This window comes from Aotus nancymaae, unplaced genomic scaffold (genome assembly GCF_030222135.1).
Source record: "Aotus nancymaae isolate 86718 unplaced genomic scaffold, 86718_ANA_hifiasm-v0.15.2.pri h1tg000072l, whole genome shotgun sequence".
NCBI lineage: Eukaryota > Metazoa > Chordata > Mammalia > Primates > Aotidae > Aotus > Aotus nancymaae.
Genome location: NW_026988487.1, coordinates 9,697,984 through 9,821,039, shown reverse-complemented (window position 1 = coordinate 9,821,039; position 123,056 = coordinate 9,697,984). Strand labels below are relative to the sequence as shown.

The 123,056-nt window shown below is 43.4% G+C and overlaps 3 protein-coding genes, 1 long non-coding RNA gene and 1 other non-coding gene across 7 annotated transcripts; 2 read left to right on the top strand and 3 right to left on the bottom strand.

Annotated features, from left to right (window-relative positions):
- Positions 1–11,124: 11,124 nt before the first annotated feature.
- Positions 11,125–28,750, top strand: COIL (coilin). Its single transcript, XM_064367583.1, has 7 exons — positions 11,125–11,400; positions 19,743–20,844; positions 20,962–21,045; positions 21,591–21,638; positions 24,643–24,712; positions 25,189–25,277; positions 27,793–28,750. Exons 1-7 carry the CDS (start codon positions 11,156–11,158, stop codon positions 27,874–27,876), a joined length of 1,722 nt encoding a protein of 573 aa, XP_064223653.1. The 5' UTR covers positions 11,125–11,155; the 3' UTR covers positions 27,877–28,750.
- A 10,077-nt stretch (positions 28,751–38,827) lies between these two features.
- Positions 38,828–40,856, bottom strand: LOC135270942 (uncharacterized). The gene is made up of 3 exons (XR_010339094.1): positions 40,781–40,856; positions 39,756–39,865; positions 38,828–39,101 (listed from the first exon to the last, which is right to left on the bottom strand). It is a non-coding gene; the product is annotated as an uncharacterized LOC135270942 (long non-coding RNA).
- Positions 40,857–41,524: 668 nt separating this feature from the next.
- On the top strand, positions 41,525–69,084 carry TRIM25 (tripartite motif containing 25). Its single transcript, XM_064367580.1, has 11 exons — positions 41,525–42,162; positions 46,724–46,819; positions 50,897–51,130; positions 53,856–54,020; positions 55,702–55,762; positions 59,700–59,726; positions 60,042–60,083; positions 61,002–61,028; positions 61,344–61,385; positions 61,465–61,572; positions 64,828–69,084. Exons 1-11 carry the CDS (start codon positions 41,563–41,565, stop codon positions 65,355–65,357), a joined length of 1,932 nt encoding a protein of 643 aa, XP_064223650.1. The 5' UTR covers positions 41,525–41,562; the 3' UTR covers positions 65,358–69,084.
- On the bottom strand, positions 60,257–119,840 carry DGKE (diacylglycerol kinase epsilon). Of its 3 annotated transcripts, XM_064367581.1 has the most exons (13): positions 119,822–119,840; positions 118,819–119,300; positions 111,506–111,665; positions 109,145–109,264; positions 106,827–106,970; positions 106,048–106,205; positions 105,669–105,720; positions 99,309–99,422; positions 97,270–97,341; positions 93,963–94,090; positions 93,628–93,739; positions 67,042–67,114; positions 60,257–61,842 (listed from the first exon to the last, which is right to left on the bottom strand). In XM_064367581.1, the coding sequence occupies exons 2-12, from the start codon at positions 119,280–119,282 to the stop codon at positions 67,052–67,054; spliced, it is 1,587 nt and encodes a 528-aa protein (XP_064223651.1). In that variant the 5' UTR covers positions 119,283–119,300; positions 119,822–119,840; the 3' UTR covers positions 60,257–61,842; positions 67,042–67,051. The 3 variants fall into 3 exon arrangements, with proteins under 3 accessions (XP_064223651.1, XP_064223652.1, XP_012315894.2); XM_064367582.1 differs by lacking the exon at positions 60,257–61,842 and having other exon boundaries at positions 66,869–67,114; XM_012460471.3 differs by lacking the exons at positions 60,257–61,842; positions 67,042–67,114 and adding an exon at positions 86,121–93,261.
- LOC135271018 (U6 spliceosomal RNA) lies at positions 84,417–84,523 on the bottom strand. Its single transcript, XR_010339170.1, has one exon. It is a non-coding gene; the product is annotated as a U6 spliceosomal RNA (small nuclear RNA).
- Positions 119,841–123,056: the final 3,216 nt, after the last annotated feature.

Genomic DNA, 123,056 nt, shown 5'->3' with positions numbered 1-123,056 from the left:
TGCCTGGGCAACATACTGAGACCCCCTCTCTACAAAAAATGAGAAAAATTAGCTGGTATGGTGACACGCGCCTGCAGTCCCAGCTACTCAGGAGGCTGAGGTGGGAGGATCACTTGAGCCCAGGAGTTCCAGGCTGCAGTGATCCATGTTCCATGCCATTAGGAAGATACCTAAAAGTTACATGCTTAGTTAAAAATAAATAACTATGTAGCAAACACTATCCTAAGCTTTTCCTGTCTGAAGCTTCCAAGTTGGTCTGTATTACTAGGGCTTGAAATATACTTACCCTTCCCCTGCAGTTAGAATTTTAGGGTTTCCATTTTTTTGCCAGAAAAATAACACTACAGCCTGGGCGCGGTGGCTCACACCTGTAATCCCAGCACTTTGGGAGGCCGAGGCGGGCAGATCACTTAAGGTCGGGAGTTTGACACTACCCTGGCCAATGTAGCAAAACCCCACCTCTACAAAAATACAAAAATTAGCCAGGTGTGGTGGCACTCGCCTATGGTCTCAGCTACTCAGGAGGCTGAGGCATGAGAATCGCTTGAACCCAGGAGGTGGAGGTTGCAGTGAGATGAGATGGTGCCACCGCACTCCAGCATGGGTGACAGAGTAAGACCCCATCTCAAAAAAAAAAAGTGTATTTCATAATATGCTAAAATGACTTCAAAAGGAAAAAATACAAATAAAAGGACAGCTCTAGTTAATGATATTCATATTGAAGTGTTTAGGGGGAGGTGTACCAAGGTACACAATTTTCTTGGAAATGTATCCAGAGGCTGGCACAGTGACTCATGCCTGTAATTCCAGCTCTTTGGGAGACCAAGGTGGGATGATTGATTGAGCCCAGAAGTTTGAGACCAGCCTGGACAATATAGTGAGGCCATGTCTCTTAAAAAAAAAAAGTATCCAGAATATAGGATGGATACATGGATAAATACATAATAAAGCAAGTATTATAGTAACATTTTTAAAATTACAGTTTATAATCAAAAGAACAAAACAAACAAAAATCACATGTAGAAACCAGATTAAAGCTTGTTATCCATACAGGCAGTGGCGAAATTCCAATCTTCAGGATTGGAGTGGTCTTTGTTTGAGAAAAATATGTCCTTGGTTCATTGAAGTTAAAAGTTGGGAGCTGATGGTATAGGAGCTGCAGCAAGGCAACAATAGATAGTTGCCAAACTGTGCTACCCAGAACTGTAATTGCCAAACTGTGCTGCCCAGGAGAAATTTCGTTTTGCTCCTAGGAGAGGAAAGAAGAGAGAAAGATGAAAAGAAGTGAAGGCTGTATAGAGAGAAAGACTAGCCAAAGAGAGTTGAGGCTGGAAGAAGAGCCACTGGAAATTTCTCTGATGAGCAGTGGCTATATAATCCCCAGTGAGTTCTTTTTGCCTGCTGCCCAGATGGAGCCAGCCAATTTATGAAGGCGGGAGAATTGCAATGGGGAAAGAGTTTAATTCACGCAGAGCTGGCTGAAAGGGAGACAGAGTTTTATAATTACTCAAATCAGTCTCTGAGGATCTGGGGGCTAAGATTTTTCAAAGATCGTTTAGGGGTTGGGGGTGGCGAGGCAATGGGTGCTTGCTGCTGATTGGTTGGGTTGGTGATAATTCAGACGGAGTTGAAGCTGTCCTCTTGCGCAGAACTGCTTCTGGGTGGGGCTGCAGGAGCAGTTGGTAGGTCCAGGTGAAGCCAGGTGTCAGACATGCAAAAAAACCTGAAAAGGTATTTCAAAAGGCTCATCTTAGGTTCTACAATAGTGATGGTATCCGCAGGAGTAACTGGAGAAGTTGCATATTTTGTGACCTCAGGAATAATGGCCGGCAATCCTTAGCAGAATTCAGCCTCCTCTATTCACTTAGCTTGGTGGTCTCCCATTTAGGGTAATATCTGGGGATGATTAGGTTATAGGTTAATTATCACTTAACCTATAACCTAAATGCCTCCTAAAGTTAGCTTGACTGGAAAGTCCAGGAATAATTAAAGGCAGCTTGAAGGCTAAAGGCAAGAGAAGCGTTGGTGAGATCAGACCTCTCCCACTGACATAACTTTCTCACTGATACAATTTATGCAAAGGCTATCAGCCCCAGAACATTTTTTAAAAGGTTATGCTTGTGGTGCAATTTGAACTGAATTGCATTTCTACGATGTAAACTTGTCCTCTTGGGGCAGCTAAAAAATATAATAGGGCTATAAGAGAGGCAATAGGACTAGAAGAAAGATACTGGGTACTTAACCTCAAAACTGTTTTTAAAATTATATGTTTGGCCAGGTGCAGTGGCTCACGCCTGTAATCCCAGTACTTGGGAGGCAGAGACTAGTGGATCATGAGGTCAGGAGTTTGAGACCAGCTGGACAACATGATGAAATCCTGTCTCTACTAAAAATATAAAAATTAGCCAGGTATGGTGGCAGGCACCTATAATCCCGGCTACTCAGGAGGCTGAGGCAGGAGAATTGCTTGAATCCAGAAGGCGGAGGTTGCAGTGAGCTGAGATTACGCCACTGCACTCTAGCCTGGGTGACAGAGCAAGACTCCATCTCAAAAAAAAAAAATTATATGTTTATTCTGGGAAGGGTTTGGGAGGTTAATGGAGATTGATTGGGAGTTCCTAAAGGCCCATCCAGCGAACTCTTGGTGCAGATGTTTGTGGTAAGCCTTGTGTTACATGACCATCTTCTCATGTGTCTTCACATCATCTTTCCTTTGAGCATGTCAGTCTCTGTGCACCTGTGTCAGGCATCCTAGCCAGAGTGACTCCGTCTTGAATAAAGGCCAGAAAAAGCCAAAACTGCTGGGTTACATTCCCAGGGGGTTGGGCACTCTTGGTCACAAGATGTTTATGGTTGAGGGAACTAGTTAATAATGCTAACAGCCCTTTCCCAAAACAAACCCCCTTCTCGCCTGGAGACTAGACTGCCTTTGCAGTACTAACAAATTAGCCACAGATTAGAAATTTTGATTTAGGAGTCATGCAGCTGGAGGCTGCAAGATTCTGAGCTTTCCCAAATTGCTCCTGGGGATAACATCACTATAGTAAATCCTAAAATCAGTGCTTGAGATATTTTGCAGACCCTGCACTTGATAGATCAGCTGGTACCACCCAGATCAATAAACTGGCTTATCTGATCTGGTGGCCCTACCCAGGAACTGACTCAGCACAGGAGGACAGTTTAGATACCTGCTGATTTCATCTCCAACCTGACCAATCAGCACTCCCGACTCACTGGCACTCCACCCACCAAATTATCCTTAAAAACGCTCATCCTTGGCTGGGCGTGGTGGCTCATGCCTGTAATCTAAGCACTTTGGAGGCCAAGGAGGGCAGATCACCTGAGGTCGGGAGTTCAAGACCAGCCTGACCAACATGGTGAAACCCCGTCTTTTAAGAAAAACAAACAAACAAACAAACAAAAACCACGCTCATCCTTGAATGCTCAGGAAGACTGATTTGAGTAATAATAAAACTCCTGTCTCCTGAGCAGCCAGCTCTGCATGAATTATTCTTTTGGTATTGCAATTCCCCTGTCTTGATAAATCAGTTCTGTCTAGTCAGTGGGTAAGGTGAACTCATTGGGCATTTACAGCAGGGGCCACCATGTTCAGCCTCAAAATTCTTTTCTTTTAATTTCCATCCATAGGACTCTACTTGATATAGATGCAAACACTCTTAATAAAATATTAGCAAATAGAATTCAGCATTGCATAAAAATAATTAATTCACTATTACCATATAGAATTTATTGTAGGGATACACAGATTGTTCAATATTTGATAATGAACCAATAAGATCCACTACATTAAAAGGATAAAGAAGAAAAATCATATAATCATATAAATCAATGCAGAAAAACACTTGAAAAAATATTAACATCACAAGTTTAACACACAGTTTTTAACTTTCTTATTTAAAAAATTCAGAAAATGGGAATTGAGGGAACCTTCTTCAACTTGGTAAAGGGCATTTACAGGCACACCACCGTGGCTCATGCCTGTAATCCTAGTGTTCCCAGACCAGGGTTGGGCTGCTATTTCTCGTGGTCCAATAATGAGCTGCAGATGAGCTGGGGAGGAAGAGAGTTTTTATTTCTGTAACCAGTTACAGGGGGAAGGCCTGGAAATTATTGCCAGACCAACTCCAAATTACAAAGTTTTCCAGAGCTTCTATACCTTCTAAGCTATATGTCTACTTGTAAGTGTGCATTCATCTAAAGACATAAGTGATTAACTTCTTTTAATCTATGACTAAGGTCTGAGTCCTGAAGACCTTCCTCTGGAGCCTCAGTAAATTTCCTTAATCTAAATGGGTCTAGGTGCTGGGGTGATTCCCTTTATCTTGTCTCCTGATAAATCATGGAGCTTTAGGGAGTTCCTTCAGACTTCCAGTAAACTTGTTTTTGGAGGCCTGGGAGTTTCTTCAGAACCACAATAAAACTTGTTTAATCTTAAATGGGTCCTGTTAAGAATTCCTTCATTATTGCTGGGCATGGTGGTACATGCCTGCAGTCCCAGCTACTCAGGAGGCTGAGGTGGGAGGATCACTTCAGCCCAGGAGTTTCTGGGCTGTAGTTTGCTATGCCGATAGGGTGTCCACACTTAAGTTCGGCATCAATGTGGTGACCTCCCGGGAGCGGGGAACCACCAGGTTGCTTAAGGAGGAGTGAACTGGCCCAGGTCAGAAATGGAGCAGGTCAAAACTCCCGTGCTGATCTGCTAGTAGTGGGATCACGCCTGTGAATAACCACTGCACTCCAGCCTGAGCAACATAGTGAGACCCCATCCCTGAAGAAAAAAAAAAAAATCCGTCATTATTTTGTCATGCTTTAAGGCCCAGAAAAGGCCTACACAAAACACTTGGTGGGCGTTTATTACATCCCAGCTTTTGTATAAGGGCACTGGCTTTTAATATTTAACTTAATCACTCAGTCAGTACTGAAACAGTTGTTATGGAGGCATGCATTAGTGAGATCTGCCTGACACGATCCCCACTGTCAATTTGCACATGATTTCTATCATGCTTGTATATTTATTAATCATGAGAACTGTAGGGAGATGAGGTGTCATAATCTTTCTGGCTGCTTCCTGCTGAGAGAAGGTCATTGTTACGGGGCACCGAACGCAGTGCTGGAGTGAAAGAAATTGATTTGTTCCCAGTAGCACTCTCTGTTTCGGGGCTTAGAGGCAGCACCTGTTAAAACATAATAGTATGCAACAGCAATACATATAAATAGGTTACTCTGTTTCCTTCTGAAATTACGTTGTTTACTGTTCCGTTCACAGGGCTTTAAGAAAGCACAGCTTAAGTTTCAGTGATTTCCAATGAGAAAGAATGGGGAAAAAGGAAAAGAAAGAGGAAAAATTTGAAGACATTATTTTGGAGACCTGTAGCCAGAAAAAATAGAAATTAATCCAAACTTTTTATCTTACCGAGGGGAAAAAAAAAGAAATAAAAAAAAGAATTTAATCCAAACTGTAGATAGTAATAAAAACTGAAAAACATCAGGCAAGACTAGAATTTAACAACAGGTGTACCATACTTTTTTAAACATAACTTTTCTCTCTCTAGTTCCCATTTTTACTAAAGACAATTCATGATAGGACCAATTTGCTTTATTATACTTGCCTAGATTGTTTGTTTGAGATGGAGTCTCACTCTTTCAACAGGCTGGAGTGCATTGGCACAATCTTGGCTCACTGCAACCTCCACCTCCTGGGTTCAAGCAATTCTCCTGCTTCAGCCTCCCGAGTAGCTGGGATTACAGGTACTCGCCACCACACCCAGATAACTTTTGTATTTTTAGTAGAGACAGGGTTTCAGCATGTTGGCCAGGATGGTCTCGATTTCCTGACCTTGTAATCTGCCCACCTCGGCCTCCCAAAGTGCTGGGATTACAGGCGTGAGCCACCACACCTGGCCGGCCAGATTATTTATATAAACTGCAGCAAGAATAATTATTTTTCACATAGACCTTTTAAGTTGGCTTTGATGGAACTTTTTTCCATAGAAGGAATCTCAGATAAGACTTTGAAGCCAAGCCCAGCCATGGATTTGTACCATCAAATATCTATGAGTTAGGTGAATTCCTCTTCTCTTGAGGTTCCAAGATAACTTGGGGTTCCTGGCCTGTCATAAAGTGACATTCTTTACTTACCACAGATCGGAAACCCTGTACATGCACTCTGAACATAAAATATGAGGCCAGTTTTCCAAGGGCTTTATTGGCTCCATAAGTCAGGTTTGATTCTGTAAAGGAGAGCACACCATTCCAGTCAAAGCCTTGGTGAAATCACCAGTTTTTCCAATTGTGTCCCGTTACAAAAGAAAACAGATTCTTATTGCACTTATGCAAATAACTATATTGTCATAGATTAAGAATACTCACCAATAGTTTTCAAATTCTGGACAAAATCACGTAGAGAGAAACAAATATGCTCAAAATTTTGTTCATGGGAGTATACTAAATTGTTAAAAGCTGTCAGTAGCTCAAAAGAAAAGTTTCCTTGACTCTGAAAAACAAAACAAAGGATTAGCAATATTTTAAGCATAAAGTCAAAAGATTACTTCAGTCTCCTATTAGTTCAGTTAAACCAGTTAATTCCTGTCCTCTTGATATTAATGAACATTTTAGCTCTTTTAAGAATCCTGAGGCTGGGCATGGTGGCTCACGCCAATAATTCCAGCAGTTTGGGAGGCTGAGGCAGGCAGATTGCCTCACTGTTTTCTAAAATGCTATCTCCAAAAAATTATTAAAAAGAAAATGGGGGATACGTGAAAGGAAAATATTTGGGCCCCTGAAATTACTAAACCAAAGGGAAAATTCAAGTTGGGCACTGCTCAGGGCAAATCTACCTCTCATTCTATTCAAAGTCATCCCTTTGCTCACTGAGATAGATGTATATTCTGATTGCCTCCTTTGGAAAGGCTTATCAGAAACTGAAAAGAATGCAACAATTTATCTCTCAATGGCTTTTAATATTTAATTTAACCACTCAGTCAAGTTAAGTTGTGACCTGGAAGCCCCCTCCTTGCTTCAAGTTTTCCCCACCTTTCCGGATGGAACCAATGTACTTCTAGCTTATGTTAATTAATGTTCATGCCTCCCTAAATGTAAAAATCCAAGCTGTGCCCTGACCACCTTGGACTCATCTCATTAGGATTTCCTGAGGTTGTGTCATGGGTTGGCATCCTTAACCTTGGCAAAATAAATTTTCTAAATTAACTGAGACCTGTCTCAAATTTTGGGGGTTCGCACTACTTTTATCACTTATATTCAACATAGTACTAGCACTTGTAGTCAGTGCAATAAGGAAAGAAGAAAAAAAAGACATACAGGTTGTAAAGGAAGAGATAAAACTGTCAGCCAGGTCCGGTGGCTCACGCCTGTAATCCCGAACTTTGGGAGGCTGAGGTGGGCAGATCACGAGGTCAGGAGATCGAGGCCATCCTGGCCAACATGGTGAAACCCTGTCTCTACTAAAAATTCAAAAATTAGCCGGGCATGGTGGTGCACACCTATAATCTCAGCTACTCAGGAGGCCGAGGCATGAGAATCACGTGAGCTTGGGAGACAGAGGTTGCAATGTGAGTTGAGATTTCACCACTGCACTCCAACCTGGGAGACAGAGAGAGATTCTGTGTGTGTTTATATATATAATATATATTATATGTTTATATATAATATATTATATATTATATTATTATGATATTATATCTACAAAAATATTATATATTATATAATATTATATATATAAGTTTCTAACAATGAGAGAAAAGAGCAAGAAGCAAAATCGTATACACTATATACTTCTATTTGAAACTTTTCATATCAATATATTTGGAGCTACTTCAATAGGGATTGAATTAAATAAATTATGCTAGTCACACAGTGCAATTCTATACAGCTATTGTACAAAGGTATGCTAATTTATTTAATTCTATCTCTATTGATAACATTTACTTTGTTTCTAGCAATTTGCCATTATAAACACTGTTGCCACAATCACTGCACAGAAGTCTGCAGGTAGGTGTTAGTCTCTCTGTAGGATAAATGCCTAGAAGTGGAATTGCTGGGTCAAATGGTACATACTTTTATAATTTAGACAAATACTGCCAAATAACCCTTTGCAGATGTCTAAAGAGTCATTTGACAAAAAATAGACCCTTTCTTATAAATTCGTGCAATCACAAATATTGCAAAATTCATGAAAGTACAAAGAATTGTGTACCTACCACCCAAGTTTATTACAATAATGTCAACACTTTAGTTCTGACTCTTTTTGAAAGATCCCAGGTTTTGTATTCATGGAGATCTGAATAGTTGAGGAAACGAGGATTTTTTTTTTTTTTTTGAGACAGAGTTTTGCTCTCGTTGCCCATGCTGGAGTGCAATGGCACGATCTTGGCTCAACACAACCTCCGCCTCCCGGGTTCAAGCAATTCTCCTGCCTCAGCCTCCCAAGCAGCTGGGATTACAGGCATGTGCCACCACATCTGGCTAACTTTTGTATTTTTAGTAGAGACGGGGTTTCTCCGTGGTCAGGCTGGTCTTGAATTCCTGACCTCGTGATCCACCTGCTCGGCCTCCCAAAGTGCTAGAATTACAGATGGGAGCCACCGCGCCCGGGGAGAAATGATGATATTTTTATGGATGAAAACAATAGCCAAGTAAGCACTTAGAAGCCACCCACTGCTTAGGTAACCTTCCATGTTCAGGAGTAGCAGTCTTCAGACCGAGGGTAATTATTTCCTGAAGTATGCTTGAACAGTTTCTAAGGGAATAAAAGCTTGGATGATTTTAAGAAAACAAAGTTCCACATCTCCCTCTTCTAGCTAGACTCTTTCCTAAAGCCAAGGGCCTGAGAAGGTATGTGTGCACTGTTTGCTGATATCCCAGAATAAATGCACTACTCATCACCATCTGCAATGATTCACTGGCACCTGCTTCTCTTCTTTAATAATTTCTACCAGGTATCATTATATTTAGGTTAACTTTAGGGGAATATGTAATGAATTCTCCTGTAAACGCACATAATAGCAATCATTGATACATGAAATCTAGTAATACCCTAAACTTGAGAAAACAGCTTCATTTTATTGGGATTAACTTCTCTTTCTTAGATGTTAATATTCTGTCAAATGCCTATGTATAAACTTAACTGATTCAACTATGAGATTAAGCTGTGACTAAATCTATATATAATAGTTCACAGTCATTTATCTCTGTTATGAATATTCAGGTTTTGATCATAGCCAGTGGGAAAATCCTAAACTCCATAACTCTCTTTTTTTTTTTTCTAGACAGAGTCTCTCTCTCTTCTCCAAGCTGGTGTGCAGTGGTGCAATCTCAGTTCGCTGCAGACTCTGCCTCCTGGGTTCAAGTAATTTTCATGCCTCAGCCTCCCAAGCTGGGATCACAGGCGCCCGCGACAACACCCGGGTAATTTTTGTATTTTTAATAGAGATGGGGTTTAGCCATGTTGGCCAGGCTAGTCTCAAACTCTTGACCCCAAGTGATCCACCCACCTTGGCCTCCCAAAATGCTGGGATTACAGGCATGAGCCACTGCATGCAGGTGGAAATGCCCAGAAGTTACCCCGTGTGGTCTGAAAGGGGAGGAACCCTTAGTTCTGAGGGCAATCACTGCCCGTTTCCTAGGGATACAGAAAACTTATGAATAATCCATCCTTTGTTTAGCATATAATCAAGAAATAACTATAAGTATACTCAGTCAAGCAGCCCATGCCACGGCTCTGTCTATGGAGTAGCCATTCTTTTATTCCTTTAATTCTCTAATAAACTTGCTTTTGGCCGGAGGTGGTGGCTCATGCCTGTAATCCCACCACTTGGGGAGGCCAAGGCAGGCAGATTGCTTGAATTCAGAAGTTCAAGACCAGCCTGGCCACCATGGAAAAACTCCATCTCTACAAAAAGTATAAAAATTAGTTGGGTGTGGTGGCCCATTCGTGTGGTCCCAGCTACAGCTAGGGAGGCTGAGGTGGGAGGTCACTTGAACCCAGGAGGCAGAGATCGCACCACTGCACTCCAGCCTGGGTGACAGAGTGAGACTGTTAAAAAACAAAAACAAAAACAAAAACAAAACACCTTGCTTTCACTTAAAAAATTTTGTTTTCAAGTCATCTATGGACTCCCTGGTACCTGTAACTTAACTGTCTAGTGACTTTGGGGAAGTTACTTCCTTTTTTTTTTGACAGAATCTTGCTCTGTTGCCCAGGTTGGAGTGCAGTAGTGTGATCTTGGCTCACTGCAACCTCCACCTCCTGGGTTCAAGGGATTCTACTGCCTCAGTCTCCTGAGTAGCTGGAATTATAGGCTTATGCCACCACACACAGCTAATTTTTATATTTTTAGTGGAGTTGGGGTTTCACCATTTTGGCCAGGCTGGTTTTGAACTCCTGGTCTCAAGTGATCCGCCCACCTTGGCCTCCCAAAGTGCTGGGATTACAGGCGTGAGCCACCGCTCCTGGCCTCTAGTGTTATTTCTTAAACTCTCCGAACCTTGGTTTTTAAAATCCTAACTTTTGTCATGAAAATTAAGAGTTAATATATATTATGTGGGAGAAATGTAAATTCTGGTTCAAGAAATAAAATAAATAATTTAAAACTTCTGATTTACTTATCTGGTGATAAATACAAGGACATTTTTGTTTGGTGGTGGATATTAAAAGGCTAAGGTATTCATATTACACTGGAAACATTTGAAAGAGCGATTAACAGTTTTATTTCAAAAAGTCAACACTAAGAACACACTAGGAAATACATCTTTTTCAACGAATTATGATGAAAACTTTTGTCAGTAAAATGTGTTATGATTGTTTTATACAAATTTTTTACGTCGATGAGCAAGTATCTTAGAAGACCACTGCTGAGGAGAAATGTTATTTATCCAGAGACTCGCCTTAATTAGGAGACCCTACAGAGGGCCCGGTAGAAATGTAATAAAGGCATTTCACTTATTCCTTTGCACAGCCCTGTAGTGAAAATAATTGAATTAAATCAACCACGCAGCCTGTAGTAGCCAGGTTCCACCACTAGGTAGCACACGCCAAAAGCTCCGGGGGGCAGGCCGCCCGAGCACGCCACTCGGTAGCCCTGTGGTATCTCTCGGCTTCCGTTGAGCACAGAGGAAGATGGCAGCCTCCGAGACGGTTAGGCTACGACTTCAATTTGATTACCCGCCGCCAGCTACCCCCCACTGTACAGCCTTCTGGCTTCTGGTCGACTTGAACAGATGCCGAGTCGTCACAGATCTCATTAGTCTCATCCGCCAGCGCTTCGGCTTCAGTTCTGGTGCCCTCCTAGGCCTTTACCTGGAGGGGGGGCTCCTGCCCCCTGCCGAGAGCGCGCGCCTAGTGAGAGACAACGACTGCCTCAGGTGGGCGGTGCGGGGAGCGGGACGGCCGGGTGGGCAGCGGGCGGGGGACGCGCCTGCGCACGCCTGGGCCTGAGACCGCTAGGCCTGGATGGGGAGGGGGTGAGGGATAGGAAGTGGGGACAAGGGATAGAGGGAGGGTGGGGCTGTAAAAATGCACGTTCGCGAACCGCGGAGATCCTGATTGGTGTAGTCAACTTTGGGACTCAGGAATCTGCATTTTATTATTATTTTTATTTTATTTATTTAATTTTTGAGACGGAGTTTCTCTTGTTGCCCAGGTTGGAGTGCAGTGGCGCAATCTCGGCTCACCGCAATCTCCACCTCTAGCGATTCTTCTGCCTCAGCCTCCCGGGATTACAGACATGCGCCACCACGCCCGGCTAATTTTGTATTGTTAGTAGAGATGGGGTTTTTCCATGTTGGTCAGGCTGTTCTCGAACTCCCGACCTCAGGTGATCCGCCCGCCTTGGCCTCGCAGAGTGCTGGGATCACAGGCATGAGCCACTGCGGCCAGCCCTTTTATTTTTGAGACTGAGTCTCACTCTGTCACCCAGGCTGGAGTGCAGTGCTGCAATCTCGGCTCACTGCAACCTTCACCTCCAGGGTTCAATCGATTTTCCTACCTCAGCCTCCCGAGTAGATGGCATTAAAGGTGGGCGCCACCATGCCCAGATAATTTTTTTTTTGTGTGTGTATTTTTAGTAGAGATGGAGTTCACCATGTTGGCCAGGCTGGTCTTGAACTACTGACCTCAAGTGATCCTCCTGCCTCAGTTTCCTAAAGTGTTGGGATTACAGGGGTGAGCCACCGCGTCTGTCCGGAATCTGCATTTTAACGAGCATCCTTGCCCGGCTGCTTCTGATGACAGGAGGATCAAACTTGGAAAAACTCTGATGCCTAAGGGCAGGGCTAGGATTTCTTTCAGCCTTGATTTAGCACATCGGCGCTTAGCAAGGCACTGTTTTCGTGCCCATGGTGCAGGTGTGCGGGAGACCCAGCCTTACCCTTGGCGGCGTTCAGGGTTAGCTGCAGGAGACCCAAACTGATGGGGGGAATCGTCGTGTTTTCTTCATAACATGCTGTTGTCCAGCCTTAGTTCTCACGTGCCTGAGTTCACTCAAATAGGTGTCTGAGTCCTTTTGGTCTGTGAATTGGGAAACACAAAATAATCTGAAATATGCTTTTGGAAATTAAAATGATAATAAGTTGAGTATCCAGAAGCAATTGTAGTATGAATTGCCAAAATGTGGTTAAGTTGCCATGGTAAGATGATGAGATCCTGTCATTCCAGTTTGGATTCATAACTTGGACCCATTTATTCAGGCTTTTTTTTTCTTTTTTAAATAAAGAGACTGGGTTTCCCATGCCCAGGCTGGAGTGCAGTGGTGCAATCATAGCTTGCTGTAGCCTCCACCTCCTGGGCTCAGGCAATCCTCCTGCCTCAGTCTCCTGAGTAGTTGGGACTTCAGGCCATGCAACCAGGCATGGATAACTTTTGTGTTTTTTGTAGAGACAGAGTTTCGCCTTGTTGCCCAGGCTGGTTGAACTTGCGGTCAAGCTGTCCTCTTGCCTCAACCTCCCAAAGTACTGGGATTACAGGCATGGGCCACTGCACCAGCCTTCCTTCCACCCACCCCCTTTAAGCTTCAGCTACAGTGAATCAATTCCAGAGTTGTGAACCAGGCCGTTTTCTCTTGCTGCTCTTTGTTACTGAATATTCCTTACCCTCGAGCATGTCAGATTCCAATAAGATTTCTTCAGAATGTCAGGGAATTTAATTTGGAACAATAACTGCTTCTTCAAATCAGGATGTTATGATTTGATAATGTTCAACTGTTTCAAATGACAATTTGAAATAATCCAAATTTCAGAGTTGTTTTTTTTTTCCTTTTTATTGACTGTGAAATAGGTCTCTATTCTCTCTGCAGTTGAAGGACTATTTAAATACTACAATTGTAAGGATTGTGTCCTATCCTATTAAGTGTATTTTTTGAACTGTCCCTTGCCTAATGAGTTAATAACTTGTGCTAGCTAACTATAATTATACTTTAATGAATCATCTGGGCATTACATTCTTCATAGTGAAGTTAACAATGACAAAAAAATGAAAATTGTTATAAGTAATAATTACAACGTGATGACAGGCAGATTCTTCCTAAATACTTCAAATGCACAGCTGCATGTGGTAAAAAAGACCTCTGCAGTGGCTTCAGTGGCAAATGGGCAGTCCGTAGAAAAAGATGATCTGGAAAATTCATCTTTGTGTTTGTTGTTTCGTGCCCACAATCATTGTCTTTCCCTGACAAGTTCACTTTTCTTCAGAGCTACAGAAGAAAACATAGTCTCTGTTCTCAAAGTACCTAATATTGTTGGACTGGGACCCAAATAATGAGTTTCATGCTTCTGTATATTACCTTCTGTGACACAGGCAATTAGACTGACTAGTTAGACCAAGTTATACTGCTAAGTGCCGAAGTCGGTTGAGAAAGCAGACATCAGCATGGAACAAAATGGTTAGGGAATTGAGCACTACTTTGAAGAATGGGTGGGAAATGTTGGTTGATCAAAGCACAGCTGTAGAGACAAAAGCTGGACGGACTTGGTAAAGAGATGAGTCTGACCAGCCAAAGCATTCTGTTGGGATCACTGGCGGTACTGAGAAGTGTAATGAGGAAAAGTGGAACCAGGTTGTGGGAATCCTGAGAAACAGCCTTTGAGGCTTTAGATGCATCACACACTTGTATTCCACTGCTGTTTCTGCATAGCCCATTCTCTTAAGCCCCCGGAATCCTGGCTTCATCAGCCCCTAGATTTCTGACAGTGAGTTCCTGAAGGTGGTCTCTAACTCTCCTGGGAGGAGGAGGAGGAGCTTCTATTGGTTTGGAGCCCCCTGTGTTAGTTTGCCAGGGCTGCTGTAACAAAATACCACAGACTGGATGGCTTAAAAAAGTGGAAATTTATTTCTTACTCTTTTGGAGACTAGAAGTCCAAGATCAGGTGTTGGCAGATTTGGTTTTTTATTTTTAATTAATTAATTAATTAATTTTTCTAGAGATAGAGTCTCACTCTGTTGCCCAGGCAGGAGTGCCATGGCACAATCTTGGCTCACTGCAACCTCAGCCTCCCAGGTTCAAGTGATTCTTCTGCCTCAGCCTCCCACATAACTGAGATTACAGGCACCTGCCACCAGGGTTGGCTAATTTTTTTGTATTTTTAGTAGAGATGGGTTTCACCATGTTGGCCAGGGTGGTCTCGACCTTGTGACCTCAAGTGATCCACCCGCCTTAGCTTCCCAAAGTGCTGGGATTACAGGGATGAGCTATCGCATCTGGCGGTTAATTTTTTTTAACTAAAAAAAAAAATTTTGTATTGTGCAGCCCTCAGAATTAAAGCAGATTCAGAGAGACTCCCTGGTTTGTTTTTTTGAGACAGGGTCATCTCACTCCATTGCCCAGGCTGGCATGCAGTGGCGCAGCCTTGACTCACTACAGCCTCGAACTCCTGAGCTCAAGTGCTCCTCCTGCCTCAGCCTTCTGAGTAGCTAGGACTACAGGTGCAGCTTTTTATTTTTCATAGAGAGGTCTCACTAAGTTGCCCAGGCGAGTCTTAACCTTTTGGGCTCAAGCAGTCTTCCTGCCTTTGCCTCCCAAAGTGTTGGGATTACAGGCATGAGCCACTGCACCTGGCCTGAGAACTCCCTTTTGTAGAGTCGTTCTGTAAGGAAACAAAGCACATTCTCTCCTCCCTGACTCTTTTAACTCTGGCAATTAATACTGGATTAAGACCGGGTGCTGTGGCTCACACCTATAATACCAGCACTTTGGGAGACCGAGGCAGGCAGATTGCCTGAGCTCAGGAGTTCAAGACCAGCTTGGGCAACATGGTGAAACCCCATCTCTACAGAAAAATACAGCAAAATTAGTCGGGCATGGTGATGCATGCCTGTAATCCCAACTGCTTGGAGGGCTGAGGTGGGAGGATCGCTTGAGCCAGGGAAGTAGAGGCTTCAGTGAGCTGAGATGGTGCCACTGCACTACAGCCTGGGTGACAGAGCAAGACTCTATCTCAAAAAACAAACCACAAAAAAACCCCTTGATTAAATATTAGAGATGGACCAGGCATGCTGGCTTATGCACTTTGGGAGGCGGAGGTGGGAGGATCACTTGAGTCCAGGAGTCTGAGACCAGCCTGGGCAACTTAGGGAGACCTTCCTTGGTCTACCAAACAAAACAAATTTAGCTGGGCTCAGTGATGCATGCCTGTATTCCCAACTCCATCTCTATTAAAAATACAAAAAAATTAGTCAAGCATGGTGGCTCATGCCTGTAATGCTAACACTTTGGGAGACTGAGACGGGTGGATCAGCTGAGGTCAGAAGTTTGAAATCAGCCTGACCAATGTGGCGCAACCCTGTCTCTACTAAAAATTCAAAAAGGAAGCCAGTCGTGGTGGCTCATGCTTGTAATCCCAGCACTTTGGGAGGCCAAGGTGGGTGGATCATGAGGTTGGGAGTTCGAGACCAGCCTGGCCAACATGGTGAAACACCATCTCTACTAAAAAGACAAAAATTAGCCAGGCATGGTGGTGGGCGCTCTTATCCCAGTTACTTGGGAGGCGGAGGCAGGAGAATCACTTGAACCTGGGAGGCAGAGGTTGCAGTGAGCTGAGATGGTGCCACTGCACTCCAGCCTGGGGAACAGAGCAAGACTCCATCTCAAAAAAAAAAAAAGTAGGCAGGTATGGTGGCGGGTACCTGTAATCCCAGCTACTTGGGAGGCTGAGGCAGGAGAATTGCTTGAACCCGGGAGGTGGAGGTTGCAATGAGCCGAGATCGCACTACTGGACTCCAGCCTGGGTGACAGAGTGAGACTCCGTTTTGGGGAAAAAAAAAAAAAAAAAAAAAAAAAAAAAGAAAAGTAGGGGATCTGTTTTTAAAGTTTCTTGGAATCAACTCTCTTTATCACTAGTGACCTAGTTAGTCACTTCTACTTGTGAAAGGACAACTGCATGCACTTTTATTTGTGAAAGGATAGCTTCATTGTCTGTGATCTAGGTGAAGAAATACAGAATATTGCCAGGGAAGGTGCACCTGAAAGGAATGGTAAGTAAGCAGACCCGGGAGAACCACGTGAGGGCTCACTGTGTTGCCCCAGGCTAGTTTTGAACTCCTGGGTTCAAGTGATCTCTCAGCCTCCTGAGTAGCTGGGATACAGGCATGTGCTACCACACCTGGTTTACAATCTTAATATATTTAAAACTGAAATCATTATCTTGGGGAACAGTAGGTAGTGGGGCTGCAGCAATCACAGGTCACACCTTCAAGCCAAATAGCCATAGATGCATGGTTTTAAGAATAGGTGAGACGATGCTAAGAGCTGCTTTAGAGGGCGTGAGGGTGTTGCCAGCTCCCAGGAAAGGAAGTGGTTCTCATCAACTGGATGTCACATGTGCCGGTTTCCAGGGCCTTAATAAGCCACAGTGACTGAACACAGTCTTGCAACCATTTTCAACATTTGACAGAAAGTTTGGTCCTATATGGTCATCTCAGAATTGAAGCTTGGATCAAGTGCTACAAGTAAAAACAAATTGATCGGAAATGTCAAGAAAAAATCTGGTATTGTAACGCTTCTGTAGTAGCTCTTAGATTCACAGGATGCCAAACTGGCTTTTGCCGGATTAAAAATTATTTCCTTGCTATTAGATGCCAAGGTCCCCAACTTGGAACAGAGGGGAATGTGTTTTTGTAATTTAAAATCCCTGGTCACTCAGCGGTTTATTTCTCTTTATCGTACTCCTGATAGCAATAGCTCTTACTTTGTTTTTTATTGATTTGTGTGTCTGTATAGTTATGTTTTCTGACAAATAAATGAGGATTTTTTTCAACTACCACATTGAGGTAAATCTACAGGATTACTATGCCTTAAAAAAGTCAAAGAATGCTTATAACATATGCTCCTATCATTCACCAGTTGTTCTTTATTTTCAAATATCATTGTCTACATCTTTTCCTGGTCACTAAAAAAACTTGAAATATATAGCTGGATATAAATGGCTTGCAAGTCTAATGTGTGTTTTCAGCAGTAGCGCAATTACAGCTCACTGCAGCCTCGACCTCCTGGGCTCCAGTGATCCTCCCACCTCAGCCCCCCAGGTAGCTGGGACAACAGGCATGCACCAACCATGCCTGCCTAATGTTTGTATTTTGTAGAGACAGGGTCTCCCTATGTTGCAGGGTCTCCCTGATCTTAAACTCCTGGGCTCAAGCGATCCTCCCACATCAGCCTCCCAAAGTTTTGGGATAACAGGCATGAGCCATCGTGCCTGGCCAACAGGCATTTTTGAGTACCCATTGTTTGCTTAACATCAAGGACACTCTGTCAAGACTTTCATCATCATCAGACTGCACATACTAGGATTAGCTATTGCCAGTTAATAGAGAAACAAAATTGCTTTCCTGTAGTGAAATTTTGGATGAAGTAGGGATCTTCAGAGAAACAGAACCAGTAAGACACACACACACACACACACACACACACACACACACACACACACACATGCACACACACACGTACTCTCTTTCTCTCTCTCTCTCACACACACACACACACACACACACTCACAGACATGGGATTTATTGTAAGGAATTGGCTTATATGATTGTGGAGGTTGAAAAGTCCCAAGTTCAGTTGGTAAGCTGGAGACCAAGGAGAGCCAATGGAAATATTTCTAGTTCAAGTTTGAGTCTGAAGGCAGGAGAAGACTGATGTCCCAGCTTGAAGAGTCAGGCAGAGCAAGAAAATTCTCCCTTACTCAGGCTTTTTGTTCTCTTCAGGCCTTCAGCAGGTTGGATGAGGCCCACCCACATTGAAAATAGCCATGTAGTTAGTCTAGCAGTTTAAAATGTTAATCTCATCCAGAAACAACCTTGCACACACTCCTAGCACTTTTTTTTTCCACTAACACAGTATATTGTAAATATGTATTACATCCTTATAAAAAGAATGCCAGGATTTTTCCTCCTTTGGGTTTTTGTCCTGCTTCTTCACGGTCTGTGATGCCAGCTAAGGTTGTCAGTACAATTAAACCAAACTGGTGGGGTGGGAGCAGATTATTCTGCCACTTTTCTAGATTTTTGAGTTGCACATCAAATCTGGGACTGATTACTCCATACTTTTTTAGCCTGCCTGTGCGCTTCACATCAATTTTTTTTAGCTCTGTGATTATCAGTGGTTTCAGATTTGTCAGTGTAACCAGGCTTCATCATCATAGTAAGAAACCAGATGATGGGGCTGGGCACGATGGCTCATGCCTGTAATCTCAGCACTTTGGGAGGCCAAGGTGGGTGGATCACTTGAGCGCTTGAGGCCAGGAGTTCAGGATCAGCCCTGCCAACATGGCAAAACTCCATCTGTACTTAAAATACAAAAATTAGACAGGCATGATGGCAGGCACCTGTAATCCCAGCTAGCTGGGAGGCTGAGGCACAAGAATTGCTTGAACCCAGGAGGTAGAAGTTGCAGTGAGCTGAGATTGCACCACTGCACTTCAGCCTGGGTGACGGAGTGGGACTCTGTCTCAAAAAATTAAATTAAATTAAAAAAACTGGACAATGACTTTGGAGCTTGGCCTAATAAGAACCTGGCATTTACTGTGCTCTTCAGCATTGTTGATACTCTTGAGAACATCAGCCAGGACACCATGTGCACCATTGTGGTGCTGTGGAAAGAGGCAGAGTAATTTTAACCAGATATCTGGGCACCCAATAACCCAGTCAAGTTGATATATAAAATTAAGCTTCGCAGAGTGTCATGGAATTGTACAGATGGCTATAGCTACTCCAGGTATCATAAATTGTTTAGTGTTTACTTAAAACAAGACTAAAATATTTTTAAAGATAGCAGCCCATATTCTGAAACAAAATGGATAGCCATCATTATCACCTTTTAGGATAGGTGACATGCACATAGTAGAAAGATTGAGAGTTTGAAGTTAGACAAACCAAAGTTTGAATTGCCTTTCTGCTACTTATCAGTTCTAGATTTGGGACAATTAACTTGTCTGAGCTGTAATTTTGTGATCTGTAAAATTAAAAATACCTACTTTGTGTTGCTGTTGAGAGAAAAATGTATAAAAAATGTTTGGGATGCAGTAGCTATCCAGTAAATAAAACTAGCCATTTGAAAGTGGACTGTAAATGCTGTATAGGCCATTTTGTCAGAAGAGTCTTTTTAAGTGATGTGGCATTTTTTCATTGACTGATGGTAGTTACATTTTGTAGAGTCATCTTGGTATATAACTAAGTCCTGGAGACGTGTTTACAAGCTTTCTTGTTCTTTTGACAGAGTTAAATTAGAAGAGAGAGGAGTTGCTGAGAATTCTGTAGTCATCAGTAATGGTGACGGTACTAATTTATCACTTAGAAAAGCAAAGAAGCGGGCATTTAAGTTAGAGGAGGATGAAGAAACTGAACCAGATTACAAATATTCAAAGAAGCGTTGGAAGAGGCAAGAGAACAGTAACAATGAGAAGGTCTTGGATCTGGAACCAAAAGCTGTCACAGATAACACTGTCAGCCAAAAAAAAAGGAGAAAAAATAAAGCAGCCGGTGGCACAGCGGGTGATGATAACCAAGAGACCAAAAGAAAACCACCAAAGAAAAAGGAGAAACGTGAATATAAAAAAAAGGCCAAGAATCCCAAGTCTCCTCAAGTACAGGCAGTAAAAGACTGGGCCAATCAGAGATGTAGTTCTCCAAAAGGTTCTGCTAGAAACAGCCTTGTTAAAGCCAAAAGGAAAGGTGGTTTAAACGTTTGCTCAAAAGAGAGTCCCAGTTTCTCCTCAGAGTCTGAGTCTTGTCATGAATCAATCAGTGATGGTCCCAGCAAAGTCACTTTGGAGGCCAGAAATTCCTCAGAAAAATTACCAACTGAGTTATCAAAGGAAGGACCCTCTACCAGAAATACAACTGCAGACAAACTGGCTACAAAACCTGGCTTTAGCCTTACCCCCAGCAAGAGCAAGACCTCTGGAACATCATCATCTAGTTCAGACTCTAGTTCAGAGTCAGATGACCAGTGCTCATTGAGCACCCCGGAGTGTGCTGCGGGTTTCTTAAAGACAGTGGGCCTTTTTGCAGAAAGAGGTTGTCTAGGCCCAGGGCTGTCATCACAGACTGCAGGTGCTGCTGGATGGAAGCGTTCTGGCTCAGATGGTGGTGGACAGGCCCCTGGTCCTTCTCCCAGCATGTCTCTCCCCACTAGTTTAGGAAGAGGATGGGGTAGAGGAGAGAACCTTTTTTCTTGGAAGGGAGCTAGAGGACGGGGCATGCGGGGGAGAGGTCGAGGACGGGGGCATCCTGTTTCCTGTGTTATGAATAGAAGCACTGACAACCAGAGACAACAGCAATTAAATGAAGTGGTAACAAATTCATCTACTATTATCCAGGTAAGTATTATTTTTTGTAAGTTACCTCCTCCCTTTCCCCTTAGAGTGTGGAGTTCATGTCATGGGTTCATATTTTCTTACCAGTAATGATGTCACGTGACTAACACTGTTTTTCAGAATCCAGTGGACACACACAAGGACTATAGTCTGTTACCACTGTTAGCAGCTGCCCCTCAAGTTGGAGAAAAGATTGCATTTAAGGTATATTTTAAAACAACAGTTGCAGCAAAAAAGGTTCATTCCCCTTCCAAATAAACTTACTTAGCAAATCAGGTTAAATGTATTTGTGAAAGCCCTTCCCACTGGAACCCCAGTGTTGTCATGGGTTCATGGTAGGGCTGCCAGACTGGTGGGGGTGGACACCCCAACATTGCACGATGGAGGAGCTGTGGGAATGTGAGAGTATAAGACGGCTTATGGCCGTGCACGTGGCTCACACCTGTAATCCCAGTACTCTGGGAGGCCGAGGTGGGCGGATCACGAGGTCGAGATATCGAGAGCATCCTGGCCAACATGGTGAAACCCTGTCTCTACTGAAAATACAAAAATTAGCTGGGCGTGGTGGCAGGTGTCTGTAATCCCAGCTACTCAGGAGGCTGAGGCAGGAGAATCGCTTGTACCCAGGAGGCAGAAGTTGCAGTGAGCCAAGATTGCTCCACTGCACTCCAGCCTGGTGACAGAGCAAGACTCTGACTCAAAAAAAAAAAGAGGGCTTACGTATTTGTGGGCTTTTTCTTCTTTTTTAGCTTTTGGAACTAACATCCAGTTACTCTCCTGATGTCTCTGACTACAAGGTAAGGATGTTTATTTAAAAGCAAGTTGTCAGTATATTAATAAAACTAAAGTCATACTTAGTACTACTTGTATGGATAATACAGATTTAGTTTTTACTAAATAATGCCAGAAAGTAGAAAATGAAAACATTATATCAAAATGTCAACTTTTTTATAGTATCACTGTGAAGTCTCCCAGTGTTATTTTCCTTGTACTTGGAAAGAATATAGTAGGAGAATGGTGTGATTAATTTTTACTTTTTAAAAAAATACTAATTTTTTGTTTTAAATAGAGATGGGATCTCGCTGTGTTGCCCAGGTTGTTCTCAAACTCCTAGGCTCAAATGATCCCTCCCATCTCAGCTTCCCAAAGTGCTGGGATTACGAGTGTGAGCCACCATGCCCAGCCAGTTAAATTTTTTAGTTACTTTTTTCTAATTAGTTTTAGAGACACAAACTTACTTGAGTATTCATTCCTTCATGATTCTAAACTTTGAAAGAAAATAAATAGTTCTCAGAAAGAAGCTTTGATTATTTTCATCATGGGAATCTATTTGACATATTTGTGAATTCTGGTTATTATGATCTAGTATGATTTCTTTTGCATTATCAGTTAACCACAGGTAGTTCATAAATATTACCCATGGAATTTACTTACTTAATATCTGTATGAGTCTTTATGTTGGCATGTGAGGTTTTTCATAGTTCAGTAAAAGCTTAGTCAGTGAGATCACAGAATTACATGTTTCTTTCCTTTTTCACCCACAAAAATTTTGTTGAAAATCTTGTTAAAGTGCATACTTTCTTTTTCTGATGTACTATACAGAATGTAAGACTGTTTTTAAGGTAATAATTGGTAGTGCTAATATAGGAACAAAGATAAAACACAAGGGAATTTGATTTAATCTGGATTGATGCTTTGGAAGACTTTTAACATCTTTGTAAAACCTTTCCTCAAAAGCAGGCTAGAAGAATCAGTTAATGAAGGGATCTGGTGGGTTAGTTCTAGGTCGTTGGTGTTTTGGTTTTTATCTTCTTAGGCACTCACTATCTCCTGTGGATGAGGTGATCATATAATTTATCACCTAAGTCAGGATACTTGTGAGTGAAAGGGAGTGCTATTAATAATTATGCTGGAAAGATATATACAGACTTGTCTTGAACACACTAGGGTGTCTTGTCACCCTACCACAGATAACTAATTTAATTGTGTGATATATGAGAAAATGGAAATGAATAATGTATTCATACATCCCACAACCTCTATAAATTGTCTAGATCATACTGATTTTTAAAAATTGCATATTAACAGCATATTAACGGCTAGATGCAGTGGCACACATCTGTAATCCCAGCACTTTGGAAGGCCAGGATGGGCAGATCACTTGAGGTCAGGAGTTCAAGACCAGCCTGGCTAACATGACAAAACCCCATCTCTACTAAAAATACAAAAATTAAACTGGTTTGGTGGTGTGCACCTGTAGCCCTAGCTACTCGGGAGATTAAGGCACAAGAATTGCTTGAACCCAGTAGGTGGAGGTTGCAGTGAGCTGAGATCACGCCACTGCACTCCAACCTGGGTAAAAGAACAAGACTCTTAAAAAATATATATTGCATATTAAATTGGTATTAGTCATCATAGTTATTAACATTGAAAGGTGATTTGCCAACTTTAGTTCCCACAATTTGTTGAAGATTTTTGAAATTGCTGTCAAAATTATTTTAAGAATAAAAATTGGGCCGGGCGCGGTGGCTCAAGCCTGTAATCCCAGCACTTTGGGAGGCCGAGGCGGGTGGATCACGAGGTCAAGAGATCGAGACCATCCTGGTCAACATGGTGAAACCCCGTCTCTACTAATACAAAAAATTAGCTGGGCATGGTGGCGCGTGCTTGTAATCCCAGCTACTCAGGAGGCTGAGGCAGGAGAATTGCCTGAACGCAGGAGGCAGAGGTTGTGGTGAGCCAAGATCGTGCCATTGCACTCCAGCCTGGGTAACAAGAGTAAAACTCTGTCTCAAAAAAAAAAAAAAAAAAAAAAGAATAAAAATTGGTCCTACTTTTTTGCTTTGACCTTAAACACAGTTATCCAGCTTGATCATCTGCTTTATTCATTAAGCTTGTCTCTAAAAGTTAAATTAGTTAAATTCTGTCCTCAAAAATGTAGTCTCCCAAGCCCCTGTTGAGTCTGGTTTTAAAAAAACACTGTTGACTGTGCTCCAAAATTCTAGGTAGAAGCAGGAGGAACTAGTTGGTTGACCTTGGTCTGTACCACCAGAGGCTCCCATGTGTCTCCTCATTGCCCACAGGCATGGGCAGTGCCTCCTCTTGATGCGTTAGAAAATCAGCTCCCACACCTGAAGAAAGGGAATTGGGATCTTACCAGCGATGAAGTGCTTTCTAGTTTCTCATCCTGGGGGGTTGTGATCACTGTTTTAGAAGGGTACTAAAGGCTGGGCATGGTGGCTCACGCCTGTAATCCAAGCACTTTGGAGGCCAAGGCGGGCGGATCACCTGAGGTCGGGAGTTAAAGACCAGCCTGACCAACATGGTGAAACCCCGTCTTTAAAAAAAAAAAAAGGGTACTAAAAGCATCAGGAACCGAGGCAGCACCATTAGGATTTATCTAGTCTCTCCTGATGAATGCTGTGATGGTCAGTTGACTGCGATAGTCACTTGACTATATCATCCTGGTGTGATTTTTCCTCCTTTTCCCTTATTCAGTCACTTTTGGTTCCTTGGTGTAATCTTTACTTTCATCGAGTTATTTAAGTTAGTGTCTGCCATTTATGATTTAATATCTATTTTGCCTCTAAGGATATTTCTGTATATTCACATAGAGTGTTTATCAGTCCACCTGTTTTTTCTCTATATGTGGATTTATTTTTAAATTTTAAAATTGAGATAGAATTCACATAACATAAAATTCAACATTTTAACCGTTTTAAAGTCTACAATTCAGTGTTTTTTAGTATATTCACAATGTTTTACATGTTGATTTCTGACTTGGACTTTTATTTTTGAAAGGAAGGAAAAATATTAAGCCACAATCCAGAGACCCAGCAAGTAGATATAGAAATTCTTTCATCTGTACCTGGTGAGTCTTTTAGAAAAGAATTTGAAAATGTAGGCTCTTTTTATCTATACAGTAGTTTCTAAACAGCTTTTGTATACAAGAGATGTTCTCTTCCTTGGTCTCCATATAACTGGCAATCCCCACTTCCTCTTTCAGCACTTTGTAGCCCTGGGGTCCCATAAGAGATGTTGGATATATTCCAAAGCTTTTGGGCTAGTTCTTGGTGCCATATTCAATTCTGGTAGGACTAACGACAGTTCATCAAGCTTATGAAGGAAAGGTTTTTTTCTGATAAATGGCTGAGAAATCTCCCTGGTCCAGGGTTTTTCTCAGGATCGTCCTGTATCGAGCACCCCATGCTTTCCTGTACCTGCCCACCCTTCATATTGACAGTTTGTTTGTGGCTGTTTTCTTAATAATATAAATTCCCCATAGAGGAACATTTTTAACTATTGAGAAATGACTTACTCTCTTTCCTCCCTATCTTCTGGTTGCAGCCTTGAGAGAACCTGGGAAATTTGATTTGGTTTATCACAATGAAAATGGAGCCGAGGTAGTGGAGTATGCTGTGACGCAGGAGAGCAAGGTAGGTGTGCTTCTCTTCTTGCGGTGCTTGGCCATACGTTCTCTCTTGATCGATTACCTGTGGTTTGGAAGGTGACATTGCACTACAGGCTCTGGGGGGAATCTGACCTTCCCATGAAGTGGCAATACCAGTGTCAAGTGCCAAGTCAGGGCACTATCTTGACCCTTACAGAGCCTATGTGACAAGACGCACAAATAACAAACTTCTGTTTAAGAGTACAATTGTTTAAAATTATAGCTATGTAAGGATTCCAATAGGAAAGGGTAGCATATTTAGAAACTTTATTGGCATATACATTCAGAGAAGCACATATATAATTGTATGGTTTGAACAGTTTTCACAGTGAACATACCCATGTAATCAGACCCAGATCTGGAAGTAGAACATTAACACCCGCTCTCAGAAGCCTCTATTATGTCCCCTTGCAGTCACTACTATCCCCCAAGTGTTAACCACAGTTCCAACTTTTGTTTTTTGAGAGAGTCTCACTGTGTTGCCCAGGCTGAAGTACAGTGGTGCAATCTTGGCTCACTGCAACCTCCTGCCTCCCAGGTTCCAGTGATTCTTGTGTCTCAACCTCTGGAGTAGCTGGAATTACAGGTGCCTGCCACCTTGCCCAGTTAATTTTTGTAATTTTGTTAGAGACGGAGTTTCACCATGTTGGCCAGGCTGGTCTCAAACTGCTGACCTCAAGTAATCTGCTCACCTAGGCCTCCCAAAATATTGGGATTACAGGCGTGAGCCACAACGCCTGGTTCGAGAGTTCCAATTTATGAGAGTTTGAAGAGTGATATAAAATGATGATCCCATCCTCTGACTTTTAAATCCTTAAATTACCACTTTTAGGAAGTATTTGGTTTATACCTTTTTAAGCAGCCAGACTAGCTCATTAGGTTATGGTGGCATGAAATAGAAGTTAGATTTAAGAAAATGCTCTCTTTTAAGGTGTTTATACTTGAAATGTTATAGATATTATTCTGTAAGTTTCAATATTGCAAACATATTTTTTCTGAAGTGGGAACTTTTAGAAACCCTGGCCAGACTGTATGTTTTACCTTGTCTTTAAGGTAGATGACACTTAGGGATTTATTCCAGGAACATATTTTTAGTGTATGTGGTAGGATCAGCAGATTTGGCTCGGTCTCCTGTATTTTTTTATTTGCTTTTTTGGTTGAAATTGCAAACTGCACTAGAAAATTAAACCTTGGAGGCTTTTCTCTCTATGCCCTAAACAGAGGCCTGAAGTAGACTACAAAGCATGTAATTAGGTTGGGCACAGTTAATCACAGCACTTTGGGAGGCCGAGGCTGGCTGATCCCTTGAGTCCAGGAGTTTCAGACCAGCCTAGGCAACATGGTGAGGCCCCATCTCTACAAAAAATACAAAAATTAGCTGGGAGTGGTGATGCACGCCTGTAGTCCCAGCCACCTTTGCAGGTGGTGGGGGCGAGGCAGGAGGATCGCTTGAGCCCAGGAGGTCGAAGCTACCTTGAGTCCCGATTGTGCCACTGCATTCTAGCCTGTACTATAGAAGTGAGACCCTGTCTCAAAAACAAAAAGCCTGTAATTACCTTTTTTGACACTAGATGGCCCTCATTATTCATTCATAGGATGAAGCCTTAGCATTTGCTTTCTCTTGGTTGGCTGTGAAATAGTTTTAGGTAGCCTAGGATAAGAACTACAGAGCTTCACAAAAGGGCATCAGCAGCCTAGTGATACCCATCTGGGCCACAGCTAGTTCCCAAAAGGTCTCCAGGCTGCCTGTCCACAGGGCAAATCAAATGCAGGGGTTGGGGGAGCTGCTCCCTCTCACAAACCCTTCATCTCCTGCTTTCATTCAAAGAAAGATGATATATGTTTAATGTAAAATTTAGCTTTGTTCCAAGTAAATGAGTTCTTTCTTTCTTTTTTTCCCAACATGGAGATTTCACTCTTTCGCCCAGGCTGAAGTGCAGTGGCATGATCTCAGCTTACTGTAACCTCTGCCTCCTGGGTTCAAGCGATTCTCCTGCCCCAGCCTCCCGAGTAGCTGGGACCACAGGCATGTGCCACCACACCCAGCTAATTTTTGTATTTTTGCAGAGACACATGTTGGGCAGGCTGGTCTTAAACTCCTGACCTCTGATGATCCACACCTGCCTTGGCCTCCCAAAGTGCTAGGATTACAGGCATAAGCCAACATGCCCGGCCTCTTTTTTTTTTTTTTTATTAAAAAAATTAAAAAAAATAAAGATGGGTCTCACTAGGTTTCCCAGGCTGGTCTTGAACTCCTGGGCTCAAGCATTTCTCCCCCTTGGCCTTTTAAAGTGCTAGGACTACAGGTGTAAGCCAATGGTGCCCAGCCTACATGAGTTATTATACCCTAATTAAACTTAGTTTATTGGAACCCAAATTATTCCAGTTCTTAAACCATTCTACACAGACGGAAATTTACTTGGCTGAAAATTTTAACTTACTAAAACCTGTATGACCTCAAAATGAAGTGCCTACACTGTGTATTTTGTCTTTTTCCTCAGATCACTGTATTTTGGAGAGAGTTGATTGATCCAAGACTGATTATTGAATCTCCAAATAACACATCAAATACAGAACCTGTCTGAGTATGACCTCTCCACCTTATAGTTTATGAATATCTTGTTTGTGAAAGTGACTATAACCTGAATTTTTTTTAAGAAGATTTGAAAGTTGTTTGGATTTTTTTGTTATCTTCACTTGACTGCATAGGAAACAATCTACCTCATCATTTAAAATGACATGGGTGTCAGTTTTGTAGACCTTTGGTTTTTTTGTCACGTTTAATTTCAGTTAACATAATGTAAAACATGACATTCCCGAAGACATTGTTGTACACCAATATGTGTGGTTTCTTCTCTTTTTTGAATGTTTTTGACCATCAGGTAGCAGTCATCAGTAGGAGTTTATAATTCCAAGAATGTGCTGCGTATCTTGTCTCAATAAGTTTTAAGTAACATTTGAAAATACTAAAGCATGTTACTTGACCTAATTTTTTACCATTTGAGTTGTTCCATTAAATGGAGCATCTCATAAATTTCAAGTATTTTATACTTGCAATTGTTAAGAGCTAAAAGGTAGTTGGATTTGTCACAGACAATGAGTTAAGGAATCCTTTCACGTTTTTCTCAACTTTAAAATTAAGGATTCTCAGGGCCCTGTGTATAGCAGTGAAAATAAGACGTGTGTGTATGTGTGTGCACATGTGTGCGTGCCTGGAGGAAAATCTGTGTTCCACTTTGGTGAGGGGATTGGCTGTGAGCTTCAGACCAGGAAATGTGTCATCTTACCAGGCACCTGACTTAAGTGCTGGAGTGAGGATCTTGAACAGAAACTTCCTTTACTGTTACTACAAAGCTCAAAAGGCCAAATATATACTGTGAAAATTGGTTTCTTTTAACAAAAGATCAGACCCCCTCCTTCAGCTGTACACATTTTTAAATAAAATCATATTGAACTGAACATCTCTTCTGAGTCATCATGTTTAATTGAGTATTGCAGATTATTGTCTTATTTCACAATAATGTGAGAGATAACAATTTTCTGTAACAAGAAGGTTTGCTTTGACTGATGAGTCTGATGTTGTAGAGTTTGGTCCAGTGGAGCTCGTCTGATCTGGGAGCCACTGTGCCAGTGGAGATGCTGGCCAGTTTTACTTTGTGTGACATGGATGTGTATCAAAATGTACATTTATTGATTTGTAATGAAAAGTATTACTCCTGAAAGGGTGAGAGTAATGTGAATGGTGGGATCTTGGCACTGGGGTTCTGCACACTTGCCTTCCAGAGTTTGGAAAACAAATTAAGGTAACTAGTAAACATTGACCAAAGGAAAAATGTTGACCTTAGGGTGTGTTTTCATCAGATTATAATCAGTTTATGAGTCACCCTTTTCGAAACTCTGTTGTGTTTGTCAGGCTATGAATAGAGTCCCCTAGAAGGGTTATGAAATCAGTTTCGGGGCCATGATCAGTGTTTTGAAAAATAAAATACAGTAGGATAGAAAAACAAAAAGTACATCACATCTAGTGATGCTTTTTTTTCCCCCTGAAACCAAGTCTTGCTCTTTTGCCCAGGCTGGAGTGCAATGGCATGATCTCTCTCAGTTCACTGCAACTTCCACCTCCAGGGTTCAAGAAATTCTCCTGCCTCAGCCTCCCCAGTAGCAGGGTTTACAGGGGTGCACCATCACACCCGGCTAATTTTATATTTTTAGTGGAGACAGGGTTTCACCATGTTGGCCAGGCTGGTTTTGAACTCCTGACCTCAGGTGATCCACCCACCTTGGCCTCCCAAAGTGCTGGGATTATAGGTGTGAGCCACCACGCCCAACCTAAGTTTGTTTTATGATACTTTTGTTTCATTACATATAACCATGTCTGTACTGGATCATCCTGTAAAGTGTAAATGTATTTTTTATTGCTTGAACTCAGGGATATAATTGTCATGTTATACTCAAACTTGGAAACTCTGAACAATGTCATTTACCCAGGAGTAAGAGAGAAAAGGGGAGGTGAAAATCAAGGTGCCAAGCAAGAAGTGCATGCCAAGGACTAAATCTCTGCCTCATTGTTCCTGGACTAGTGGTCCAGAAGCACTCTCCTAGACCAGGAAAACAGGAAGCTCAAACACCAGCTCTTTTTATTATAGGATGATTGCTTGCCAAATACCAACTAACTGAGAGAGAGCCTCATGTAACTGCAGAGCAGCGTTCTCTTTCCCCAGGATGTTTTGTGGCTGTTGCTAAAGTGGCTATGTCCTGGCCTCAAGTGTAAGCAGCAGTCAGGCCCCTGCCTCACATTTCCCACTGTGCTGCCATTATACTTGGGAACATGAACCTTCTGACTTAGTACCTTTCTGCCCCATGACTCAGTTTTGTCCATCTTCAGATTGTCTATGCAATGTTAAGTTCTAGGCTGCTTTAACTCTGCATAAAAAGACTGACCCTGACTTCATCAGCCCAGTGTCCCATGGGGTTATTTTTCCCTTTTCTTTTTCTTTTCTTTTTTTTTTTTGAGATGGAGTCTTGCTCTGTTTCCCAGGCTGGAGTGAGTACAGTAGCTCCACTGCAACCTCTGCCTCCTGTGTTCAAGCAATTCTTCTGCCTCAGCCTCCTGAGTAGCTGGGAATACAGGTGCCCATCACCACGCCTGGCTAAGTTTTGTATTTTTAGTAGAGACAGGGTTTCACCACGTTGACTAGGCTGGTTTCAAACTCTTGACCTCAGGTGATGCACCCACCTTCACCTCCCAAAGTGCTGGGATTACAGGTGTGAGCCACCTCACCTGGCCACCCATTTTTCCCTTTTCTTGAAGTGCGTAAGGTCTCCAACTTCAACTATTATCACTGCTACAGTTGGTCTCTTCTTTGCTGTCCTCCTCTAGGGCACCGGGTGGTAATTTAATTACCTGTTAGCTTTTCTTTTTAGCTACTTCCAAACCTGAATTGGTTGTGTCATTCACTTTCTACTCCTTCAGCTGTTCTGAAGGGATGACATCACAAAAACTCTTTTCACAGGCAAAAGAGCTAGCCCATTCAACACATGGATACTGTTTGGTTCTAATTTTCAAATTCTTTATACTTAAAAGCAGCTGTTGCATACTTTTTTCTTAAGTCCATACCCTCTTCCTTCAATGTCAGCTTGACAGCCTTCTGCAGTTCAAAATCAGGACAGGCAGGAACATGCATCTCTCCTTTGTGCCCTTCTCTTCGTTGTAATGAATGCACTGATCCGTTTTTCTACCTGCTTGACTGTTCACAGCTCTTGCTTGCAAAACCTGCTATATCAGTGTAGGTCTAATCAGGAAGGAGAAACCACATAGTAATCCAAACAGGAAATGTCTAATGTAAAGAATTCCTGATTCTCACTGGGATCGGAGTGATGAGGAACTGCCTAGTAAGAAGTAAAGAGAACTCAAAAAATGTAGGAATAGCAGATACAAGGAGCAGCTACTACCCTGGGGCTGAGATAGACACCAAAGGAAGAGCCCCCAGACGCCACCCTCAGGCTGTGATCAGAATTCCTTGGGAAGCCATGTCTCTACCTCACTCAAGGACGTGAGGAGTCACCGCAATACTGCACCAGCAGAACTTGCTGGAAACCTGTCACCTTCCAAATGTTGACACATTTAATTAAGCGATATTTTAAAATTGCATTTGTTAACATTGCCACCAAATGTGTGATCTTATCAGGAAAGACTTAAGTATTGGGAAGTTGTCAGCTCACAATGGCAGATACAAACAAGTTTTCCAAAATTCTAATTTGTGCCTGAAAGCTCAGGTTTTTCAATGGCAACACATACTGTTTGTTCTTTAATTAAGAGGCTCACTTTATTGTCCAGAAATTGTTGGCCGGATGCAGTGGCTCACACCTGTAATCCTAGCACTTTGGGAGGCTGAGGCAGGGTGGATCACCTGAGGGCAGGAGTTTGAGACCAGCCTGGCCAACACGGCGAAACCCCATCTCTACTAAAAAATACAAAAATTAGCTGGGCATGGTGGCACGTGCCTGTGATCCCACCTACTCGGGAGGCTGAGGCAGGAGAATTGCTTGAACCCAGGAGGTGGGGGTTGCAGTGAGCCGAGACCATGCCACTGCACTGCAGCCTGGGTGACAGGCTGATACTCGGTCTCAAAAAACAAGAAAATGAAAATGTATACCAATCCCCAAGTCTGAATGATCACAAGTTTTCTGTCAGTAATTACTTCAAGTAAAAATGGTATTTTCATGAAAATTGTGGCTAGTTCAGCTTACAATTCAAATTACTGCTTAAGTGCTTTTCCTTGAGACAACCACTGTATTATGGAATGCAGAAGTGCTTTATGTATACTTAAGAAAGTGTGTCTCTAAGGGTCAAGACTTAATAATGTTAACAATTGTTACTCTATCAAGGATATTAAGCGGAGCTGGCTCTGCCCCTACTATGAGTGTGTGGCCCACTGGTGCCATTGGCTAGCAGATTTGTGCTGAAGTGCAATGGTTCTTTCCTTCCTGGTTTTGCACCATCAGAGCAAACATCAATGCTGTGAAAAAATGAAACTGTTTTAGTAGCTTTGACCTTGCGGACCCCTAAAAGGGTCTTAAGGACAGGAGTCCACAGACAACACTTGGAGAACCACTGACATCATGGAAAGAAAACACTGAAGTCAGATTTGGGTCCACATCTGAGCCAGGTGACATAGGGTGAGTGTCTTCATTTGCAGCATGGGCCTAACCCATGCTCAGACTTACAGTGAAAAGTTAAAATCATGCTAGACTAGACCCTGGCACACAGCAGATATGCAGAAAGTGTTCTACTCTCAAGCCTCTAGTCAGACTCAAAAGAGGGTGACTAATAAAGTAAACTTCAAGTCAATATTCAGGAAAAAAGTCATGACTGAGTTATTAGCATGGGGTATTCTTATGGTGGATTCATTTCACTTTGCAAAAGTTATATATATTTTGAGACAGAGTCTCGCTCTGTCACTCAGGCTGGAGTGCATGGCACGGTCTCAGCTCACTGCAACCTCTGCCTCCCAGGCTCAAGCGATTTTGATGCCTCAGCTTCCCAAGTAGCTGAGACTATAGGTGTGTGCCACAGCACCTGGCTAATTTTTTGTATTTTTAGTAGAAACCGGGTTTCACTGTGTTGGCCAGGCTGGTCTTGAACTCCTGGCCTAACATGATCTGCCCACCTCGGCCTCCCAAAGTACTGGGATTACAGGTGTGAGCCACCGTGCACATGCAGCCTGTAAAACTTACATTGATTTAATCAAAAGGGTATTTGCATCCTGCCTTAAATGGTTGTTCACTCTAAAGGTTCACTGCCTAAATATAATAAGAGTGCAATCAGCACCCAGCTCATGAAACAACCAGGTTTACCCATAAGAATGTGACAGCCATGAGAATATGTCTCTCCTATGTTCTTTTTTTTTAAACTAAATAACTAATCTGCTGGGATCTCCTGTGTTCTGATGGACTCAATGAGGAAATAATGCAGTGCTCTAAACTGTGAGTCTCAACTGGAATTTAGGCACCGAATGTGTGGCCATTGGAAGGTCTTATAATGTTAAAACCGGAAGCCACCTTCCAAATGATGAAGCCCACCCTCCACTTTACTTCTGAGACAACAGACTCAGAGGAGGTAAGATCACAGAAATGGTGAGTGGTTAGAGTGTGGCTGCCATAGTGATGACCCAGGTGCAAATTCTGCTTTGGTCTTTTTAGTCACTTCACCTGAGACAAGTTCTAACCCCTCTAAGCCTCAATTTGCTGATCACAGTACCCACCAATGGTAGTGTGGTGAGGACGGAATGAGATTATGCATGCAAAGCAGTTAACACAGGACCTTGCACATTGGTAAGTGCTCATGAGATGTTATTATTTATGTTTCTATTTTGTGAGTTGCCTAAGGTCCTGCTCCAAATTTTCAGCAGAACTTGAATCCCATCCTTTTAAATTTATTTTCATCTGTTACAAACAACACACCACATTTCGTATTAGAGCTGCCATATTTAAACTCTAATTACATCTTTGGGTAGGAGGAAATCAGTTACTAATTCTCATAAAAGATACGTTTATTTTGTGGGGCTTGGAAGATTTCTGCTGACTACATTCATCCATTATCTCCTAACTGTTGTGTCTTCTGATGTTGGAGTGGTATAGCTTTCTTCCCATGGCTTCAGCCACTTACAACAAATGATCCCATTTTCTAAGAGGTTGTATTAAAAAAACAACTGCTGGGCGCGGTGGCTCATGCCTGTAATCTTAGCAATTTGGGAGGTCAACGTGGGCAGATCACTTGAGGTCAGGAGTTTGAGGCCAACCCGGCCAACATGGTAAAGTCCTTATCTCTACTAAAAATGCAAATATTAGGGCCAGGTGTGGTGGCTCACACCTGTAAGAGATCAAGAGATCTCATACACCTGTATGAGGTCAAGAGATCAAGATCATCGTGGCCAACACAGTGAAACCTGTCTCTAGTAAATACAAAAATTAGCAGGGCATGGTGACGCGAGCCTGTAGTCCTTCCCGAAAACAAATGTCACCACCTGTGGACTAGACTGCCTAAAGCCACAAGATAGAAGTTATGGTAATCTTATTAAATTCAAGATGGAGCTATTTTTATTAAATCATTGTCAATCTCTTATAAAAGATGACATTCGCAAAGGTCATTCTGTTTTGGGATAGGTTTATAGTTTTGTAACCCCTATGTCAAATTTTGACACCTTACAGTATTTGGTAGGGATAAGTATGAAATTGATTGGTCAATAAATGCAAACAAAAAAAGTATGCTGGCAATTCTTAAGACATTTCTAATATTACTTTACCAATAATTTTAAAGCTAGCTTGTTTATTGAAGATTCTACTTAAGTTATGTAAACTTGAAAAAGCACTTGACTAGTCTTTTTTCCTGATAAAGTATTTGATACAAGCACTTTCATTTTCTTAAGACTATTAATTAGAGCTCTTTTATATATTTTCAGCAGTGAAACATTGTGTACACAACACACAAATACATAGACATAGTAGGCATGCAAATAGAAGCACATTTTATAAATCATAAAAACTTTTTTTTCCCTATCTTAGACTCTCAGGTTCTTGATAACCTGTTTCATACCCTGGGCAGCTGTCAGCTAAATATCCTTAAATTTGCATATTAAAGGAAACGATTCAGGTAAAAATCAAATAGCAAAATTTACATCATTAGGTATGGAGAGAAAAAGTCTGGTGCGCTAGAGGGAGATTAAAGACAGATGCCAAATCAAGATTGTGCAAGAGACCAATTTTATTTAGATAGGTACTACCTACCTTTTAACTGGATCTCTGGGCAGAGCCCACAGTGAATCCTGGGTCTCCAAAAAGGGAGAATTATTATGAGGCTAGACCAGGTGATGTTTTTACAGTGCACTTAAAAAAAATTTTTTAACAAAGACATTTTTAAGTGTCTAAACTCCATGCTTCTTTAAAAACCCAAGAGGAGCCTCTGTTGCAATAACTACTTTAGTCTATAAATCAGGTAACATAATACACAAGCAGGCAGTTTAAGGGTTGAGATGAACTTGTCTGTTTACACTCTTGGGATTCCAAAAGAAAAAACAGGTTTCTCCCCTAACGGAAGTCTGGTGCCTTCTTCATTTTCTTTAAGGAACCCCAGGCTATTGTAAACTATTTTAGGTCCCCCATGTAGCAGAGGATGCAAGAGAAAGGAGAGACAGCAAAAGTAAATGAAGAATTCAGTCAACTGAGAAGAAAAAACTTTTGTTCACAAAAGGTCCTAGGAGAAAAACAAAAACAAAAACATGAAGGCCTTTGAAATACAAACACACATATGCACACATACACACACACATTTGGATGTTAGCTTTTTTTTTTTTTTTTTTTTTTTTGAGATGGAGTATAGCTCTGTTGCCCAGGCTGGAATGCAGTGGAGTGATCTTGCCTCACTGCAACCTCCGCCTCTGGGTTCAAGCAATTCTCCTGCCTCAGCCTCCCGAGCAGTTGGGACTACAGGTGCCTGCCACCACACCCAGCTAATTTTTGTATTTTTGGTAGAGACAGGGTTTTACCATGTTGGCCAGGATGGTCTTGATCTCTTGACCTCGTGATCCACCCGCCTCGGCCTCCCAAAATGTTGGGATTACAGCTGTGAGCCACCACATCCAGCTGGGACAACTTTAATAGAAGAGAAAGTTAAGGAAATTTCCTAGAAGGCAGAGCAAAAAGACAAAGAAGACGAATTCAAGAGGTTCAGAATCCATGAATTCTATCAAACATTTAAGAAAGAAATAATACCAATTTTACACAAGCTTTTTTAGAAAATAAAGAAAAAAAGAACACTTCTCAATTCATTTTGAAGACAGCATGACCCTGATAGCAAATCCTGACAAAGATACAAGAAAATTTTAGACTACCATCCCTCATGCACGCAGATGCAAACACCCCTAACAAAATACCAACAACTCAAATCCAGCAGTTTATAAAACAAAAATACATCATGACTGAGGGGTTTTATTTCAGGAATACATGGTTAGTTTGATGTTTCATTTGTATAATTCACCGTATTGGCCAAATCAAGAAGAAAAAAACTATGATCAGTGTTGTTTAGAAAAGTATTGATAAAATAAATAGTACCTGAACAACAAAATGATCATAGTTATTATGGAAAAGACAGAAACTTAGTTAGACCTCTTTACACTTATTTTATGGTTAAGAATAGATTTTTGTTTGTTTGCTTGCTTGTTTTAAAATTTCATGGTGTTGGGGGCGTGGGCACCGTAGTCTTTTCCATACCTCAGGAATGATGATCCTGGGACTCTAGCCGTTCGTATGATTGCAGGTCATTTAGACTTCCCTGGTCATCTTTCAAATGAGAAAAAGAACAGATGTCCTTCATAAGGGGTTGAGGACTAGAACACTTGGTTAGAACCACACCCACAATCTGACCTTAAATTCTATTTTTTTTTTTTTAGATGGAGTTTTGCTCTTGTTGCCTAGGCTGGAGTGCAATGGCGCGATCTTGGCTCACAGCAACCTCCGACTCCCAGGTTCAAGCAATTCTCCAGCCTCAGCCACCCAAAAGTAGCTGTGATTTACAGATGCCTCCCACCATGCCCAGCTAATTGAATTTTATCATGTTGGCCAGACTGATCTCAAACTCCTGATCTCAGGTGATCCACCTGCCCCAGCCTCCCATAGTGCTGAGGTTACAGGTGTGAGCAACTGCTGTATTGAAATACGAGATTAAAATAATTCACCAAAACAAGAGTATGTCAAATTGCAGGTCCTTTATTGCCCGCGACCACGGAGGACTCACGTCTCTCTAACCCGCAGCCCCGTAGGGAGGGTGACAGGACCTTTTATGCCCGTAAACCATCTCCGGGGGAAGGTGTGGGGTGGGGGTAGGGCTGAAAGGATTCAGACATTCTGAGGGCCAGGGGATTCCATAAATCACCTTCTGGGCAGGGACGCGGGTGGGGGCCTCCGGACATTCCAAGGGCTAGGGGACTTATTGTCACTCCGATTGCTACCTAAGTGGTTTACAGAAGTCAAGATAAAGGTTAGTTTACACATTGTCTGGGTAGCGGTGGAAATTACAGATCTTAGTTACTTATTACAAGTCACAGGGGCCAAGATGAAATTAGCTTGGGCCGCTTATTCTTATAAGCAAAGGCCAGCAATCCTGGCAGTTACTGAAAAGAAAAGGTAAACAGTTTCACATAGTGGGCATTTTTCAGAGCAAACTAGCAGTTTTATTTACAGAAGTCAAAGTCAGCAGTTATTGCAAGAAGAATGGGGCACAGCTTTGTCTTATAAAATGGCGTTGCTCAGGTTCTGGCTCTAGGCCAGCTATAGCACACAGCCACGCCGGCCTCTGATCTTAAATTCTATGAAATGTCATTGGTAGATATAATTGGCAGATTATATCTGCAGACAAACAAAGGTTATTACTCCACCGAATTTTCCCAGCCTACAGATAGAGTGAGAATCTAATTATGATAGCCAGCCATCTGCTGGATTAGGCCATATAGCTCCCTTTTGACTAGCTGGGTCATATTTGACTTGACGACATTGTTTTTCTACTGTGGTTTTTCTACTCACCCTCCAGCCCTGGAGACAGTTCCTGGACTTCCATAAACCCATTTAAGGATTAACATTCATGGCAGGGCGCGGTGGCGCTCACCTGTAATCCCAGCACTTTGGGAGACCGAGGTGGGTGGATCACGAGGTCAAGAGATCAAGACCATCCTGGTCAACATGGTGAAACCCCGTCTTTACTAAAAATACAAAAAATTAGCTGGGCATGGTGGCGCGTGCCTGTAATCCCAGCTACTCAGGAGGCTGAGGCAGGAAGAATTGCCTGAACCCAGGAGACGGAGGTTGCGGTGAGCCGAGATCGCGCCATTGCACTCCAGCCTGGGTAACAAGAGCGAAACTCCCTCTCAAAAAAAAAAAAAAAAAAAGGATTAACATTCATGATGCCCCAATCCTGCCTACATTACTGTCATTTATGTGTGTTTAAAAACAAAACAAAACACAAAAGAAATAAGATCAGGCATGGTGGCTCATGCCTGTAATCCCAGCACTTTGGGAGGCAGAGGTGGGTGGATTCTAAGGTCAGGAGTTCGAGCCCAGCCTGGCCAACATGATGAAACTCCATCTTTCCTAAAAATACACAAAATTAGCCAGGCATGGTGGTACATGCCAGTAATCCCAGCTAGACAGGATGTTGAGGCAGGCAATCACTTGAACCCAGGAGGTTCAGTGAGCCGAGATTGTGCCACTGTACTCCAGCCTGGGCAAGACAGAGCAATACTCCATCTCAAAATAAAATAAAAATAAAATAAAATCATTGTGATTTACCTTTGTTTCTTTTTTCTTTTTTTTCCTTTTTTTTTTTTTTGGTGGAGTCTTGCTCTGTTGCTCAGTCTGGAGTGCAGTGCCACAATCTCTACTCACTAGAACCTCCACCTTCTGGGTTCAAGTGATTCTCCTGCCTTCCTGCCTCAGCCTCCCGAGTAGCTGGGATTACAGGTACCTACCACCATGCCTGGCTAATTTTTGTATTTTCAGTAGAGATGGAGTTTTCACCATGTTGACCAGGCTGGTCTTGAACTCTTGACCTCAAGTGATCCACCTACCTCATTCTCCCAAAGAGCTGGGATTACAGATGTGAGCCACTGTGGCCGGCTCACTTGTTTCATTTTTATTCCACAACATCCCATGAAGAAGGTATCACTGGGATCCTTACCATCCAGATGAGGAATCCATACCCCTAGCAGGACCTGATCTCTTCCCATATTCTTCTTTGCTGCTTTATGCTCTTGTCTTCTTCCTGTTTTAGAAGGCAGGCCCATGTTTGACTCACATCTTACTCCTTTAGCACTCAATCTGTTGCATGCCTGTTGCATAGTAGGTCTTAGTAAACATCTACTGCAAGAAATTTGATAAACATAAAGTATGGCCCCTCCTATTCATCCTTAGTTGTCCAATAAGCCCTTCTAAACCAAACAGCCTGGAAAGTGAATTACACATTCTGGCATGAATCACCAGGCCACCTCACCCATGATAAATAGGTCAGAAGGGATTTCATAGTGTTTCTTTCCTGGAAACTGCTCCACTCTTCCCTTAGGAGGCAGCATTTTATGGTAGGAAACTCTTGGCTTCCGAAATCAGATAGGCTGTGTGCCAATGTCCATTCTTAGATAAGTTATTTAGTTTCTCTAAGCCTCAGTTTCCTCATCTGCAACATATTTTTTTGTGTGTGAAACGAGATACTATGCATAAGCTTTCATTTCCTATCCCCTCATGCTTCTGTCTTCTCCTCTCTGTGAGAACAAGATGTGGGCCAAGTGCATGGTGGCTCACGCCTATAATTTCGGCACTTTGGGAGGCTGAGGTGGGAGGATTGGTTGAAGCCAGAAGTTCAAAATCAGCCCAGGCAACATAGAGGGACCTTGTCTCTACAAAAAAATTTTTTTTAAATTACCTGGGTGTGGTGGTATGTGCCTGTAGTCCCAGCTACTCGGGAGGCTGAAGTGGGAGGATCACTTGAGCCCAGGAGGTCAAGGCTGCAATGACCTATGATAGTGCCACACCCTAGGCAACAGAGCAAAACCTTGTCTCAAAAAGAGAAAGAGAAAGAGGGAGAGAGGGAGGGAGGAAGGAAGGAAGGAAGGAAGGGTAAATGGTAAAAGGTTGTAGGGGGGAAGGAGGCTGCAGGACAAGAATTAGGGGAACTAGGAGTGAGTGACAATGTGGAGGTTAGCGGTCCTGAGCTAGAATCTCAGTCCTGCTTGGTATAAATTGAGACTCTCATTCCTAAAAGGGACTGGCTGTCTTGCAGAGTTTATGAGGATTGTAAGAGATAACCATGTGACTTATCTAGCACACAGTAGGTACCCCATAAATAGTAGCTATTTCAAGGTAATCTAACACATTTACTTTTTTCTCATTTTGCTAACCACTCTGTCCCCAAAGCAAACTCCAACTAACTCCTTCCAAAACACCAACTCCTTCCAAACCCCCCTCCCTTCACCCCGCTCTTTTGAACACTTCTACTCTCTTGTCCACCCATAGGTACTGCAGCCAAGCCAGAGGGAAAACAGAGCAAAAGAAAATATTAAAGGAAATAAGTTTAAATCAATAACTTTAAGAAAAATATTTAAGTTCTAATGAGATAGAGAGAGAGAGGGAGATTGAGAGAGAGAAGAGAGACTTTGTTAAACTGGGTAACTCCAAATCCCAGGAAAGTAGAAATGGGAATTTTTTTTTATAACAGTCATAACAATAGCAATATTTTCTGATCTCTCTGTGGGGAATTTTTTTTAAAGTATGATATATCAATGAGAACACATGGATGCAGGGAGGGGAGCATCACACACTGGGGTCTGTGGCGGAGGGAATAGGGGAGGGACAGCAGGGGGTGGGAAGTTGGGGAGAGAGAGCATGGGGAGAAATGCCAGATATAGGTAATGGGGAGGAAGGCAGCAAATCACACTGCCATGTGTGTACCTATGCAACAATCTTCCATGTTCTTCACATGTACCCCAAAACCGAAAATGAAATTAAAAAAAAATATGACATATCGGTAGAATGGAAAGAAATCACCAGGTTTATGTCTGAGCGTGTGACTACGGGCTCCAGTCTTCCTGGATTGTATGTCCATATGTCCGAGTCAGGGACGAGGGAAGAGGAAGGATTCAGAAAAGAAACAAGAAAAAGCAGTGTGGTTTAACAGTTCCTACAGGTTTTGTTGTTATTGTTGTTGTTGTTGTTTTTAAAGTTTGCCCCATAGTATGACCAGCGCTGCTCGCGGGGACGGCGGGGACACCTCTGGTCTCAGACGAGCGCTGGGAAGGAGGGGACTTGCTCCGGGCGCAAGTTTGTGCGGAAGCCCGGCCGGCCCTGGGCTCTGAATCCGCGGGTCCGGGGTTCTGCACCCAGGTGTCGGCTTCCTCATCCGCAGAGTGGCTCCCAGAAGCCTCCGGGTGGTCGCGAGGACGCTCTAAACCCGGGGACTAAGGCCGCGTCCGGCTTCCCTCGCCCAGCCCGCGGGAGCCTCCGGGGCTCGGAGCGCGGCCGGCCTTCGCCAGCTCCTGGCGAATAGAACTGCGGCGCCCGCAGGCTCCCGGGGGTACCTCGCGCGGCCCGCCCCGTCCTCGCGCCCGCCCCCCGCGCCCCACGTGACTTCCTGGCGGCCAAAAGGACTGCCCATCCCGGGTTCGGTTTCGTTTCCTCGGCGGCCTCCCTCGGAGCGCGGGCGCAGCAGTGGCGTCCTGACCCTTTGGAGCGCCATGGCGGAGCTGTGCCCCCTGGCTGAGGAGCTGTCGTGCTCCATCTGCCTGGAGCCCTTCAAGGAGCCAGTCACCACTCCGTGCGGCCACAACTTCTGCGGGTCGTGCCTGAACGAGACGTGGGCAGTCCAGGGCTCGCCTTACCTGTGTCCGCAGTGCCGCGCCGTCTACCACGCGCGACCGCAGCTGCACAAGAACACGGTGCTGTGCAATGTGGTGGAGCAGTTCCTGCAGGCTGACCTGGCCCGGGAGACACCCGCCGCCGACGGCTGGACGCCGCCCGCCCGCGCCTCCGCACCCAGCCCTGGCACCCAGGTGGCCTGCGACCACTGCCTGAAGGAGGCCGCCGTGAAGACGTGCCTGGTGTGCATGGCCTCCTTCTGCCAGAAGCACCTGCAGCCGCACTTCGACAGCCCCACCTTCCAGGACCATCCGCTGCAGTCGCCCATTCGCGACCTGCTGCGCCGCAAATGTCCCCAGCACAATCGGCTGAGGGAATTTTTCTGTCCTGAGCACAGCGAGTGTATCTGCCACATCTGCCTGGTGGAGCATAAGGCCTGCTCTCCCGCATCCCTCAGCCAGGCCAGCGCCGACCTGGAGGTAGGAAACGGCCCGGGAGGGCGCAGAGGGCAGCCTGGGCCTGCCGGGTCGTGCAGAGGGGCCCCATCACGGACATCTCTGCCACACTCTGGATATGCCCTGGGGAGATGGGCCTGAATTCGAGGAGTAGAAAAGGGCTGGGAGATTATATAGTCCCCTCCCATCATCCATGAAGACAGGTTAGGTTACTGGCCATAAGCCTGTCATTGTCTGATGGTGTTTATTTATTTTTATTTTTTTTGAGACAGGGTCTTGCTCCTCTCACCCAGACTGGAGTGCAGTGGCAGAATCACAGCTTACTGTAGCCTTGACTTCCCGGGTTTAAGGGATCATCCTATCTCAGCCTCAAGAGTAGCTGGGACCGCAGCATCTCAAGTAGTTGGGACCACAGGCTCCCTAATTTTTGTACTATTTTGTAGACATGGGGTTTCACCATGTGGCCCAGGCTGATCTCAAATTCCCGAGCTCAAGAGATCTGCCCACCTGGGCCTTCTAAAGTGCTAGGATTAAAGGCGTGTGCCACTGCACCCCACTATCTGATGGTGTTTAGTAGAGGGTTTTGAATGTCAATTATGAACCTTGGAGGTTACCTCTGTTCCCTCACTAAATCCTGGTGGCACCCAGAAGGTGGATACGATTAGTTTCATTTTACAGTTGAGGTTACTGAGGTCCAGAGAAATGAACTTAGCCTGACCTAATGCAGTAAATGGCCATGCAGGCATTTGCCCCCAGGTTGGTTTGATTTCATAGGCTGCAGGTTCTCCCCATGAACCAGCCTCGTATCCAGGTCCATAGAGTTCAGAGCACCAAACAGTCCTGGAAGGTTGAGGTCACGTAAGCAAAAGCCTCTGGTGGGCCAGAGAGTTCCTGTGATCAAGGAGGGTTGTTATTAGAGGACTGAGAGGGAGGGTGGGCAGCGTCCCCGTAGTCAACTGGATCAGAGCCACAGGGAGAGCCAACACTCTTGCACCATAGTGTCCTCTGTCCTGGCCATGTGACTTTGAGCACAGGGTTTGGCCACTGGACCTGGGTCCTCACCAGTATGGTAAGCCAGTGGGACTAGGTGGATTCCTAAGGGCCTTTCAGATCTGCAATGTTTTTAGGTGGTTTGGGGATCATACCTTCCCCTTGTGGACTCAAAGCAGAGGCTGAAATCAAACCACCTTTTGTTACATCAGTCTAAGATCCAAAGCATGGCCTCATTTCATTTCATTCTCACAGCACCTTCAGGGAGAACAAGACCAGTCTTCGTGTTGTCAAAGGAGACAGTAGCCTGAGCAAGGTCAGAGTTGGGGGTCTGCGTCCAGCTTTGTGTAGCATATAAGCTTGGCTTTTTTTTCTTTTAGAGACAGGGTCTTGCTGTGTTGCCTAGGCGTTCTTGAACTTCTGGCCTCAAGGGATCCTCCCATCTCAGCCTCCTGAGTAGCTGGGACTACAGTTGTGCCACCACACCTGGCTATAAATTTGGCTTTTTTTTCTACTTTTAGAGACAGGATCTTACTCTGTCACCCAGGCTGGAGTACAGTGGGGTGATCATAGCTCACTGTAACCTCAAACTCCTGGGCTCAGGTGATCCTCCCGCCTTAGCCTCCTGAGTTGATAGTACTACAAATATGAGCCACCACACCTGGCTAAGTTTTAAAAAAATTCTTTCGTAAAGACAGGATCTCAGTATGTTGCCCAGGCTGGTCTTGAACTCCTGGCCTCAATGCTCCTCCCATCTCAGTCTCCCAAGTAGCTGGGACTACAGGTGTGCCACCATGCCTGGCTATAAACTCAGATTTATTTTTTTTTAAATCTGTTCTTTTAGAGACAGATTTTCACTCTGTCACCCAGACTGAAGTACAGTGGCATGATCATAGCTCACTATAACCTTAAACCCTGTTCTCAGGGGATCCTTCTGCCTCAGCCTCTTGAGCAGCTAGGACTACAAGCCTGCACCACCACACCCAGCTAACATTTTAAAACATTTTTTGTAGAGATGGGATCTCACTATCTTGTCCAGGCTGGTCTTCAACTCCTGACCTCAAGGGATCCTCCCACCTCAGCCTCCCAAAGTGCTGGGATTACAGGTGTGAGCCAGGAGCCTGGCCTAAACTCTGCTGTTTAATCCTTGCAATAGGCCTTCCTCTCTGAATGCCTGCCCTCCGCTGTCCTGACTTTTTGAGTCCTCTAACAGGTCTGCTTTTTGAGCCCTGCTACTGCTGCTCATCACTGTTGGCAGAGCCAGTCTCAGCTGGGCAATGCCCTTGGTCTTGGGGGCTGGGTTGTCTTGGCCACTGGTGTGGGCGGACTTGAGACTCTGGTGCCTCCTGTGTGGAAGACCCAAGTCTCCAGTCTGTGAAGGGATCCTCAGAATTTCAAAAAGTCCTTTACCTTTGATTAGGGGATTATTGCTGCTACCAAAGTTTTTGGGCCACTTTCCTTTGATGTGGAGTCGTGTGGGTACCATTTGTGATGAGGGTACTGCCATGTGTGTTTGATTAATGGGGCATAAAATCTTTCAAAATGTAGGGCTTAGGGAGCAGTGCTATGAGCAGCTCTTGGAAGTGAAGCAATGGGCAGCCTCGGGGTGTTCTGAGGTCTCTTCCTGCTCTGAGGTCCACAAGGCCAGATGTACCTAAGCCTGGTCTTTGGCCCACACTTTATCTTGGCCACCGTTAGAGGCCAGGTCAAAGGTCAGTGTCACAGGGGTCAAGTTTGAAACATCATGAGCAACTTGGGCTTTCCGGGTTGAGTTGGTGTGGCCTTGGTCCCTGCCTCCATGTGACTGTCACTGGGTTGTTCACATCCAGATTCAAAATCAGGTTCTGCCCAGAATGTCTTGGGTGGAGTTGAAGAGTCTGGAAAGTGGAAGAGAGGGCCAGAGTGTGTTGTGCCTGCTAGTTAGGGAAAGGAAATGGTTTTTTTCTAGAAATCTCCAGCATGCTCAGTTTGGGCATGTGTCTATGATTTTAATACCAGGATCTAAGCTGTGCCAGTCACTAGTAGTGTAGCTGGGGCAAGTCCCTTAATTGCTGCGTCCCTTAGTGTCCTTGTCTGTAAAGGTTGGATAATTCCTACCTCATAGTATTGTTCTTAGCTTTAGGTAAGTTAATATATGTAAAGCACTAGAACAGTGTCTGGCATACAGTAAGTGCATAATAAATACTAGCTGCTGTTATTATGGTGGTTGTGGTGATTTTCCTTCCCATTTCTGTGCCCCAGTATTTCGTCTAGCAGGGAGGTAGGAAACTCAGATATTGATGATGAAAATTAGTAGAAATCAGATGAGGATGATATTAGCTTCCTTCATATACAATATGTCTTTGTTTCTGGAGGTAACGCTGGGGCGTAGCAATTCTGAATTAGCTTAATTTCGTTTCAGGGACTGGGCAGATTTGCAGCTGGACTTCAGCTCCTGTGAGCGCCTTCATTTTTTTTTTTTTTTTTTTTTTTTTGAGGCAGGGTTTCACTTTGTCACCCAGGCTGGAATGCAGTGATGCCATCTCAGCTCAATGCAGCCTCAGCCTCCCGGGTTCAAGTGATCCTCCTGCCTCAGCCCCCTAAGTAGCTGGCACTACAGGTGTGCACCACCATGCCTGGCAAATTTTTGTATTTTTAGTAGAGACAGTGTTTTGCCATGTTGCCCAAGCTGGTCTTGAACTTCTAAGCCGAAATTATCCACCCGCCTGGACCTCCTAAAGTGCTAGGATTACAGGCGTGAGCCACTGCACCTGGCTGGCTGCTTCGTCTTATTCCCAGTCCTTGCTGGTCCCAGCCTGCAGTGAGCCTTGGACTCTGATTTCTGTCTCCCTGCCCTGTGAGGCTGACAAAGGCTCCCAAGTTTGTTCTGGGATTGGCAGATGCGTCCGGAGAGAACATTCTAGATATCAGGCTTATTTCTCTGGGCTGTCTTCCCTCTTCTCCTGTACCTTGGCTTCTTAATTCTCTGCTTGATTGACTCCAGCGTCTTTTAGCAGATCCCCTCCCTGCCCCATTATTTGGACTGCTTTCCTGGCTGTTTGCAGTGGGAGGGTTGGTCTGAGTGGCCCCACCTGCCATTACTGAAACAGCTGTCCCTGCTCTTTCTGTTCCTGTGTGAGCTTGACCACCTTGCTGTCCTCCTTGCCTGAGTTTCATTGGCTGTAAAATGGGTAGAGAAGAAACTCATAATAATATAAGCTGAAGCTGACATTTAGCATTTTTCTCCTAAGATCCAGGCATTGGGCTGAGTACTTACATTGTTTCAATTAATCCTCCCAATAACTCTATGAGCTGGGGACAGTTGTTTCTATTTTGTATCCAAGAAAACTGAGGTGAAGGACACAGTTGCACAGCTGGGAATTGGGACTGGAACCCTGGTCTGTACTGTCCTCTGAAAAGGATAAAGGGAGGTAGTAAGTATTAGAATGCCTCAAAAAGCTCCAAGCAGTCAGGACTCGGGTGACAGAACTTAGGGTGGCAAGACTTGGTGGAGTGGAAGAGGAAGGGATCTATCCTGTGGGATAGATCCAGGGATGGCTTCTGGTGGGGCTGGGCTGAAGAGGTGCCTTCTCACCCTCATTTGTTTTTCCCACAGGCCACCCTGAGGCACAAAGTAACTGTCATGTACAGTCAGATCAACGGGGCGTCGAGAGCGCTGGATGATGTGAGGGCCAGGCAGCAGGATATTCGGGTGAGTGGCGGGGCTCCCTGATGCCAGCCCTACTCTGTGGCTCCCTCAGCCTCCAGGCAGGACAGGCATGGCTCTGACCATGACAAGGTTGGTGTTGGGTGCACTCACAATGTCAGGATGCAACACCAACCTTGCAAAGCATGCACACAGCTGTGTGTCGAAGAGAGATCCTTTGCAAACCCAAGCCGAAAATTACCTATAAGCCACACTGTGGGGAAATCATTATAAATTTGGGTTAAAAAGTAGTAATTCAGAAAAATGGATATGATACAAAGTGGGAGAAAAAGAGGAAGCAAAAGTATATACCTCCTAGGGTTGCACCCATTTATAAAAAGGAAGTATATTAGTTTCATAGGGCTACTGTAACAAATTGCCACAAGCTTGGTGGCCTACAACAACAGAATTGTATTCTGACAGAGTTCTGGAGGCCAGAAGTCCAAAATCAAGATGTTGGCATGGCCACACTCCCGAAGTCTCTAGGGGAGAAGACTTCCTTGCCTCTTACAGCTTCTGGTGGCTCAGATATTCTACTGTATCACTCCAATCTCTGCCTCTGTCTTCACATATCTGTCTCTCCCTCCCTCACTGTCTTCCATCTCTAATAAGGACCTTTGTCAATGGATTCAAGGACCACCTAGGTAATCGAGGATGATCGAATCTCAAGATCTTTAATTGCACCTGCAAAGACCTCTTTCCTACATAAGATTACATTCACAGGTTCTGGTATACAGACATGACTTTTGGGGCCCAGCATTTAACCCATTACAGAGAGTATAGGGAAAAAAAAACTGAAAAGGAATATTATAGAAGGATCATAGTGGAAGTGCTGGAGTGCTAAATTAGGAATGGTTTTGTTCCCTCTGGTTTTCAGATTTTCAGTACATTTAAATTGCCTTTAAATGGAAAGATCAGATTTTTACCCTGTTTCAGAGCTGCAGCATCCAGTTTTACTGCAGCAGTTTTGGTTTAATTAGATGAGGTCTGGGTTAGAATACCAGCTTTGTCACATACTAGCCTGTGTCACTTTGGTCTTGTTGATAGATCTCTGAGCCTTTGTTTTCTCATTTGCACAATGGAGGCACAACTTCTTTCTGAAGATGATTGTGGGACAAATGAAAGGATGCACATGAAAGTACCTGTATTGGCTAGAGGGCAGGTTAAACTGCTGTAACAAAGATACACCAAAATTCAGAGGCTTAAATATGATCAAAGTTTATTTTGCCAGCTGACAGTCCAAACCCACACATGAGTAACCCAGACTAGGGGTTCATGTCATCATTCGGGGATTAAGGGTCCTCCCTTCTTATTGCCCTACTATTCCACAAAGCATTGTCCCAACCTCTTTGGTTGAAGCTGGGCTACCATTACACCTTTGTTCTAGCCTGTGAGAAAAGGGACAAAGAGGAAGTGGAGGGCAACAAGCAATTTCCCTTTACACAAGTGACACACTGTTGCACATATCACTCCTGGTCATGTGTCAGTGGAAGGAGCTAGTCACGTCGCCTAGCCTAGCTGCAGGGGACACTGGGAAACGTAGTCTGGGTAGCCACATGCCCAGAAGAAACTCCAGGAATGTTCTCTTACCAAAAGGAAAAAGGGGAAAATGAACACTGGAGACACTTGTAGTCATATTAGATGTTGCACAGTAAAAGACTAGCAAAGAAGGCTGGGTGTGGTGGCTCACGCCTGTAATCTCAGCACTTTGGGAGGCCAAGGTGGATGAATCACCTGAGGTCAGGAGTTCAAGACCAGCCTGGCCAACATGATAAAACCCCATCTTTACTAAAAATACAAAAAATTAGCCAGGTATGGTGGCGCACACCCGTTGTTCCAGCTACTTGGAAGACCGAGGCAGGAGAATCTCTTGAACCCAGGAGGCAGAAGTTGCAGTGCGCCGAGATCGTGTCATTGCACTCCAGCCTGGGTAATGAGAGCAAAACTCCGTCTCAAAAAAAAAAGATTGGTGAAGAAATACTTGACTTCCTCTATTCTAGTCTGCTGTCCTTCTTGTGTGTTTTTTTTCTTTGTTGTGTTTGATTCTGAGCTATCGTCTTAGTCCATTTTCTGCAGCTATAGCAGAATTCCACAGAATGGGATTTGCAAAGATAAGTTTATTTGGCTCACAGTTCTAGAGGCTGAGAGGTCCAAGAGCATGCTTCCGGCATCTGGTGAGGATCATCCACGGCAGAAGGATGGAAGGCAGGAGAGTAAGACAGGAAAGAGGAGGTCAAACCCCTGTGAGAAGAACATGAATCCATTCATGAGGGCAGAGCCCTCGCGACCTAATCACCTCAATGGCAATAAAATCTCGACATGAGCTTTGGAGGAGACATTCAAACCGTAGCAGCTATTGAGGCTATCCAAGATGGGAAACAAAATTGCAGCTGCTAAAGGAGTGCTGTCCGGCAGAAATACAGTGGGAGTGCAGATGTAACTTTAAATTAATTTGAATAGTACATTAGGTTTATTTTATTTATTTATCTTTTTTGGAGACAGATCTTACTCTGTCATCCAGGCTGGAGTGCAGTGGAACAATCATAGCTCACTGCAGCTTCGAACTCCTGGGCTTAAGTAATCCTCCTGACTCAGCCTACCCCGCTTTTACACCCCACACCTCCCACCAGCTAGGAATACTAATTTTTTTATAGGAATAATAATTTTTATTATATTTTTTATAATAATATTATAGGAATAATAGTTTTTTTTATTTTTATTTGTGTAGAGAAGGGATCTCACTACGTTGCCCAGGCTGGTCTTGAACTCCTGGCCTCAAGTGATCCTCCTGCCTCAGTCTCCTAAGATGCTGGGATTATGAACATCAACCACTGCACCTGGCTGAGATTAATTTTAATATTACAGTTTATTTAATTTGGTATATCTGAAATATTATTCTTTCAACATATCAATTTTAAAGCAGTAAGATATTTTACATGCCTTTTATTGGTATGAAGCTTTTGAAAGCCAGTACGTATTTTACACTCACGTTGAGTCTCAGTTTGGACTAGCCACATTTCAAGTGCTCAGTAGCCACATGTAGTAGGTGGTTATATTATTGGAAAGTACAGTTCTAGAGCGTGATATTCTTAGAAATTTTCCAGAGCTGCATCCTGACTTTTATTTTTAAAAATTGCCATGAACTGCCTTTAGCTTAAGAAATAAAATATCATTGCTGCAGCCCCTCCCGTCTGTTTCTCCCTTATTCTTTTTTTTGTTTTTGAGACGGAGTCTCGCTCTGTCGTCCAGGCTGCAGTGCAGTGGCGTGATCTTGGCTCACTGCAACCTCTGCCTCCTGGATTCAAGCAGTTCTCCTGCCTCAGCCTCCCAGGTAGCTGGGACAATGGGTGTGCACCACCAAGCCCAGCTAATTTTTGTATTTTTAGTAGAGATGGAGTTTCACCATGTTGGCAAGGGTGGTCTCAATCTCTTGACCTTGTGATCTGCCCGCCTCAGCCTTCCAAAATGCTGGGATTACAGGCATGAGCCACTGTGCCTGGCCCTGTTTCTCCCTTATTCTATCCCCTTCCTCTCTTCCAGAAGTAACCATTCTCCTGAATTTATTCATTCATTCCTACGTGTTTCTTTGTGCATGTTACCATTTTGCTTGTTTCTAAGCTGTATTGAAAGAGCATCATATGGTTGGTCTTCTGCAAGTTGTTTTTCTCTCATAGAGATTCATCCATGCATAGCTCCAGTTTATTAATTTTCATAACTGTTTAGTATTCCATCCTACGAAGAGTTCCCAGTCTTTGCGTCAAGCCTTCTACCAATGGACGTTCAGGTTGATTCCAGGTTTTTGCTACTTCAGACAGTGCTGCCTGTGAACATTCTTGTGCATGTCTCTGGGGCAGGTGGCTGTGAGTTTTTGTAGCATATATTACTAAAACTGGAGTTGCTGAGTCATAGCATATGAGCACCTCCAAATGTACTAGATTTTACCAAGGTGCTCTCCAAAGTGGTTTGTTCTCCCACAAAGTGCAGGTAAGAGTTCCCGGAACTCCACATCTTACCAACGCTTGGGGCTGCAGCCTCAGCATTTTTGCCCATTTGACAAGCACCTTCTTACCTCGGCCCTCTCAGATGACTGCAAACAAAAAGGTGGAGCAGCTACGACAAGAATACATGGAAATGAAGGCTCTCTTGGACGCCTCAGAGACCACCTTGACACGGAAGATAAAGGAGGAGGAGAAGAGGGTCAACACCAAGTTGGACAGCATTTATCAGATTCTCCTCAAGAAGAAGAGTGAGATCCAGACAGTGAAGGAGGAGATTGAACGGGGCCTGACCAAGGGGGATGAGTTCGAGTTTCTGGAGGTGGGTTGCCAGGAGGCATTGCTGAACCTTTTTTTTGCCTGATGTCATGCTGTTGATGATAGGGCCCTCAAGGAGCTGGGGACTGGAAGAGGTCACTGGAAGCATCCCTGAGACACATGCTGTATTAGTTTTCTGAGCTGGGCAACAACTTACCACAAATGTAGGGGCTTCAAAAAACATATATTTATTCTCTCAGAGTTTCTCTGGCTCAGAAATCTGGACATGGCTTTATGGGTGGCTTGTATAGGGTCTCACCAGGCTACAGTCTGCAAGGGCTGGCCAGGCTGTTTCTTTTGGAGCTCAGGGTTGTCTTCCAGGCTCATGTGATTGCTGGCAGAATTTAGTTCCTTATGGTTGTAGGACTGAGGCCCCCTCTTTCTTGCTGGCTGTTTAGGCTTGATAGCTGACTTCTTCAAGGCCAGCATGAGAATTTCTCCTCTAGAAAGATGCAATCCCTCTTTTTTTGTCTTTTTTTTTTTTTTTGCGGGTGGGGGGTGTCTTGCACTGGAGCAATCCCCCTTTTAAGGGCTTTTAACCTGATTAAGTCAGGGCCACCCCAGATCATTCCCCTTTTGATGAACTAAAAATCACTTGATTTGAGATGCTAATTACACCTGCAATATTCCATCCCCTTTGCCATATAACACAACTTAATCACAGGAGTGACGACGTCCTATTTCATTCAACATGGCCCATGCTTAAGGGGAGGGCATTGTATAGGGTGTGTACATCAGTCAGGGTCGGGGGCTTGAGGGCCATCTTAGAATGTTGCCTACCACACACAATCTGCCTCTTCCTCCCATCCTTTCTCCAGCAGCCCCTGGAAGTGTGTGTTAGTCCCTTTTGCATTGCTATAAAGGAGCACGTAAGACTGAGTTATTTATTTATTTATATAGAGATGGAGTTTTGCTCTTGTCACTCAGGCTGGAGTGCGGTGGCATGATCTTGGCTCACTGCAACCTCCGCCTCCGAGATTCAAGTGATTCTCCTGCCTCAGCCTCCTGAGTAGCTGGGATTTATAGGCGTGAGCCACCACACCCAGCTAATTTTTATTAGTAGAGACGGGGTTTCACCATGTTGGCCAGGGTAGTCTTGAACTTCTGACATCAGGTGATCCACCCGCCTTGGCCTTCAAAGTGCTGAGATTATAGGCGTGAGCCACTGTACCTGGCCAGACTGAGTAATTTATAAAGAAAAGAGGTTTATTTGGCTCACAGTTCTACAGGTTTTACAAGCACGGCACCAGCATCTGTTTGGCTTTTGGTGAGGCCTTTGGTGAGGAGACTTTTACTCACGGCAGAAGGTGAAGCTGGGAGCAGTCGTGCCACAGCATTAGAGAGGGAGCAAGAGACCTAGGAGGAAGGGCCAGCCTCCTTTAAACAACCAGCTCATGCAAGAACTCACCTGTTACCATGGGGCGGGCACCAAACCATGCATGGGGGATCTGCCCCCATGACCCGAACACCTCCCACCAGGCCCCACCTCCAACACTGGGGATCACATTCCAACATGAGATTTGGAGGGAACGAACATCCAGACTGTATCAAGGTGTCTTTCTAAAGCACAGGCCCCCTGCTGTTTCTGGCCTCATGTCCCTTGCCATGGCTCGCAAGGTCCTGGGCCGAGGGACACGAGGGGCCCTGTCTCTGTCAGCAGCCTCATCTCTTATCATCTGTCCCTGGCTCATGCCTTATGCACTCACCATTCCCCAGACACAGTAGGTATGGGTGAGGTGCCATGCTGGACATTCTTCCCTCATGCGTCATGTCCTTCCAGGGCCTTGGATCCCATTGCCATGCTGTGTCTTTGTTCCCAAGCATGCCACACTGCTGCTACAGTAGCACTGGCTGATGTTTCAGACGTGCTTTTTTTTATGGCTGTTTGGCTGTAAGCCCATCTCTTATCACCCCCCTTCATCCTTCTGCCAATCTGACCGGCACATAGCAGAGTGCTTGGCATATAGTGGTGTGCCCCATTGATTGAGTGACCTGCAACTATACCTGAAAGGCCCAGATTCCTTCTTCGGATCGGGGGGTGGCGAGACAGTGCAGGAGTGAATGGGAACCTTCTCTCTGTGCACTGAAGCCTGATACGTGCCTAGTCTGGATGGCATTAAGCTTCATCCCAAGTGCTCATTCCTGTCTGTTGAAGCAGCTGCCCCAAGCTCTCAAAGGATCTGGGTGCATATCTGGGCCTCTTGATACTGTAAAACCCTATTTTGCCTCAAAGTTTGGGACTTCCAGGAAGACCCTCCCTTCTCACAAGATGTTCCTTGGCTGGATTCCACATCCCTCAAGATACCCCTATCTGTTATCAGAACGTGTGATTAGAGCTGTTTTCCTAGGATCAGGGTGGTCTTGAGTTTCCTGTGCTTTTTTACCCTCATCTGGACAAGTGGAAAGAGCATCATCCTGGGGTCTCAGAACACCTTGGTCCCAGCTGTGTCTGTGACACCAGCTAGCAGAGTTCCTGGCAGGCTTCTTGCCATGACTAGACCTCAGTTTCCCTATCAGTAAGATGAGTGACCTCTGGGGTCCCTTCAGCTTCAGATTACTGTGTCTTCAAGTGGCATTTTAACTCCTGGTGACCTCTGGCCTGTAAGTTGAACAGGTCAATTGGACTTAGCACTCATGGGCATGGGGAGAGCCTCCTGGGGTTCATGAGGACTGGGCCTAGGCCCTGGTATCACCAGAGCTGCCTGCACTAACCCCCTGGCATGTTCCAGAAAGCATCAAAACTGCGAGGAATCTCAACAAAGCCAGTCTACGTCCCCAAGGTGGAACTGAACCACGAGCTGATAAAAGGCATCCACCAGAGCACCTTAGACCTCAAAACCGAGTTGAAGCGGTGCATCAGGCAGCTCCAGGAGCCCACCACCAGCTCAGGTGACCTTAGCAGCCCCCTATGCTGCCCTCTGCAGAGCCCTGCAACCTGGCGGGTCCCTTCAATGTTTTGGGATGGGAGATCGGGGCCTGATCCCGAGCACTGGGGCCTGAGTTTCAGGGCTCCTGAAATATCTGCCCTCCCTCTGGAGGCGGGTGGGGATTCTGCTTCATTCTGACCTTTAGAATCTTTCCTAAAGCATTTTTGAGGACTTGATGTTAATGCTTGAACTTTCTGGACAGACAGGCTCTTTTTGCCTGTGATCTTGAGGCCAACTTGGATGGGTTTTAAATGGACTTGGGCTTGTTACTGTGTTTGGTGGCAGAATGGCTCGTTTGGAGGAGAAACCTGGAATTCCTCTTTGACACCCCCTTTTCATCACCCCATATGCAGTCCATTGCCAAATTTCACTTCTTTTAATCTCCCAACTCAGTCCGCTGATCCAAGCGCTGCTTGCCGTTCCTGCATCCGTTGCCGTCACCTGTCGCCCCATGACTGTGGCAGCGTCCTAAACCCTCTGCATCTGCCACTGCAGCCAGAGAGAGATTTTCATGATGCAGAGTTCATCTCCTGGGACCTATTTGGCTTTGCCCTCTCACTAGGCTTCCCATTACTCCCAGATGCAGACCAAACCCTTGACTCTGGTCTAGAAGCCAGGTCAGGCCCTGTTGGTCTCTCTCCAGCCCCAAGGTGCTCCCCAACTCCTCCGATGCATCTCTCTGCATTCAATTCCTCAAATATGCAAAACTTCCTGCCACAGGGCCTTTGTGTGTGCTCCTCCCCACTCTCCAGAAGGCTTGAACTCCACCATCTTCACTAATTAATTCCTCTCACCCTTCAGAGATCACCGAAACATTACATTTATAGCCAGCCTTCCCTGCCACTGCTCCCACTCCTCAGACTGGGCCTGGGGCCCTCATCATCCTCTCGGGGCTCTTGCATGGGCAGCATCGTACTCTTCCTCAGGATCCCCCTAGATCTCCCTCACTAGGTTGTGATCTCTATCAAGGCAGGGGCTATTTAGAGACAGGATCTTGCTCTGTCACCCAGGCTGGAGTGCAATGGTGTGATTATAGTTCACTGTAACCTCAAACTCCTGGGCTCAAGCAATCCTCCTGCCTCAGCCTCCCAATTAGCTAGGACTATAGATACACACCATGATGCCTGGCTAATTATTATTATTATTATTTTTTTGAGACAGAGTCTGGCTCTGTTGCCTTGACTGGAGTGCAGTGGTGTGATCGGCAAAGTGATAGGTGGTTGGTGTGTGGGAGGAGGGGAGAGAAAAAACAGTGGGAAAGGAACAAGTGTTGATCCAGCCTCTGCCACACGCCAGGCACCTTGATCTCATTTAGGAGTCACATCAACCATGAGCAAGGTGAAGCCATCTCCATTGTATGCTCGAAGAAGCCAAAGTTCAGAGAGTCTCAGAGGCCCCAGAACTGGGTGCTGGTGGAAAACAGATGTGACCCTCGCTACATTTTAAGTCAGACAAAAGAGGGAACACACCAAATTGGTTCTTAGATGAGCTTGTTTGTAGCTCTTGTAAATGGTGAGATGGGGAAGGTTGGAGGAAAGGGCTGTCTGTGTAAACCCTCTGCCCGCCCAGCCACCCATGGCAAAGCTGGCTTCTCAGGTCAGTGAGAGGAGCTGCACACACTGAGCCCTTCTTCTCTGACACAGGTGACCCTGGAGAGCATGACTCAGCGTCCACATACAAATCTGCACGCCCTGGGAAGAAGGCCCCAAGTAAGTAGCCCCACCCCTGTCACCATGGCAACAGCGTAGCTCTGGCCAAATCATTTACGGCCCATCCCAAGTCACTGTGGGGCCCTGGACCTCAGCAGAAGAAAAGTTGGTGGCAGCCCCCACCATTGGGGGTTGCAGGGCTGTTGCAGGAGCTCCCCTTTCCATCAGCATTGCATGTTTGGGCTGTCTGGAACAGCAAGAATCCTGAAGCTGGCTTGTTTTGAGAAATATTTACTATACCCAAGTCCTTGGGTAGAGCCTTGAGCAAGGAGACTGACAGCTGTCCAGGAAGGGCGGAGGCTAAACCTCCTTGGCAGCTGAGCAATGTTCAGCCTCTGGGTTGTAATGGGCTTCTGCTATTACCATGTTTCTCAACCTTTTTTTTTTTCCTATTACACTCCTCCTGCTTTATCCTCTGAATCGTTTTTTTTCCTAATTGCAACCCATGAAATTTTAATACTACATATCTGCTGCATTACTATTTATGTTCTGTGCTTTTACACATAAAAAGAGTAATCGTTTTTCACTCCCCCTCCCCCAGTAATCCATTTTTGCCCTCCTAGTGGTGCTATCCCCTTTGTTGGGCAAGCACGCACCATTGACGTGGGGATTGGGGGGAAGAGTGATCCTGTTTCCTTGTCTGCAAATGTGGCCAATAGTGATATCAAGGCCACAGGATGATTGTGAGTGATGAGGGGACACTGATTGTGAGAGCTCTTTATGAGCTGTACACCACTGAGATGTCCATGTACTACTGAGATGTCCATATACCACTGAGATGTCCATGTACCACTGAGATATCCATGTGCCACTGAGATGTCCGTGTGCCACTGAGAGGTCGGTGTACTACTGAGATGTCCATATGCCACTGAGATGTCCATTGCCCCTGAGATGTCCGTGTGCCAGTGAGATGTCCGTGTGCCAGTGAGATGTCCGTGTGCCACTGAGATGTCCGTGTGCCACTGAGAGGTCGGTGTACTACTGAGATGTCCATATGCCACTGAGATGTCCATTGCCCCTGAGATGTCGATGTGCCAGAGATGTCCATGTACCACTGAGATGTCCGTGTACCACTGAGATGTCCGTGTGCCACTGAGATGTCCGTGTGCCACTGAGATGTCCGTGTGCCCCTGAGATGTCCGTGTGCCCCTGAGATGTCCGTGTGCCAGAGATGTCCGTGTGCCAGAGATGTCCGTGTGCCAGAGATGTCCATGTGCCACTGAGATGTCCGTGTGCCACTGAGATGTCCGTGTGCCAGAGATGTCCGTGTGCCAGAGATGTCCGTGTACCACTGAGATGTCGATGTGCCCCTGAGATGTCGATGTGCCAGAGATGTCGATGTGCCAGAGATGTCCGTGTACCACTGAGATGTCCGTGTACCACTGAGATGTCCGTGTGCCACTGAGATGTCCGTGTGTCAGAGATGTCCGTGTGCCAGAGATGTCCGTGTACCACTGAGATGTCCGTGTGCCAGTGAGATGTCCATGTGCCACTGAGATGTCCGTGTGCCACTGAGATGTCCGTGTGCCACTGAGATGTCCGTGTGCCACTGAGAGGTCAGTGTGCTACTGAGATGTCGATGTGCCAGAGATGTCCATGTACCACTGAGATGTCCATGTGCCACTGAGATGTCCATGTGCCACTGAGATGTCCGTGTGCCACTGAGATGTCCGTGTGCCACTGAGATGTCCGTGTGCCACTGAGAGGTCGGTGTACTACTGAGATGTCCATATGCCACTGAGATGTCCATTGCCCCGAGATGTCGATGTGCCAGAGATGTCCATGTACCACTGAAATCTTCATATACCACTGAAATGTCAGCTGTCATCACTTCCCTGAAAAGTTGACGTGAACCCAGGAGGGCTGGCTGCGCACTGCTGGTGTTGTGGGGAATGAGAAAGCTGGGTTTGCTCTTTGTTGTTGCTTGTGCTTAGTATTTAGGTCAACTGTAGCAGGCAGAGTGTGGTATTGGTCCCTGAATGGAACCAATTCAGGGCTGGGATGCCTTGTGCAGATGGAGGAAGGAGCCCTTAGCTAGGCAGGAAAACTTCGAAGGGTACTTTGTGTGAAAAGGGAAGTGAAAAAAGTACTGTTGGCCTGTGTCCTTCCCCAGTCACCTTCCTCTGAAACCTCCTCCCTCGGTATGAATGAGCTGGGGATGCCGGCCAGCAGGCAAGTGTGTTCCCCAGTGAGGCAAGGGCCTCCTGCCACAGCAGAATGACACCCTGGAGAATAGAGAGTTAAGTTTGGGAATGAATCAAGGCTCCTCTAGGCTGAAATGGGGAAATAGGGGAGCAGGGGTGGACTAGTCCCAATGCAGAGAGACAGCTACAGGTAAGTGATGAAGGAGGGGCCTGTGCCCTAGATTGATGTCACAGCCTGGGCCTCCCAGGATGCTGGTCCACAGGGAGTGGGAGGGAAAGTGGCAGAAGGTGAGGAAATGGGGCAGAGAACGAGCAGTTGTGAGCAATGTGACTTTGAAATAGGAGAAGTGGTAAACCAGGGGGCTTCGTGGTGTGGCAGAGGTCTGGTGGGGAGGTAGAGGGTAATAGGAGAGAGCAGGGTTTATCTGTGATGTCAGGTGTCCTGCAGGTGGGCAGGGATATGATTTTTCATTCCAGTGTTGTGGAAGGCGGCAAAGAAGGAACCTGGAATCTTCTAGCCCACTTGAGTGAACTTTGGACTCACTTGGAGGGCTTGTATACCACAGATTGCTGAGTCTCACCCCTATACTTTCTGATTCAGCAACTGTGGCTTGGGGCCCAAGAATTTGCATTTATTTATTATTTTTTAAGAAACAGGGTCTCACTCTTTTGCCCAGGCTGTAGTGTAGTGGTGCAAACAGAACTCATTGCAGCCTCGAACTCCTGGGCTCAAGTGATCCTCCTGCCTTCGCCTCTTGAGTAGTTGGGACTATAGGCATGTGCCACCAAGCCAGGCTAATTAAAAAAAAAATTTTTTTTTGTAGAGATGGAATATTGATATGTTGTCCAGGCTGATCTTGAACTCCTGGCCTCCAGCAGTCCTCCGCCTCAGCCTCCCAAAGTGCTGGGATTACAGGAATAAGCTACAGGGCCTGACAAATAATTTGAATTTCTTAGGGATTCTCCAGTGATGTCACTGCAGCTAGCTTGGGCACCAGACTTTGAGAATCACTATTTTAGCCAAATTCACTTCTTGTAGGTACACACTCCAGATATTTGCAAAGACTTGGAAAGCTTTTTTTTTTTTTGAGACAAGGTCTCATTTTGTTGCCCAGGCCAGAGTGCAGTAGTGAGAACGCAGCTCACTGCAGCCTCAGCCTCCTGGGCTCAAGCAATTCTTCTGCCTCTGCTCCCGAGTAGCGGGGACTATAGGTGTGTGCCACCATGCCCGGCTAGTTTGTTGTCGTTGTTATTGTTGTACTTTTGGTGGACATAAGTTTTCCCCGTGTTGCCCGTGCTGGTTTCTAACCTGGAGCTCAAGTGAACGCTGTGCCTTGGCCTCCCAAAGTGCTGGGATTCCAGATGTGAGCCACCGTGCGCCCAGCCCTTGGCAAGTTTTTTTTTTTTTTTTTTTTTTTTTTTGCTGATTCCCTATTTGGTTTTTATTTGTGTTTCTTCCCTTATGGAAATATAGTTTTTTCCCTGCAGTAAATCTTAAATAGTTAGATCTATTTTGACAAATGCATACATGTGTTACCATTATCCAAATCAAGATAATTTTCCTTACTCCAGAAAATTCCTTCCTGCTCCTTATTCATCAGTCCCTGCCTGCCACGTCCACTGATGCTGGTTTCTATCACTATAGATTCATTTTGCCTGCTGACTCCTATTTTTCAAGTGAAAACATCCTTTTATTTGACTGGGTCAAATTCAAGCACTTGAATGTTATTATTTTGAAAATGTCATTGTGTTGTGCTTTAAAAGATCTTAATTCTGAAAACTTTCTTTTGCAGAAGAGGAAAAGAAATCCAAGAAACCTTGTAAGTTTTGCATTTCTGCAACTGTTTGTTTCTTGAGACTGCCCGAGCACAGAACTAAATGCTGGTAGCGAGAGTGGATCTCTCTCATCAGGCTTCTGTACTGGGATCTGTATGATTCCATTCTGTGCGGCAGCAGCCTGAGTCTGGAGGGGAGGACAAGCATAAATGAGTGAGATGAATAAGGTGACTTTAGCCCCATCTGGTGTCCCCTGTGTTGCCCTGCTGTTCAGGTGTGTGTTTGTAGAAGCTGCTCTTAGCGTAGAAGGGAGTAGAGGCCAACCCGTTACTCTGTATCATGTTTCTCTTTCCTTACAGCCTCGGGACTGATAGTGGAATTAGAACAAGATGGCTCGGAGGGTGAGTTATCATGGGCAAGAAGCTTTGGGGTGTCCACTCTGAGTTTGCAAATAATTTGAATTTCTTAGGGATTCTCCAGTGATGTCACTGCAGCTGGCTTGGGCACCAGACTTTGAGAATCACTATTTTAGCCAAATTCACTTCTTGTAGGTACACACTCCAGATATTTGCAAAGGACTTGGAAAGCATTTTTTTTTTTTGAGACAGGGTCTCATTTTGTTGCCCAGGCCAGAGTGCAGTAGCGAGAACACAGCTCACTGCAGCCTCAACCTCCTGGGCTCAAGCAATTCTCCTGCCTCTGCTCCCAAGTAGCGGAGACTACAGGTGTGTGCCACCACGCCCGGCTAGTTGTTTGTTGTTGTTGTACTTTTGGTAGACGTGGGTTTTCCCCGTGTTGCCCGTGCTGGTTTCTAACCCGGAGCTCAAGTGAACGCCGTGCCTTGGCCTCCCAAAGTGCTGGGATTCTAGGTGTGAGCCACCGTGCGCCCAGCCCTTGGCAAGTTTTTTTTTTTTTTTTTTTTGCTGATTCCCTATTTGGTTTTTATTTGTGTTTCTTCCCTTATGGAAATATAGTTTACCTGCAGTAAATCTCTTTTTTCCCTGCAGTAAATCTTAAATGTGCAGTTAGATCTATTTTGACAAATGCATACATGTGTTACCATTATCCAAATCAAGATAATTTTCCTTACTCCAGAAAATTCCTTCCTGCTCCTTATTCATCAGTCCCTGCCTGCCATGTCCACTGATGCTGGTTTCTATCACTATAGATTCATTTTGCCTGCTGACTCCTTCTATTTTTCAAGTGAAAACATCCTTTTATTTGACTGGGTCAAATTCAAGCACTTGAATGTTATTATTTTGAAAATGTCATTGTGTTGTGCTTTAAAAGATCTTAATTCTGAAAACTTTCTTTTGCAGAAGAGAAAAAGAAATCCAAGAAACCTTGTAAGTTTTGCATTTCTGCAACTGTTTGTTTCTTGAGACTGCCCGAGCACAGAACTAAATGCTGGTAGCGAGAGTGGATCTCTCTCATCAGGCTTCTGTACTGGGATCTGTATGATTCCATTCTGTGCGGCAGCAGCCTGAGTCTGGAGGGGAGGACAAGCATAAATGAGTGAGATGAATAAGGTGACTTTAGCCCCATCTGGTGTCCCCTGTGTTGCCCTGCTGTTCAGGTGTGTGTTTGTAGAAGCTGCTCTTAGCGTGGAAGGGAGTAGAGGCCAACCCGTTACTCTGTATCATGTTTCTCTTTCCTTACAGCCTCGGGACTGATAGTGGAATTAGAACAAGATGGCTCGGAGGGTGAGTTATCATGGGCAAGAAGCTTTGGGGTGTCTGCTCTGAGTTTGTTCTGCAAATTGCTCTCTGTTTCCTCTCTCAGCTGCAGCCGCTGGAGCCAAAGGTGCCAGCTCACAGCCAAACGCAGCATCTCTCAAGGCCAAGGTGCTGGAGACCTTCCTGGCCAAGTCCAGACCTGAGCTCCTGGAGTGTGAGTAGCTTCCGTGCTCGTGCGCGGTTCCGCCGGTTCTGTCTCTCCTCAGCCACTCTGTACAGTTCTGTGTGAGGCCAGCTGGCCGGCTACCTCAGCCATTTCCCTTCACTTGTCCTCTGCTTTGTTGCTCCCTTATTTTCTCCCAGTCATCAGTGCCTTTCTTGACTTCTTTCCTCACCAGCTCAGATTTCACAATGGGTCCTTTGACTCTTCCTCTTGCTGTCCATTCTGACCTTGCTGAGCTCACCTTTGGCGCCTGCATGTCCCCTGCAGAGAAGGCGGGGCGATTGTGGTCACCAGCCTTCACCTGCCTGGTGACCCCTGTCCCCTCCCCACCACTCTCCAGAGCCACCATTCCCAAGACTTCCCACAGCCTTTTCCCTGTCCTGCCCACCTTCTGCTTCACAGAAAAGAGAGACAGTGAAAAAGGGGTTCCCCCTGCTCTGTTAATTGTCATCACACCTGCATCTACCATGCCCCCTTCCTCGCCTCCTGGCCCCTTTCCCAAGGCTGGTCCCTGGCCCTGGGCTCTGGAGTCTGCACCTCATGTGCTCTCTGGAGTCTTCTGCTCTCTCTTAGGCCTTTCCACTCCCATCTCTTCACTCTCAGCCTCTCTACCGAGGCTTGCCTATCTATAGCGTGTTTACATCTCTCCAAATCACAAAAACAAACCCAGCAAAACTGTTTTGGCTCCAAAACAGTTTCCTGCCTCCCTTTCACCCAAATGCTTGTTAAAAATACAAATTCCTAGCTGGGTGTGGTGGCTCATGCCTGTAATCCCAGCACTTTGGGAGGCCAAAGCGGGTGGATTACCTTAGGTCAGGAGTTCGAGACCAGCCTGGCCAACATGGTGAAACACATCTCTACTAAAAATACAAAAAATTAGCCAGGCATGGTGCCACACGCTTGTCATCCCAGCTACCTGGGAGGCTGAGGCACAAAAATCACTTGAACCCAGGAGGTAGAGGTTGCAGTGAGCTGAGATTGTGCCACGGCACTCCAGCCTGGCAACAGAGAGTGAGACTCTGTCTCTACAGACAAACAAACAAAACCAAAAAAACCCAAAAAACAAATTCCTGTGCCCTGTTCCAGTTCTACAGGGTCAGACTCAGGCAAGCACGGAAAGCTTTTATGTTTAGCTCATTTCCTCCATGGTCCTTTTGAGGACGGTTGGGGAAAAGCAGCTCTGCAGATTGTCTACACTGGTGGCTCCCAACTGTTGGCCACGTGTTAGAATCCTCTGGGGAGCTTTTTAGAATCTCCGATGCCCAGGCTGCCCCCGAGACTGGTTCACTCAGAATCTCAGTGTTTAGCTGTCCAGGTTTGCAGTGTGGGGCCGAGGTGAGAGCCCGAAGTCTAATCCTTTTGCCACTGCAGTCTGACCTCTCTCCTGCCCTTGACTCAGGCAGCTCTGAGGTCATCAGTGGCCTCTGTGTCACAAAATCCAAGGGATGCCTTTCAGCTTTTACTTAGCTTCACTTCTCAGTGGCATTCCTCCTCCTTCTGACACTCTCTCCCCTTAACCCTTGAGCCGCTACACCCCGCTGGGTTTCCACCCACCCCTCTAGTCAGGCTCCTTTGCAAGCTTGTTCAACCTGGAAGTGGGTGGAGTTCCTTCATCAAGGCCAGGTCTAGGACCTGCCCACTTGCCCTCTTCTTGTTTCTTCTGCACCCACATGCAAAACTCCACACAGCACCTGCCAGCAGTACCCACTTCCACGTGGTGGCCAAAACCAGTCACTGAAAAATACACCTCAGGCCCTTCCTTCATCTGCAGCTGCAGCAGACTTGATGGAGATTTGTGGGTCCCTTAGTTTCTCAGGGCTGGCCTCCTTGTAGCTCCCCACTGTCTTTGCCCCCCATGAGAAGCCCAGACCAGCCCTGGGCTGGGGCTAACTCTTGCCCAAGCTGCTGGTGGTGGTGCTGAGCCACGTGTTTCAGGAGCTGCTGTGCACTCGGTGGCAGCTGCATAAGCAGCGAAAGTAAAGTTCTAGCCACTTAGGGCCTTTTTTCCCCACAGCTTATTCATTTTGCCTAGGGGGAAACTCGGGCTCCAGTGAAAAGTGCCATGCCCCTGAGCCACCTAGCAAGTGAGTAGGGACAAAAGAGACTAGGACGAAAGTCCAGTTCTCTTGGTTTCCAAGTTCCCAAGCTAAGATTTGTCCCTGTCTGCCTTGCTGCCCCATGAGCTGTTTCCCATGGGTCCCCAGGATCTCCTGTGAGGGCGGGGGCAGAGGAGATTGAGTATGGGGATGACACTGAGGGGAGCTTCATCCTCAGATCTGGAACTGCTTGTAAGTGGCAGGAAGGGTAGGGAGGACATGCTAGTGTCACACCAAGGATATAATCAGGCCATGTCTATGCTTACAGACCTTGCTTGGCTCCCTGCTGCCCACCAGTTAAAGTCTAGACTCCTGAGTTCTTCCCTTTCTAGCCCCAACGTGTTTCCCTTCTCCTGCTACATCTGTGTTCCCAGCCACCCAGCTTCCTCGATCCTGGCACACACCTACCCTTCTGGCACTCCATGGCTTCACCCTCACCATTCCCTCTGTCTGGAATGGCCTTTCTCTCTCCTCTGTCTAGTTCTCATCTTCTGTTACTTGGTTCCAGCTCCAGCCTGTCAGCAAAATGTTCCCCAACTTTAGCATCAGTTGCCTTATCTCTGTGTCCCTACAGTGTGTGCCTACGCTTTTGGCAGAGTGTGAGTCTCATAGTGTTGTTACCGATGGACTTGCCTTGCTTGTTGGAGTGTGAACTCCATGAGGCAACCAGAATCTGTGTCAGTCATGTGCCTGGTAAATTATTTTGGATGCATGAATGGGCAGACACATGGATGACTGATAGATGATAGATGGCTGGCTGGGCAGAATGGATGGATGGATGGATAGATGAGTTGATGGATAATGGATGGGTGCATAGATGGACGGATCGATAAATGGATAGATGACTAGATGAGTGAATGAATGAATGAATGGATAAATGGAAAGACAGAAGGATGGATAAGTGAATGGATGAGTGGATAGATGGGTATATGGACACATGGGTAGATGGCTAGATGAATGGATGGATACATGGATAGACAGATAGATGGATGAATAGACAGATAGTTAGATGTATGGATGGACAGACAAATGGGTAGATGGGTGCATGGATGGATAAAACTGTGAATAAATAGTACCATATTGGGAAAGGTCTAAAAGTGAGAGCACTTTGGGCCCCTTGTAATTAATCCTTGGGCTGATGTTTTCTCAGATTACGTTAAAGTCATCCTGGACTACAACACTACCCACAAAAAGGTGGCTCTGTCACAGAACTATACAGTAGCTTCTGTGGCTGAGATGCCTCAGAACTACCGGCCGCATCCCCAGAGGTTCACGTACTGCTCTCAGGTGCTGGGCCTGCACTGCTACAAGAAGGGGATCCACTACTGGGAGGTGGAGCTGCAGAAGAACAACTTCTGTGGGGTAGGCATCTGCTATGGCAGCATGGACCGGCAGGGCCCCGAGAGCAGGCTCGGCCGCAACAGCGCCTCCTGGTGCGTGGAGTGGTTCAACACCAAGATCTCTGCCTGGCACAACAACGTGGAGAAAACCCTGCCCTCTACCAAGGCCACACGAGTGGGTGTGCTTCTCAACTGTGACCACGGCTTTGTGATCTTCTTCGCTGTTGCTGACAAGGTCCACCTGATGTATAAGTTCAAGGTGGACTTTACTGAGCCTTTGTACCCAGCTTTCTGGGTGTTCTCCGCTGGTGCCACGCTTTCCATCTGCTCCCCCAAGTAGGCAGGCCATGGACACTTGGACTGACTGCCTGCAGAGGTCCCAAAACCCTAGTGAAAATCCACCAGGCAGAACTCTCCTTGGAGAATTCCCCAAGAGGTCCCAAGGATTGGGAGCATGGGAGGGGAGCAGGCAGGAGGGTGGGAGATGGGATTTAGCCAGGGAAAAGGGGTGGAGGTGATTGTGTTGTGGGCAAGGAGGCATTTCCACCCCCTAGTGCCTATCAGGGCAGGGTGATATGCTTCCCATTGTTCTGGGAAATCTCCAGCCTGCTGGGCAGCTGGGCAGAGCTCTGGGGAGTGAAGTCATGAGTGCCCAATTCCTCTTAGAAAAAATCCATAGCTACTGTAGGGTCTGTCTTGGGCCACTTGGATCTGAAGGCTGCCCCTTTGCTCTCTGGGGTAGCCTTCAGATCTTGGTGTTTTGATTACTTACCATAGATGTTTTTAAAATTCCAAAGTCATTGAATTTGGTTGAATTACACAACCTCCATTACCCGCATGTTGGGGCTCGATCTCCTGGTTATTAGCTGTGCTTGAGGAAACACCCACAGCAGTCTCTACCCAGAACAGAGTTTCCTAAAGCATGCCCTCTTCCTCCACTGGAAAATAGTGCTGTTCCCTTCCTACCCTGCTCACCCATCACTCCCCATTGATGGTTTTCAAACAGGAAACTTTTCAGCTAAAGCTTCAAACCATGACTGGAATGAGCCTGTGTTGGATTTGTGATTCAAGGTCAGGTGACCCCGGTCCAGTTTGGATGGAAATCCCTCCCAAGTGTCATGAGAAGCATCTTGGCAGAGATGCTTTGGTGGCAGCCATGAGCTTTGCTGGAGGCCTTGCTTCCCATAGCCTTGGCTGCAGGGCAAGGAACTCTGCCAGGCAAGGGGGACACTGCCCTGGGTCAACAGAAGCCTGGTGGGTTTGCTCGTGTTGGAGTGTCCTGCTTTCTTACTGACAACTCTTCTTGGCGATAGCTCCTCTCCCCTGGATTGTGAGATACAGAATGACAGTGCAGGTACCACTGAAGCTAGCACAAACAGCCAGCTAAGCTGGATCTCTGAAGCCTGCTATCATGGAGACAGGCTGCCTCAGGGACCACACTAGACCACTTGCTGGGGTGGCAACCTGGCACCAAAAGGGTCTTTTAGCAAACCTCATGGGGAACAGGAACATTCCTGTTCATCCCTGGCCACAGGCTGCAGACCCAGCACTGGCCCTCGTGTGAGTCAGAGCCTGGGGCTGGCCCTACCCGCTTCTGCCTTCCTCCTTTGAGCCAGTTCCATAAACTCACATTGATCCGGGAGGGAATGAGTTAAAGAGGGTCACACAAGTGGCTGTTTTCCCTGCAGTGTTTCTGTGCAGTGAAAATAACCCAGTCCACTAAGGGGCGGGAGTGAATGGATTGCTGGATTTTCCCCAAGCTCCTTATAGCCCAATGTTGTCAGGACGTTAAGTGTGAGGAACTTAACCTCTTATAATGAAATGAGTTCAGCTCTAGGCTTTGCTTAGAGCTTCTTATAATATGAAAAGAGGTCACCAGGGGAAGTAGAGACCCCAGACCTTTTCATATGGATATTTGAGAATGTAATGCATCTCAGGCCTCATGCTGGAATTCTAGGGCACTCTAGGCAGGGCAGAGCACTTGATATTCCTGACAGGTACACACCTGACATGCAGGTACATACCTGATCGGTGTCATCTCCCAGCAAGGATTTTCACTTCATTGGGAGAGCAGTAGTCTTTGTAGGGAAGACATCCCTGCAATAGGTAATATGTGGTCCTTAGAAGTTTTCTTCCTTACTACTTGGATGAAAAGTTCTTTGGTGATTCTTCTCTGCTTTTGAAGATGATCAAAAGCATCTTCATTGATTTTCTGAAACGAAAGCCTTGTCTGAAACCAATTAATACTTGTGAAACAGCTAGGCTTAGAGGAGTAGAATGCCAGAGATTAATCCTTGGCTCCTGCTCTGACTCTTTTCTGCAGAAATGAGGACAGTAGGGAGGCTCCTTCCCTGGCAAATGTGCAGCTCAGGGTAGGGAAGCATGAGTCCCTCTGTTTATAAGAGGGTCAAGTAGGTAACCAAAGCTGAGCTCTGTGCAAGGTGCTTTGGAGTTGTAAATTGAGGAGTGCATCCTGCTGTCTTTAACCATTCTGTTTGCAATGATAAGACCTAACTTAACTTAGCCTTGCAGGGCTGCCACACAACCCTGGAGTCCTAGAGTTGGAAGAACTTTTGTGTCCATCTGACTTCTCATTTTGTAGAATATGATGAGAAAGTAGAGGATCATTCTGTTCACCACTCTTTCCGTTCCATTAGGGAGGAGAAGCCTGCTAGCATGTGTGAGGGGGAACACTCTTCTGGTGTACTGGGAAGTATCAGAAATTCCCAGAAACACAAACATAAAATACTATCCTGGACCCAGGACTGTCCGTCAGTGTGGCATGATAAACAAAAGGTTAGGATCAAGTCTGTATTTTTCAAGATGCAGTGACTGATTATTCCTGTTTTAAGTACTCTGAAATCGATGTGCGATCAATAATATTAATATGTTATCTTTGACCCTATTCTGCTTCTCACTATTGATTTTAATTAATTAGGAGTATTTCTTGAGCTTAATTTTTTTAGAGTTAACTCGTTAAGGAGATAATCATGGCTGTAGACAAGACCAGGGCTAGCTGACGTGCCTCAGAAGCTTTGAACGCTATAAAGCAGTGTTTGGCGTTCTCTCCCGCATTGCAGTGTGGGTAGAAAGTGCAGTTTGTTCGTCATGCTGTTGTCAACAAATGAGCTGCCCATTACAGATGGCTACTGCCCAGGGACCTGTCCAGGCCCCACCCAGGGGCTCCCAAGGGTTGAGATTTCAGCAGACCTATAGCCAGCACACTTAGTCCTGCCCTGGGTAGAGCTCCTCTTTGGGAAGCTTTTGATAAGGAATTCTCAGACTGATAGGATGTCCGTCTGGGTTTTGCTGCGGGACAATCCAACCGTGGGGGCTAAGGGAAAGGGGGTGGGTATCAATGAAAGAGTAAGCCACAAATGGATAATCAGTTACTAGGGATGGAGGTGTGAGGGTTCATTATATTATTCGTTCCACTGTTGTATATGTTTGAAAATGTCTATAATAAAAAGTTTCAAAAAAAGAAACAAAAATAGTTCAGGCCAGCAATGGGCCCTGTTTAGTGGATTTTATCCTTGTTTGAATTGGGGTAGGAGGTGCAGGAGGTGTGCATTGGAGGTTGTCTAAAGAATTGTACTGGCCTTTGTCCCTGGTTCCTGGGAGGGAGTCTTTCAGTCCTTGACCTTTCCAGGGTAATAGGAGTGTCTTTGTTATTTGTGAGGCCACGGGATCACACCAGAGCTTACGCTAAGAGGTGAGATGACTCAGAGCTGGGGCTGGACACCAGAAGGACTGATCTGTGTGATAGAGGGTTGAGGCTTTGAGTCAGCCTGACCTATGGGGGTGGAGGACTGGAGGCTGAGTTTAGTCATCTGGCCAGTGCTTTAATCAATACATCATGAAACCCCAAGAAAAACTCTGGACACTAAAGCTCAGTGTAGCTTCCTGGTTGGTGGAGCCGTGGCTGTGCCGGCAGGGAAGTGTGCCCTAATTCCATGAAGAGAGGCCACGGGAGCGCTGTGCTCGAGACCCTCCCAGACCTTTCCCTGTGTCTTATTTGGCTGGTGGGGCTGACTTGTATCCTTCATAATAAAATAATCATAAATACAGTCCTGAGTTCTGTGATTTTTAGAGAATGATTGAACCCGAGGAAGATCATGGTACCCTCCTGGGTTTGTAGCCAGTTGGTCACAAGTGCCAGTGGCCTGGGATCCCCATGTGGGGCTTGTGTCTGAAGTATGGGCAGCCCTGTTGGCAACTGTGTCCCTTCACTGGCAGCATCTGATCTAACTCTGGTGGTGGTTGTCAGAATTGTGGTGCAGTACACCAGGTGCTGTCAGAACAGAGGCGGTGGGATCCACACACCTTGAGTGTTGGAACAAAACACACTAGTTTTCATGGGAGCCTCCCTAGTTTCTTCTCACCTATGTCAAGTCCCCTTGGTTTACTGTCCTGGGTTTTGTTTTCTCTCATCCTTAGCCCCCTTTGCAGGTTTTCCTTCCTGTCACTGTAACTCTAAAAATATTCAGTATGTCAGTGACAGACTTGTCCTTCTATTCAAAGATGACTCAACTGTCTGGGGACACTTTTTTTTCCAATAAAAAGTTCAGGATGGTAAGTTGTGACTCCTTGCTAAAGCCAAGCTGGGAGTGTGTGTGTGGGCACACGTGTATGGTTTTTAAGTCACTCATCTGCTGGAGTGACCCATGGGCTAAACTTGGACTTGCTCATCGGTTTTACCTGTTTTCTCATCAGTTCCCAGGCAGTCTTGAAATGCCATAGCATCATGAATAACCGATGGATCCCCGATTGTTATTGACCTTGGAGTCACAGTCTACCTGTATTGTAGATCAATTCCAATACGTACAATACAGGAAGGCTCTAAAAAAGCGAATTAAGGAGTAAAGGGGAAAGGATACACTGAAACAGCCTAGTTTAGAGGGGGCAATTTGGAATGAATGCACACACAAAATAGGGTTCTTTTGCTGATGCCTCTGCTGCCTTATTGAGCTGTGTGTCCTTAGTCCAGAGTCCAGGCACATCTCCTGAGTCTTTTTTTTTTTTTTTTTTGCATATAAAATTTTAATTGGTAGAGTCACAACCAGAAAATTAAGAAAGAAAAGGAAGAAGACCATTTATAATTTTCTTCCCTAAATCATCCATTCTAGCATTTTGGAATTTTTTTTTCTGTCAGTGTTTTTTAACTCGGTAGTTTAAAAAAATAATGTATTGCATATTACAAATTCTTTCAGCATTTCTTTCTATTTAATATTCAGTGTTTTTCTTAATATATATTTTGTTGCATTTTAAGTTTTGGGGTACATGTGAAGAATATGCAAGATTGTTGCTCCTTTCTGAGTCTTAACTTTGCCTGCATTAAAGGTTTCATGAGGACCAGATGAAATTTTTGAGGTAAAAATAGGTTAACATTTAAAATATGGTACATGTGGTTATTCTAGCTTCTCTACATACCCATACACACACCTACATTTTGAGGGGAATCTGTCTGGGGGCTGCCTTGGGAACTAGGACACAGTATTATAGCCAAAGGGCCTTTTCTCTCGACGGAGGCATGTTGGCATTGCCACCACTCCCTTCTTGGGCTCCATTCCCCACAGAGTTCCTGCACCCAAGGGCTGCTGACATTGGGTGAGCCTCACCTACTCCCTCCCCTTGTGTATTTGGACTTTGTTCTTCTCCTTTCTGCCTCACTGTATCTCTTTCTCCCTGCCAGCCTCCTGAGCTTGTTCTGTGAACCACAGATAAGCCATTTGCAGGTGCAGGCTGTGCTGAGCCCTGTTCGCTGTTTTTGGCACTCTGTCCCTGATTTGGGGTGGCAAAGCAGGCTGGTGTCCTCAGATAACTTCTAGGGATCCAGCCACAGATGCCTCTCCCTGTCTCTCACCCCAAGATTCACTTCTGTTTTATCTACCCCCTGGAGCTTCATCGATTGTTTGTTTGTTTATTTTCTGAGAGCCTCTAGCTCTATCGCCCAGGCTGGAGTGTAGTCGCCCAATCTTGGCTCACTGCAACCTCTGCCTCCTGGGTTCAGGTGGTTCTCCTGCCTCAGCCTCCTGAGTAGCTACCCAGTATCAAGGGTAGCACCTTGATTCCAGGCAGGCTCCACCATCCCAAGCTATTTTTTGTATTTTTAGAGTACAGATGGAGTTTCACCGTGTTGGCCAGGCTGGTCTCGGAACTTCTGGCCTCAAGCGATTCGCCCTTTGGCCTCCCAAAGTGCTGGGATGACAGGCATGAGCCACTGTGCTCAGTCTTCTTCATTGAATTGTTCATTGCCTAGCCATGAATTCAGCATGTGGAAGAAATGTGAATACTTTGAGGTAAACAAAGGCAGACTAGGCCAACTAGAGAGCTGGTTGAGTTTCCTGTCAATGGAGGTATAAAGATAGGTTGGACAGATCAGTTGTCCTTTTCTCTTAATTCATTATTTTTCTAAAAATGACACACGGTTGATATGAGTAGGCTTGTGTCCCCACCCAAATCTCATCCTGAATTGGAATCCCCATGATCCCTGCTTGTCAAGGGAGAGAGCAGGTGGAGGTAGCTGAATCATGGGAGAGGTTTTCCCCATGCTGGTCTCGTGATAGTGAGTTTTCATGAGATCTGATGGTTTTATAATGGGCTCTTCCCCCTTGGCTTAGCACTTCTCCTTCCTGCTGCCTTGTGAAGACGTTGCCTTGCTTCCCCTTTGACTTCTGGCATAATTGTAAGTTTCTGAGGCCTCCCCAGTCATGCTGAACTGTGAGTCAATTAAACCTCTTTTCTTTATAAATTACCCAGTCTCAGGCAGTTCTTTATAGCAGTGTGAAGACGGACTAATACAATTGTCATTATGAAGGACTAAAGCAGGACAGAAAATTACAAATAAATCATCTCAAATGCTACTATCTGGAAAGAAATCTGTCTCTTAGTGGATAAATAGACATATGCATGCATCGATGATGTAAACATGATGGAGAGATGGCAGATAAGTAGAAGGGTAGATGGTCAGTGGTTTTTTAAATCTTTCTGGAATCACAGACCTCTTTGGGAATCTGTAGCTTGACCTCAGACCTCCCTCACCAGAACAACACATGCACACACATACACAGAAGGCAACTTTGCACACAGTTTTAGGGGATTCATGAAAAGCTGCTGCCATAGAATGACTGATGATCTTTCTGTAGCCCCATGAAAAGGTATATTTAATTTCATAATGGAAACAAGAAGACAGTGTTATAGGCATACAATATATCCACAACTAGGAGCAGGTGCCACACTGTCTGCACCAAAGCACACACACCACACCCCCCCCACACACACCCATACCCACACTCGAACACATGAACCAAGCAAAACCAGCTGCTCTGAACTTTTCTGTGAATGTATATTTGCTACTTGTTAATTCTTTCTGTCATCTGCTGGCACTTACTCTCTAGAAATGTGAAGTCATGAGCTTATGCTAGGACCTGCCATCCTCCCTGCATTCAGCCAGCTCTTACCCACCTGATGCTGACCTGTCTGATGATGATGAATCTCCCAATGCCAGCCTGCTCCCCAACCTGCCAACCCTCACTGTGTCCCAGAGGTACTGTGCCTGTGACCAGTGGCCACAGGATGCCTTCCACATTGGCCTCCAAAGAGCTGGGGGGCGGGTGGGCATGCACCCATGCAACAGGCTGAGATACTCCGTCTTCCGCCAGCCCTCAGACCGCAGTGCTGGTGCCTTCCCCATACCGACTCACCTCACAGGGGGGCCAGGTGCCACCTGTATCTCTCAGAGGCAAAACTGCCAACCCCTTTCTCCTGTCTTGGGTTGGCTGGCACTGGGGCGGGCACCTAGGATATAGCCTCTGCCCATGGCACTGGGCCTCTACTTTTTTTCACATATGTGCACCCCCAGCTTGGCCAACCCTCAGCCTGGCGGTTGGGCCCAAAGCATCTTCCCCTCCCCTTGGCGTCTCTGGGATTGGGATGAATGTCTGGCTCCCATCTCCTTCTCCCCTTTTGTTGCTATTGGGAGCTGCTGGCTCAGGGCATCCCACCTCCAGGCTCTGGGTTCCACTTCCATGGAAGGGCTCCAGGACCCATCCTGACACCCACCCCACAGCCAGGAGGGCCAAGGCCCCATGCTGGATATTTAAATTTAGAGGCAGCCTCCAGGGTGCATAGACAAATAAATACTCTTTCAGCATTAAAAAAAAAAGAAATACAAAAGGTCAAAAAACTTGGTAGAAGAACATTTCCAATTTGAGAGCATTCTATTGGCTATTTTAAATTATATTCCTGTGAATTGGAAACAGATCACCATTGTAATATTGAGACAAAGCAGTGTGGTGTGTGAGGAAAACCCCAGCTTCACCATTCCTGTGACCTTGGCAAGTTACTGTACTTCTTTATTTCCTCACCAACAGAATGAGCGTAATGACATCTTAGTGTTATGGCACAACGAAATGAGACACAGTAAGCAGCTGACACACAGTAAAGGCTCAACGCTAGTGGGGTGTTATAACAATCATAGTCTAGGCAGCTTAAAGACAGTGATAAATAGAAGTGCTACAGTTATGCTAATTCCCTTAAAAAGCAGTGTCAGCTCAGTGTTCTGTGGGCACACAGTGTAAGAACGTTGGGCTTTTTGGTAAGTTAACGTAGGATGGGAAGTAGGGCTGTGGCCAGCTTTGAAAAAAATAAAATCTGCCCAACTTCCTCAGTCTTTTCATTCACCTCGAACACTTTTTTTTTCCATCACCACACCTGGCTAATTTTTTTTCTTTTTTTTGGTGGTGGTGGTGTTACTGAGCCTGGCTAATTTTTTTGTATTTTAGTATAGACGGGGTGTCATCATGTTGGCCAGGCTGGTCTCAAACTCCTGACTTCAGGTGATCCACCTGCCTCGGCCTCCCAAAGTGCTGGGATTATAGGCGTGACCCACCATGCCCGGCCTCATTCTCCTTGAACACTTAATGTACTAGTTTCAGATTGGCCAGCATCTGTGTTAATTTATGATTGTTCTGAGAATTTACTATTGTCCTACTCTTGAGGACAGGAGAATGTTCATATATTTAAAAAAAAAAAAAGTTTGTAATTTTACATCACCCTTCTCTACATAAAAGATTCACAAAGATTGTATTTGACCTCCAATACCAATATCCATGTATTCATTAATAATATTGGATCATTAATCACTCTTTGATGCTACTGGTACCACCAGATACACAACCCTTGAAATGGCACAAAGAGTTAGTGTCACCTGTATAAGGCACAGAAACTAAGTTCTTTTTTTTTTTTTGAGACGGAGTTTCGCTCTTGTTACCCAGGCTGGAGTGCAATGGCGCGATCTCGGCTCACCGCAACCTCTGCCTCCTGGGTTCAGGCAATTCTCCTGCCTCAGCCTCCCGAGTAGCTGGGATTACAGGCGTGCACCACCATGCCCAGCTAATTTTTGTATTTTTTAGTAGAGACGGGGTTTCACCTTGTTGACCAGGATGGTCTCGATTTCTTGACCTCGTGATCCACCCGCCTCGGCCTCCCAAAGTGCTGGGATTACAGGCGTGAGCCACTGCGCCCGGCCCCAGAAACTAAGTTCTTAAAGTGCCAAACTAAATCAATGGTTCTTTAACAGAAATGACTTCTTTTTTAAAAAAGCTCAGAAGCTTATCATTCCCACTTTATAAACTACTCACTAATTATCTCTTTATACAAAGCTAAAAGCAATTTGCAGTTTCCTTTTTGACTAGTTATTTTAAAAATAGAAATTGAGATTGACTAATGATTTAGGAAGCACCAACTATCATTAGATGCCAAATCTAGGCCTGGTTCCAACTACTTGGAGGCTGAGGTGGGAGGACTGCTTTGAGATCACAAGTTTGAGCCCAGACCAGAGCAACATAGTGAGACCCAGTCTCTAAAAAGAAAAGAAATGTATGCCAGCAGTGTAATCTTTTTGTTTGTTTGAGACAGAGTCTTACTCTGTTGCCCAGGCTAGAGTGCAGTGGCATGATCTCAGCTCACTGCAACCTCCGCCTCCCGGGTTCAAGTGATTCTCCTGCCTCAGCCTCCTAAGTAGCTGGGATTACAGGCATGTGCCACCACACCTGGCTAATTTTTGTATTTTTTGGTAGAGATATGGTTTCACCATGTTGGTCAGGCTGGTCTTGAACTCTTGGCCTCAAGTGATCCACCCACCTCAGCCTCCCAAAGTGCTGGGATTACAGGCGTAAGCCACGGCACCCAGCCCAGCAATGTAATCGTAACAAATTATACAAGGTATAAATAAAAAAGCTTCTGCATTTATGTATTGGATGTAGTTGCTGCATGACTTTGTACTATTCTGTGAGCAGCACTTTGTTCTAGAATAGGAGCCCTACCTGTTAGGTGGGGCAGTTTCTGTTTTGCTTTTTCTTGCCTATTCCTAATGACTTATAATGAGACACTATCCTTTATGTCCAACTGTTTCATATGCCTCAAATCAGATTTCTTTAAAACATATTCTAACAATGGCACACATTGAATTTTCATTTGGCCCCTGTCTGGAAGGTAGCCAGTAACCAGGAACTAGGTTCAGCAGGACTAAGCACTGCTGTCCACTTTTAGGAATCAGTAGTCTCTGAGACAGGGAAAAGGAAGGAATACTAGAAGCCATCACACCTGGCCTTATGGCAAGGTAGAGACCAAAAGAAGGTTAAAACAAGGCCAGGCGCAGTGGCTCATGCCTGTAATCCCAGCACTTTGGGAGGTGGGTGGATCACCTGAGGTCAGGAGTTCGAGACCAACCTGGCCAACATGGCAAAACCCCGTCTCTACTAAAAATACAAAAATTAGCCAGGCGTGGTGGCGGGCGCCTATAATCCCAGATACTCGGGAGGCTGGGGCAAAAGAATCACTTGAACCAAGGGCGGAGGTTGCAGTGAGCTGTGACCACACCACTTTACTCCAGCCTGGGCAAAAGAATGAAACGCCATCTCAAAAAAAAAAAGAAGGTTAAAATGTAAATGCTGGAATTCTATTCCATAGTTGTCTCTTTTTTATATCTTTAATTTCTCCCTTTCCATCAGATAGTTCCTTCTCCCAAGCTGCAAATTGACCCTGCATTCCTTAACAAGGCAGTGATATTCAATGACAACCCTGCCAACTTGCAGAATCTGATGTGGTTGAGAGTGCCCTCCCTGGTTGTGGGTCATCTGCTGCTGCTATATTTAGGATGACTGCTCCTCCAGGTAATTTTTCGTTTCCCCTTCCCCTTAAGTATGCCTCTGTGGTTCCTTGCCCAGAACTCCAGCCACGATCTCCTCTGTCAGTACTACTGTTGCCAAACTGACATCAATGAAGGGGTGACTTATTCATTCAGTAAATACTTCTTGAGTGCCAACTGGGTGCTAGGCGTTGTCCCTTGGCTGGGGAGACAGCAGGGAAAAAAGAAACCCAAATTCCTGCCTCCGTGGTGCCTACATTCTAGTAGAGGAAACAGACAACAGACAGATAAATATCAGTCTAGGGAAAAGGGCCGTAAAGAAAACAAACCCAGTTTGGGGCACGGCATGATATATATATGTGTGTGCTGGTCTAGCTAAGGCATTCAGGAAAGACCCCTCTGATGGGGTGACGTTTGCTCAGTGTCCAGAATGAAGTGGGGAGAGGGTTAGGCTAAGCGAAGTTCTGGGAGAGAGAGAAGGCCCTGAGGAGGCATGTGCCTGGTATTTGAAGAACCGCACGTGTGGTTTTGGGTTCTATTTTAAGCATGGGTGATGTAAGGAAAGGCACAGTTCCTTCATCTTACTCTTTCACTTCTCACTAGAAAGTGAGCTCCATGAGGGCAGGTGTTTCATCTCTTTTGTTCATTGCTGTTTCCTAAATACTCTGAACAATGCCTGGGACACAGGAGACACACAAGAGATGTTGGTCTGGTGTCAGTGCACATTGAGAACACAAGCCCAGCATGCATTAACAGATGTGCTGTATGTCTGGAGTCAGCCAGAGGAATTTATAACAGAGGAGAAAAAGTAAAATTTAAAACCTGATGCTAGGCCGGGTGTGGTGGCTCATGCCTGTAATCCCAGCACTTTGGGAGGCTGAAGTGGGTGGATCACATGAGGCCAGGAGTTCAAGACCAGCCTGGCCAACGTGGTGAAATCCTGTCTCTACTAAAAATACAAAAATTAGCTGGGCATGGTGTGCACTTGTAATCCTAGCTACTCAAGAGGCCAAGACACGAGAATTGCTTGAACCTGGGAGGTGGAAGGTTGCAGTGAGCTGAGATCATACCACTGCACTCCAGCCTGGGTGACAGGGCAAGACTCTGTCTCCAAACACACACACACACACACACACACACAAAAAAAAAAAAAAAAAAAAAAACAACAAAAAACAACTGATGCTAAATATGACCATTCCCAGTGTCCTAAAGAAAAAATAGGCTGGGCATGGTGGCTCACGCCTGTAATCCCAGCAATTTGGGAGGCTAAGGTGGGCAGATCATTTGAGCTCAGCAGTGAGACCAGCCTGGGCAACATGGAGAGATCCCGTATCATTGTGTCTGCTGGTCTGGGAACTGCACTTTGAGAATCACTTGTCTAGAGAGACACCTTAAAAGACATCAACTGGTACATAAAGGTGAGCCTTTGTGAGCCAAATTTGGTTCCCCTCCAGGTCTCCCCTCAAGGGAGGAAGGGAAAAGAGTCCCTTCTGTGGCATTCCACATGGTGGAACTAGTATCCCTTGCGTGTTACTCTCATTCCCTTTGCTTGCATTAAACTTCGCTTCCCTTTTCCTTTACTGATTGTCATTTCATCCTCTCTCCAGTCTCCTCTAAAAGTGAGTGTTCTCCAGGATCTCAGCTATTTTCACCTTAGCATTCTGCCCTTCAAGATCCACCCACTTTCTTCATCATCATTGTGGGAAGTAGAAAAAGTTCCTCTTTAAAGTTTCCTTTCTTTTTTTTTGAGACGGAGTCTTACTCTGTCACCCAGCCTGGAGTGCAGTGGCACAATCTTGGCTCACTGCAACCTCCACCTCCCGGGTTTAAGCATTTCTCCTGCCTCAGCCTCCCAAGCAGCTGGGATTACAGGCGTATGCCACCATGCCCAGCTAATTTTTTGTATTTTTAGTAGAGACAGGATTTCACCAATTTGGCCAGGCTGGTCTTGAACTCCTGACTTCATGATCCACCTGCCTCAGCCTCCCAAAGTGCTGGGATTACAAGCGTGAGCCACCAAGCCCGGCCCAAAAGTTTCCTTTCTTGTTAAAGAATAAATTATAAATGTGCTTATAACTCTTTGTTAAGCCCTATCCTATGTAGCTGTTAGACATGCCATGCTTACAGGCACGTAGTACATTCTATGTCCTTGTACTTTAACCAAGATATCTGTGCTGGACGTGCTCACAGGCATGTCCCAACTCTCCATTGCTTTTACCTATTTAGAAAAGTTTTAAGTTGTTAGCAAATCAGGTTTTAGTTTAGATTGTGAGGGCTGGCTCCAGCCAATAGAGATCAGACAGCAGTAAGGACGACACCAAATGTGTAAGGGATAAATATGTCTGTTTTCCTTTGTTCATTGCACTCTCTGGCAAGATGGCTAGCAAGAGTACCTCTCCTGCAGTGCAGGAAGTAAAAATTGCATTGCTGAAAGATCCTTTGTCTCAGTGCTCATTTTTCTTTGTAACGCTGGGCATCTGTTTCCAACAATCATCATCATTATCATCATCATCGTCATGATATAATAGCTGACATTTATTTCAACTTCCTATGACTCTGGTAATGTACCAGGACTTTACATAAATGTATCAGTTAGGATGCTGATTTTGGTGGCAATGAGCAGAAAACCCAACTGAAAAAAATAAGGGTTGGTTGTGGTGGTGCATTCCTGTAGCCCCAGTTACTTGGGAGGCTGAGGTGGGAGGATCGCTTGAGCCCAAGACTTCAAGGCTGAAGTGAGCTATGATCACTGCACTCCAACCTGGGTGACAGAGTAAAACTCTGTCTCAGAAAAAAAAAAAAAAAAAAAAGAAAAATTTTATCTCACATACTCAGTAGTCCCAAGCTAGGACAGCTGCAGGGTTGGTTGACTCAACATTGTCTCAACTTGTCATCAAGGGCTCTTTCCCTCTTTCTGCACCACCTTTCTTGGCCTGTTGGCTTTGTCGTCAGTGTTGAGTCCCTCATAGTCAGAAGATGGCTGCAATGCTGCAGTCATCTGCCAGGACATTGCCTCTGTCTTTTTAAGAGCAAGGAAGTCTTTCCTGGAGGCACCCTGCAGATCTCCCCCTCACATCTCATTGGTTAGAGTTAACTTGTATGTCCACTTCCAATTGCAAAGAAAATGGGATTCACATGTTGGTTACCCCAGAGTTGGGGTGGGTCACCTCTGAGTACTTGGCTGTCATTTGGACAGAGCTGGCAGTCTGCTGCAGGGAAGGAGAAGGGAAGCCGGTGTTGAGTGATCAATCAACAGCTGTGCTCTGGTTACCACTGCTGTGTAACAACCACGACAAGCTTGATGAAAACAACATCCCTGATCAATTCCATGTGAATGTCTGAATGTAACTTTACAGCCTGTGTATTTTAAACCATGTTTATCTCATTTCTCAAAACTAGCTCTCCCCTGTGTGGGGGAACAGCTCTACCACCACATCATAGAGACCTTGCACGTACCCACTTAGGCAGACTCTTGGCAAAATGCCTCATGATCTTCCTGGATGTGGGAGGCTGGGAGGCCTGTGTACAGAGCCCCTGTAAGGCGATCTCCTGTTCACCTCCTTATCTCTTCTGGGAAGCTGTCATGAGACAATTTCTCATCTCTTGGGGCTTCTGGTGATGCGGAGGCTTTCTGTCCTGGCTTCCTCAAAATAGAGCTTCTAGGATTAGCTCCTCAGTAACGGGGTATTCCACAACTCACATTGCAGTCATCTGGGTCTTTGTTTTGGTGTCATATACTTCTTGGTATGTGGGACAAAGATCACAGGAAGCTGGCACCTTTTGGCTTATTCTTTTTGCCGTCTACGTAAGTAACAAACTAAATCTTAAAGTGGCTCCTTGTAACTTGACTGGTTGACTCAGAGCATGGCTTTGGCCTTTACACCCTGAACTTCCACACTTCTATCATCAACAGAGTGTACACAATAAATATTCATGGAACACATTCATTCCTCCAAGGCTGAAAATCTTGAGAGATCTCTTACCCCTTTCCTCTAGGTATCCTACATCTTGGCCTGTCAATTCTTCCTGCGTGAATGTTCGCGTTCTTGCCTCTACTTCTATCGAATAGCTTTCCCGTTTCTAATTCTTCTGCCTTACAACTCATCTTCCACACTGTTCCTAGAGTAATCTTAAAATAACATTTTTGTACATGGCACCCTAAAGTTCACAGTTCACAGACTTACGGCATGCTTTAGCTTCTTTTTTGAGATGGAGTTTCGCTCATCACCCAGGCTGGAGTGCAGTGGCAGGATCTCAGCTCAAAGCAAACTCTGCCTCCTGGGTTCAAGTGATTCTCCTGCCTCACCCTCCCCAGTAGCTGGGATTATAGGTGCCCGCCACCAGGCCCAGCTAATTTTTGTATTTTTAGTAGAGACAGGGTTTCACCATGTTGGCCAGGCTAGTCTCGAACTCCTGACCTCAGGTGATCAGCCCTCCCTGGCCTCCCAAAGTGCTGAGATTACAGGCGTGAGCCACTGTACCCGGCCATGCATCAGTCTGTTCTCCTTGCCAGCTTGTCCAACATGATGTCCCAAGAATATGTCAGAATGGCATCTCCTTAGAGGAGCAGCCTAAGTGCCACTTTTTTTTTCTCCTAGGAATGTTTCTCCACCACTAGCTTTTCTGAACCTGTGTGTTACTGTCTTCTCTGTGGGCTTGTGGGTGAATCAGAATAGAAAATGGCTGGAGGCAGCAGAAGATACCCAGACAGAACAAGCTCATTGCCAGTTTATACTAAGTATGTCTGAGACGCCTCAGCTAGGACTAGAATCCTTGGTTCAGAGGTTCTTAACTGGAGTATCGGAGGCCCTTGAAGTTGGCTGCAAAATTCTGCTGTATGTGCCAAGCTGCTAGGGTCAGGGGAAGGGAGGAAGTGTCTGTAACTATAGCCAACTTCTTGTAGAGGTTGGCTTATGATACAATAAAGGCTAGGAACCCCTGACCTAGGAAAAAGATGGCATAACTTAGTGGGGGAAAAATATAAAGGAACAACAAACTCCACTCAATTTTGGAGTCACCAGACTGGATTGGTATCCTAGCTCTGTGCAGCACTGGCATGTCATTAGCCTTTCTGAATCACAATGTAGTCATTTAGAAAAATTATATGTATACTGCCTGCTCAACTGGGTTTTGATGGGGAATACTTTATATAAAATTGTTTATTATAAATGATCATATGCCCTGCTAATATGAATGGTACTTAACTCCAGACCATACGGCTCTGTTTATATGTTCCCATTTACATAATGTCTTACTTATCTCAAAATAACAGGTTCTTATTTGTCTTATCTCCCCGTCCCTCCAGTTGTCTGAAGGTTTCATTGGTCCAGAGTCCATTGCCATTACCTGAATCATGGTCAAGATTTAGTATGAGATGAAGGTTATGGCTCCTTTTACCAGTCTGATAATGGGATGCCCACCCTGAAGACCTTATTTATTCCTGATTACCTCCCAAAGGCCCTGCCTCTAATCAACTTGTGAATTTGGGGATTAAGTTTCAAATACATGAAATTTAAGGGAATACATGTAAACCATGGCATTAACCAATGCATTGCTAGATAGGTAGTTATCTAGATGGATGGGAAGAATCACAACTAATATTAGAACCTGCTCTCACACATGCTTGGGTGAGTAATCCAGGAAGCTGCCTTTATGAAAGAGTTTGGCATCTTTCCCTTGGTAGGTAGGCTAGTTGATATTCATGATCGACAAACTTGGCATTGGGAAGAAGCAATAGAAGGAAGGAATGGCCTCTAACTACTATAGATTTTATCACTAGTAATTTTTCTCTATTCCTAGAGAAAAATGTATCCATAAGGCTGGGTGCTCTGGCTCATGCCTGTAATCCCAACACTTTGGGAGGCCAAGGCAGGGAGAGTGCTTAAGGCCTGGAGTTGAAGACCAGCCTGGGAAAAATGGTGAAACCCTGTCTCTACCATAAATACAAAAATTAGCCAGGTGTAGTGATGCAGGCCTATAGCTCCCCAGCTACTTGGGAGGCTAAGGTAGGAGGATCACTTAAGCCCTGGAGGTAGAGGTTGCAGTGAGCCATATTTGTGCCACTTAACTCCAGCCTGGGCAACAGACTGAGACTTTGTCTCAAAAGAAAAGAAAAGAAAAACTCAGACTAATCTCAGCAGTGCTCCAGACTCCCTCTGTAATCGACACAGATTATGGAGATTGAACTATTCTATATAATGACACAGATATAATACCAGAACATGACCATGATACCCTTAACTGTATCATAGAGAGCTCACTGAAATTAGGCATTGGTTCACTGGAAACTCTAGAAGCAAATGGAATGCCTCTATAGTTCCAACTATAGAAAATAAGTAGTTTTGTTTATTGGATAAATACTCTGAGCATATGTGAAGAGGAAACAATCATCATCCTTAGTTGGTGATGACATACACGAGTTACTTTATCAAGTACATTGAACTGTTTTGGTTCTAACTCCAATTATATATATATATATATATATATATATATTTTTTTTTTTTTTTTGAGATGGAGTCTCACTTTGTCACCCAGGCTGGAGTGCAATGGTGTGGTCTTGGCTCACTGCAACCTCTGATTCCCAGGTTCAAGCGATTCTCTTGCTTCAGCCTCCCAATTAGCTGGGACTACAGGCGTATGCCACCACACCTGGCTAATTTTTGTATTTTTAGTAGAGACAGGGTTTCACCATGTTGGCCAGGCTGGTTTTAAACTCCTGACCTTGTGATCTGCCCTGACTCCCTAGTGATCAGCCCGCCTGTGCTGGGATTACAGGTGTAAGTCACTGCACCCAGCCTCCAACTCCAAATTTAAACCATAACCATTTGACCTGGCAATGTGCAAATGCAGATATGACAAAGAATCACTATGGCATTCTTGTCACCCCCAACTGGTGGATAATGAGATTCACTTTGCACCTTTTTCTCAATAATACTGGATTGTTCTTTTTTTTTTTTTTTTTTTTGAGATGGAGTTTCACTCTTGTTGCCCAGGCTGGAGTGTAGCAGCGTGATCTTGGCTCACTGAAACCTCCACCTCCCGAGTTCAAGCGATTCTCCTGCCTCAGCCTCCCAAGTGGTTGGGATTACAGGTGCCTGCCACCACACCTAGCTAATTTTTTTTTGTATTTTTAGTGGAGATGGGGTTTCACCATGTTGGCCAGGCTGGTCTCAAACTCCTGACCTCAGGTGATCCGCCCACCTGGCCTCCCATTGTGCTGGGATTACAGGTGTGAGCCACTGTGCCCGGCCGGATTGTTCATCTTGAATGGCAAATATATAAAGGTTTTTCCACCTAAATGACTGGAACGTTTGGGCTATGTCCTACCTAAAATGACCAGATGACTCTTTAAATGTTAATCAAATTCTGAACCTCTGGTCACTTGTACATAAAGTGAGCCCTCAGAAATGAGCCTCCTGAGTGATCTCCCAAACCCAGTCATACAAAGGGGATGCAGATTTCATTATTTCCTAAGTGCTTTTTCCTCAGCTTGGAGTCTCTGAGTTGAAAAAATTACTTATTAATATTTCAGCAACTCTTGAAAAAAGTTTGAGTGATATTTATGAATTTTCTTCAAGCAGGACAATGAGATAATTTCACCTCAGCAGTACCCCAAAATAGGAGTTATTGACACTTTAGCTGCTCAGCAGTGAGGAGCTTGTGCTTGAATTGGTAAGTGGTGTTTTTATGTTAACAAAACCTAATAGTGTTTTGTTATATTTGGTATTGTTGCCCAAAATTTAAAAGACCCTCAAGAATACAAAGTTTTTATCTCATTAGCACTGCTTCCCTTGATATTTCAGTTGGTTAAATCTTGGCTCCTGGGAATCTTTTCTCGGGATATTTTACAATCCTTTGCTATTATTCTCCTTGTAGTTACTGTGTTCACCCATACGCAGTGGGTGGCCATACACAATGGCTTACCCAACACAGTGCATTGTATTCTCTCAATACTTTAAAAAAATTTTTTTTTTTTTTTAGCGACAATGTCTTCCTCTGTCACCAAGGCAGGAGTGCAGTGCTGCAATCACAGCTCACTGGACTTGGAACTCCTGAGCTAAAGTGATCCTCCCACCTTGGTCTCCTGAGTAGCTGGGATTATAGATGTGTGCCACCATTCTCAGTTAATTTTTTTTTCTCCCAATTTAGAAAGTTTATTTTATCAAGATTAAGGACATGCCCATGACACGGCCTCAGGAGGTCTTGATGACATGTACCCAAGGTGACCAGGGTACAGCTTGCTTTTATAAGTAAAATATGGAAGATTTCATGAATTTGCATGCCATCCTTCTTCAGGGGACATGCTAATTTTCTCTGTATTGTTCTAATTTTAGTATATGTGGTGCTGTAGTAAGCACTGCCCAGCTAACTTATATTTTTTTGGGATGGGGTCTCTGTCACCAACGTTGGAATGCTGTGGCACAATCGCGGCTCACTGCAAGTTCTGCCTCTCAGGCCCAAGTGATCCTACCTCAGCCTCCTGAGTAGCTGGGACCAGAGGTGTGTGCCACCACGCCTGGCTAATTTTTTGTTATTTTTGGTAGAGACGGGGTTTCATTATGTTGTTTAGGCTGGTCTGGAACTCCTGAGCTCTAACAACCCACCTGCCTTGGCCTCCCACAGTGCTGGGATTATAGGTGTGAGCCTCCATGCCCAGCCCTGCCCAGGTCACTAAAAATATGCCTTTTTTTGTAGACATGGAGTCTTGTTACATTGTCCACCTGGTCTTGAACTCCTGCTCAAGCAATTCTACTTTGCCCTCCAAAGTTCTGGGATTACAGGTGTTATCCACAGAGCCTGGTCTTTTCAAGGATATTAAATGCTTTCCAGCAGTCACTTGTATGTCAAAAGACTGCTGTAAGGATCAGACAATTGGAGGAAACCAGCATGGACTGTCACTGCTGAGGGTGACTCTGAGCCCTAGTGCAGCTACTGATAACGTCTGACTCTTCCTCCCAGACTGTGTTTAATAGTGGTAACTGAGAGTAATGCTATGCCATTTGGTCACATTCTCAGCTTGCTGACAGGGTGACTAAAAGCAGGGAACTGCCAAAGCAAAATTAAAATGAAAACTAGGCTTCAAATGTTCCTGAGCAAATAAACCAACTAGGCCTTAAAAATAGCCCTAACCTATTGACACTGTAAACATAAATGAAACTTAACTTGGGACATTTTTGGTAAATGCTTATGTTAGAAACAAAACTTAACCTCAGCCAATCAGAAACAGCCAACTAATATGATCATGAGACTAGGGACTTTCCAACAAAGTAAGTCAAAAAAGGGAACCAATGAAATCATTTCTTAATTTTGCTTCTGTATCCACTCTGCAAATACTTGCCTCTGATGTTGTCATCGAAACACCAAATCCTCACTGAGTTTGGTGTTTCCCAATTCACTAATTGCTTCTTACTCAAATACATTCTAAAATTTTATTGTGCCTGCCTTTTTTTTTCTTTTACAATAGTCCATGTGTAATACTTTCAGCTCACCAAGATCTCCAAATTCCTTCCATGAGTAATTTTTTGGTATGTGATGTTTCCTTGCACAGGGAATCCCTCAGAGGGCCGCACTAGCATTCCTAGTGCTCAGAACAATGACACATCTGCCAATGTTTAACACTTTTAAAAATACTGTTGTTGGTGGCTGTGTTCATGATGAAAGGCAGTAGGGAGGATGACCTGGGTTCAATCTGTAGCTCTGAGTTCTCAATGTATAAAATAGATCCAATAATGTCTACCTCACAGAAATACAGATTTTAACACAAAAAGTAAAAGCATGTAACATTTCAGTGTACAAATAAATGTGTGAAGCTGTTTAAGAAGTCCAAACATGGAATCATTACGGGTAAGACAGCCTGCCTTGTGAACTTCAGCAGTTAACATAGCCATATTCTCATGCATGTAAATTATCAAGAAAAGGGGCATGATGCTTGGCACTGTTTAAAAGAAAGCAGGCTAGTGATCAAGTGAATTTTTATTACAAAAATTTTATAAAAATGGATTTCCAGGTAAAGATGACAGAATAAAGCAGGACTACAGAATCTTCTTCCTCTAATGCCTAATAAAACGAATAAAAGATGTTACATGCCACAAAATGTTTTTTTTCATATCGTTACTGATAAATCACAAAGCTTTATGCAAACCCAGATGGAAGGAAACACATAGTTCTGCCATGTATATTAAGATGCATTCACTCTCCCACCCTAATAATAATCATGTCACCTTATGGTAGGCAATTAATTAGTTGCCAACCAATACTTAAAAATCAGATTTCATATACTCTAAATTTCTATCTTTTCTAGAAAAATAAATTCTGTTCACACTAGGCCTGCTTCCCAGCAATCGTGTGCTCTGGTTTACCAGTCTCCACAGCTCTTCCCTTCATCATTTGCCTAGCTCCTGTAAGCACGTGCAACCTCTAGGTGGCCATTAATTCCCACTCTTAAAGAAAATTTGAGGTTCAGGAAGAACAAGTAATTGCCCAATGTTAAATTACAGTGGTGGAGGCTGGGTTTCCAATTCAGATGTTTCAAATAAATTCTGTATTTTTCCATTTTCTACCAACTGAAAATAAGGTGAATTCAACTATTTAATCCCATTTACTGCTCTACTCTGCCAGGAGCCAGTTTATATGCGTGAGAATGAATGTTTCTCCTAACATTCATTTGTATTATTCTGTGCTCTTAGGCTACAAAGGCCATGCAATATGAATTTTTTATTCTTTCTGTCCAAAAGTATGTGACTCTAAACTTGCCATGTAGTATGTTTGTCCGACTGTAGACCAAGAACCATTTTCTGGGACATTAAGTCAAAGCTGCTTATTTTATCTTGTGGTTGTGTCAAAAAACAACACAGTATCATCATACTTAAGTGCTGTACTGCTGTACTTTTAATTTTATTAAAAAACAAGCAAGTATCTTCTACATGTCAAATGCTTTAATTCACATTTGTGCTTTCAGGCACTGACCACAGAAATACAGACCCAACACAACAAAAACAATTGACACAGGGTAATTAAGTGGTAGGTACACAGGACTGTGGTGGGCAGGAGAAAGTACAAGGGGCCAGCTGGCTGCACAAGTGGAGTCATCACATGTGCCTTCAGCACTATGGGTTTAGGGATCCACTGCAGTCAGTTCACCTCTTAGAGGACTGGGGTTGAGGACTCGAGCTAGGCTGCTCTAAATTTATACAAACAGAATTACAAAGGAGAGTGCCAATTTATCTGTAGGGTTCATTTAAGCAGTTCAAATCTGAAAGACTGCTGGCAGAGCCCTGAACTGGATTGAGAACAAGTGTTCTTAAGAGCCATCATCATCCAACTCCACAAACTGCCTGCCTTACTCTAGGGTTTTTCTCAGCCAAACCTACTCATCTGATCAGGATGCCCTCTTGCCTGGACAATGTCAGAGGAACAAGGAAAACAACTTAGCTTTCCAGCTCTTCCTTTTCAACATTCCATGTTAGTCACTAAAAAGTAACACGTAAGGGAAATTCTCTAGATTACAGCTTATTTCCTGTTTAGTGAATTCTGTGTTGATGTTGTCCTTTAATAGTGAGGTAGCTCAGGGCATCCTTGGAGAGACTCAAGTGTGCTTGGTCTGATGTCTGATACCAGCAACACATTTTTTTAAAAATTGAGACAGAGTTTCGCTCTGTCGCCCAGGCTGGAGTACAGTGGTGCGATCTCGGCTCACTGCAACCTCTGCCACCAGGGTTAAAGCGATTCTCGTGCCTCAGCCTCCTGAATAGCTGGGACTACAGGCATGCGCCACTGTGCCCGGCTAATTTTTTTATTTTTATTTTTAGTAGAGACGGGGTTTCACCATGTTGGCCAGGCTGGTCTCCGACTCCTGACCTCAAGTGATCCACCTGCCTCGGCCTCCCCAAGTGCTGAGATTACAGGCATGAGCCAATGTGCCTGGCCTCAGCAATACATTTCTATTTATAGTTTCTAGGTGATTTATTTTCTGCAGACATTCTCGCAGATGGTTAAGTTCAATCATTTTCATTTAAGTTTTGTAAATGTCTGTATTAGAGGATGACATTTTAAAATTATTTCCGCAGAACCCTGGAATGTACCTTTTTGGGATCTGCAAGCCTCATGCACTGACTAGAGAGTCAGGGCAAGGTGGGTAAATAGATATGTATGTATGTGTATGTATATTTACATATCTAAAATTAACTAAATACACAGATAATATACTTAAATTAGAAACACAAGGAATGAAGGCTAAGTTCAGTGCTTTACTATTTAATAAAATAGCTTTAAAAACTGTGAAATAGCCAAGTGGCCACATTCTAAGCAGCAATGGAGACCTCCAAAATATTCTGTCCATCAAAAAAAACATGAAGTTTCTGAATATGTAAAAATTAGTAGAAAATCAATTAGGTGACAGTCACTATAGTAGTGGCTTTCAAACTCTTTTTAAAAAATAGAAACATTTTAAATGTGGAAATATTTTATCTACTGAGATCTGAAGCAGCAACTCAGTATACACAAGTGTGGCTGCACTGACTGAAGTGAGAAGGCAGGAGCCTCCATGGCTTGCTGCCCCTTAGAGGTGCATTGAACTAGCTCCTGAAACAACTCCTTGTCCTTCAACACTGCACGGAAAACAAACAAACAAACAAACAAACAAACAAACAAACAAACAAAACTGCATGGGTCGCAGTCCAAAAACTGATCCTATGTACGAATCATGCCAATTTTTATGTAATAGAGTTCAGACAAATATGTCAATTTGGGTATGATACCAACAAGTTTTTCATAGAGTTCTTTTAGAAAAGTGATTTTGGGGACAGTGGAGTAGAAGAAAAACAATTTTAAGAACATACAATTAATTCAATTTTTTGGCATGGTATCCCACCTGGTGAAAGCCCTAGGTGAATATATGAGGTTCAGACCAGAAGCTTTCAAATTTCAGTATGCTTAAGAATCGCCTGAGGTGCTTGTGAATGAAAACAGAGGTTTCTATGTTGCATCTCCAGAAACAGGGAATCTTTAAGTTAAGGGCTGGGCTCAGGAATCGGTACTTTCAACAGCCTGCCCATGCATTCTGATGCTGCAGAGCATACTCCTGCAGCGCGTACTCCTGCAGAGCGTACTCCAAGAAACAGGAGGAGAAAGGCTTCAAGGGAAAAATTGAAAAAGGCAAGGGCTCACTTTTTAAAAGAAAAACTCAAACCACCTTTTCTGTCTTGTTGCTGAAAATGAATTCAGATAGGGATAAACAACATTAAAATTTTAAATATCTACATATTTTAAATAAATCTACTTATATTCCACTGTCCTCAACAGGGTAGAAATATTTAAAAAATTCTCAATATAAAACGCTGGTTCTTGCTTCAATATTACCATTTTGAAGGAAAACCACACAAACTGTTACCCATTCTAATGATCTTTTTGGCCAAACAAATTACGTATTTGGGTCTGCATTAATCTGTAAATTCATATAACCTTTAAAGTTTTCAAGTTAGTGCAAATTTAAAATTCAATAAATACATTAAATACAATTTTAGTTTATATTATAAATGCAAATTATTTTTCTTTTGACATGCTGGTAGACTCATTTTTACAATGCAAATGGACTTTACAATTTCTGAGTCATAGTATACTTTATGACTCTAAGCAAATGTATTTAACAAAGCAAACACTATATTTTTGAAACACTCTAAAAAAATAAAAATAAATATTTTTGACTATAAAATTTGTATAAACATTAGCTACATTAGGGGTTCACAGCTAATTTGTTGCAGAAAACCTAAAACACATTTAAATCATGTAATCTTACTAGTAGACAACTTGTATTTTAAAAAACAAGTCAGTTTGATTTCTATTCAACATGACATGACAAAGCACTGAAAATTATCATCATCTGCCTAGGGGATCTATAGGAGCTGCCAGGTATTCAGTATTTAAGCCACTAAGTTTATAGGAGTTAGGAATGTATTGGGATAGTAAAAAGATGAGAGAAATCTGGAAATAGACATGGAGATATGATTTAGTTCATATATTTCTTCCTGAGAATGTAGAAGTTATTTTTTTAAATATCAAGACAATTTAAAATGGAACAGGAAAATCTTATGGCAATTTTTTTTGGTAAAGTATAGAATCCCTGGTAATATAAACAATCACTACTCTAATATGTAACTTGCAAACATGAAGTCTTACAAATTGTACTTATTTAAACAAGGCACATGCCTATACATTTATTTGAAATGCTGGGTCAATGTGCCCAAAAAAGTAATTCTGCAAAAACAAGATAGTGATATGTTTTATGATATGCTATTCTGAAACAGCTTCCCTAAATGAAGTCTAAATGAGTGAATAAGCCAGCAGAAAAACTCCATGACAATCAATGGTGATGCAAAAACATTACTAGATTATGATAACCAAAAAATCAATTTGTTTAAATAAACGAGGGCATTGTACATAAGCCTGTTCTAAGTACAGTGTAATATTATGGCTAATATTAAAATTATAATTTTTAATTGTAGTTTTAGCAATTAAAAGAAACTATATTAGTTATTGTGATTATTTTAATTTCAACATCCTAAATTGATTATTTATTTTGCTTCTACAATTAGGACTATGAATTATATAACAGGTAAACTATAACCTACAGCAGAGTGAATTTAACAGTGTATTTATAAAATGTGATATCTTTAACAATTGTGAACATGAATGAAAGAATAAACTTCATAACACTCAGAACGTGATTGGCCCATTAAAAAAACCCAAAAACTCTGCCATCCCCACTGCCATGGTTACCTACCATGAAAGGTAGTTATAAATAAGCTCAAAACAGACCTGCTCACAAAGTTTCTCAAGACTAGAATTTAAGATCACCCATTGAGATCTGGAAGAGGTTAATTTAGCAAAATAAAGTATCTCATAAAACATACTGACTACTGTATACATTACTAAGTTGCTCTCTGAAAACATGGTCTGGGCCTAAAGTGAGGCAAACTTAGGTTTATGGCAATTCACAGATGACAGATTCATAACAGACCCTCAAAGACAGCTAATGGTGCTTTGGGGGATACATTCTGATCTTTCCAAGATTACTATCATTAAAGACCACAAAGCCTACAAATGGGCCATCTGTCAGAAAAACACCAGGCTGGATGCCCACTGGGTGTGCCTACCTGTGGGACATGAAGGGATGGACTGGTCAACAGCAGTGAAGGGATGGACTGGTCAACAGCAGTGAAAGAGCACCCTTTAATGGGAACCATGAAACTAGCCCTTCAGTAAGTTTGTGGCAATTGAGGGGCAAATGAAACAATGAAACAAAGTTTTCAGTTATCTAAAAGTAGCTCCCTAGTGCTTTTTATGCCCTCCTTCTTTTTTCAAAACAATGAGGAATATTTGTGAGGAATGAGAATATCTAGATATCTTTCAGGAGAATTAAATTAGGATTTTTATTACTTAATTGGCTAAATTTCGATCTGATTGTGACTAGCAGAATTTATGTGATCAATTTAACTTATTAAATAAAGCTACAGAATGTAAACACTAAACACAGGTATCATACCACAAGGTAAATAATAAATACTTTTAAAATATATCTCTCATTTTAAAATAATTATGATATAAACATTTTAGCAGAGATTTCTGTCCACTTACCATTCGAAAGGGAAATTCTGTTAAAAGACTACTGTATTTGAAAATACTATAAGACCAATGAATTTTTAAAACTTACAGTCAGCCTTGAGCTTTTCCTAAGCAATTAATCTCACTGATAAGTTTCCTTTAAGCACATTTTTTGAAGTGTCGACACTGTCTTTTAACAAAAAGAGAAGTTGATGAACTGTTCAGCTCAGAACCTAGAACTTACAATCCAAAGTGTTCTGAATCTTATTTCTTACCAGTTAATTTATCTGTTTCTCTTTTGGCTACACTAAAATAGATCCTGAATTTCAGCTCAAATGGTTACCTACGGAGTTAAACAACATTTAGGTGTCTGAATATCTTCCTAAAATAAAAATTATAATGAAAATTTTAAGTATTATTTTTGTTTGCTGTTCTCCTTTTGGGGGTTCCTAGAAATCAATACACACACTTGGTCTGGGTTGTAGAGAATCATAAGAGGCATGCTGCAGGAGGACGCCCACAATTAACCATGCTGGTTTGACAGTAATCATTTCCTCTCAAAAAATCAAGTTAATTTTTAAAATGTGATAGTGTCACCATCTTTTTTTTTTTTTTTTTTGAGACGGAGTTTCGCTCTTGTTACCCAGGCTGGAGTGCAATGGCGTGATCTTGGCTCACCGCAACCTCTGCCTCCTGGGTTCAGGCAATTCTCCTGCCTCAGCCTCCTGAATAGCTGGGATTACAGGCACGCACCACCATGCCCAGCTAATTTTTTGTATTTTTAGTAGAGACGGGGTTTCACCATGTTGACCAGGATGGTCTCGATCTCTTGACCTCGTGATCCACCTGCCTTGGCCTCCCAAAGTGCTGGGATTACAGGCGTGAGCCACCGTGCCTGGCCGGTGTCACCATCTTAAAAATGAAGATGGAAATGATCTTTCCACCCACACCTTGTTGGAGACATATGTTCATCCAATGTGTGTCCATCAAATGCATGATTCAAAAATAAGAGACAGCACATACTTCAGAGTCAGTCCCCCTCTCAAAACAGTCATAAAAAATTTTCACTTTCACATAACTTTTTATGACTTTTCAAAAGTTAATACTATTCATTTGAAGTATTTTGCTGAAAAAGAATCAACATTTGTAAATAACTGGAATCTGGCTGGTTTGGGGATGCTATTTACAAAAATGTATACCCATTATACTACTAGCGAAATTAAGACTGAATGCTGATAGAGATTCTGGTAATACTTTTGGATGAACATGTATCTACTTTGCTTTGAGCATTCTATGCAGTTTTCACTCCCTCATCCATCTATTCAGTCTCCTTTACGTCTTCTTGATCCGAAGTACTAGAGATGTCATCATCTGTTTGTTCTCCAGAGAAATATAACATCACTGCATGTGTCTTATGAGTTATGGTGACAGTGCAGGGCCCTTGGGCCCAAGGCTCTCCATCCACCTGCATTGGCATCATGGAGCACTTCAAAATCAGCTGATATTAGGGAACAAATAATGTTTAAAAGTCAGTCCCCCAACATTTAGAAAGGTCTTCCTTAATAATACCATCTACAATCCCTGAACCCTTATGCATTTCATTTTTAGAAAATATTAATCTGAATATGTTTTTATTCATTGATTGTTTAAGGAATTTGTTTTTCAAGTGAATGTTTTATCTCATGGATCTTGAGCCATATTTCTGTTTCTTCCTCATCCCACTCAAGCCCCTGGTGTAGACTGACCAACTGCAATAGCCATAAACCACTGTTTAAAGAAAGGTATAACATGTATACTTTACATATCAACAGCTTAGAAATGGACTGGGACAAATTAGCCTGTTACGGCTATATTTTTCACCTACCCTCACTGTATGTGCCTGTCCTATTCGAAAAGGATTCGCCAGTTTCACTTGAATCTGAGCACAGTGGAATGACCCATATACTCCAACAACTTCCAGTAGACCATCATCATGCCTAAAATTGGAAAAAGAAAATATGGATTATATAATACAATAAAATAAAATCAGTTATGCTAGAGCAATTGCTTTTTAATGCAGTTGGACCATCAACTTTAAAATATTTATAACTAATGAGATATACAAAAAAGAAAATTTGAGGAAAAATGTTAAAGTCTATAAATAAGAGATTGCTTTAAATAAAATAGTGACATGAAAAAACAGACTACAAATGTACATACCTGGCTAGAGGGTAAGTCTCGTCCCCCATCCCTTCCCATAGTCTGCAGCCACCGCCCCAGTATCCAATGTTCAGAACTATAATACCTTCCAAGTTGGGCAGTGCTACTCGCTCACCATCCAGTTCTAGCTTTAAAGAAATACAAATAGATAGTGACTACAGGGCACACTATTTCCATACATATCTATTTAGAATTCACATCCATTTTCATAAATGTGCTTATGTGTGAGGGATGCACATGTAGAAGACGCTCCCTACCTCTCACTCAGGGCCTCTCATTTGGACTTTTCTATCTCCCCAGTGGAACTGCTTCAATCAACATCATCAATAATGTCCTTTCTGTTGAGCCCCATGATTTTTTAGGCCTTATCTAACTTGCTGTTTCAGTAGCACCTGACACTTGTTGACTCCCTTCCTCTTTTCCTAAAATCTTCTTCCCTTTGCTTCCTGGAAACCACAGATTCTGCTTCCCTGGATGTTCCTTCTCAGGAAAGTAAACTGGGCCAGATCCATCTGTCCACTGCCTACAAAACATGTCCATGGACTGGCACCAAAATCTCCTATGTAAAAAACCGATCAAGTAACTTGTTCTGCAATTCGCTCTCTGTTCCCCAGTGTACTTAACCAGGAAAGAGTAACAGTCTTCCCCTCCTCCTTCTCTTAGCTAACTCTTACTTATTCTTTCCTGGTAAGTAGGTTACTCACCCGCCCAACCCAACTGTTTAAGCCAGAAACCTGGGAGTTATCTTTGATTTCTTTGAATTTATCCTCCACATTCACTTAATCACTAAAAACAGCTGATGCTATTTCAGTCTTTCTCTCCACCATTTCTTCCCTAAAATGTTCCTATCTGGTCTACCTGCCTCTAGCTTTACTTTCCTATGCATCCCTCACAGAACAGTTGGATTGACACTTAAAAAATGCAAATATGTTATCCTCTAATTACAACCCTTCAATGGCTTCACTTCAACCCTTCAATGCCCATGATGAAATCCAAGCTCCAATACCAGGCAAATATGACACTGTGATTTGACATCTGTCCATCTCTCTAGCCTCAGCTCTTGTCACTTTCCTTCCTGAAAGCTATGCTCCAGCTTGAACTCACTCAAATATGCCATGTGCGCCTCTGGGCCTTTTGCACATGCTGTTTTTGGCCTACAGCAATCTTCCCCTCCTCCTTCTCTTAGCTAACTCTTACTTATTTTCAGATTCCAGCTTGTCACTTCTTCCAGAAAGACTTGCTTATACTGCCACTTTCCCGAGTCTCTGTAGCTCCTAGGTTACGTATTGCTCTTGTTTATTCCTCTAAGACCACATGCTTTTATTATCACTTCTCATACTGCACTGCAATGTGGTTTAAATATCTTTTCTGCTTTTTTATTGGAGACAGGGTCTCAATCTATCACCCAGGCTGGAGTGGAGTGGTATTATCATGTTTTACTGTAGCGTCCACCTGCTGGTTTTAAGTGATACTCCTGCCTCAGCCTCCTGAGCAACTAGGACCACAAGTGCATGCCACTATGCTCACCTATTTTAATTTTTTTGTAGACATGAGGTCTCGCTATGTTGCCCAGGCTAGTCTCTTTGCCTAAAGCAATCCTCTCACCTTGGCCTCCCAAAGTGCTGGGATTAAAGGTGTGAGCCACTCTCCCCAGACTGGTTTAAATATCTCTCTTCACCCTAGACTGTAAATGTAGGGCAAGCGATTTATCACTTTAAGTCCAGTATCGAGGACAGTGACTATTTTTAGGTATATACATAAAATTTTGTTTCTGTATAAGTAAAAATAATTTGTATTTTTGTAGAAATAAAATGTCAGACAATAAAATAAAGGTATTTTATATGCTCGTATGCTTTACCAATACTATCAAGGCCCAGGAAAAAGGAAATATGATAAAGTTCTTTTTTTTTTTGAGACGGAGTTTCGCTCGTTACCCAGGCTGGAGTGCAATGGCGCGATCTTGGCTCACCGCAACCTCCGCCTCCTGGGTTCAGGCAATTCTCCTTCCTCAGTCTCCTGAGTAGCTGGGATTACAGGCACGCGCCACCATGCCCAGCTAATTTTTTGTATTTTTAGTAGAGATGGGGTTTCACCATGTTGACCAGGATGGTCTCGATCTCTTGACCTCATGATCCACCCGCCTCGGCCTCCCAAAGTGCTGGGATTACAGGCTTGAGCCACCACGCCCGGCCATAACACTCTTTTTTTTTTTTGGAGATGGAGTCTTGCTCTGTCACCCAGGCTGGATGTGCAGTGGCATGATTTTGGCTCACTGTAACCTCCGCCTCCCAGGTTCAAGCAATTCTCTTGCCTCAGCCTCCCAAGTAGCTGGGATTACAGGCACCACTACACTAGGCTAATTTTTTATATTTTGGTAGAGTCGGGGTTTTACCATGTTGCCTAGGTCTTGAACTCCTGAGCTCAGGCCGTCTGCCCCGCCTCAGCTTCCCAAAGTGCTAGGATTACAGGTGTGAGTCACTGTGCCCGGCTATAATCCTCTTTTTAACAGAAAATCTTGTTCTTTTACGCCATGGCTGCGCAGAGGCTTTGAGCAAAACATTATGCCTAACAGCAACATTTTCCCTTGGCTAATATCTAATCAGGCTCCTTATTCCCTGCTCTTTGTCTCTTTTCCCAAGCTGTTTATGATCTCTTTTTATTTATTTTATTATTTCTAGGTTTCTCTGAATTAATGCTTTTGTTGTTGCTATTAACCATTACAGATTATTTTTGGAATCAAGCAAGGATACATATAAGACTGCCATATCATGTTAGAGATGCTGTCACAATAAGCAATCATTAATATTCTATTTTTACTACTTATACATTTTTATTTTGGTATGTAAGAGAGATACCCCACAAAAGTAATCTGAATTAAACTTTTCATTTAAACTTCCTCTGCGACTTTATGTTGAGTCAGGCTCTGTATTAGATAACTGTAAATTATTTATCCTATATCAATGGAGGCCATTCACCCTAATAGTTAAACAGACTCTGGATTTACATAAATCTGAGTTCATGTCATGATTGCATGTGCATTTAGGCATTAAATGAGAGAATTTGGGCAAATTCATTTAAAATAGTTTTCTTTTCTGTATGATGTGAATACAATACATGCCTTAATAGAATTGTGGTGAGAATTTAGAGGGACAATGTGTATAAAGCATGTAGCAAAGTGCCTGGCACACAAATAAATACTCTATATATGCTGACAAAATGTATTAACAGAAAGTTTAGCATTTCTGTTTTAAAAATCTTCATAATTCAGAGACCACCTAAAACTTTAAAAAAAGTGTTAATAGCTTACCTCAACTTTTTTATTCAAATCTTTACATTCTTGCACTAAACAATCTTTGGTTCCATAGAATAAGTAAACCGCCTATGAAAGACAGACAGAAAATATGATATTAAAACAATCTAACCCTTTAAACATTAAGAAAAAAAACACTGTATCAAAGCTCCCTGACAAGAATGTTGAATGAAGCACATTTTCCTTACAGTGGACTAGATGCTGATGAAAAGAAGGGCAACCAAAAGGGATACTTTTGATGTGCAACCTCTGGCCCTATCCAACACCTCCATTCTAGTAATTTTAAAGGGTAAAATTGGAACCCATAAGGAGCGGCAATGGAAATATATAATTAAAAAACAATGTAAAAATGCCTTTAACATATTACAGATACTTTTGGCATCATTTGTTATTTTACATTTTATTCTCTTATGTTATTAATAGTTTAAAAGTTCTAGGTGAACTCTGGTACAGTAGATGAGATGTTACTCATTCTTCTTTTTGGAAGATAACAATAGAGGCCATTCCATTTGGGTTTAATTAGCCTCTTTCTCAGGGGAAATGTGGGATAGAAGTGATTTTTTTCTAAATGGTGTTTTCTCCCAATTTATCGAAAATGTTGTATTTTATAAAGAAACATATTTGAATTAGAAAATTCCATTTTTGGGCCGGGCGTGGTGGCTCAAGCCTGTAATCCCAGCACTTTGGGAGGCCGAGGCGGGTGGATCATGAGGTCAAGAGATCGAGACCATCCTGGTCAACATGGTGAAACCCCGTCTCTACTAATACAAAAAAAAATTAGCTGGGCATGGTGGTGCGTGCCTGTAATCCCAGCTACTCAGGAGGCTGAGGCAGGAGACTTGCCTGAACCCAGGAGGCGGAGGCTGCGGTGAGCCGAGATCACGCCATTGCACTCCAGCCTGGGTAATGAGCGAAACTCCGTCTCAAAAAAAAAACAACAACAAAAAAAAGAAAATTCCATTTTTTCTTAGTACTTCAGATTACTTAAGAACAGCAGAAATGCAGATTAATCCAGCAAACATTTTCTAATCACTTTTGAATACAGAAAGGTTGATATAAGCACTGAGATAAGTTAATTATCAATTGACTAAATAGCAATACTTATTACATTAGTAACTATATTAATAAAAGAGAATTATTTTAAAATTTGAAATACTTGTAAAACAGAACCAGGAATACAACTGCTTTGCATTTATTTTTGATATCCTGTTGGTCAATCATCAAATGTCATTAAAAAAATTCCTAAGCAAAACTCCATCAAAGGAATCAACTGTACTGGAAACCAGAGATGACCTTAGTTCAAAGCTGTGGCGAACAAACTGCTCCTTTCTTTACCTCACCTGCCTTTTGGAGGTTTTTCAAACCAATGAAATCTTTTCCATTAATGACTTTATCAAAAATTTATTCTGCCTAAAATTTCTTTCCAATTTTAACTGCCATTTAAGATAAGCTATCGCATATTCCATTTAGTTCCTATCTAAGCAAAATATGCTATAAAATATCCCAAATTTGAATTTAAAAAATTTGTTAGAGTTATAAAATACATTGATAAAGTTTTTTTGTTTTTTGAGATGGAGTTTCATTCTGTTGCCCAGGCTGGAATGCAGTGGTGTGATCTCAGCTCACTGCAACATTTGCCTCTCGGTTTCAAGGGATTCTCCTGCCTCAGCCTCCCAAGTGGCTGGGATTACAGGCACCTGCCACCACACCTGGCTAATTTTGTATTTTTAGTAGAGACGGGGGTTCACCATGTTGGCCAGGCTGGTCTCGAACTCCTGACCTCAAGTGATCCACCTGCCTCCGCCTCCCAAAGTGCTAGAATTACAGGCGTGAGCCACTGTGCCCGGCCTGATAAAATACATTTAAAGATCTAATTAATAAAAAAGATCTGATTTGACAGTCCTACACAAAACAGAGCAGGTAAATATTTCTATAAGTTAGTTCAATCTGAATCTAAGAGTGCTAAATATAATTGAACTATTGATTTTTACTGTACCTTCGATGATAAGCAGGAAATGTTATTTTATCCAACACACCTTATTAAGAATTCTGCTAGAAAACAGAGATGGTGCCTTCTCACGATGAGCATGAAAATTGAGAGCCATGAGAGCATCAGGTCCAACAGAAAAATAGTTGTTCATTGTGAATTCCTGTGAGAAAGGGTAAGAATAAGCAAGAAAGGGTAAGACTCAAGCTTAGGTGGAACCTAAGCCTGAGTCATAATTAAATGTCAATCTTAGTCTTGTATGGCTATTTTATACTGTCTGGTGAAGTTACCAGAAATAAAACTTCCGTTCAAGGTTGACAACTACGGATGTAAATTTCATTTTCCACTTCTGTTTATATACTACATCTCACACCTTACCATCTACAATGGCTCTACTTGATGCTTCCAGGATTTTCACGCCTGTGTTCCCATTACGTTTGCTTTTCACATTTATCACAACCTCCAAGCTCTCAGCTTCTATTAGTCCTAACCCAGGCTACTGGTCTCCCCTTAATTTATCTTACTTCCCAACGTGGCCTGGATTTCAAGGTCAATCATTTCAATGACTGTACTCAATACCATCCTTTGCTCCAACACTCTTTTACCTCTTCTCATCTTAGCCTTACTTGTTAATCTTCTCTATATCAAACTGTTTTCTCTGTTCTACTTCCAGGTTGCTGGACACTGGAGGTAAGAATCTTATAATTATAATCCTGTTACAAAGTTACTTCCAAGGATGGCTGGCCACAATCACTAATAGGGCACAGTAATCCTATAGATGACTCATTTCCTCTGTTTCCTAGTGGTTTATTTCAAAACTTATAACTCTCCTCAAGTCCCTGATAACCAGCCCCCACTTGCCTTTGTTATGTTCAGATGATCTTTATTCTTGCCTTACTGAAAAAAGTGAGATCAGGTATGAATTCTCATGCTTTCTTTCTGCCATCTAAAAATTCTGACTTTTGCTCTTCATCCTTTTGATGTTAAGTCTAAATTTGGTCACCTGTTCTTTTCATCCTTTTCCCATTCATCTCTTATGGAACTGTAATTCACTAAATGTCTGCTCTTCACTGCCAAAATATAATTTTCAATCCTAGTTGTTTACAAAGAAACCCCATAAACATCTCATTTTAAGTAAAATATGTCAATGTACATTAATTTGTCTTTATTTTTTAACTGATTTTTTTCCCCCAGTTTCCTAGGGGTCCTTTATTCAGAAACTAAGAGTAGGGCAACATAAGCTTCATGAAGGCAAGGCCTTCATCACTGAAACTCCAGTACCTAGGACAGTGCCTGGTACCAGATGGGCACAAAATACTTGTTTGAATATATAGAGAAATGAAGTTCCCTCTTGTATTTGATTGTTTAGATGTTCTTCTATAGAGTTAAGGAGACCCTACCTGATTGTAGTATATTTATTTTTAATGACATATCTTATTTAATGATAGCAAATGGCTGAGAATATGTCTTCTTATTTGAATCATTTAAGTGGTGTGAAACTTTGTCCATCTTTCTTCAGACGTATGATCTCTGATACACAAATATTTTTAAATACTCAGCTCCGCTTTATTACGGAGTAGTAATACATCCTGGTATGAATGAGAAATATATCATTTATTTTTTTGCATATCTATCACCTCAAATATTATCATTTATCTGTGGTGAGAACATTTAAAATCCTCTCTTTTGGGCTGAGCACGGTGGTTCATGCTTGTAATCCCAGCACTTTGGGAGGCTGAGGTGGGATGACTGCTTGAGCCGAGGAGTATGAGATCAGCCTGGGCAACATAGGAAAATCCTGTCTCTACTGAAATTAATAAAAAGAAAATTAGCTGGGTGTGGCATGTGCCTTTAGTCCCAGTTACTAGTGAGGCTAAGATTGGGGGATCACTTGATCCCAAGAGGTATAGGCTGCAGTGAGCCGTGATCATGCCACTGAACTCTAGCTTGGTCAACGGAGTGAGACCCTGTCTAAAAAAAAAAAAATCCTCTGTTTTAGAAATTTGAAAATATACATTATTATTAACTATAGTCACCAAGCTGTACAATAGCAGAACTTATTCTTCCTATCTAACTAAAACTTTGTACCTATTAGCCAATGTTTCCCCTTTATCCATCTACTCTCCTACCCTCTACGGCTTCTGGTAACCACAATTCTACTCTTGAGTTTAATTTTTTAGATTCCACATATAAGGGACATCATACAGTATTTGTCTCTCTGTGCCTGGCTTATTTATTTAACATAATGTCCTCCAGGTTCAGCTACATTGCAGAGAATGACAGATTTTCTTTTTTCTTAAAGTCTGACTAGTTTTCCATTGTGTATATATGGCACATTTAAAAAATCATTCATTCACTGATGGCCACTTAGGTTATTTCTGCATCTTGGCTATTGTACATAATGCTGCAATGAACATGGGAACACGGACATCTGTTTGATATAATGATTTCAATTCCTTTGGGTATGTATCTATAAAAAGGATTGCTGGAATGTATGGTAATACTAGTTTTAGGTTTTTGAGAAACCTCCATATTGTTTCCCAAAATGGTTGTACTAATTTACAATACCAACAGTGTACAAGGATTCTCTCTTCTCCACATCCTTGCCAACACTTGTTATTACTGACCAATGAAATAGGATAGGAAACCCCAAAATAAATACACGTATCTACAGCCAACTGATTTTTGACAAAGGTGCCGAGAACACACAATAGGGAAAGGACAGTCTCATCAATAAATGGTACTGGGAAAGCTGGATATCCACATGTAGAACAGTGAAAATCAACCCTTATCTCACCCCTTATAAAGAATCAACTGAAAATGGATTAAAGACTTAAATGTACAACTTGAAACTACAAAAGTACTAAAATATAAGGAAAAAGCTTCATGACATTGGCCTGGGCAGTTATTTTTTTGATATGACCCCCAAAACACAGGCAATAAAAGTAAAAATAGACAAAATGGATTGCATCACACTAAAAAGATTCTACACAGCAAAGGAAAACAATAGAGTGAAGTGAAGATCAGGCAACCCACAGCTTAGAAGAAAATATCTGTAAATCATACACTCCATAAGGAACTAATATCCAAAAGGTAGAAGGAACTCAAGCTACTCAGTAACAACCAATAACCCTATTAAAAAATGGGCAAAGGACCTTAAGAGCCATTTCTCAAAATACATAAAAATGGCCAAAAGATACAGCTTCAGCATTCCTAAAATGAAAATCTGAAATCTGAAATGTTCCCAAATCTGAAACCTTTTGAGCACTGACATGACACTCAAAGGAAATGCTCATGGGAGCATTCTGGATTTCAGCTTTTCAGATTAGAAATGCTCAATGGGTACACATTCTGCAAATACTCCAAAATAAAAAAATCAGAAATCTGAAATACTTCTGGTCCCAACCATTTTTTTGGATAAGGGATATTCAATCTGTATATAAAAAAATGCTGAACATTTCTAATCATCAGAGAATTGCAAATGAAAACCACAATGAGCTATCACTTCACACCTGTAAAATTGGCTACTATCAAAAAGAGACATCTTTAATTTAATGTTGGCATTTCAGGCACTATGATAACTGACAAATACTTTTGAGCACAGGAACAATGCTCTCTTAATACTTTCTCTAATCTATTTTTTTATGTTCAATTTTTTTTTTTTTGAGACAAAGTCTGTCACCCAGGCTGGAGCACAGTAGTGCGAGGCTCACTGCAACCTCTACCTCCCAGGTTCAAGCAATTTTCCTGCCTCAGCCTCTTGAGTAGCTGGGATTACATGCACCCACCACCATGCCAGGCTAATTTGTCTCAAACTCCTGACCTCAGATGATCCACCCACCTCAGCCTCCCAAAGTTCTGTGATTACAGGCATGACCCACCATGCCTGGCCATTTCTTGATTTTTAAATTCTAAATATTGCTTGCTGTATTCTTCTTCTTTTTAGAGATGGAGTTTCATCTGCACTTTCTCACCCAGGCTGGAGTGCAGTGGCGTGATGATAGCTCACTGCAGCCTTGAACTCTTGGGTTCAAGCAATCTCTCTGCCTCAGCCTCCCAAGTTACTGGGACTACAGGCGTGTGCCTCCATGTCCAGTTCCTTTGCTTTCTGTTGTATTTTCTGAGTGGTGTCTTCAACTGTACTTTCCAATCAGATACTGAATTTTAGTTTATAAGAGGCTTTTTGGGGTGTGTGTTTCTGAATGTTCCTTTTATAGAACACTATTCTATTAATATTTTCATTTTTCTCTGAGAACATTAGTCCTGCTCCCTGAATTGTTGGACTGTGTTTCCTACAATTCTTTCTTTTGGTTTCTTTGGGGCTCTCTCACAGTAGAGGCTTTCCTTAAATGCTTGTTTGTGCCTCCAATCCTCAACTGTATATGTTCATGTTTTAAGAATAAGGTATAAAAGGCCAACTGTGAACTTTGCATCCAAAAGCAGGTCTTGCTAGGGGATAAGCTTCATTATAGAACTACAGTGCAAAAATCTGGTCCTTCTGCTAAGGGACACCCAAATATCCTGGGCAAGTTAGCTTCCCCCGAGAGAAATCCTCTCTGTCACTATTCTTGAAGTTGAGTGGATGAAAAGGGCCAGTAATCTCACTTTGCATTAAATCTATTTTTGGGATGACTTTAGCTGGCTAGAGTCTCTATAGTTTACACTTTCCAGAGTAAACCTCCAATCTACTACCTGAGTTGAGGAGGGTAGTAAATGAGTACATGAAACTGGGGAAAGGGGAAGTGATCTAAGGGACAAATAGCTTCTTCGGCTCACTCTTTCTATTTTGAGACACACTTTATACTACTGCTCTCTTAGTGATGTGGTGACCTGAATTCCTAAGCCTTTGCTTGGTTCTGCTCAATAAACTGGTTTCTTTCTTAGTTTTCTGCAGTGTAGGTACTTTTCAGCTTTTTTCAATATGCTAACCTTCCTAGTTTTGGCTTCTTAAAGACTGCTATGATCTCTTCATCCTTAAGGTTTTGTGCCTTCTCAAAGATCCATACAAGATCTGTATCACCATTTTAGAGGGATTTTTAGTGGAAAGGACACAGAGAAGCAGAGAAACATGTGTCAGTGTTCCCCAAATGCTCTTCTTTAAAGTCTGCATTATTTTGTTGTTTATCACCCACCTATTGCAGTTCTCTTTCTGTTTTCTTCTTATTTACTTACTACATTCTTTAGTTTCCTTTCATGGCCTCTCAATCTGTGTCATCTAAATATACCTATTTTCGAAATGTAGTTCCTGTCTGGGCACAGTGGCTCATGCTTGTAATCCCAACATTTCGGAAGGCTGAGGTGGGAGGATTGCTTGAGCCTAGGAGTTCAAGTTCAGCCCAGGCAATACAGGGAGACAAAACAAAAACAAAACTATCTGGACATGGTGGCACATGCTGGTGGTCCCGGCTACTTGGGAGGCTGAGGTGGGAGAACTGCTTGGACCCAGAGATCGAGGCTGCACTGAGCTGTGATCACAACACCGCACTCTACCCTGAGTGACAGAGCCAGACCCTATCTCCAAAAAAAAAAGGATGTAGTTCTTGGCCCTCTTTTCTCCTCTCACTCCCCACATTCTCTCATGCATTCTCAGCATTTAAACAATTACCAGAAATAAAGCTGCAGTTCAAAGGCTGATAACTAGGGACTTGTATCTCACAACTTGGGTTACTCCCCTTGCCCCCACCCTGGTTTATTTTACTTTCTAACCTAGTCTGGACTCCTCAATTTGCATCTCTAGCTCTGTCTTTATTCCTGAGCCATAAGCCTAAACTTCCAACTTCTTGTTCAATACTTCAAAGACTTTTAGATTGATATGCCCAATATCTATCTTATTTTTTTCCCAGGCAAACCTGAAACTTGGTATTTTTCTTAGTCATTTCCATATATCCAGTTATAAAAACTAGAAATCTAGTAGTAATATGTATGTTCTCTCTTCCCTTTATACTAATCAGTTGCCAAGTACTGATGAATTCTACCTCTAAAATGTCTTTGCATTGTCCTCATCCTGATTCTCCCTAGTGCAGGCTTCCATGCTATTTTCACATTATCTCCAGAGTATCTTTTAAAAATATAGATCTGCTAGCTCTGTATAATTTGCTACTTGCTAACCATGCTTTGCACTCTCACCTCTATTCCCTCTGCCTGGTAAGTCCTTTGCTTTCTTAAGGACCAACTCCCGTATCACTTTCTCTGAATCTTCTCAGCCTGATCAGCTAGGGCAGAACTAACCACCCTGTTCTCTCCCATAACACATTTACAGTCCAGCTTGTGAGGTAAGCTTAGAAGTTTCTGTTCTGCTCTACAGCCAGCTCCCTTGAGATAAGCACCAGGTCTCTGAATCTCACCACAGAGTGCCGAATCTTGTGCAGTGAAGCTGAAACTACTTCCAACTGAAGCACTAACAACATACCTTGGGTTTTCTTAAGTTGTAGTATCCTTTATTTGTTACTTGAACTTTCCATCTAAAAAACAGAAAAAAAAAACACAGTACTTTTTACAATAAACCTTGTACTCTGGATATTTGGATAAATGAGAGTTTTCTATGAAAATACCATCTAAAAAAGTAACCACATGTATATGAGCATGCAAATTTAAGGATACTCAGTATAACTTATTACTTTGACTCTTACATAATAAAACAAAACACCAGCATCTATGTGTTAAGTACAACTAATAGAGTCTTTCACATTTAAATTACATGCCACTTTTCGTCTGGACAAGTCTTCATTTAAAATCAAACAATTATACTAAATATCAAGAAATCTACTTTTTGGAGAAATGTAACTTACCGATCTAGTTTAATTCCATCTGCTTCCATTACATTTCGTAAGACCTGTGCAACTGGAATTTCTCCAGCATAACCTGCACCCCAACCCAATGTATTGGATAGATCGTTGCCTGTTCCCAGAGGCAAGACTGCAACTTGTGGAATGTACTTTTCTTGTCCCTAGAATACAGAATATATGTTTTAGATTTTTCTCTGCAGACTATTTACTGGGTAATAATATTTTGTAAAATTTAATAAGATCAAAGCAGTAAAGATACAAATATAACAACTGTAGGTTGTTTTGCTAAAGCTTGTGCTAAATGCTTAATCAAAACATCTCATTCTTAACTATTTAAAACTGGCAATGTCTAATATTCATCTGCATAATAAAAAATATAAAGCAAAAATATTCTATATTAGGTTGGGGGCATGGTGGTTCATGCCTGTAATCCCAGCACTTTGGGATGCCAAGGTGGGAGGACTGCTTGAGCCCAAGAGTTTGAGAGCTACCCAGGCAACATGGTGAAACCCTGTCCCTACAAAAAATACAAAAATTATTCAGGTGTGGTAGCACACACCTATAGTCCCAGCAATTTTATAGGCTGAGGTGGAAGGATTGCTTGAACCTGAGAGATGGAGGTTACAGTTAGCTGTGTTTGTGCCACTGCATTCCAGCTTGGGTGACAGTGCGAGACCGTATCTCAAAATAAAATAAAATAAAAAACATATATATGTGTACGTGTATATGTATAGTATATTTATCTCAGAAGTCCCTCTGTAGTAGTTTTTAAAGACTAATACCTTAATCTTCATGTCATCAACTGCATCCAGGACCCAGCCCACAGTCCCATCCCCTCCACAAACAAGTACTCGAGCTGAATAATATGGAAGAAGAGTACAGAGTTGTAGGGCTTTGATAGGAGGAGTTTTAGTTACATCAAAAATCTAGAAACAAAAGAAAAAGAAAAGTTATTTTTATCTGACATTTTCCTTCATCTCTCAAGATGATTTCTCTCTAGATGAGTAGAGATATAGTTAAATAACACTATTGGCTACTATGTATTTATCTTTAACAATATGCCAGTCACTGTGCTAGACTCTTTCTATTCATTGTAGCTCATCCCCACACTGACTCTATAAAGCAAGAGTTAGCCTCAGTCTGCTGGGCCAGAAACTGAGCTGTAGGAAGGTTAAATCAGTTGCCTGTGATTCTCCAGATAATTAAGTGCTGAAATACAAATTCAGGCTGGGTGTGGTAGCTCACGCCTATAATCCTAGCACTTTGGGAGGCAAAGGTGGGTGGATCACTTGAGGTCAGGAGTTCGAGACTAGCCTGGCCAACATGGTGAAATCCTGTCTTTACTAAAAATACAAAAATAAGCCGGGTGTGGTAGTGTGCCCCTGTAATCCCAGCTACTCAGGAGGTTGAGATAGAAGAATCACTTGAACCTGGGAGGCAGAAGTTGCAGTGAGCCAAGATCATGCCACTGCACTCCAGCTTGACAGAGCAAGACTCTGTCTCAAAAAATAAAAATTAAAAAAAATTAAATTTATAGTTTATCTATTATACCACATTACTTCCTTCCTGTTCACATAAACCACAATGTGCTAAGTTCACCTTTAACTAGTGTTTCATATCTTATACTGGCTTAAAAAAAAAAAATCACCAGTGCAAGTTAGTACAAATTTCTGGAAAGCAATTTTGCAATACATAGAAAATGATGTAAAAATGTAAGTAACTTTGATAATCCATAATTCTGTCAATGATCCTAGAAAAAATATTTCAGAAGACAAAAATGCCCAAAAATATGTATAAAAATATTCACTGTGGCATTACTTATCATACAATCATAGAGACAGTGTTACCCTTCAACAATAGGAGACTGGATAAATAATCCATTCAATTATTCTAGTTGTTAAATACGTAATAATGAGGACTATGAAGAAACAAGGAATAATATTTATACCATTAAAGTTAAAAAAATCAGAATGCAAATTTGTATATAGATTATTGTTATAGTACTGTTAATATGCAAAGTAAATGCATAGATAATTAATGGAAAGAACGAGAAAAAAGAAAACCAATGTATTTGTATGGGGAAATTGCAAATGATTTTTTCCTTTTTTTTTTTTTATAATTTTCTTAAACTGTATAATATTGAAAGAGTAAAAAACACAAATTGGAAGGACAAAGTTACCGCATTTGTAATTGTTACACAATGGGTTGTTTAATTTTTCTTTTTTTAAATTAGTGGGTTTTTTTGTATTTTTTTTGTTTTGGGGTTAATTTTTCAAAGTTGCTAGTTGTACATTCAATCTTAATGATCCCTTTTATTTTTAAAACTGAGGTGTAATTTACATATAAGATTCACCCATTTGAAGTGAACAAGTCGATAATTTTTATTAAGTTCACTGAGTTGCCCAACCACCACCATCATCCAGTTTAGAACATTTCTGTTGCTTCAATAAGATCCCTCAATGTCCATTTGCTGTCACTCCCCATTTCCAGCCCTAGCCTCAGGCAACCAATAATCAATTCTCTACCTCTACAGATTTGCCTTTTCTAGACAGGTCACATAGTCGGAATCATACAATATAAAGTCCCTTGTATCTGTCTTCTTTCACTTACTATGTTTTTGAGGTTCATTTATTGTAATATGTATGTATCAATAGCTTGTTCCTTTTTGTCATTTAATGGTATTCCATTGTATCAATACATCACATTTTGTTTATCAACTCACCAGCTGATGGACAGCTGGGCTGTTTATGCTTTCTGGCTATCATGAATAATGCTGCTATGAACATTTTCATGCAAGTCTTTGTGAGAAATATGTTTCACTTCCCTTGGGTAGATTCCTAGTAGAGGAATTGCTAGGAGATGTAATAAATTTACATTTAACTTTTTAAGAAACTGCCAAGATGTCTCCTAAAGAGGTTATACCATTTTATATTCCCACCACAGGAGTTCCTGGTTCTCCAGATATTTAAATAGATGATCTTTTTGTAATTATTATTCTTTCTTATGATCAGGTGATTAGTGACTTAAAGCATTAATAACCATTGCATTTTAGGGAAAATGAAAACATTAATAAAAAAAGGAAGTTTTTTTCTTTAGTTACCTGGACTGGATTCAACAAGATCCTAAATTCTCCCAACAGTCCTTCTCCCATGTTTGTTCCACTACGAGAGTTGGCCAGGATTATTAATGGGGTCCACTGCTTTCCAAGCTTAGAGGCTAGCTAAAAAAAATTGCCATTAGGGAAAAGGGTTTAGTATCTCAGAGATGACAAGCACATTTTCCATGCCTTGATTACAATGGTGCTATAATTTGCTGAAATGAAAACAACTATACCAGTTCTTTCAATTCAATGTAAAAATCAAAGAATTGTACGAATGGAAGGGAACCTCAGCAATTAACTAATTTAACCTCTCATTCAACGTTTAATTCTCTTCTACATTATTCTAGATAAGTCATCCAGCATATGCTCAGAAACTCACATAAGGAACTTACTAATAATGCAGCCCATTACACTGCTACATCAAATTATTAGAAAGTCTGGACTTAAGCTGAGTTGAAAATACGTCCTTCCATAACTTTCAGCCATTCATAGAATAGACACTGATTTTCTCTGATCTTTTACCTTAATTTTCCTTTACTGGATGTATTCTAGCATATTTTGCAAGCTTTTCTTCTTTTGAGATGGAGTTTTGCTCTTGTTGCCCAGGCTGGAGTGTGATGGCATGATCTCGGGTCACTGCAATCTCTGCCTCCTGGGTTCAAGCGATTCTCCTGCCTCAGCCCCCAAGTAGCTGGGATTACAGGCATGTGCCACTGTGCCGGCCTTTTAATTTCTTTTTTTAAAATGGGGTACTCAGATTAAAAAAATCTGGATTTCTAATAGCTTAAAATCAAATGAAATTAATGTTTTTCACAATGTAACCATTTCTTCTTCCCTTCTCCTTGTAGATGTAGCCATTAATGAAGTTATTCTGTGGTTTTACTTAGTGATTCTCCTCTCTTGTGATCTCGGATTAAACTCAGATAAATAAGAGACTTGTACATTTTAAAAAAGTGTCGGCTGGGCGTGGTGGCTCATGACTGTAATCCCAACACTTTGGGAGGCTGAGGTGGGAGGATCATGAGGTCATGAGTTCAAGACCTGCTTGGCCAACATGGAGAAAAACCATCTCTATTAAAAATACAAAAATTAGGTGGACATGGTGGCACATGCCTGTATATCAGTTACTCTGGAGGCTAAGGCAGGAGAATTGCTTGAACTGGGACCTGGGAGGTAGAGGCTGTAGTAAGCCAAGATCATGCCACTGCACTCCAGCCTGGGCTAAAGAATGAGACTCTTGTCTCAAAAAAAAAAAAAAGGGTTGGGCCAGGCGCAGTGTCATGTCTGTAACCTGTAATCCCAGCACTTTCGGAGGCCAAGGTGGATGGATCACTTGAGGTCAGAAGTTCGAGACCAGACTGGCCAACATGGTGAAACCCTGTCTTTACTAAAAATACAAACATTAGCAGGGCGTGGTGGTGCATGCCTGTAACCCCAGCTACTCTGGAGGCTAAGGCAGGAGAATTGCTTGCACCCAGGAGGCGCAGGTTGCAGTGACCCGAGACAGCACCAATGCACTCCAGCATGTGCGACGAGAGCAAAACTCTGTGTCAAAAAAAAAAGTGTCAAAACAATATTAATGTTTGAAAATTTAAAAATGTCCCTTTCCTTGCAGGAATACTGACAAAGGTGACATTTAAGACATAAAATCTTAATTTGGAAAAGGTACAATTTGAAAATAAAACAGTTCAATTATTTTGGTATATCTAATTAGAAAATAAATCTATAAATTTAAGACTGAGAGATACAGTAATAGTTACATCAACTATAAACAGTTGTCAACAAGTTTAATGTTCATCATTATTTGTGGGAACATTTAATGTGCAAAGTAAACTTTAGGAACCCTAAAGTTCCAAATAGAAAAGTATTTTTAGAATAAGGTGTGAGGACAATCTATTTTCTTTTCACTGACAATAATCATGAATCCCAAACCTGGCTGTTCATCAGAATCATCTGAGGACTTTAAAAAAAAAAAAAAAAAAGATGAATTCCTGGACCTACCCTAGACCTACTAAATCAAATATGGCAATGAAAGTACTACTCAGAAGTCTGTATTTTTAAAAAGCTCCCTAAATTATTCAGATGCAGGCAATGATATAGAAACCACTAATATAACATTTCCAATTTCCTTTTAGACATGAAAGAACTCAAAAGCCCAAATTTTTGACCCATCTCTAGGAACTAGGTAGGGTTTTACGGCTTACCATAATGGCATTTTATTTCCCTCCTTGGTCTTGATCTGTTATTTAAGTTTATTTTATTCCTGGCACCGATTCTTCTTACATAGTCTTAACCATCTCAAACAATGACTTAAGCAGCTTTTTAAAAATCAATCATATAAGAGAAATAAATTCTACTTACCAGTTCATAATCTGTTTTTTTGTCTTTACGCATCTGATTAATGGAGGTTAAATAACTTGGTGGAATGATTAGGTTTTTGAATTCTCCAAAATCACACTTTTCATTTTTTAAACTATGTTTCATGCACTCATCATGTACTGTCTTCTGGCACCAAATGCACCTGAGGGAAAGAAGAAACAAGCATTAATATATATAACTCTATGTGCACAGTGAAATGGAACGATAAGGTTTTTTTCTTTTTTTTCTTTTTCTTTTTATGCCCCAGGGTATACTAGTCAAGCTTTAGGAGCAATAAGGTTTGAACATATTTGGCAGTTTAATCTAATAGTATTTCCTTTTTTGTTTTTTTGAGACAGGGTCTGACTGTCGCCCAGACTGGAGTGCAATGGTGCGATCTCAGCTCACTGCAACCTCCACCTCCCAGGCTCAACTGATTCTCCTGCCTCAACTCCCTAGTAGCTGGGATTACAGGTATGCGCCACTACTGCCTGGCTAATTTTTGTATTCTTAGTAGAGATGGGGTTTCACTATGCTGGCCAGGCTGGTCTTGAATTCCAGACCTCAAATGAGCCACCCACCTTGGCCTCCCAAAGTGCTGGAATTGCAGGTGTGAGCCACTGTGACCAGCCTGACAGCATTTCTTAAAGCGTGGCTTGGGGCCCCCAAGATCCATTCAAGCCCCCAAGATCGGTGAGGTTAAAATTTTAATACTACTACTAAAGAGTTATTTCACCCTCATCCTCTCAAAAATGTACAGTGGAGTTTTCCAGAAGCTTTATGACATTTGCTATGACAACAGAAGCAAATATGATAATCTAGCTGGATTATAAGTGAAAGAAACATGCAAAAATTTAAAACAATGTAACTCTCCTCACTAAATTTTCATAAAAATAATTTATGTTATTATTTTAAAATATTAAAAAAATTTATCAGTTTTAATTTATGACATGGTAAATATCAATAGATATAACCTACAGAGACAAAAGCTGATCTAAAACAATAGCTTTATATATATTTGTGCTCTGGCTGAAACGTAGGCTCATGAGGCCTAAAGTCCTTGCTATTTAAATGTCCCACTGACACGGGCCCTTGAAGAGTTCCTCAGGGTCCAGCTTGAAAATCTCTTAACTTGTAAATATAAGTACAATAGTGTGTTTTGTCAGTTAATACGAAAATAATTCACGTTTGCTTTTGAAATAGACGTAAGAATATTTTCATTTGGATTTGCCTCTATGTTTGGACCCAATTCTTAATACAAGCTGAGAACAGACCTGGTAAAGGTCCTGGGTTTCTATTATTAATCTGCTAAGTATTTAATCCACTTTCAGATAAGACAGATATGACTGGACAGATAAAGCAGGCCACCAGAAAAGAGTGGTTATAATTAAATGAATAATAATAAAAAAAAGAGGATAAAACATTTTTTTCACCCCGAGGTCCTCTCTTGGCCTTCTATTTTAAGCTGTTTCTTCCATTTGGATGTTCAGATTTGTCAAGTACTTAGTACTGTTTACTTGAGTACTATTTACTGCTAAAAGAAAGAGTTCTCTGCATAAACTGTTACAGAGAAAACAAAAATAATTTGTATAATCACATTTGTTGATTGTAAACTAACCTTGAGTAAGTATAATACACTGGTTGTGTGGCTGAGGTATCATATCTCTACTTACTGGTCTACCATTAACTTTAAAATAGTATATTACCATCAAAAGCAATCAGAAAGGATACCCACTGAATTATTTCATAATGGTTTACTCCAGGAAGAAAAATAGGACTGAGGAATGGGAAGGATATTAACTTTTCAGTCTACATATTTTTTTGTATGTATTCCTTGACAGCCTAAAACCCAGAATATATTCATGAACTACTTGTATAAATTTTAAAAATTGTTTTAAATGATACTAGCTTGTGCTTGAGATACCTGAGCGAACAGAGTGAGACTGTCTCAGACAAACAAAACAAAACAAACAAACCAACCCCTGCATTAATCTGCCCAGAATTAATCTGGTATATTATGAAGAATTAACCTTCCCCCCTCCCCCAAAAAGTACATGTCCTAGCAAAATTCACAAATTAGTATTTTCTATCCCCAACAAATTTGTGACAGAACATTTACCATTTACTAAATTCTCATAAATTTCAGAAAAGATGTTTTTTTTTGAGACAGAGTTTTGCTCTTGTTGCCCAGGCAGGAGTGCAATGGCATGCTCTCCGCTCACCACAACCTCTGCCTCCCAGGTTCAAGTGATTCTCCTGCCTCAGCCTCCTGAGTAGCTGGGATTACAGGCATGTGCCACCATGCCTGGATAATTTTGTATTTTTAGTAGAGATGGGGTTTTTCCATGTTGGTCAGGCTGGTCTCGAACTCCTGACCTCAGGTTATCTGAGGTCTCTGCCTCCCAAAGTGCTGGGATTACAGGTGTGAGCCACCACACTCGGCCCAGAAAAGATTATTTTAACCAAGATAATAGCTATTATAAGTCTTTGTTCTATAAAGGTAAAGCTAAAATGCTTACTAGGGCCACCAGGTATGGTGGCTTATGCCTGTAATCCCAGCACTTTGGGAGGCCAAGATAGGATGATCCCTTGAGCCCAGGAGTTTTGAGACCAGCCTGGGCAACATGATGATACTCCCATCTCTACAAAACAGAAAAAAACTGCTAGGCATGGCGGTGCATGTCTGTAGTCCCAGCTACTTGGAAGGCTGAGGTGAAAGGATTGCTTGAACCTGGGAGGCTGACACTGCAGTGAGCCATAATCATGCCACTGCCTTCCAGCCTGGGTAGTATACAGCAAGACCTTGTCTCAAAAAATAAAATAAAATGCTTATTAATTACTCACTATCACATTCTTCTTTAGAAATACCATATTCAAACCTGAAGCCTAGTCTGTTTACATATTTTTTTTTTTCAAGATGGAGTCTCACTCTGTTGCCCAGGCTGGAGTGCAATGGTATGATCTCGGCTCACTGTAATCTCCGCCTCCTGGGGTCAAATCATTCTCCTGCCTCAGCCGCCTGAGTAGCTGGGATTACAGGTGCCTGCCACCACGCCTGGTTAAGTTTTGTATTTCTAGTAGAGACGGGGTTTCACCAGGTTGGCCAGGCTGGTCTCGAACTCCTGGCCTCATGATCTGCCTGCCTCGGCCTCCCAGTGCTGGGCTTACAGGCGTGAGCCATCATGCCCAGCCACATATGTTGTCAGCATTTAACAACCTAGATTTCAAACTCACTGGGAAGATAAGACATTACTAAAATGTCTTGATATTTCAGCTTTAGCATCATGTCATTGGGTAATTGCATATGATCTTTCTATTCTGAAAAATTTCAAACTTTCAGAGAAGTCAAAAGGATAGCAAAACGAATACTCTAAGCCCACCCTTCATGCTGATTCTTAATTAACATCATCTCCCACTCTTTTTCAATATGAACTCATATATTACTGAATCATTTGAAAGTAAACCGCAGACAGCATGAGATCCCACCCTTCAATATTTCAGCAAATATATTCTAAAAGCAATAATAGTTTTCTTGCTTTTTAAAATATTTTACTCAAAAAATATTTTTTACAGGTATGCCTACCACCTACATTCTTCTGTTAATATCTTCCTGTAATTGCTTTGTCACGTTTCTATCCATCCATTAACCCATCTTATTTTTAATGTTTCCAAGTAAACTGAAGATATTAGAATACTTCCTAAATACATCAGCAAATAGGCTTATCACTATCGAGAATTTGTGATCTATATTTTTTCCTTTTGAGTAAAATTTACATACAATGAAATGTACAAATATATGTACCTCCTGAGTTTTGATAAATGAACATATGTAACTAAAACCCTTATCAAGGTATAGAACATTACTCTAGAAAGTTCCTTCATATGAAAATATGGAATGCTTCATGAATTTATATGCCGTTCTTATGCAGGACTATGATTGCTTTATTAAAAAAAAAAAACGGTTTAACAAGGCTCATTTTCTCTAAAAAATCACCTGTTCACAATAGCTCTCTTCTTTAGTGTGCTGGAGGCAGCTAATTATACACAAAGTTGAGATGGTCATTGATGAGAGTCACACTAGAACAGGGTTCTGCAAACTGCAAATATGTCTGCCATCTGATTTTGTGAATGAAGTTTTACTGGAACACAGGTAAACCCACTCATTTATGTATTGTCCATGGCTGGTTTTGTACTGCAACTATGGCAGAGTTAAGTAATTATGACAGACCAAATGGTTGGGAAAGTCTAAAATTCTTTTGGCTCTTTATAATAAGTTTGCCCACCTTTGCTCTAAAAGATGATTTGGTATCTTTCACTGTTTCAGATAATTAATGAAATGAATAAACACATACCAATAGAATATAGAAACAAAATTCATGATCAAAGGTGAGACTAATTACACTGAGGCCCATGTAACTGCCTTCTGAGAGTTAGCAGCTTTGTTTTACTAAGCACAGTATTTGTGTGTGGGGCGTGGGGTGGATGTGATGAATGGAAGGTCGTATAAATTAAAAAGCACTTTAAATTCTTTCTCTCTTAATGAGATAGAACGCTACAAGAAACAAAGGTTCATTTGATAAATATAACGATGTAAAAATATAACCTAATTCCTATTTTAGTCAGAAGAGAGGTAAGAAAAAGAAAAGGAAGAACAGGGAAATAAGATACTAGGTGCAGAAATACATTGTAGTGGTTGGAGGTAGAAACAGGAACGCACAAAAAGAAAAAATCTACAGGCAAAGTAGACTCTAACATAGTGTCTAGTAGAAAAATAGATGCTCAGTAAGTATAATGACTGAATGAGTAAAAATTAAAGGGCCTTTCTCACTTATTCTGCAGGCTTGAAACTCAGTTATTATCTCTCATAAGTGTCCTTTGAAATGCTAACTTTTCTGCAGAGTTCACTCACTTCCCTAAGAATGTGATGCAGACATGGAAGCCCTCCTCAAAGACAGATAAAATCCAGAGAAGGACTGTCTGGTCTGTGTTTAAAGGTTTTAAGTAGCTATTTATTTTGTTTTTCCTTCCAAAATATCTCATTCCTACAGAGGTCACGGGAGACTGTAATCCTGTATAAAATTATTTGCCAACATAAATCAGTTCAGAACATTGTAGAATATGTACAACTAAGGACACTGTGCTCTCTCTTCTCTTGGGAATAATAAACATCTAAACTATGCAGAGACAATTTCTATTATGGGGTAAATGGTACTTAGGAAAAGAAGATCTATTATCACAAACATTCAGTGTGCTCAATGACAGAACACAAAATTAAGGACAAAGGTGCATGTTTTTAAAGACACATAAATATAGCAGGGGTTTTCCATCTTTAGAAGGACCTGTAGGGCCTGTTAAAACCAAGACTGCTGATGTCTAGCCCAAGTTTCTGATTTAGTAGGTTTGGGGTGTGGCTAGGGTTGCCAGGAAAAAAAAAAAAACAAAAAAACAATGCCTAGTTAAATTTGAATTTCAGAGAAACAACAAATACTGCAATATTTTATTTGCTAAATCTGGCAACCCTAGAGTTCGCATTTTTAACAGATTTTGAAGAGATGCTGATGCTGCTGGTCTAGGGACCTTACTTTGAGAACCATTGAGATATAGGATATTATGTTATCACCAAGAAGGAAAAACTGAGGGATGAGGGAAAGTGAGTAGATCAGGCAAAAGAGTTCTTGGGGGAAAGGACAATGACAAGGGGTGAGTCTTTAAGGATGCCTATAACCTAGCCAGAATATTAAGAGAGAAAAGCTTTGAGCAAAAGGGCAGAAATGTCAGAAAATGCCTGACATTTAAAGGAAATCACAAGAAGCTTGGTGTTGTTGATGCATAAAGCTTCATGCAGGTGGTGTTAGGTAAGACTAGAAGGGCAGAGGCCAGAGTACTAGGACCTTATGTACCCTGTTAATAAGTACTGAGGGGGTTTATACTGTAAAACAATCAGCTTACATGATGGGGAGCAATTTAAAGAGTTTTAAGCAGATCAGGGACTTGATCAGATTTGCATTTTTAGAAAGATCATTTGGGTGGAAGATCAGAGGCACTATGATTATGTGTTCAGGAGTATTTGAAATACAGTTATTTATGGAAACCATTTTTAATCTAATTCTGCACAGACACAGAGACCGCTGGAGGCTGGCTACACCAGAGAAGGGAAGGAAATAGAACAATACTCAATGCATTATGAAATTTATTTGAAGTCCCTGTTAACTTGGCTCTCACTGATGCCAGAAGGACAGCATTTAATTTTTAAAGATGCCAAATAAAAATGCATGGTTACAAAACTTTGTAGTTGTCTAGAATATATTATTTTGAACATTTATTCTTAAGCCTCTTTGATAATGTTTAAAATAATTTAAAATAATACTTAAAAATAGGTATTGACACAGCACTCATGCTAACGAGTTTCTGCTAAAAAAATTAAAAAGCAGCTTCCTATTTGCTGCCTATTTCAGCTTGTAAGTATGTTTATGGGCCCTTCTACTTGTCAGAAAACTCATTACTATGATGTCCACATTTAAGGCTCAAAGGAAGCTAGGTGTTAGTCCGGAGCTGGAAATCCTGGAGGCCCGTCCTATCTTACCAGAGTAGACCTAACGAGCTTTAATTTTCTCAACTGTGAACTGAGTTGACTGGATCATTTGCAAAGCAGCATTCTCCTTTACCAATCTCCAAAATCAGCAAAGGACATCGTCACGTATTTTCAGACAATATTTAAGGACAAAAATGTGTTGTCCAGTGTGTATATAAAAGACATTAAAATATTGTTGGCTTAATCAAGGTCACTTATCTAAGATTCTACACGTCCTGAAAGAGCAAGCGTCAAAAGGAATATTCCTTTCAATGTCCTTTTTGAGTCTATTTCACTACAGGAGATAAAAAAGTGCTGCCTTGGAATGACACTTGTTTTCACTGTACATTCATAGTACAAAACCTGTGACACATCAGTTTTGTGGCTGAAGGGAAAAGTTAATTTGTCCGTATTTCCTTTTTCCTTATTTAAAATAAGATAATCGATAGGAACAAAAGCTAAAATATACCGTGGCCACGAAGCAGGTGCATTAACGTTAGGAGCCAAGTTTTATTACCCAAAAGGGTAGGCTGGCTGAGGACTGGAGGCTGGACGCATCATCTCAGCAAATGACCACTGCAAAGCTGCCACGCTTGCAAAAACCCAGGGACGTTTATTTATTAGCTTGTTTCCTTGAAATTAGTTTAGGCCATCTGCAGAGATTAAAGCAGGCCTCTACACCACTCTATGAAATTCTGACTCCCACGGCGCATTCTGGGACAGTGAGTGTCCACGAAGGCCCTACCTGTAATCGCAGAGCTTGGGTTGGCTGCCACACTGCTGCCTGCAAACCATACAGTAACTGCACAGGGGCACGTTGCCCCGGATCCAGTGGTGGGGCATGGCGTCCAGGACCTTGCTGTCATTCTTGAGCATAATCTCCTTGCACTGGAAGCGCTTGTCGGCCTTCTTGAGGCAGTCCTCATCCACACGGAGCCCGCAGCAGTCGCAGAAGGCGCCCTGCAGAATGTGCTGCGCGCACACGCAGCAGTAGGTGGGCTGGCTGAACAGATCCGTGTCGCGCCACCCATGCTTGCTCTTGCGGAAGATGTCCCTGCGGTGCAGCTGCCGGCGCGACCGCTGGAGGCTACACCAGAAGGTGATGAACACCGGCAGCAGGACCGAGCACAGCGTCCATAGGATCAGGTGCCCGTTAGCAAACAGGCCCTCGGAGGGCGGGCCCGGCGCCGGCCGCCTCTCTGCTTCCATCTTCTCCAAGGACGGTGCCTAACGTAAGGAAAGAAACAGGCGGCTGCACCCCGTGCTCGCCATCCCTTCCCCGCCCCCTTCCTGCCTTTCCGGGGCCAACGGGGGCGCCCTCAGTCCAGGTGGCTCCGCTGTCCCCAGGACCCGCCAGCGCTTCGTCCCCCGGTCGCCCGGGACCTGCCGCGCCGAGAAGGCGACGTCCAGCCGTCACGCTCCAGTCCCCACTCCCCAACCCGCCCCACGTCGGGAGCGCGTCCGGGAGCCCAAGACTATTACTATTACTGCTGCTGCCGCTGCCGCCGCCACCGGTCAGACCCACGGAAAGGCGCAACACAGAGGGGCAAGCTGCTCTCCACCGAAAAGCGTGGCATTCAGGCCACGCGACGCCGGTCGGCGCCCGTAACCGTCGGCCCAGGCCTCGCACTCCCCGCCTGGGCGCGGTCTTTTCCCGGGCCCTGCCCGCCCCGACGAGCGGCCCGGCGCCCCTGCCCCTCTCGGGAGGTCTCCGCAGACCTGCACCGCGCCCGTCCTCGAGCCCCTACCTTGCGCGGGCGGAGGCGCGGCTCCCGGCCAGGCCTCAGCAGCCCTCGCGCAGGAGGAGCGCGACGCAGGGCCGCGGGCGGCGATGAAGCCGAGCGGAGGGAACGCTTGAGGCTTGAGCCGCACGCACGCCGTTGCGGCGCGCGGGGCTAAGAGCTGGAGGCGGGGCCTGCGGCGGCGAGCCCAGTGGTTGGGCGGAGCCACGGCTTGACGGGCGGGGCGGAGGTGTGAGGTGGGAGGGGAGACAGACAGCCTTGAGGGGGCGGGGCCGTGGAGAAGGCTGGAGACAGATGAAAGGGGCGGGGCACTGCGGATGGGGGCGGGGCTGGAGGCAGGGGGCGGGGCTGGAGGCAGGGGGCGGAGTAACAGTGGGACTTTAGAGAGGATGGAGGGTTGAACTCCAAAAATTCGTTATTATAGAAAATTCCAGGGCGCCGACGGCGGGGAGGGCCAGCGAGCATCCTCCCGGCCGCACTGGAGCCTCGCGGGGTCCAGGGGCCGCGCCCACGCCCTTCGCCCGGCGCGGACACGAGTGCTCCGGGCTTAAGTCGAAACGCTTGCCTAGGCCGCGACCACCTGAGAAACCGACGCCGGCTGGAAAGCACGGGAGGTGGCGGCCTGCGCGGCGCCGCCCGCCATGGCCGCGGCAGGCTTAAGTAGATGCGGCGGAGTAGCTCAGACCTGAGTGCTTCTCCGCCGCGGGCAGGCGGGCTGGTGCGGAGGCCGAGGGGGAGCGGGGCCTCCCGCTGGTCGCCGCTGACCCGGAGTCCTGCCGCGGTTTCCGCCCCCTGCCGTGGCAGGCCGTCCTCCCCTCCACGCCCCCGCCGCCCGCGCCCGCCAGCGCCCGGAGCGAGAAAGGGGAGCAGCGGGAGCCGGGGACCGCCGGAGACCGCCGGAGATGGGAGCACGCCTCATGCTTCTGTTGTCCCGCCCCAGGCTCCGGAGGAAGGCCCACTCCCGGACTTAGCCGCGACCTCGCGGGCTGCAGCCTGCAACATGTTAGCGACCCGGAGAACGCGGACGGGTAAGCACCGCCGTTCAGCACCCCCCCGAAGAAACACGGAGTCCAGAGGGCACAGGCACCACTCCAGCACGCACAGCTCCACCCAGCTCCGCTCCGCGGCTTTCTTTCTACCACATACATAGGAAGAGGAGCCAGGGACCACTTGATCCTTGAAGACTTCCTCCAGCAGAAAGGATGGAAAGAAAACCCACACCAAAGCAAGGGACCAAAGGAACAGAAAAGAAATGCATAGATTATAGGAAAACTGCAAAGAAATACGTGATAATATCTTCCAAAGGATTAGGGAAGACATTAAGAATACACATATAGATAGATGTATATATGTGTGTGCAGATATATGCATATGTATGTGGGCATATGAGTATTAACTGTAGAAGGTAAAGCTAGACACTAAAGTGGTAAGAGCAGATTTTAATCAATAATATACTATTGGAATAGGGAAGAAGGTACTTCGTGAACGGAATTGAACTTTGTGCAGAAGTGATTGGGTGTTTCAGAGGGAGACAGTGGCAGTATGGAGGGGATGAGCAGGCACTCAGTAGCCAGGAAAGTGAAGACTTGCGAAAGTTGGGTCAGTGTAAGTAAGGTTAGGCTACCGTGCCTGTTAGGTGGCTGTTATGGGAGTTAGGGTCCTGTCCTCCCACAGGAACTGGAAGATAGGCCCTGTGCTTCCTGGTGATTGCATGTTGGAGGAATGACTTTCAGGTTCTTGAGAAGGACACGCTTGCTGTGTAGGAGACATTACATCCCAAAGAGACAGAGGGATTCACAATTGTTTAGTTTGTTGTTGTTAACTATGAGAAAGAGACATCAGGGGCTGCTTGTAAGGTATTGCCAATAGTCAGCAGTGAGTTCTTTTGGCAGCTTTCCCAGGCAGACACTTTAGGGGGTGTGGGGTCATCCTACAGATGCAGCTTTGAGTTGTTAGAAACGATGTGTTTAAGTCTTTTAATATAGGGGGAAGGATGGACCCGATCCTTTTTGCTGTAATCTGCAGATTTTGTAGGCCAAGGTGGAGGCCTAGTTGAGAAGGGGGCTTAGGGAAGCCTGTCTAGAGCTTGGTCAAGGAGGGTATCTTCATCAGTCTGTATGTATATACATGGCACGTGGACATGCATACACATGTGAATGGTGGAGGCTGTGTTAATGAGGATTCTGCACGACTCAAGTGTCCTAATGGGAACAGACTTGGGGAGCTCACTCTTGAGACTTTTTGTGGTATTGTGGATACTGGGAGACCCAAGGAGGGTTCTGGCCGCTAGCAGACTCATTGTATTCACCCTTTGGAATCTTCTCAGGCCTTGGACTTACTCTGTGTAATAGTAACTTCACTCCCCACTGATCCTCCATGTTCCTTGCTGATGCTGTGATTGCTCCTCCAAGTCCTCCAGCATCCCTGCTGATGCTGTGATTGTCCATCTGAGCACTTGGTATTTCTTTTCTGGTGTCAAAAGGTCCTGGTCCCAAGTCTCCTCCCATTCATTCCAGTTTATCCAGATGCCCCTCCTTTGCCATCCCTCTCTGTTCCAGCGAAGTGTACCACCCCTCAGGGAGATGCTCACAGTGGACTCCTCGTCCTCATCCTGACTTCCCTTTTCTCTGGCACCCGCAGGCCTTAGTGAATCTCTTGGTCTCTGGCTGCAGCATAGATCCTGGACTCGAGCCCATCTCTCCATCCCCTCCTCCACTACTCCTTGGGTCCAGCTGTTACCATTCTCACTCTCGAATCACTGTCATAGCCTCCCACCTGGTCTCCCTGTTTTACCCTGTTCCCTGCAGGCTACCTCTGAACTTTTATATTGAAACTCTTACTGTGGTGAGAACCCTTCCGTCCTCAGACCCCTGGTAACCTTTACGCACTTCGCACTGTGGCCATCGTTCACTGAATTCAGGCCACTCTGGCCTCTGTATGGTCCTCACGCCTCCAGACTCATGTACCCTTCAGGCCTATTGCCAGTTCCACTCCCTCTTCCTACAGAGTTCTTCCCTATGTCCTCACTGCTCAGATGCTCCCTCCTGACGGAGGCCCTGCTGACCAACCCTGCCAAGATTGTCCCCACCCTCACATGCATCACTCCTGCCCCTTCCCTCTTTGTTTTTCTCCATAAAACTAGCACCTCCTCACATGCTGTGTCTTCTACTTACATTGTTTAGTATCTGCCTTTCCTCCCCAAAATGAGAGCAATATGAAGACAGGGACATTTGCTGTCTCC

Coding starts and splice junctions, on each gene's coding strand:
- TRIM25 (XM_064367580.1), top strand. CDS start 41,563: ATGGCGGAGCTGTGCCCCCTGGCTGAGGAGCTGTCGTGCTCCATCTGC. Junction 51,131..53,855: donor ATGAGTTCGAGTTTCTGGAG/GTGGGTTGCCAG, acceptor GGCATGTTCCAG/AAAGCATCAAAACTGCGAGG. Junction 61,573..64,827: donor CAGACCTGAGCTCCTGGAGT/GTGAGTAGCTTC, acceptor ATGTTTTCTCAG/ATTACGTTAAAGTCATCCTG.
- COIL (XM_064367583.1), top strand. CDS start 11,156: ATGGCAGCCTCCGAGACGGTTAGGCTACGACTTCAATTTGATTACCCG. Junction 24,713..25,188: donor AATTCTTTCATCTGTACCTG/GTGAGTCTTTTA, acceptor TTCTGGTTGCAG/CCTTGAGAGAACCTGGGAAA. Junction 25,278..27,792: donor CTGTGACGCAGGAGAGCAAG/GTAGGTGTGCTT, acceptor CTTTTTCCTCAG/ATCACTGTATTTTGGAGAGA.
- DGKE (XM_012460471.3), bottom strand. CDS start 119,282: ATGGAAGCAGAGAGGCGGCCGGCGCCGGGCCCGCCCTCCGAGGGCCTG. Junction 111,666..118,818: donor CCCAAGCTCTGCGATTACAG/GTAGGGCCTTCG, acceptor TCTTTCCCTCAG/GTGCATTTGGTGCCAGAAGA. Junction 94,091..97,269: donor ATTTGAATAAAAAAGTTGAG/GTAAGCTATTAA, acceptor ATTTCTTTAAAG/CTAGAACTGGATGGTGAGCG.